General features: G+C 46.4%; 2 protein-coding genes and 2 long non-coding RNA genes across 18 annotated transcripts, besides 19 other annotated features; 2 read left to right on the top strand and 2 right to left on the bottom strand.

The window, feature by feature from the left end:
• Positions 1-10991: 10991 nt before the first annotated feature.
• On the bottom strand, positions 10992-49184 carry LOC105372633 (uncharacterized). Its single transcript, NR_146919.1, has 4 exons — positions 49115-49184; positions 32545-32808; positions 22079-22327; positions 10992-12280 (listed from the first exon to the last, which is right to left on the bottom strand). It is a non-coding gene; the product is annotated as an uncharacterized LOC105372633 (long non-coding RNA).
• Positions 17655-17714: an enhancer, noted in NCBI's record as "active region_17974". NCBI's record gives its function as "activates an Ori minimal core promoter by ATAC-STARR-seq in GM12878 lymphoblastoid cells {active_cell/tissue: GM12878}" and the evidence as "EXISTENCE:reporter gene assay evidence [ECO:0000049][PMID:35858748]".
• Positions 31362-31921: an enhancer, noted in NCBI's record as "NANOG hESC enhancer chr20:45052681-45053240 (GRCh37/hg19 assembly coordinates)". NCBI's record gives its function as "activates a minimal SCP1, AML or CMV promoter by ChIP-STARR-seq in naive H9 embryonic stem cells {active_cell/tissue: H9 hESC(naive)}" and the evidence as "EXISTENCE:reporter gene assay evidence [ECO:0000049][PMID:30033119]".
• Positions 48481-48640: an enhancer, noted in NCBI's record as "active region_17973". NCBI's record gives its function as "activates an Ori minimal core promoter by ATAC-STARR-seq in GM12878 lymphoblastoid cells {active_cell/tissue: GM12878}" and the evidence as "EXISTENCE:reporter gene assay evidence [ECO:0000049][PMID:35858748]".
• Positions 48908-49537: an enhancer, noted in NCBI's record as "H3K27ac-H3K4me1 hESC enhancer chr20:45035065-45035694 (GRCh37/hg19 assembly coordinates)". NCBI's record gives its function as "activates a minimal SCP1, AML or CMV promoter by ChIP-STARR-seq in naive H9 embryonic stem cells {active_cell/tissue: H9 hESC(naive)}" and the evidence as "EXISTENCE:reporter gene assay evidence [ECO:0000049][PMID:30033119]".
• Positions 48908-50167: a biological region, named in NCBI's record as "H3K27ac-H3K4me1 hESC enhancers GRCh37_chr20:45034435-45035064 and GRCh37_chr20:45035065-45035694".
• Positions 49091-49150: an enhancer, noted in NCBI's record as "active region_17972". NCBI's record gives its function as "activates an Ori minimal core promoter by ATAC-STARR-seq in GM12878 lymphoblastoid cells {active_cell/tissue: GM12878}" and the evidence as "EXISTENCE:reporter gene assay evidence [ECO:0000049][PMID:35858748]".
• Positions 49157-49631: a silencer, noted in NCBI's record as "fragment chr20:45034971-45035445 (GRCh37/hg19 assembly coordinates)". NCBI's record gives its function as "represses an EF-1alpha promoter that drives an FKBP-Casp9 reporter gene in an ReSE screen in K562 erythroleukemia cells {active_cell/tissue: K562}" and the evidence as "EXISTENCE:reporter gene assay evidence [ECO:0000049][PMID:32094911]".
• Positions 49321-49910: a silencer, noted in NCBI's record as "silent region_12975". NCBI's record gives its function as "represses an Ori minimal core promoter by ATAC-STARR-seq in GM12878 lymphoblastoid cells {active_cell/tissue: GM12878}" and the evidence as "EXISTENCE:reporter gene assay evidence [ECO:0000049][PMID:35858748]".
• Positions 49348-89913, top strand: ELMO2 (engulfment and cell motility 2). Of its 7 annotated transcripts, none has more exons than XM_005260496.4 (22): positions 49348-49415; positions 57192-57266; positions 61460-61558; positions 61874-61914; positions 62362-62434; positions 62820-62870; positions 66743-66924; positions 68526-68625; positions 69688-69839; positions 72469-72547; positions 75660-75710; positions 80173-80295; positions 80593-80727; positions 81323-81427; positions 81523-81631; positions 82428-82564; positions 83994-84157; positions 84272-84384; positions 84504-84611; positions 85438-85520; positions 86995-87072; positions 88403-89913. In XM_005260496.4, the coding sequence occupies exons 3-22, from the start codon at positions 61481-61483 to the stop codon at positions 88601-88603; spliced, it is 2163 nt and encodes a 720-aa protein (XP_005260553.1). In that variant the 5' UTR covers positions 49348-49415; positions 57192-57266; positions 61460-61480; the 3' UTR covers positions 88604-89913. The 7 variants fall into 7 exon arrangements, with proteins under 7 accessions (XP_005260553.1, NP_573403.1, NP_001305182.1 ...); NM_133171.5 differs by having other exon boundaries at positions 61431-61558; NM_001318253.2 differs by having other exon boundaries at positions 61431-61558; positions 61874-61982.
• Positions 49538-50167: an enhancer, noted in NCBI's record as "H3K27ac-H3K4me1 hESC enhancer chr20:45034435-45035064 (GRCh37/hg19 assembly coordinates)". NCBI's record gives its function as "activates a minimal SCP1, AML or CMV promoter by ChIP-STARR-seq in naive H9 embryonic stem cells {active_cell/tissue: H9 hESC(naive)}" and the evidence as "EXISTENCE:reporter gene assay evidence [ECO:0000049][PMID:30033119]".
• Positions 57944-91424, bottom strand: LOC124904917 (uncharacterized). 3 transcript variants are annotated; one of them, XR_007067614.1, is made up of 3 exons: positions 91243-91424; positions 64846-65215; positions 57944-62722 (listed from the first exon to the last, which is right to left on the bottom strand). It is a non-coding gene; the product is annotated as an uncharacterized LOC124904917 (long non-coding RNA). The 3 variants fall into 3 exon arrangements; XR_007067615.1 differs by lacking the exon at positions 91243-91424 and adding an exon at positions 68173-68263; XR_007067613.1 differs by lacking the exon at positions 91243-91424 and having other exon boundaries at positions 64846-65405.
• Positions 61230-61729: an enhancer, noted in NCBI's record as "NANOG-H3K4me1 hESC enhancer chr20:45022873-45023372 (GRCh37/hg19 assembly coordinates)". NCBI's record gives its function as "activates a minimal SCP1, AML or CMV promoter by ChIP-STARR-seq in primed H9 embryonic stem cells {active_cell/tissue: H9 hESC(primed)}" and the evidence as "EXISTENCE:reporter gene assay evidence [ECO:0000049][PMID:30033119]".
• Positions 87144-87373: an enhancer, noted in NCBI's record as "active region_17971". NCBI's record gives its function as "activates an Ori minimal core promoter by ATAC-STARR-seq in GM12878 lymphoblastoid cells {active_cell/tissue: GM12878}" and the evidence as "EXISTENCE:reporter gene assay evidence [ECO:0000049][PMID:35858748]".
• Positions 91398-91817: a silencer, noted in NCBI's record as "silent region_12974". NCBI's record gives its function as "represses an Ori minimal core promoter by ATAC-STARR-seq in GM12878 lymphoblastoid cells {active_cell/tissue: GM12878}" and the evidence as "EXISTENCE:reporter gene assay evidence [ECO:0000049][PMID:35858748]".
• Positions 91538-109979, top strand: SLC35H1 (solute carrier family 35 member H1). 7 transcript variants are annotated; one of them, NM_001281458.2, is made up of 11 exons: positions 91538-91592; positions 97200-97272; positions 97405-97576; positions 98190-98340; positions 99326-99389; positions 100089-100161; positions 100722-100890; positions 100998-101081; positions 103737-103912; positions 105073-105202; positions 105439-109979. In NM_001281458.2, exons 2-11 carry the CDS (start codon positions 97238-97240, stop codon positions 105567-105569), a joined length of 1185 nt encoding a protein of 394 aa, NP_001268387.1. In that variant the 5' UTR covers positions 91538-91592; positions 97200-97237; the 3' UTR covers positions 105570-109979. The 7 variants fall into 7 exon arrangements, with proteins under 7 accessions (NP_001268387.1, NP_001268389.1, NP_001268388.1 ...); NM_001281460.2 differs by adding an exon at positions 92741-92877 and having other exon boundaries at positions 97005-97576; NM_001281459.2 differs by having other exon boundaries at positions 97200-97576; positions 98261-98340; positions 100785-100890.
• Positions 98914-99413: an enhancer, noted in NCBI's record as "H3K4me1 hESC enhancer chr20:44985189-44985688 (GRCh37/hg19 assembly coordinates)". NCBI's record gives its function as "activates a minimal SCP1, AML or CMV promoter by ChIP-STARR-seq in primed H9 embryonic stem cells {active_cell/tissue: H9 hESC(primed)}" and the evidence as "EXISTENCE:reporter gene assay evidence [ECO:0000049][PMID:30033119]".
• Positions 103501-104091: an enhancer, noted in NCBI's record as "H3K27ac-H3K4me1 hESC enhancer chr20:44980511-44981101 (GRCh37/hg19 assembly coordinates)". NCBI's record gives its function as "activates a minimal SCP1, AML or CMV promoter by ChIP-STARR-seq in naive H9 embryonic stem cells {active_cell/tissue: H9 hESC(naive)}" and the evidence as "EXISTENCE:reporter gene assay evidence [ECO:0000049][PMID:30033119]".
• Positions 104092-104683: an enhancer, noted in NCBI's record as "H3K27ac-H3K4me1 hESC enhancer chr20:44979919-44980510 (GRCh37/hg19 assembly coordinates)". NCBI's record gives its function as "activates a minimal SCP1, AML or CMV promoter by ChIP-STARR-seq in naive H9 embryonic stem cells {active_cell/tissue: H9 hESC(naive)}" and the evidence as "EXISTENCE:reporter gene assay evidence [ECO:0000049][PMID:30033119]".
• Positions 104329-104388: an enhancer, noted in NCBI's record as "active region_17970". NCBI's record gives its function as "activates an Ori minimal core promoter by ATAC-STARR-seq in GM12878 lymphoblastoid cells {active_cell/tissue: GM12878}" and the evidence as "EXISTENCE:reporter gene assay evidence [ECO:0000049][PMID:35858748]".
• Positions 104399-104538: an enhancer, noted in NCBI's record as "active region_17969". NCBI's record gives its function as "activates an Ori minimal core promoter by ATAC-STARR-seq in GM12878 lymphoblastoid cells {active_cell/tissue: GM12878}" and the evidence as "EXISTENCE:reporter gene assay evidence [ECO:0000049][PMID:35858748]".
• Positions 104799-105093: a silencer, noted in NCBI's record as "tiled region #3706; K562 Repressive non-DNase unmatched - State 5:Enh". NCBI's record gives its function as "represses a minimal TATA promoter and a strong SV40 promoter by Sharpr-MPRA in K562 cells {active_cell/tissue: K562}" and the evidence as "EXISTENCE:reporter gene assay evidence [ECO:0000049][PMID:27701403]".
• Positions 117939-118440: an enhancer, noted in NCBI's record as "H3K4me1 hESC enhancer chr20:44966161-44966662 (GRCh37/hg19 assembly coordinates)". NCBI's record gives its function as "activates a minimal SCP1, AML or CMV promoter by ChIP-STARR-seq in primed H9 embryonic stem cells {active_cell/tissue: H9 hESC(primed)}" and the evidence as "EXISTENCE:reporter gene assay evidence [ECO:0000049][PMID:30033119]".

Raw genomic sequence — 125577 nt, 5'->3', positions numbered from 1 at the left:
TGCAGAAACCTGCATCTTCAAGGCAAATTTGTCAAACATCAGCAAAATCATAGGGCAGAAACACTAAGGTATTAATACATGTAGGAAAGTATTTGTTTGTAGGTTATAACGAATAGGAATTAGAAAATTAACATAGGAGTGAAACCACATGAATGCTTTGAACATGTGAAAGCTTTCAGCAAGTATTCAGAGCTGTGGAGGAAAAATTAATTTTAAGGTATATGAATGCAAAATGTTCTTGTGCATAAAATGTTTAGGTAGAAGTCATCTTTCAGATGTAATAGCAGAGTAATTAAAGAAAAGATTAGAAAATGACTTGTTCTTAATAGAATGTGAAACATGATCCTTTTGTAAAACTATGAATTATTTAAGTCATTGACACGATAGCGTTGAATATGTGTGAAGATTTCCTGAAGTATATTGGGCTATATATAGTTACATAGGATACGAGTGTGCTGTATAACATAAATTATGTGTATGTTGGATTTACACATGGGAACACAACAATACAATATATTTTATAAGTGAAAATTGAACGGTCACATAACCTGTGGTCCATCAATTCCAATTCTAGATACATACCATAAAACAATAATTCTCAACTGGACTTCCTAAAGTGTGTTTGGAAATCTGTTGTTTTGATTGTCACATCATTGACATGCTACAGGCTCTGGGTAGATGGGAGGCCAGAGATGCTAATTTCCCTACAATGTATCAGTGAAAGGACAGGAAATAGTCTTATCCAGAATACCAGTAGTTTCACCACACAAAAAAATTGCCTTACAGAAACTCTTGCACATCTGCACCCACAAATTTGTACAAGAATGTTCACTGCAACATTGCAATAGTTTTTGTAAAAAAAAAATTTAAAGAAAATATCCAAATGTTGATTACCAATAAACTAAATTAATAAATGTTGGCATAGTCATATGGTAGAAATAATATACATCAATGAAAATGAATAAAACTCTGTTAAACACATCAACATGGTTATATCTTAAAGTGATGTTGAATTTAAAAAAGGGAAAAATATAGATACTCTGTTATGTTATTTATATAAAGTTCAAAAGCAAACCAAGAATACATTGTTCAGGGATACATATGTAAGTAGTAAATTTAGAAAAGAAAGCAAATCAATGATTAACACAAAATCTACAATATCAGTTACATTTTAGGAGGAAGGAGGGACTTACATTCAGGGAGAGAAAAGAGAGCCTTCATGGTTCTTAAATGGGTTATTTTTATTTATATAATGTATATGCATATTTATATCCATATGAATATCTGTTAATAGAATATCTGATTTTCCAGAAAAGTCTTAATGCATTAGAACATTAACAAAGGTGATGTTTTGTAGTAAGAATTGCAGCTAAGTTTTTTTTACATTTATCTGTTTTTCTGTAGTTCAAGTCTCTTTAATGACTTTTTACAAGTATCCATACCAGTAGTCATTTAGGCCTACCCTTGATTTTCTTGATTGTCTTTTTCCATTTGTTTCCTAGTAGAATTTCTCCTAAATTTTTTTAAATGATAAAGTGAACACTGACCAAGATAGAAAAAGTAAGGAAAGTGGAAAAGAAAAGTACAATAGACTTTAAACAAGTAAAAATGAAAAAGAATCAATAAATGTTATCACAAATAATATGAACAAATTGAATTCCTACATCAAAGACAGAGGTAGTTTAACAGTGAGTTAGAAAACTAAATCCAACTATGTATGGCTTGTAAAAAAATGTACCTAAAACCAGGTGACAAAGGGAGTTTGAAATTTAAGGGATGATAAAAATAGATCCAGGTTTTTTTAAACATTTATCCACTAAAGTGTGACAACATAAGGGTAGTCCTGTGATTACCTTGTTTAACCAAACTTCCACAGAGTTGTAGTCTAGGGGATAGGATGGATGTTAAAAGCTGTGGCAGGGTCTGCTGATAGCCCTGCAGTAGCCATGGTTCCCTTCTTCCTTTAATAGTAGAACTCCCCAGTGAATTCTGGCAGGGCATATGGCCACCCAACTAGACTCTACATTTCCTGTCCTACTTTGCTACCAGAAAAAAACAGGAAGGAAATGGCACCTACCTGTCCATTGTAACTCTCACATGGATTATTTGGAGAGTGTAGACATTTATTTCCGATGGATTTAGTGATAATTTATCCTCCTTTGAATAACAACAAAAAGCTGAAGGCCATCAAATATACAATAGTAAGGGATTGGCTAAAGAAATTATCACACATCCAAAGGGCAGAATATCTTGCTATTTGTCGATAATAGAAAACTCTGCTATAGCAGAGTTTACTACATGCCAAGCACTATTCTAGGATATATATACATATATATATCTATGTAGAGATAGATGGATATAGATAAGACGAAACGGTTATTTAATCCTCATAACAACCTATGAAGTAGATACTGTTATCCCTGTTTTACAGATGGGTAGACCAAAGCACAGAGGTTAATTTGCCCAAGGTCATATACCTAGTAAGACATGGAGCCAGGATTTGAGTCTAGGAAGTCTGGCCCCAGAGGCCGTGCTCCTAACCATTAGCTTCTTCAAAAATGATCTTGTAGGGGAAAATCCACTGATAGGAAAATATGTTCATGTTATGTTTCTTTTCTCTCTGCAGCTAATATTTCTAACCTTTCATGGTCTTGAGAATCCACAGGAAACTGGAAAGGGCAGGGCAGGGAAGGAGCTTTCAGGCACGTCTGTCTCTTTTATTGATGGTGCTCTCTTCATCATCATTTCTAGTGAGAAACCTTTAAAGATATCTTATTTTGATTTTATTTGGAATGATGAACAGCACACTGAGAATGGGGCAACTTCTAATCTTGACATTGCCTCTAACCAACTGTGTGACCTAGTCTAGCCCAGTTTTATTAATCTTTAAATTGAGGAGGCATATTTAGATAATACTATAATGCCTTTCCATTTTTATCGTTCTGAACTTTGTATGTCAATCTATAGGGCAATCAGCACATCCTTAGAAGCCAAAGACAATGATGGATATAATATGAGTGTAGGGCCAGCTCAGATCAGGAAAGAATGAGTGGAAAATAAAGCATGTGTCTTCAGAGAATGTCTTTAGAGAAGGTTGAGATTGAATTTTCTCAGCTGGGCCTGCTGACTCTCTCCTGTCTTGAGTGTACCCTCACAGACATCCAATAAGCCTTTTATTGTGGAGTCTGCCCCCTGCCAAGCCCCTCAGCTTAGCTCCCTCCTTTGAGAAGTGCCCTGAAACGTCCATTGGCACACAACCCAAGTTGTCTCTGCATGGGGTAACACCATGCAAATTTTGCACACTCTGAACAGAAGGATCAAGAATTGTTTATAGCCCAGCTCCTTGCCTGGGGCTTTTCCACCCCTGCCTAGAGCTCTGGTGTGAGGTCTCACTGAATTTCTATTCCAGGAGTCTTGTCCTCCTAACACACAAGATCCATTGCATTCACATGGAGTCAGTATCTGAGCTCCAAGCACAGCTTCACTTTAGACAGGACCTCTCACCTGATAACCAATATTTGTCGCTGATAGTACACATTGGCCCCTGAATCTCACACTGGCTTCTGGTAAACTCAAACCAGGGGTGCTAGGAACAAATACAGGCCAGAGAGTACATAAGCCATCCTGAAGCTGCAGAAATACAGTGTCCTCCCAAACACCAAAGAAACATCAAGAAATCCTGGGCCTAGGAGGCTGGAGTCCATTTTTCTTCAGCATTTATTTCTTGTGGAGTCATTAAGATCATTTCATGGGGCTGAGTGCTGTGAAGAATTCAAAGACAGTTAACATCCAAGTCTGGGTTTTTGGCAATATGGCGTATTGGCGAAGCACAACACGGGATGGAAAGCAGTTCTGGGATTTAAAACCCCAGCACTTCCGCCACCTACCTGTTAATGTTGGATGACTGGCTTCACTTCTCTGAGCATCCATTTTCTTATTAAAATAAAGATGACATAAAATAATAAGATATCAGTACTAACCTCACAATAAACATGTTCATTGGTACACTTAATTAAAAGAACCTAGCAAAGTATCTTGCATAATAGAAGCAATGGCTTTTATTAGGATCTTGTTATGTGCAAGCAAAGGTATGCATGCCATATCACATTTAATCTCCAAAACAGGCCTACAAGATAAGTTCTCTTTCCATGCTCATCTTAAAGATGAGGAAAACAAGGCTGATAGATATTCCTTAAAATTACTGGAGTTAGGCCAGGCGCGGTGGCTCACTCTTGTAATCCCAGCACTTTGGGAGACTGAAGCGGGCGGATCACCTAGGTCAGGAGTTCGAGACCAGCCTGGCCAACATGGTGAAACCCCGTCTCTACTAAAAATACAAAAATTAGCCAGGCATGATGGCGCATGCCTGTAATCCCAGCTACTCAGGAGGCTGAGACAGGAGAATCACTTGAACCTGGGAGGTGGAGGTTGCAGTGAGCCGATGTCATGCCATTGCACTCCAGCCTGGGCAACAGAGCGAGACTCCATCTCAAAAAAAATTACTGGAGTTATAGAGAAGCCCAGATCCCATAGAGACCCTGACTTGCACACAGGTCTCTGGCATCTACATTTCTGACCTTCGTTACATCAGTTTGCACTCTCCTTGCCTCTTCCAAATCAGCACAAAATATTAATGCTCTTCCTAGTTGCTCTCAAGGAACTTACCTCTTAGAGTACCAGGCTGCATGCTGGCCAGGCTATACTTGGCAAGAGCAGAGTTTCTAGAATCATCTCTTGTGCACTTTGATGCACATTCCTGGCCTCCCATCCAGCACCCTGTTCCAGAGAAGGAAGCAAATGCCCACTCTCCAGCCCTGGACCCAGCAGATAGGAAACCAAGGCCTTCTCTTGCCTGCCATTCCCTTGAGACCAAGTCTAGGACAGTCTGGGAGCACTTAATACGATTCCTCAGTGTGTTGTTTCTACCTTACAGGAGCACAAGTCAATTCCACCTGACATTCTCCCCCTTCCACCCCCAATCTCTATGCAAATGTCCTTTTCAAGGCACTTTCAGTTTGGTTCCTAGGACCAATACTTTGGATGGACAAAGATGTGGAGTCTCCCCCATAAGGCTGTAGACAGAGCAAGAGCAACCTCTTTCCCTAAAATGGAACTGTATGTGTGCAGGAGGAGCTACTAAACATCTGTCCCTGGTGACTTCCTCTGGGCAATGCAAGACCGCATTTCCCATAAATTTCTGTGGCACCTTTATTTGTGATTATGCAAGAGTTTCTGCTTTATTGGGTACACTGAATGCTTGCTCTCAAAGGTAATTTTTTTCATCCCCATAAATGCATGATTCTTTCAGTACCCACAGAGATTATAATAAGAAATAGTTTGAACACAATCTGTGTGTGTGTGTGTGTGTGTGTGTGTGTGTGTGTGTGTAAAATCTGGAAGTCACCCCAAGATATAAATCAATTTCATCTATTAATATACATGAGACACTTAAATAAAACTCTAGGAAATAGAATCCAACAAGGTACTGAAAGAATAATAACCATAATCAGTAGCATTTCTTTTGGGAATGCAAAAAAACAACAAAAACAATCATTCAAAAGGAAAGCATTGGTCACCTTTGGAGGATGCTTTGAAAACCGGAAAATAAAGGGAAAGAATCATGAATACTGCCTTTCCTGTATGAACCGTTCCTCAGAGTAACCAAATAATTGTGAGGGGAATGTTTCTCTTGCCAGAAGTATTACAACCAGCAAATGAAGAAATCATGTTAAAATAAGTATATTACCATTGTGTAATCCCTAATGCATTAGTGGAGCTGGGCAATGATCATCAACAGCTGCTAACGTTAAAAAAAAAAAGCGGGAGGCCAGGCACAGTGGCTCACACCTGTAATCCTAGCACTTTGGGAGGCCAAGGCAGGCAAATCACTTGAGGCCGGGAGTTCAAGACAAGCCCGGGCAACATGGCGAAATACTGTCTCTACTAAAAATACAAAAAAATTAGCTGGGCGTGGTGGTGCACACCTGTGGTCTCAGCTGCTTGAGAAGCTGAGGTGAGAGAACCACCTGAACCCAGGAAGTCAAGGCTGCTGTAAGCCAAGGCCACTGTACTCCAGCCTTGGCTACAGATGTCTCAGAAACAATTGTCTCAAAAAACATGGGGGAAGCAACAATAATTACCTACCTTCTGATGAAAGAATGTACCACCATATATTCATGTTCAAAACTTGCATCTAAATCTGATCAAGGCCAGGTGTGGTGGTTCACACCTGTAATCCCAGCATTTTGGGAGACAGGTGGGCAGATCACCTGAGGTCAGGAGTTCGAGACCAGCCTGGCCAACATGGCAAAACCCCATCTCTACCAAAAATACAAAAATTAGCCGGGTGTGGTGGCACATGCCTGTAATCCCAGCTACTCAGGAGGCTGAGGCTGGAGGATCACTTGAATCTGGGAGGCAGAGGTTGCAGTGAGCCAAGGTCATACCACTGCAACTCCAGCCTGGGCGACAGAGCGAGACTCCATCATGAATAAATAAATAAAGCTAATCAAGCCTCTGGTACCAATGTACATGAAATGGCAGGAACAAAGGAACATGTTGCATGACTTCTCAGAGATGCAATCAGCAAGCCTAGGTGTGGGGAAGTAGGACAAAGGATCTGGTTCCCTAACAAATAAAAAGCGGAACAGGAGAAGCAACTGAATAATATATAGATTTTAAAGCCTAAGAGATCTTTACACATTCTGATACAAGGAAGAGGAGCTTTATTCCCTCCCCTTGAGTATGGGCTGCACTTGGTGACTTATATTTGGTGAATAGAGTATGGAAAGAGGAAAATAGTACCTTCATAGTGAAGAGACCTGGCAGACACTACCAGAACCAAGTGATAAGGTTAATGACACCAGTGACAAGTCATGTGGATATCATATGCTCCCTGATATGAAGTGATTAGAAGGATACATCACCTCCATGACATTCTTTCCCAAAATGCATAACTCTAGCCTAATCATGAGAAAACATCAGACAGACCCAAATTGAGGGATATTCTACAAAATACTTGACCAGTACTTTTCAAAAGTTTATAGAAACTGCAATCATTATGTATGAAAATTATATTTAAAAAAATAAAATGTGTGTAGGACATATGCACCTGACAATTAAGGAGATGGTTGTATGTAGGCTACTGCAATAGAGAGAATGTTCATTAATTAGAAACATGTTTAAAAAAGACTTGGGGTTTTATAACACAAGGGAGTCATTAAGGGAAGGGCGGTCTAAGCCATATAGGGAAGGCGTGTTTTTTGCAATTAACCATTTCCTGAAACACACAAGAGTGGAGCATTTCTTATCCATTCCTATTTTCCTGGAGCAAAGAGCTCAGGTAAAGTTGAATGTATCCATTCAAAAGAAGAAACAACACTGCACTCCAGCCTGGTGACAGAGCGAGACTCTGTCAAAAAAAAAAAAAAAAAAAAGAAAAGAAGAAGAAGAAGAAGAGGAAGAGGAAGAGGAAGAAAGAAGAGAAGAAAAAGAAACAAATGTCAGATAATCTCACCTCCCACAAATAATAACATTTAATATGGTTGTTTTTCAAATCTGGAATTATTAAAGAACTATGTCTTATGATTATCCCTTCACTCAGCAATATACTTTTATAATGTAACTGTCTCAAATGTCTGTAAGACTCAGGAAAATAAGCTCCCATTCAGAAGCACAGTAAACATAAATATATCTAGGATATAAACAGGCAATTTACAGAATGAGAACTCTCAAAAGCTAACACTCATATGAGAGGTGCTCACAAATGTTAATAATCCCAGAAATGCAAATTGATGCAAGAATGAGATATAATTTTACACCTATTATATTGGCAAATATTAGGAAGTTCAGTAAAACTGAGTGTTGCGGGGGTATGAGGGTACAGCAACCTCATGCACTGACCTCCTAATTGGACAAATTGAGGAATCCCACAGTGAGTACGGCTTAATGGAAGACAGGCTCCAGCTTCCACCAGGGATGCTGCAGAATGCTGTACATTTCCTTTCCACACCTGCTGACAGGCAGGGCTGGGCACACTCCCTGCGACTGGCCACTTAGGTGAGCCTCCCTAAGACTTTGAATCAGGGGCTAAAGGTACAAAGACCCGAGAAAAGTTAGCGATTCTTCTCAGAAGAAGCAATGGACTCCAGCGCCCAGCAGTATGACTTTGGGTGTCCAGTGGTGTTTGTGCCTGTGGCAGAGTCCTCCCAGGACTGCTTCCGTGCATGCCTTATCAGTGTTCTTCTCAGCTTGGAGACCCTGGGTCCCCATCCAGCAGTGCTTGGTTCTTTAGCTTTCAGGAAGATAGAGCAGACACGCTTCTCCCTATTCCTCCCAGTAAGGACAACTAAAAACTCTGAACATTTGGGAAACTTTCAGCCATTATTTCTTTGAATACCTTTTCAGCCTTGTCTTCTTTCTCTTCTCCTTCTGCAAGTTCGATGACACAAACACTGGACCCTGTGATAGTCTCACAGGTCCCTGAAGCTCCATTCATTTTTTTCCATTTATTTTCTCTCTGTTTTTCAGTCTGGGTGATTTCTCTAGTTATAGTTGTCAGTGCAGTGATTTTTTTTTCCTCTGTCTCCTCTATTGGCTATTGAGCCCATCCATTTATTTTGATTATTGTATTTTTTCAGTAGATTTAGTTTGTATGTAAAGCAAGTATAAAAATATTCTGAAAAGTTGAGAAAAGAAGGCAGACCAGCTAGGAAACTTGGGACCGCATAGTGCATTCTCCTGGCTTTCATTTTGCCTCATATATCCCAGACTTAGAACTGAAGAAGCTCGCGACCTGGAAATTCTAGTGTTTGAGATGGGGGGAAAAGCCCCATCAAAAGCCTACTCCCTCTATACAAAGCAAAAACAAAACAGAAAGCAGAAAATGGGCAGCCTTACGAGACAGAAAACCTTGAGACAATAACCTCTCTACTCCAGCCGAACACCACAGAAAGACTGTGGCCCTACCCACACTCACACAAGCAAAGGCAGAGGTGGAGATCCTAGAATTCCACCCACACCAGGCTGTAAAGAGGCACCCCAACTCTCCCCATGGGCTCCCTGCAATATCAGTGAAGACAGTGGGGGAGTCTGGACTTCCACTCCCATCCAGCAGTCATGAGGTGCCCCTCTCTGCTCTGCTGGGGCAGTGTACCAGAAAACCCAGAGGGGGATCAGGACTTTCACCACCAACTAGTGGTAATGAGGCCACCACCCCTTGTGTCAGTGGAGGCCCCTTGGGGAGCAGTCATGAGCCGCCCCACCCAACTGTCCCCCAAGTCAGGGAGGTCTTAGTAGAGGCCTAGGGAGAAGCTGGAATTCCCATTCCCACAACCAGTAATAAGGAGAGAAAAGAAAGAGGGTGAAACGGAATGAAACATCAAGGATGAAATGGGATATCACTACAGGCTCTGTGTACATCAGAAGGATAGTAGGGGAATACTACAAACAACTCTACCCACATAAATTTGACAGCTTAAATTAAACAGGCCAATTCCTCAAAAACTACAACTCACCCAGTATGAAATGGAATTTTAAAAGTTGAATTTGTAATTTTAAAACTAAAATTTAAAAACAGCTCCTAGACCAGGAGAGTTCACTGGACAATTCTACCAAAAGTTTAAAAAAGAATTAACACTAATTCTACAAAATCTCTTCCAGAAAATTGAAGATGAGAGTAGACTTTCCCATTTATTTTATGAAGCTAGTACTAAATCTGATACTCAAACCAAAAAAAAAAGATAGTACAAAAAACAAAAGACTAATATCATGAATATAGATGCAACATTTTTTTAAATTAGCAAGTAGAATTCAACAATGTAAAAAAAAGTATACACAATGACGAAGTTGAGGGCGGCTTGCCCTGGCCTGTAGGTGCCCCTTGCTGTGAGCAGCCTGGGTGCCATGTGCAGTGGCAGGAGGCAGATGGGCTCCTGGGCAGAAGGGGGCAGGTCCCCAGTGAGGCCCCACCTTCAGGCCAGGGAGGGCCTGAAGGCTGGCGTCGGGCTGCCAGCCCCACAGACCAGAGTGGGAGCTTGTGGTGCCTTTTCTGGGCCTGCCCATGGACCAGTTGGCATACACTTTCCCCCCTCTGAAGCCCATAATACCCCTGCGCTCAACCAGAGCTGAGCAGACATTAGGATGACCAACAGCAGAGAGGAGCTACCCACTCCAGGGCCTCCTCTCTGCTGAGAGCTGCAGAGACAATGTGACCACCTGCATGCAAAGAGGAGCTTCCCACTCCAGGGCCTCCTCTTTGCTAGGAGCTGAACACTCATCAGGACACCCTGGCTGTGGAAAGGAGCTACCCACTGCGGGTTTCCTCCAAACTGTTCTGTCGCTCAGTAAAGCTCCTTTTCATCTTGCTCACCCTCCACTTGTCTGGGTACCTCATTCTTCCTGGTTATAGGACAAGAACTTGGGACCCATTGAATGGTAGGGCTAAAAGAGCTGTAACACAAACAGGGTTGAAACATGCCCCTTGCTCACTACATTGAGGGTGAAGAGAAAGAAAGAATAGCTATGGCCCTTCGGGAAGCCCAGACCTGGGAGCTCCCCAAGCCAGGGCTATGACTCTTTCTTGGGAGCCCTGTGGTTCCTGGCATCTCCAAGCCTCCAGGCACCACTTTGTTCCCCAGTACCAGCTGTGGAAGCTGCGTGCAGTGTGCCTGGCTCAGCCACAGCCTCACAGAGGACTAGTGCCTGTGCCAGCACCTGGAGCTGCCCACCCCACTGCAGCAGCTGACATGTCTGACTGCACAGTGGCCAGACCCCACGCTCACTCACACACCCCTTGCCACTCCATGCCTGACTTGCCTTTGGCAGACATGGGGTCCAGGCTGGTAGCATGAGCTGAGCACAGCCTGCCAGGCCGAGTGGGCGGAATGAGCCCAGTGAGCCCAAACAAAACTTGGGCAAAGGCACCACTGGCCACAGAGGTTTCTGGCCAGAAAAGCAACACCCCAAAGATCTTGTAACACAGCGAAGCTTACTGCAGGAATGCAGGGCAGTTTTACTATTCACAAATCAGTCAACATAATCCAACATACTAACTGGATACAAAAGAAAATTGATCTTACCAATCAATACAGAAAAAGCATTTCACAAAATACCCATTCATGGTTTTAAAAATGCTCAGAAAAAGAGAAATAGAGGGAATTTGTCCTAACTTGTTAAAGAGCATCTATAACAACTCCACAGCCAGCATCATACTTAACAGTGAAAGACTGAATGGTTGTACCCCTGAGAAGAGGAAAAGGGCAAGGATGACTGCTCTTACCATTATTGTTAAACAGTGTTAGAAGTTCTACCCAATGCAATAAGGTAAGAAAAGGAAATAAAAGGCATACAGATCAGAAAGGTAGTAATAAAACTGTCCCTATTCGTGGATAACATGCTTATCAAAGTAGGAAATCTCAAAGATCTACCAAAAATAAAACAAAAAACAGAAACTCCTAGAGCTGATAAGTGACTTCAGCTAGACTGCAGGAATATGTTGTATTTCTTTATACCAGCAAGGAACACATGGGCACTGAAACTTAAAATACAGTAGCACTTACAATTTATCAAAAACCAAAGTACTTAAATTTAAATCCAACAAAACATGTATGGGGCTTGCATGCTGAGAACTACTCAGGTTTAAATTGTAAGAGATAAAACTTTCAGAAAAAAAAAACAGAAAATATTTGGGATCTAGATAGTGAGGCAAAGAACTACAAAATGCTGATGAAAGAAATTTCAAAAATCTAAAAAAATGGATGAACATACTTATTTATGGATTAGAAGACTTAATATGGTAAAGCTGTCAATTCTTCCCAAGTTGATATAAGGATTTAATGCAATTCTTATTGTTACAGGGTAACTGAGTTCTACTGTAACACCTAATTGGGAAAAAAGGCAAGCAGGTTTTATTCCTGGCCAGGAATGGAGGAGGGAGCTCTTTCTCTAAAGACTCCTTCTCCCTGAGATATGAGAAGCTGGGGGATTTTAAGGAGTTAGATGTGGGGCAGGGAGGTACGTAAACATGTATGGGGAGGAACTCCAGATGTGCAGGTGCAGATCATGAACATGCTTCTTCATATAATGTATATTCAGAAAATGGCAGCAATTATCTTCTATGGGTGAGGTTTTAGCATTATGATGATATGTTAATGATCTAAAGGTAACACGGGGTCGCTGGTTCAGGTTTGTCCCGGTTTCACACAGGCCTTATCTTCCTCTGATAATTGGCAAAGGGTCCTGCAGCTCCCGGGCCATCTGGAGTTCTTTTAAGCAAGCTTACCTATAGATAAAGAAATAGAAAAAATTTAAGAAAAAAAATGAGTTTTTTCAGTTATCTACTGTTTAAGAAAATAATGAGCTTTTTCGGCTGTATCTCTGGGGCTGCCCTAGTAACACTATCAAAATCTCAGCAGGATTTTTTGTAGATACAGGCAACATCATCTGAAAGTTTGTATGGAAAGGCAAAGGCACTGGAATAGCTAACATAATTTTGAAAAAGAATAATAAAATGGGAGGAATCGGTTTCCAGTAATCAAGACTATGTGGTATTGGAGGATGGATAGACACATAGATCAATGGAATATAACAAAGAATCCAGAAATAGACCCACACAAATATGTCCAACTGACATTTTACAAAAGTGCAAAAGCAATTCAGTGGACAAAGGATAGTCTTTTCAACAAAAAAGGTGGTGCTGGAACAGTAAGACATCTATGAGCAAAAAAAGAAAAAAGAAGGAAGAAGAAGAAAGAAAAGAAAGAGAGAAAGAACAGAACTTCACCCTAGGTCTCACACCTTACATTAAAATTAACTTGAAATCAATCTCAGATTTAAATTATAAGAGATAAAACTTTCAAAAAAAATAAGAGAAAATATTTGGGATCTAGATAGTGAGGCAAAGAATTGACAACAAAAGCACAATCCATAAAAGGAAACATTGAACTTCATCAAATTAAAATTTTTGTGCTTCAGAAGACCTTGCTACAAGGATGAAAAGACAAGCTACACACTGGGAGAAAATATTTGCAAACCATTCATATAACAAAGAACTAGTACCTAAAATGTACCAGTACTTTGTTGTATAAATGGTTTGCAAATATTATTATATATCCTCTGATATAAGGAATTCTCAAACCTTAACAGAAAAAAAAAATCAAATTAGAAAATGGGCAAAAGACATTTTATCAAAAAAGATATATAGATAGTAAGTAAGCACATGAAAAGATGTTTAACATCCATTAGAGAAGTGCAAATTAAAAACACAATGAGCTATAACTGCATCCCCATCAGAATGACTAAAATAAAAAATAGTGACAACACCAAATGCTGGTGAGGATGTGGAGAAACGAGACCATCGTACATTGCTAATGAAAATGTAAAATGGTACCGCCACTCTGGAAAACAGTTTGACAATTTCTTTAAAAACTACGCAACTACAACCATAAGAACCAGCAATTTCAATCTTGGGCATTTATCCCAGAGAAATGAAAATTTGTGTTCACTCTAAAAAATAGACATGGATGTACCTAACAGCTTTATTTGTAATAACCCAAAACTGAAAACAATCTAGATGCCCTTCACTGGGTTAAACAAACTGTGGTGCGTGGATACCATAGAATGCCACTCAGTGATCAAAAGGAATGAGCTACTGATACATGCAACAGCCTGGATGAATCGCCAGAGAATTGTGCTGAGTCAAAAAAGTTACATACTGTATTGGTGCTCAAGGGCTCAGGAGGGTCTCCAGATGCCAGTAAGGCCCCAGCTCCAGCTGGTGTCCAGATTATTGGCACCATCACAAGAAAGAGCTCAGGGATGAGTCAGAATAAGGCCAAAGGCAAGAAGCTTTTATTGCAAATTGAAAGTACACACTTAAGAGAGAAGTGTGAGCCTGCTTGAGAGAATAAGTCACAAGTAATGGAGTTTGGGTGTCTAATTTTATGAGTGTTTCTTTAATTAAGGGGTGGAATATCCTGGAAAAGGAGGGGATTTCAGGGATACACCCCCCCACTCCAGTTATTACCCTCTTTCTGCCTTACTTGGTTTTGCCTGGAAGAGTCATGGACATTGTCACCCTGACCAGAGTTTTAGCCATTTTCTTTCCCTTATTTTGGGTTTTCTGTTATGCCATGGTTTCTTTGCCTAGTTCTTGTTTCTTTGACTGATTCCTTCCTTCCTTCCTTCTTTCCTTCCTTTCTTTCTTTCTTTCTCCCTCTCTTTCTTTCTTTCTTTCTTTCTTTCTTTCTTTCTTTCTTTCTTTCTTTCTTTCTTTCTCTCTCTCTCTTTCTTTCTTTCTTTCTTTCTTCTCTTTCCTTCCTTTTTTTTTTTTAAACAGAATCTCACTCTGTTGCCCAGGCTGGAGTGCAGTGGCATGATCTCAGCTCACTGCAACTGCCGCCTCACAGGTTCAAGCGATTCTCCTGCCTCAGCCTCCTGAGTAGCTGAGACTACAGGTACCCACCACCACGCCCGGCTAATTTTTGTATTTTTAGTAGGGGCAGGGGTTTCATCATGTTGGCCAGGCTGGTCTCGAACCCCTGACCTCAAGTGATCTGTCCGCCTCTGCCCCCAAAGTGCTGGGATTACAGGCATAAGCCACCGCACCCTGCCTTTGGCTAGTTCTTTTTTGAGTTTTTCCATCCTCCTGCGACCACCCAGTGCTGTTCCCATCTCAGTATCATTCTGTTTATATAGCATTCTTGAAATGACAAAATTTTACAAATGGAGAACAGATAAGTTGTTGCAGGAGCTAAAGAGGGGGTGTGATTGGAAGGAAGGGAGGGTGGCTACAACAGGGCACCATGAGGGATGCTGGTGCTGATTGACATGTTCTGTATCCTGACTGTATCATTGTCAATATCTTGGCTGTGATATTGTTTTGCAAGATGTTACCACTGGAGCATACTGGGTTAAGGGTACACAGGATCTCCCTGTATCATTTCATACAAATGCATGTGAATCTACAATTATCTAAAAATGAAATTTAATATATTAAAAAGGGATCTTGGCAATGATCCACGCACAATGTGGGTTAGCTGTTACTACTGGGATGGAGAAGGGAAGAGGAAAAGAAAAGAAATAAATCACCTACAGCACTGAGGCATCTACCTTATGTTTGTAGTGAATACAGATTTTCAAAATCATGGCCCCCCAAAATGACTTTCCACAACATGACTTTCCTTTTTATCACTGAGTGGTATTCCCCAGTGCGTGTGCACCACTTCGTTTAACCAACCATTTGCCCAGTGAAGGACATCTAGATTGTTTCAGTTTTGGCTGTTACAAATAAAGCTGCTATGGACACTCATGTCCATCTTTTGGAGTGAACATAAATTTTCATTTCTCTGGGATACATGTCTAGGAGTGCAATTGGTGTGGTATTTTCCATTATTCCTTTAAATCTGTACAATAGGGCTAGCCCTCGCCCTGCACCTGGATGGGACCTCAGGCAGGCAGTCCCCATAACCTCTATGATTGCTCTTAGGTAATAAACAACTAGTAGCTAGTTATGCAAGCAGCTGCATGTCTGACTCTGCATCCTCATTCTGCTTTATGAAGAAGGCCTAATCTAGTCCCATACTGATAAACTAAATCAAATTCAGAGACTTCTGAGTCTTTTCAGATGGAGAACTCAGACACAGTCAGAATTGTTTTTTCTCCTTTCACCTCCTCCTCTTTAGGATGAATGCTGAACTTGGGGGACGGAGGGGTGCACAGATGCACTGCTGAGGCAGTGGTGGGGAGAGAATGCTGTTTCTCCATCCCATCTTGGTAGAGATTGTCTCAATAATTATCTTGCCTCCTGCTCCTGGGAGAAACTGGTCCTTGGCACTGGTGTTGCATGGGGTTCCATGGATACTACTCGCGTGGACCCTAGGCACTGACTTAGTGCACCTTAGCCCACTAGGGTGCTCATCCATGGCGAGGAACCACATCACCCACTGCTTCCCAGCAAGGCTGTCCCAGCCATGTCCTGACCAAACATGACTCATGGTACTCATGGTATAAAATTATAAAGCAGCTTTATTTTTATTTTCCACTGTCCCTTTAAATCTGTTCTATAGGGCTAGTTCTTCCCTTGCCCCTGGATGAGACCTCAGGCTGTCTTCATAATGTCTCCGGTTGCTCACAGGTAATAAACAACTAGCAGCTAGTCACGCAGGCCCCTGTACACTGAGTGAGGAGACCTCCGTGTGTTTCCTGTGTCACTGCTTGCTCCCTAGGGGAGAGACTGGCTTATTTGCTGCTTGCCACAGTGTTTGCTGCTTTCTCAAAGTATGCTGAACCTTTGGCCTTGAGTTCCACAGCTTCACGGCAGCCCATGGAGTGGGTAGCATCCATCCGAGCCCATGGCGTCGCCTGTGGGACCTGAGGGCAGGGAAACCAGCGCAGCTCTGCAGATGCACATGCTGCTTGCTGCGCTTGGAGTGAGAAACTGTCTTGCTCTCATCCGTTGCCTGCCTTGGGGACCTCTAGAGCCATGGCAGGTTTACTCCTGGCCATCCTCAGTGAGCCTGGGGCTCTTTCCTAACACCCTGTCTACACTGCACCAAGAGGAAGGAGCAGCTCCCTAGGGGAACCAACCCTCCTGAGCCATGCGAGTTAGACTCACAGGACCCTGGTTCCAATTCCTCATGTGTGGTTTAGTCTTACCTGAGTATCTCTTTCTTTTATTTCCAACTTTTATTTTAAGTTCAGGGGTACAGGTGCAGGATGTGCAGGTTTGTTACATAGGTAAATATGTGCCGTGGTGGTTTGCTGCATAGAGCATCCCATCACCCAGGTATTAAGCCCATCATCCATTAGCTATTCTTCCTGATGCTCTCCTTCTTCCCACCTCTGCCCTTTGACCCCCACCCCAGTGTGTGTTTTTCCCCTCCATGCGTCCATGTGTTCTCATCACTTAGCTTCCACTTATAAGTGAGAACATGCAGTATTTGGTTTTCTGTTCCTGCGTTAGTTTGCTAAGGATAATGGCCTCCAGCTCCATCCATGTCCCTGCAAAGGACAGGATCTTGTTCCTTTTTATGGCTACATAATCCATGGTGTATATGTACCACATTTTCTTTAACCTCTACAATTGATGGGAATTTACTGGGGAAGCATCAAGATTTTCTTCTGCCACTTCTGCCTCTGTTTCTACAGAGCCTCAGTTTTTTTCTCAGTCTTTGTGGAACAGCCCTTTGCAAAAAGCCAGCACCGCAAGACTTAACCCAAGTCATTCTCACTCCTCTTCTGCTCCAACTTCTAGGAGAAAAGGGAAATCATCAGGTGATAATGCCCTAAATATCCCAAACTTCTACCCTACTCCTACCTGCCCCTCATCTTCCTTTCTGTCTCAGAGGCCAGGGAGGGGACTCCCCTCTAAAGCCAGTAAGAACCTGGCTTGGGAACTCCAGAGGAGGGGACTGTGGGCTTTGGAGTCAGAGAAAAGTGACTCTGAATGCCATTGTGACTTCTCACCACTGTGTGGTTCTGACCCAGTTATTAAACTTTGCTGGGCCACAAACCCAAGCCTAGCTCTCAGTGCACGGCCTGTGATGGATGCTGGGCAAACAGCTGCTAAATGAATGGGCTGCATTCAATTTATTGGAGGATGTTCCTGAAATGCCCAGCAGAGAGCTCTAGTTGCACAGAAAAGACTCTGCCACTTCTCTGCCTGGGTTGAAAGCTCTCTGCCTGCCAACCCCTTTGCCTCATTTCGGGCTCCCATTTTCATGAACCTACATCAATGCATAGCTCTGGCGAAACACTTTTTTGCAGTTATGTGTGTCACTACGCTTCCATCAAAGAGTCAAATCAGATAGCTTTACATTTTCATTACAATACTGCTTTTTCCCTGCCTACTTGGATTTTTTTCTGATGGGAATAAGTCATGATTTCTCAACAGGTCAAGAGAGCCCCCACAGGAATGAACATTGGTTCTTAGGATGCCCCCAACATCTTAGCTGTTACGTCTATTTGTGGCCCTCCAGGAGACCACAGTACGTAAACAGACACACAGTATATCTGCAGTATTTTATATATATATATATATTTTTTTTTTTTTTTTTTTTTTTTGAGACAGAGTCTCGCTCTGTCACCCAGGCTGGAGTGCAGCAGCGCCATCTTAGCTCACTGCAAGCTCCGCCTCCCAGGTTCATGCCATTCTCCTGCCTCAGCCTCCCAAGTAGCTGCAACTACAGGCACCCGCCACCACGCCCAGCTAATTTTTTGTATTTTTAGTAGAGACAGGGTTTCACCGTGTTAGCCAGGATGGTCTCGATCTCCTGACCTCATGATCCACCCACCTCGGCCTCCCAAAGTGCTGGGATTACAGGCGTGAGCCACCACACCTGGCCAGTATTATATTTTCATGGGGAGGTGGACAATTAAAAAAAAATGTAAAATGGTTCCTTGGAGGAGCTATAAGTTTAAAAATAAGCGTTGAGCAACACTGAAATGAGGGAAGATGAATCAAGAGAAGATACCATCATTGTCACACACTTGGAGTTAGGGACACATAAGTCTTTCCTGGAACGTGGGGTACGCATGACACTGTCCAACCTCAGCAGTTCTAACTGCAGGTCCTGTCATTGTTTAAAACATCCCACGCACCTCACCCCCACCCCAGGGAGAACTTAAGTTCCAGTGCTCTGCTCTCATCAACCCCAGAGTTTCCTCTTGCTCCTTCATACTCCCTCCCTCCCATCCCCCAATCCCCAAGGAACCACTGATCTGTTTTGTGTCACTCTAGATTAGTGAGCATTTTCTAGAGGGTGTTATATAAGTGGAATCATAGCCCAATTTATTCTTTCATTCACTTGGTGGATATTTGGGTTGTGTCCAGCTTGGGGCTGTCGTGAATAAAGCTGCTATGACTATGAATGTATAAGTTTTTGTATGGACATATGTGCTCACTTCTCTTTTTTTATTATTGGTTTTTTAGAGACAGGATCTCACTCTGTTGCCCAGGCAGGAACGCAGTGATGGGGTCACAGCTCACTGCAGCCTCAACCTCCAGGGCTCAAATGATCCTCCTACCTCAGCCTCCCAAGTAGCTGGAACTACGGGTGTAGATCACCACATCTGATTAATTTTTTAAAATTATTTCTCTTGAGTGAGTACCTAGGAGTAGAATCACTGGGTTTTATGGCAAGCGTTTGTTTGACTTTTTAACAAAGGGGCTGATTAAAGTCTCTTTCCCCAGGCAGTGGGGCCTCTCTGGGGGAGGGAGCCACTTTCTGTAATTCAAAAGGATTCTTTCCTAGGAAGACTTCTTAAGAGATGTCAAATATTCATATCCATCCTTCAGAGAGCAGGGAGTTGACAACCACATCCAGTTAGGCCAAGACAATTTTCTGGAACATCTCTCCAGAGGATGGAAAACACATATTACATATGTAATCTCTGGCATGACAGAATATATTTGCTATAATATAAAAATGTGAAAAATACATTAAAGTATTGTAGGAGAGGAAAAATTTTACCTTACCCTTTTAGAGTTCTTTTCTAACTGGGCCTGAAAATGAAATTGACATGAGACAGATCAACAGGAGAAAAGCACACACAGTTATTTAATGCAAGTTTTACCTGCACAGGAGCCTTCATAAGGAAACAAAGGCCCAAAGACGCTGTTAGAGATGAATGCTTATAAACTGAAATGGACAAAGTATCATAAGTCATGAAAGTGGGACGAGGCAAAGGTACTGGGGCTAGGGTCATTGATCAGGTGGAGAAGTGACTAGGAAGATAGGAATTAGTTGAACCGGGTCTGTGTGTAAAGGTTTCCCACGACCTCACCTTCCTGTCCTTGATAAGAATGTTACTTTCTTTCTGTTAAAGGGAGGGCATCTTTCACATGGGAATTTTATGTCCTGCTTTTAAGTAACAGAAGGAAGATCAAGGCAATCTTCTTGTACCTGCTGTTTTTCAAGTGCCTTTAACTCAAAATAGTCACTATGCCAGAGTGGCATATTTTTAACTCCTTCAGTATAAAGAATAAAGTTAGGCAGGGCGTGGTGGCTCATGTCTGTAATCCCAGCACTTTGGGAGGCCGAGGCAGGTAGATACCCTGAGGTCAGGAGTTTGAGACCAGCCTGGGCAACATGGTGAAATCCCGCCTCTACTAAAAATACAAAAATTAGCCAAGCATGGTGGTGTGCATCTGTAGTCCCAGCTACTTGGGAGGCTGAGGCAGGAGAATCACTTGAACCAAGGAGGCAGAGGTTGCAGTGAGTTGAGATCGTGCCACTGCACTCCAGCCTGGGCAACAGAGTGAAACTCTGTCTTAAAAAACAAACAAACAAAAAAGGATAAAGTTAAATGGCCCATAATATTGCCACAGAGAGGTAGGTATGGCTGACAGTCTGCTGTATGCCTAGAGAGTCTTTTTCTTGTGCATATTATACATAGAAATGTCTGACCACTAAGATACACATTTTCTACAATTTAACATTCCTGGTCAGGTAGTTGAGGGTGATCACTCCTCAAAAAAAAGTCACACTCCTTCACTTAGTTTCCAGACCAGAACCAGTTTTAGTGTTTAAAGCACATGAATTGAAGGAGAGGCTGGCTTCCTAGGAGGACCCTGTGATGCCATGACAGATGGCCACACGCTGGAGAAAGAGGAACACTCAAACATCGAGAACTATTGGCACAGGGTCCAGATTGACATTTACCCAGGAACCCAAAGCATCATCGTAGCCTCCCTATTAAATCGAGGGCATATGAAGGGCAGGAAATAAATGGGATCCTGGCCGAAGTCTGGGTTACAGCGGGTTCACTAGACCCATGGGCCAACCCCATGGCCATCTCCCCAGTCCCCAATTGGAATAGACATGTTGGCAATTGGCACAGCTCCCATGCTGGTCCCTTGGCCCATGGGGTAGGAGCTATCAGAGTAAAGAAGACCAGTGGAAGCCTCTGAAATAGCCCCCAACACCCCAACCCAACCAAATGAGTACACTTTTTAAAATGTCACATCCATCCAAAGAGGAATATTAGAGACCAGAGCCATCCTTAAAAACCTAAATGATGCTGAGGTGGCAGTCCACTCATAGCTTGTGTAATTCACCAGTCTTGCCCCTGCAAAACCCAGACATATTCTGGAGGATAACAGTGGACTACTGCAAACTCTGCCAAACAGTGGCCTCAATGCAGCTTCTGTGCCATGTGTGGTACCTCTGCTAGAGCAGATGAGCACAGCCTTGGGCACCTGGCATGCAGCCATCAATGCAGCTAATGTGTTCTTTTCCATCCCTATCAAAAAAACAGTATCAGAAGCAGTTCACATTTGGTGGAGTGGACAACAGTACACATACACAGTCTTTCCCAGGGGTTATCTCAACTGTTTGGTGCTGTCATGACATAATATGAAGAGGCCTGAACTGGCTGGACATCCACAGAATATCACACTGGTCCCCTCTATTGATGACATATGCTAATTGGACCGGGTGAAGTGGCTAGAACATGTAGGACTTGGTAAGACACAAGCACTTCAGAGGGTACAAGACTAAACTCTTCAAAAGTGCAAGGACTTCCAAATAGGTTAAAAAATTGAGTTCCATGTTCTGAAGCATGCTAGAACGTTCCCTCAAAAGTAAGGGCAAAACTTTTCTATCTTTCATCTCCCATCACCACCAAGAAGAAAGTGCCATGCCTATAGACTTCTTTGGGTTCTAGAGGCAGCACATTCCAAACATGAGAATACTGCTCTGATCCAAATATCTGGTAAAAGGAAAAGCTGCTGCCTTTGAGAGGCACCAAGAGTAGAAAAGAGCTCTGCAGCAGGTCCAGCCTGCAAAGCAGGTATCCTTGAAGCTTTGGCCACATGACCTAGCAGGCCCTATGGTATTAGAGATATTGGTGGTCAGAAAAGACATTGAATAAAGTATATGGCAAGTCTCACTGGGAAAATCACAACTCAGATCCCCAGGGTTCTGGAGCAAGTCATGTCATCTGCATCAGAGAATTACACACTCTTTGATATATAGCTCTGTATTAGAGTTATCCAGAGAGACAGAATCAATAGGATCAATCTTTCTAGATCAATAAATCAATTTAGAAAGAGATAGATGTATTAAGGGAATTGGCTCACATGCTCATGGAGGCTGAGAAGTCCCACAACAGGCCTTCTGCTGGAACTGCTGGGTTGCTAGTAGCATGGCTGCCCAAAAGCCTCAGAACCAGGAAGTTGCTGATATAATTATTAGTCTGAGGCCAAAGGCTTGAGGATCCAGGGGGCTGCTGTTGTAAGTCCAGAGACTGCTGTTAAGTCCAGAGTCTGGAAAGCCTGGAGAGCCTGGAGTTCCGATGTCCAAAGGCAGGAGAAAAAAGTGTGTTCCAGCTCCAGGAGAGAGAAGAAGAGAGGGAGGGAGAGAGAGAGAGAGAGAGAAAATTGTTTTGTTTTGTTTTGTTTCTGCCTTTTTTGTTCTATGCGGGTGCCAGCTGATTGGATGGTGCCTGCCCATAATGAGGGCAGATCTCCTCCTCTCAGTCCACAAAGTCCCAGGCCACTGTCCTCTGGAAACACCCTCACGGACACACCCAGAAGTGATGCTTTACAAGTTCTCTAGCTATTCCTTAACCCAGTCCGGTTGACACCTAAAATTAACCATCACAAGCTCCTGAGGGCTACTTGGCCCCGGAGGGAGGGAACACCCGATCACGGGAAAGCAAACGATTGTGCAGCCAAAACTATCCACAATGAGTCAGATATTTGTCAGATCAACCAAGTCATAAGATCAGGTGGGCCCAGCAGCATGCCAGAATAGAAGTGGGACATGGAGGATTGAGCAGAAGGAGGACCAGATGGCATAAGCGAGCTGCGTGAGCAGGTAACCAGACCCCCATCTCATCCACCTGTTGTCTTGCTCTCAGCTCATACTGATGGCTGCATGGGGTGGAGAGAAGGGTCCTTTATGACCAGCCAACAGAGGAGGAAGGAGCCTGAGCTTGGTATATGGATCAGGTGCCCAGTTTTGATGGTAAATGGACACGTACATCCATCATGGCCTCATACATGAGAGGCATGGTGACCAAGAAGGGCTCAGATCGCTTAGGAATGAAGGTTGGGGTCACACCATCAGGTAAGCTACCAAGCCCAGCAGAGGTGCTGAGGGTGAGGGAAGCTGGAAAAGGGTAGAGGTTTTCTGAGCAGCTGCCTATATCGGCAGCTCTCTGCTGCAAGGAAAATTAAATTTCTTACATATTTAAACCACTGTAAGTTGGGTTTCTGTTACACCAATTCTGACTGATATAGTATTTCTAACAACAGCATATGGCTGGTTTTTGTTCTTCAATCCTATTTAATGAACTTTGAGTTTTAATGGGAGAATTCGGCTCATTTGAGGTTTGTGTAAACCTGGATATAATTTATTTCATTTCTTCCATTTTAACTCAGGTTCACTATTTATTTTACTTTGTCCTTTCTCTCTTTTTCTTGTTTTTGATGGCTTGGTAACATGGCCATTTATTAGATTTTTTTTTTCTTGTAGATTTTTTTCTTTTAGATTTTCTTATAGATTCTTATAGGTTTCTTAGAGAAGCGCTATACTTTTCCATGCCATGAGTGGTTATCTGTATTTTTTTCACATTCAGAATAAAATACACAATTGCAATTATATAATCCTCCATTATGTGAGAAAAGCATCTATTTCCCCACATTAAAGAGACCTATTTGTAGTATTTTTCTATATCCTCAGCCCGCAAAGATATTGAAACACTTTTACCTTCCATCTTCTTCCACCCCTTCCCTAAATACTAGGCTGAGATCCTTCAGGACTTACAGTCTGACATTACTATTAGTCTTTCTTTTAGGATTCCTCTTCTCTCAGAAATCTGTAGATATACTTACAGCATAGTTTGCTTCCACGGATGCAGATGAGAAGTCAAATGACATCTCATTGTTTCTTTGTAAGTTACTTATTTTCCCTCTCTAGAAATGAGTAAGCTTTTATATTAACACTTGAGATTTCAGTCATTGTTTTCAGGACATGGCTAAAGATGAGTATTATTTTGTGTAAGTTCTGTTTGGAATTCAGTGGGTCCTTCAAATCTCAGATCAAGTCTTTATTGGAAAATTTTCAAGGACAATTTCCTCTATTATTTGTTTAATTATTGCCTGTCTTCCATCTGCTTTATTTTACAAATTTCTATTATCCTAATAATAATAATTCCAACATAGAATAATCCAAATATGCAAGTATTTGATTGCCTGCATCATTTCCTCAAACTGTTTATTTCACCTCATAATTTTCCTCTCTTTGCATTTTTGATTTGTGTTTTGTTTCATTACTCCATTTGGCATTCTAGGTCAGGTTTCAACAGTGACTCTGCAATCCTTTGATTCATCTCTTGAAATTTTTAGTCTGAAAATGAGATTCTTTAGATCCAGAACATGTGTGTGTGTGCATGTGTGTGTGTGTGCATGTGTGTGTGTGCATGCGTGTGTGCGTGTGCATGCATGTGTGTATGTGTGCATGCATGTGTGTGCGCGTGTGTGCATGCGTGTGTGTATGCGTGCGTTTATGCACACTGTATTTGTGGTTCCTTACGTGTTGTTGTTATCATTGTTTTTGGTTCAGGCTGTCCTCTCTCTCCCCCAGAAGGTTTGTAGCTGTTGTTCTCTGCAATATGCTGGTTCTTTCACTTTCTCACTTCTGGGTCCCCCAGGATGGGTTGGTATTTTCCTTTGCTGACCCACTGGGGCCCATGTTCAGCTGCTGGGGATCTAGAGCAAGGCCAGTCTCTCGAGTAATGGATGTTGCAACAGTCTTTGACTTGCTGGGTCCGCTGGCAAGTGGTTGGTCCCAAAAGGTCTCCCTCTGCCCGCTAGTCTCTTCAGCTGCAAAGACTGGCATTTTCCCAGTTGAGGAGAGGATTTAGCACTTTTGTTCTCCCCCACAGCTTTGTATGAGCTGGAACAATGAGACCATAGAGTGCTCACGGGGGCAGCTGCAGCCTCTCCCTTGGGAGGTCCTTGGATTTCCGTAGGTCAAGTGTTCCCGATTTCACTTTTCTTCTGACCATTACTCCTGGGCTCTGCACCTCCAGTCCCCGGGCTGTCGTGGGGCTCAGAAGCAGAAACTTGCTCTGCCAACTCCCTTCTTCTGGACCCCAGAGATGCACTAGATCTCTAAACCCCAGAAGCTGCTTGGCTCACAAAAGGTTCAGTAGCTGGTTTTAAATTGAAGGATGAAGGCAGCACAGATGTATTCAACAACCATCCCCGCAGAATTCTCAGAGGAAATTCCACTATATTCTAAATGGCAGAAATGTGTTCACAGACCACAATGCAATAAAACTAGAAATCGCCAAAGAATAGCCAAACAAACAAAAACCTCATTACCAACAAAACCCCTATAGACATGAATATTCAAAACCTACTCTTTTAACTATCTATTGGGTTCAAAAGAAAAATTAAAGTAGAAATTATAAATTATTTCTAATGAATAACAATGAGGGCACAAAAAATAAAAAATCTGTGAACTATGACCGAAGAAGCATTCAAAGGAAGATATACAGGCATATCTCAGAGATAATGCAACTTCAGTATCAGACCACTACAATAAAGCTAATATTGCAATTAAGTGAGTCATATGAATTTTTTGGTTTCCCAGTGCATATAAAAGTTATGTTTCCTCTATACTGTCATCAATTAAGTGGGCAATAGCATTATGTCTATAAATGTACATACCTTAATTTTAAAATACTTTATTGCTAAAAAATATTGATGATCATCTGAGCTTTCAGTGAGTCGTAATCTTTTTGCTGGTGGGAGGGTCTTACCTCAGTGTTGATGGCTACTGACTGATGTGAGTGGTAGTTTGCTGAAGTTCGGGGTGACTGTGGCAATTTCTTAAAATAAAACAACAATGAAGTTGGCTGCATCAATCAACTCTTCCTTTCATGAAAGCTTTCTTTGTAGCATGTGATGCTGTTTGATAGCATTTATCCCACAGTAGAACGTTCAAAATTGGAGTCAATCCTCTCAAACCCTGCAGTTGCTTTATCAACTAAATTTATGTAATATTCTAAATCCTTTGTCGTCATTTTAACGATGTTGATAGACTCTTCCCCAGAAGTAGTTGCCATCTCAATAAATTGCTCTCTTTGAGCATTCATAAAAAGTAACTCCACACTCATTAAAGTCTTCTCATGAGATTGCAGCAGTTCAGGCACACCTTCAGGCTCCACTTCTAATTCTAGTTGTCTTGCTATTTCTATCACATCTGCAGTTACTTCCTCCACCGAAGCCTTGAGTCTCTCAAAGTTATCCATAAAAGTTGGAATCAACTTCTTCTAAATTATTATTAATGTTGATATTTTGACCTCTTCTCCTGAATCACAAGCATTCTTGATGTAATCTAGAATAGTAAGTTCTTTCTAGGAGGTTTTCAATGTATTTTTCCCAGACCTATCAGAGGAATTACTATTTATGGCAGCTATAGCCTTACAAAATGTATTTCTTAAATAATAAGACTTGAAAGTCAAAGTTACTCTTTGATCCATGGGCTACAGAATGGATACTGTGTTAGCAGGGATAGGAACAACATTTGTCTCCTTGTACATCTTCATCAGAGTTTCTGAGTGACCTGGTGTTTTGTCGATGAGCAGTAATATTTTGAAAGGAATCTTTTTTATTCTGAGCACAGTTCTCAACAGTGGGCTTAAAATAATCAGTAAACCTTGCTATAAGCAGATGTGCTGTCATCCAGGCTTTGTTGTTACATTTATGGAGCACAGGCCAAAGAGATGTAACATAATTCTAAAGGGCTCTAAGACTTGAGAAATGGGAAATATGCATTGGCTTCAACTTAAAGTCACCAACTACCTTAGCTACTAACAAGAGAGTCAGCCTATCATTTGAAGCTTTGAAGCCAAGCATTGACTTCTCTCTATCTGCGAAAGTCCTTAATGGCATCATCTCCCAATAGAAGGCTGTTTTGTCTACATTGAAGATCTGTTTTTTAGTGTAGCCACCTTCATCAGTGATCTTAGCTAGATCTTCTGGAGAACTTGCTGCAGCTTCTCCATCAGCACTTGCTGCTTCACTTTGCATTTTTATGCTATAGAGATGGCTTCTTTCCTTAACCCTCATAAACCAACCTCTGATAACTTCAAACTTTTCTTCTGCAGCTTCTTCACCTCTCTGTCTTCATAGAATTGAAGAGAGTTAGGGGCTTGCTCTGGATTCGGTTTCGGTTTATGGGAATGTTGCAGCTGGTTTGATCTTCTATCCAGACCACTCAAACTTTCTCTGTATCAGCAATAAGGCTCTTTTGTTTTCTTATCATTCATGTGTTCTGAATTAGCACTTTTAATTTCCTTCAAGAAGTTTTTCTTTGCATTCACCACTTGGCTGTTTGGTGCAAGATGCCTAGCTTTTGACCTTTCTTGGCTTTCAACATGCCTCCCTCACTAAGCTTAATCATTTCTCTTTTTTTAATTTTAACTTTTAATTTTTGTGGAGACATAGTAGTTATGTATATTTATGGGCTGCATAAGATATTTTGATACTAGCATACAATGTGTAATAATCACATCAGGATAAACCAGGTATCCATCACCTCAAGCATTTTTCCTTTGTGTTACAAACAATCCAATTGTACTCTTTGTTGCTTTTAAATGTACAATTAAATTATTATTGACTGTCATCACCCTGTTATGCTGTCAAATATCAGGTGTTACTCATTCTTTCTATTTTTTTGGACCCATTAACCATCCTCACTCCCCTACCCCTCTCCCAATTACCCTTCCCAGCCTCTGGTAACCATCCTTTGACTCTCTATCTCCATGAGTTCAATTCTTTTAATTTTTAGCTCCCACAAATAAGTGAGAAGATGCCAAGTTTGTCTTTCTGTTCCTGGCCTATTTCACTTAATGCACTGACTGCCAGTTCCATCTACGTCATTGCAAATGACAGGATCTCGTTCATTCTTATGACTGAATAGTACTCCATTGTATAAATCAACCACGTTTTCTTTATCAATTCATCGTTGATGGACACTAGGTTGTTTCTAAATCTTGGCTATTGTGAATAGTGCTTCAATAAACATGGGAATGCAGATATGTCTTCAATATACTGATTTCCATTTTTTTGTGTATATACCTGGCAGTGGGATTGCTGGATCATATGGTAGCTCTATTTTTAGTTTTTTTAGGAACCTCTGAATTGTTCTAATTTACGTTCCCACCAACAGTGTATGAGGGTTCTCCTTTTTCCACATCCTCACCAGCACTTGTTATTGTCTGTCTTTTGGATAAATACCATTTTAACTGGGGTGAGATGATGCTTCATTATAGTTTTGACTTGCATTTATCTGATGATCAGTGATGTTGAGCACCTTTTCATACACCTGCTTCTCATTTGTATGTCCTCTTTTGAAAAATGTCTATTCATCAGATCTTTTGCCCATTTTTAAATTAGATTATTAGATTTTGTTCCTATAGAGTTATTTGAGCTCCTTATATATTTTGGTTATTGATCCCTTGTCATGTGGATAGTTTGCAAGTATTTTCATCCATTCTGTGGGTTGTCTTTTCATGTTGTTGTTTCTTTCACTGGGCAGAAGCTTTTTAACTTAATGTGACCCATTTGTCCATTTTTGCTTTAGTTACTTGTGCTTGTGGGGATCATTTCTAGCCTTTGATTTAAAATGAGATATGTGCAACACTTCCTTTCACTTGAACACACAGAAGCCATTGTAGGGTCATTAATTGGCCTAATTTCAATATTCTGTGTCTCAGGGAATAGGGAGGCCCAAGGAGAGAAGTATAGAGATAAGGGAACAGCTGGTAAGTGGAGCATTCAGAACACATATAATATTTATGGATCAAGTTCACTGTCATATGGGCACATTCGTACCCCAAAACAATTAAAATAGTAACACCAGAGATTACTGATCACAAATCACCGTAACAGATACAATCATCGTGAAAAAGTTTGAAATATTGTGAGAATTACCAAAATGTGACATAGAGACATGAAGTGAGGACATGGTGTTAGAAAAAAATGGTGGAGTTGCTCTATGCAGTGTTGCCACAATTCTTCAATTTATAAAAACACAATAGCTGGAAAGTGCAATAAAACCAGGTATGCCTGTACAGATTTAAATAATTGTATTAGAAAAACAAAACAAAGGTTTAAAAATAATGAAGAGGTCCCAGGTAAAGATACAGATTGAATATACAAGCCTAATTTTGTTCCCACTGAAACACCTATTAAAAATAGAGGAAAGGGATTTTGTTTTCACCTTGATATTTTGTAAATGTCAAATCCTCAGAAAAGGCAGAAGAATGCTACAATAAACATCCGTATATGAATCATCCAGATTCACCAGTTGTTAAGATGTTACCACACTTGCTTTATCTCTGTCTCCTTTTTATACATATATGCATACACATTTTTCCAGAATAATTTGAAAATAAATTACCCATGTTATGACTCTTCACTCTTAAGTATACATCCCCTAAGAATAAGGACAACCTCCAATTGTCATAAACTGGCCTCCGTAGAAGGAAGACTCAGAGATGTGCATGCAGGAAATTTATTAAGGCGAGCTCTTGGGATCAACATCTTGGAAAGGGAAGGAAGAAGGATCAGGCAAAGTGAGGAAGTGGACTGTGATACAGATTCAATAAAAGCAACAGCCATCTCCTTGAGGAGCTTTGAAGCTGTAATGGCACTTCAGGGTTGTCCCAAGTTGGAGTGAGGGGAGCTGGGGCTTTGTGCCTTCATGTCCACCAGTAATAAGGCATGAACTGTCTTGGGAGAGGGCGTGACCTTGGGTAAGCCTGGACTCTTCAACCCAGGCACTTCCAGAAAAGAGCTGATATCTGATGGCTATTTGCTGGCAACACTGCCAGCAGCTATAGAAATAAGTCCTTCACTCTTGAGGGGGAATCTGGGCAGTACACCAAGTGTCCACTACAGTCTGCCCGTTTGCCACACAGAGCCACTTTTTCACTTAGGTGCCAGGAGCTACAACTCCAGGATTCCCGTGGGCATCTTTCCTGGGAGAAACTTAAAAGGAGGGTTAGAGGGAGACACTACCAACCCAGCCAGTGCAGCTGGTCTCAGGGCCACAACGGATATTCTTGCTCAGTGTGTTCAGGATCCAAAAATTAGTTTTGATCTGGAAACAAACAAAAAGTTTGAGTAGCAATATCCACATCACATGGGTTGGATTTTAGGAATAAAATTCCAAACTGGATAAAGAGGGATATTATTACTACAAAATTTAAGAAGAGGATTTAATGAGCATAAAACTTTATGCACCAAACGACATAGCAAATAAATATAGAAAGCAAAAAAGTATTAGAAATATAAAGAGAGCCTCATAAAAATACAATTTCGATGGGAGACTTCAACATGTCTATTTCAAAGTCAGTAGCTCTAATAGGAAAAATGGATGCGTAGAAGGATTAAAAATAGAATCAGCAAACTCAAATAAGTATTTCTTCAACTACTGAATATAGATTTTTATGCATACATGGAGTATTTACCAAAATTTATTTCCTATTGGGTCATAAGGAAAATCTTGAAAAATTAAATAAATTAGGTATTTTATAGGCTATCTTTTCCATTCATCATCCAATAAAAAGAGAAGTAAATAATTTAAAATATTACCAAAATATGCTACTGATTTGGAAATTAAGTGTAAGAAATACAGTGTTAGGTAACCGTTGGATCAAAGGAAATAAAAAATAAAATTACAAATTATCTGGAAAACAATGGAAAGGAGACCTCGTCATTCAAAAGCTAATGGAAGACAGAAAAAGCTGCAGTCAATGGAAGTTGTATAGGCTTAAGTAACTTTGTCAATAAATGAACTTAATACTTGTATATGACTCAGTTTATGTATTGCTACAGATCCATAGCAACCCTGTACCCCACGCTTCCTCCTCTGACATCAACCATTGCCCTGCTTCAGTGAACATCACATAGGTCTTACCATGTAAACCAGGTACCAAACTTTAATGTGCCTACAGATCACCTAGGAATCTTGTTAAAATGCAGATTCTGCTTCAGTAGGTCTGGAGGGGAGCCTGAGAATTTGCAATTTTTTTTAAGACAGGGTCTTGCTCTGTCACCCAGGATAGACTGCACTGTTGGAATAATAGCTCAGCTCACTGCAGATGCACACCACTGAGCCTGGCTAATTTTTTTGTCTTTGTAGAGGCAGGGCCTCACTATGTTGTGCAGGCTGGTCTTGAACTCTGAGCTCAAGCGATCTTCCTGCCTTGGCCTGCAAAGTGCTGGGATTACAGGTGTAAGCCACCACAGCTGGCTGAGAATTTGCACTTCTAAAATGCTCCCAGGTTCTTCTGCTGCTACTGGTCCCCTACACACACACGCACACACACACACACACACACACAAACTTTAAGTAGCAAGGCTATACATCATCACCCAAAAGCAATCAGACTGACAGAAATGGCCTCTCCAAGGTTTAGTTAAGGTACCAGCTTGGAGACGACACCTTTTGGGGATGAGGTGCTTTCCTCCAGAATATGGTACATACACTGAATTAATGGCCAATATACAGTGTGATATCCCCAGGAGCAAAGGACTGGAAGTAAGATTAGCCTCTCAAACCAGCTGGCCATTTGGGGCCATTTTGGTCATTCATGCCAGTTGACTAGCAGATAAAGAAAGAATGGTTTTACCTGCTGAGATAATCCACCCTGTAACATGAGGAGCTGGGGTAACTGCTACACAATGAGAATCCAGGGAATCCCTGGGCATCTCTTAGGACTTCCATGCAAAGGACAGTCCTAAATTCCTTGCAGCAACTACAGTTAGACAAGAGCAAGGGCTCAGATCCCTCAGATCCCTTGAGGAGGAAGGTCTGAGTCACTCCACCAGGAAGCAACCCATTTCAGTTGCATAATAGCCAAGAGGGAGGGAAATCCAGAATAGGTAGCAGAGGAGGAAGACAATGAATTGGAATTACTATCCTGGAACAGGTTACAGCAGCAAAAACTGTACTTGGTTTGCCAACCCTCTAAAATTGCCAGAAGCTGCAACAAGTCACCACCTTGGAGGACTGACTTGCATCTCTCCCCTAGGAGACGAAATGAAGGCATCGTTCTTATATGTGCTCCAGATATTATAAGAGGGTGAAAGTAGGTCTGAATGGTGCAAAGTGGAATGTACCAGACTTGGTATGCACTGCCGTAGATCTCTCTGTGATATCTTCTCCCTAAGCCCTATACTCACCAACCTCAGGCCTAAACCCCTTGCCTTCAATCCTAGATAGAAGAGAGCTACAGGGGACAGCAAGCTAGTCCCTGGTCATGGAACGAGGTCCATGCCTCTGCCATTGACTACACTATAGATGGAGAATCCCCACAGTGGCACTGTCAGAAAAGGAGAGACAAGCTACTACCTGCACTAGCTAGATTGGTCTGGAAGGCTCTGGCTTCCCCGGCTGCTGTCTGGAGAGACCAGGTAATACAGCCTGAATGTGCTGGAGGGTTAATGCCCTGTGGGGGAGACTTTGAGCCACAGGGGATGAGACAAGAGACAGGAAGGAGCCGTGGTTAAATTCTACTCACTTTCTCCTCCTGAGGATGTTCCAAGACAGGGTAGTTCATACAACTTCTCTGAAGATCTGAAGATGTACTGTGAGTCCAAGCAGTTAGCTTCATTAATTACAAAACTCGGGTCCTCTCAGTAATGCCTCTTATCTTTGCACTTCTCCTTCTTGCCTCATTTTTCCCTCAATCTGGTTTCTCTGAGGTTGCACTCCCCAGTGAGGTGTTGGCATACAAACTTGCCAAAGGTTCTGTTTTCTAGAGAATCCAGGCTAAAACAATATTCTTGAGAAATAGAAAAAGGACAAGAAAATTAGCTGGGGGAAGGGGAAACTCATTAAGATGGAAGATAATATTTTAGAAATAGTAAGGGGAAATACCAGGAAAAAATAAATCCAAAATCTATGTCTTTAAGGAAAAAAAATCCCAGTATATCAGTCAGGATTCTATATTGCAAGCAACAGAAGCTGATTTGGATGATTAAGCAGAAAGCAAATTTATTAAAAAGATATTGAGTAGCTCATAGTATTTTTTTTTTTTTTGAGAAGGAGTATCACTCTATTGCCCGGGTTGGAGGAGAGTGGCGTGATTTCAGCTCACTGCAAGCCTCTGCCTCCCAGGTTCAAGCGATTCTCCTGCTTCAGCCACCCGAGTAGCTGGGACTACAGGCACACATCACCACGCCTGACCAATTTTTGTGGGCTTCACCATGTTGGTCAGGCTGGTCTCAAACTCCTGACCTCAAGTGATCCGCCCACCTCAGCCTCCCAAAATGCTGGGATTATAGGAGTGAGCCATCATGCCTGGCCAAGTAGCTCACAGTATTATCGGGAGGGCTGAAAAGTCAGATTCAAGGTTAAGCAATGCCCAAAGTATACCCAGTGCTGGCCTGATAAAGAAACTGCCACTGCTGTCACCACCCACCAAAGGCAGGGCCTTGACCTCGCAACCTCTTCTGGAACCGCCACCATCAAAGCTGGTTGCATGTGCCACCTGCGCCTATGGAAATAAAAACTCCATGCAGAATTTGATCCCTCATGTAACTGACTTCCAATTCATTCTACAAACGTCAAATATGCATATCTTAACTGTGAGAGAGATTGGGAATTTGAGGTCTAACTCCTACCCTGGAGAGGTGAAACTCATGATTGTGAATTTCTCCCAACAGAAAAGGGCTATTCAAAGATGATGGCAAGTGATGAATAAGACAGATGTCTACTATGAGACATAAAATAGATATACCCCTCATGAGGCAGATAAAAGATAAGTGAAAGAGAGCAAAAATGTTTAAGAAATAGCTCTGGCGCAACTGATCATCTGAAATAGAGCTGTCCAATAGAAATATAATGTAAGCTACGCATGTAATTAAAATGTCTTTTTTTTTTTTTGAGACAGGGTCTTGTTCTGTCACCCAAGCTAGAGTGCTGTGTCTCTAACATGGCTCACTGCAGCCTCAACCTCCCAGCATCAAGCGATCTTCCTGCCTCAGCCTCCCATGTAGGTGGGACCACTGGCATATATCGCCATGCCTGGTTAATTTTTTTAAAAAATTTTTTAAAGATTGGATCTCACTGTGTTGTCCAGGCTTGTCTCAAACTCCTGGGCTCAAGCAATCCTCCCACCTCAGCCTCCCAAAGTGCTGAGATTACAGGCGTGAGGCACCATGCCTGGCCTAAAATTTTTCTAGTAGCCACATTAAGAAGTAAAAAGAAATATACAGTTAATTTACATAAATATTTTATTTATTCTAATGCATCCAAAACATTCACATTTCAACATATGATCAATATAAAAGTTATAAATTAGACATTTTACAGTCTTTGTTTTCCATACTGAGTCTTGGAAATCAGTGTATATTTTAGACTTACAGCCCATTCCAGTTCTGAAGAGTAATATTTCAAGTGCTCAATAGCCGCAAGTGGCTATGGCTACTGTATTGGACATTGCAGAGACAAAAGAAATAAAATTGGGACTTTATTTTATGTCATTTAGACAGAAATGAGCTCCAGATGAATTAAAGACTTAAATCTAAAAAACTGAAACCATTTTAGAAGAAAACATGTGACATTACATCAACCTAGTACTTGATGAGATCTTTCCATTTATTTGCAAATCAGATGGCAGATAAAGGGTTAATACCTATGTGCGTATCAGAATAAAAATGGTATCAGCATAAAAATGATCAAAAGCTATCCTAGACAATTCCCAGAAGAACAAGTCCAAATGTTGAATAAATGTAAAAAGATGTTCGGTCTCCCTAAGAGTTAAGGAAATGTAAATTACACAACAATGAGTTATCACTTTACTCACATCAGACTAGCAAATTGGGAACATGATAACACCTACTACAGGCTGGAAAGGGACACTCTTCACCACATCGCCAGCAGCTGTGACCTTGTTGGAGAGCAATCTGGCAACGTATATCAAAAGAAAACAACTCCACACATTCTTTCACCCGGCAATCCCACGCATGGGAATTCTTCCCATAGAAATAAAAACACCAGAATATATGTGTCTATGGATGTTCACATCAACAGTGATCATGATTGCAATGGGAGGAAAAAACCTGAAAACAATGTGAATGCCCATAGACAGTAGAATTATTGAGTAAATTGCAGTACATTTATATCATGACATAATGCAGCCATTTAACAAGAATAACTGAAACCTCTGTCTACTGACTGGAGAGCACTTCCATCTTCCATTTCTGAAAGATGCAGAGAAATTTATAAACTGTGGTTCTATTTTTGTAAGCTATAGGAAGAGAAATCTACATATATATGTATATATTTAGATATGATTTTATGAGCATGAAGAAAGATATAGATGGATACAGTCACTCTGCTAGCAATGTTACCTGGGAAGAGGAGAAGCAGGCAGCATCATTGGACAGAAAAGAAGAAATAAAAGGTTAAAAGGAAAAAAAGCTATTATTTCAAGTCAGGACGATTTTTATAAAGTTATCATGTGTGTTTGAAAAAGGCAAACATTTATCTCTATATAAATTTATTTGATTAAACTTGGTGGGCTGGGTGCAGTGGCTCATGTCTGTGATTTCAGCTCTTTGGGAGGCCGAGGTGGGTAAATCGCTTGAGTTCAGGAGTTTGAGACCAGCCTAGGCAACATGGTGAAACCCCATTTCTACCAAAAATACAAAAATTAGCCAGGCATGGTGGTGTGCACTTGTGGTCCCAGCTACTTGGGAGGCTGAGATGAGAGGACTGCTGGAGCCTGGGAAGTTGAGGCTGCAGTGAGCTGAGATGGCACCACTGCACTCCAGCTTGGGTGATAGAACAATAGTAATAAATAAATAGTAAATAAATAAATAAAATAAATAATAAATAAATAAATAAAATAAATAGTAAATAAATAAAATAGTAAATAAAATAGTAATAAATAAATAAATAGTAATAATATTAATAATAAAACCTTGTGGATCATGGTACTAGATCTTTGTTTCTTACTTGATTTTTGACTACTTGTTCTATAGATTTCTAAAGGTAATGTTTCCCACGAAGTCATGGATTTGTTTTCTCCTTATAATTCTGTTTTTGTATTACAAATTTCAATCCTATGTTACTAGGCACACACAAGCATAAGGCTAAACTGATTAGTAGATTGAGTATTTTATCACTATGAAATATTATTTTTTGTCTTTTTGAGTAACAATGATTATTTTTTCTTAAAATCCGTTCTGTCAAATGATAAGATTGCTTGTACCACTTGCTTTCCTTTTCCTGGCATTTTCCCAGTTACCTTTTCCAACTCTTTATTTTCAACCTTTCTATATTACTGTGTTTTACTGTCTCTTATACAAAAACACACGGTTTGACTCTTTTTAAACCCAATTCGAAAGTCACTGTCTTTTAGCAGCGAATTTGATATAGTCATATTTCTTATGGTTACTGATATATTTGCACATTTTCTACCAATTTACCTTGTGCTTTCTATTTTATATGCTGTTTTTGTGTTTCTTTTTCATCCCTGATCTTTGGTTAGCTGCTAGCATTTTACTTGTTCCCAACTAACTTTTCTTCTAATGACTTGAAAAGTATATGTTTAGTTTCTGTATCTTTGTATTTTTGTATACATAGTTGCACATATTATTAATTGACATCCAGAGCTAATTGTATAAATAAAATGAAGCTCCTAGCATGCTTTTACTTCTCTCTCTTACCTCCTTTCCAGACTTCATAACTCTCCATCCTGAGTTATCTCAGATTTTAGTTTATTATTATAGGTTTATTGTTATAATTTATTTAGACTTAAAAGTAAACTTTACTGATTTTCTTGCTCACCTGTGCTTCTTATATCCCTTTTTTTTTCCTAGATTTATTTTCTCTTTGAATATATTTTCTACACCATGGTTTCTCAACCAGAGGTGATACAGCACCCCCTCCAAATGTGGGGCTGCTGTGTATTGTCACGGGGAGGAGAAATGCTACTGGCATTTAATGGATGATGGTCAAGGACACTAAGTAACCTGCAATGTGTGGATCAGTCTTACACAATAAAGAATTGTTCCACCCCAAATGCCAGTGGTACCCTGTTGAGAAAGGTTACTCTATGTGGACAGTGAATTATAAACTTTTTGAATCTGTTTGTGTGTCTTAAAATGTCTTTATGATGTCCTCACATTCACTTGCAGTTTGGCTGGTTAAAGAATGTTAAAAGAACACTTCAAATTAAACTTAATGGAGTTTAATTGAGCAAGAAGAAAAAACAATTCACAAGTCGGGGAGCCTCCAGAACTGCAGTAGATTCAGAGAGACTTCAGGGATGCCTCATGATCAGAACAAATTTATAGACAAAAAAAGGAAAGTGACACACAGAAATTGGAAGTGAAGTAAAGAAACAGGCCGGGCGCGGTGGCTCACGCCTGTAATCCCAGCACTTTGGGAGGCCGAGGCGGGCGGATCACGAGGTCAGGAGATCGAGACCATCCTGGCTAACACGGTGAAACCCCGTCTCTACTAAAAAATAGAAAAAATTAGCTGGGCGTGGTGGTGGGCGCCTGTAGTCCCAGCTACCTGGGAGCCTGAGGCAGGAGAATGGCGTGAACCCGGGAGGCGGAGCTTGCAGTAAGCCGAGATCGCGCCGTGGCACTCCAGCCTGGGGGACAGAGCGAGACTCCGTCTCAAAAAAAAAGAAAGAAAAAGAAACAGCTAGATTGGTTACAGGTTGGCTTTGACTTATCTGAACACAGTTGGAACACGGAGCAGCGTATGAGTGATTGGAGTATGGCTGCTGGGATTGGCCACGACTCAGCTACTGTTACAGATGCATACTCCTAAGCTAGGTTTTCAATCTTGTCTATTAAGTTAGGTTATGGTTAGTCCACAAGTATGGAGTCCTTCTCAGGCCATATTTAGTTCACTTTAACAAGAATCATAAGTTCACAAGTATTTTCACCAGAAAACTTTAAACATGTTATTCTGTTTTCTCACTTACTATGTTGCAAATGTAAAGTCTGGTATCAATCTTCTTATTCCATCCTGCCTAATTTTTTTTCACTCTGAAAACATTCAGAGTTTCCTCCTTATCCTTAATGTCCTGAAATTTCATCATGATTTACTTACATTTCAGTGTTTTTACATTCTTCCTGTAAATATTCACTGGTTCCTCTCAATGTGAGTATTTCCAATTTCTAAGAAATTGTCTTAAATTTTTGCCTTGTTTTAGGCACTCTCCTTCCTTAATTTTCTTCTCTCCTCTAATTCACATTAAGCAGATAGTGGAACTTTTACATCTGTCATTCATGTCTCATAACATTTTGTTCATTCTACCCATCTATTTATTGTTTTGCACTGCATTCCGGGAGAATTACTTAGCATGATATTCTGATTCACTGATATACTCTTCAATCCATTTTGCTATTCAACCCATCTATTGAGATTTTTATTTCAAGAATAATTTTTTTAATTTCTAAAACCTCGATGCATTTTTTATTTTTTTAAAATATGAATACAGTAGGCTCTGCCATTTGTCCAAGGTATATAATGATACTTATTCCATAGTCTGGTTCTATTTGCTCTCTGTTTCCTCAGGTGTAAGTTCTTTGGTTTGTTGTTTTTGATGTTACTGTTTCATGTGTTGGGTTTTCCAAATATCTGGTGACTCTTGGCTATGTTTTTATTTTGAAGTTTAAAATTTCTTGTCAGCCTATCTGAAAGTGCTTTATCTGTTCACCACAGTCTAACTCCAGGGATAGAATATAAATTTGTTTTCTGGACTTGGAGACCTCTGTTTCTCAACCTGCTCACCCAGGACACAGTTTTGCATTCAGACTTACTGCTGCCATCTGCGGGGAGACACTTATGTAACTTACTATTTAGCCAAAGCAGGGTGGATGGGAGGGAGCTGGTCACCATGCCTGACGGCTTCTATTGCACTGCTCCAAATCAATCCCCTATGTCCCCAACCTCTTTGCTCTAGGTATGTACCACCCTTGAAATGACACCCATTAGTTACTGCCTTGGTGTGTTTGAGGCTTTTTTCACTTCTCTTTAATCTCATCTTTTGTAGTTTCTAAACCACTGGAGACATATGCCTTCCTGATTTTCCATATGGTTTTGGAACACACATACACACACACACACACACACACACACACATTTCTGTTATTTCTAGATATTTAGGGGTGGGGCGAGGCTGCCATTAAGTGTCCCATCTGCCATCTTGACCCAATCATCCGTAGATCACTTTTATGAGAAAAAAATGATAATAGCTACTCCTGGGACCTGCCTCTGTTTCAAAACAGCTGTTTCTGCTGTGACTTGGTGCCCTCTGGCTGCTCCTCCTTTTCTTCCAACAGAATTTACAGTAAAGCCAGGCCTGCCTTTGTGGGAAGGCAGCCATAGTAGAAAGACTGACGTAGCATAAAGAGCATGACAGAGGGGACAGAGCAGAGGCTGTGGAGTCAGATAGGCCATTTGCTAGCTCTGTGACCCTGAGCAGTGGTTGCACTAGCAGAAATAGTAGTGCTAATCTATTAAGTAACAAGCATACATTGAGTATCTGCTATGTCCCAGGCAATATGCTATATGAACTGTATTCCCTGATGCATCCTGCAGGTAGGATTATTATTGTCCCTGTTGTACAAGTGAGAAAAGAGGCCAGAGGGGTGAGTCTCAACCTCATCATCTGTTAAACAGGAATGATAAGACCTACACTCAGTTTCATTATGGCAGTTAGCGTTAACATAATGCCAGGCATGTGTTGCACACTAAATACCTATTTGCCGAATAGACAAAAGTGATATAATATATGTAAAATACCTGGCACATACATAGTAGGTATTCATTAAGTGGAAGCATATTACCATTATTATCATTATCCTTATTATTAGCATTCACTGAGATAATGACATTCAAGGATTTTATGTTCTTGGTTTCAACTATGTAAGAACGCCACCACCCCTCCCACCTTCAGATCTATGACATGGACTGATTTATAACTTTGCTGAGGCACGAATTTGAACTACAAGTAGCAAGGCTGGTGAGTGGGCGTGGAAATGTGCCCAGCATCTGTCTTCCAAAATGGGTTTATGTTTTTAATATATGACACCAGTTAACCCTCACCACTACCCCAAAAGGCAAATATCATTATTCCAGTTTTATAGGATGATAAACCTGAAGAAATTGCAAGCTATGGTCACAGGGCAATGGTTTAGGACTCCAGGCTAAGCAGTTGGATGGACGGACGTGGTTCTTTGTGACTCCAGAAACGAACTCTCTGGGCCTCAGTTTCTTCTTCTGTAAAATGGACCTTACAGTGACTCTTTTGTCAACTCAGTTGGAATTCTACTCATCACTCATGCTTCAATGCCTAGTACAAATGCCTTGTGCCACTTCTAAGGATTAGAACCATTCAGGCTGAACTGTCCCCACATGTCCCCACATTCCGCCACTTCCTCCGGCCCTTCATTCACCAAAAGCATCACATGTTGCTAAGAATCAGCTGATTGTACATGCGTCTGCTCCCACAACCAAACGGAAAGCAACTTAAGAGAAGCACTTGAGGTGACAATGAGATGAGTCCCCCAAATTTTAGAAATGAGGCTGACGTCTGATAATTAAACACTTTGTAAAAACGGGATAGAAACAGAGAAATATAATGTCCCCTGTTCCCGTTATTAAGCTGCTGGCTCTCAGCTCCAAACCTACCTTTCCATACCCTGGTCTGTGGTGCTGGAGCTGGAATTCTGAAAAACTGCACTTCTGCTTCACCAGCAGCTCTCTTAGTCTCTGCTAATGGGAGTGCTCAAGGGAGCTACAAGTCTAGAAGAGGAAAAGGCTTTGCTCTTTCCTGTTTGCTTTTTGTGGAATTGTTTTGAGCATCACTTATTCACCTTGGCAACAGCGGTGCAGTGTCTTCTTATAACACCAGCTGAGTCCAGTTTGCAAGTTTCTTCAAAACTTGCAGACCAGATTCTAAGTCTTAATAATTTCAATGTCTTTTCTTTGTTTCTTTCAGCCCTAGAGGTGGTAGATGCTTTCTGCAGTCGCTACCCCCATGAGACCTTAGAGTTCTTTTGATCCTTTCCAGAGACCTACTTAACAACTTTATACCTGGTTAACAATTCTTTATATTGACTTATGTCTGTTCAAATAACTGGTGTGGTTTCTCTCTCCTGACTCAACCCCGAATGACACATTCCCTTGAAGGGGCAGAACATCCCGAGACAAGATGCAACGGTACACCTAAATAAAGACATAAAATCTTCAAAGAAAGATAATGTCCTTCAGAAAAGGGTTTGTCAGCCATAGGCGCCTGGCCCAGGGAGGGTCAGAGAATAAACCCCAGGATGACATCCTCAGCAGTGACAAGAGAACAGACCACCACCATCCATAGCCTGGATGACTGTAAAGACTCCTGCTATAGACTGGATAACTGCTTCATGTGCCCCCTACCCTCCACCCCACTGCCCATTCATATGTTGAAAACTAATCCCCAATGTGATTGTATTTAGAGTGGGGCTTTTAGGATGTGATTAGGTCATGAGTGTGGAACCTTCATGAATGGGATTGGTGCCCTTAAAAAAAGAGACTTCAGAGAGCTCCTTTCCCCTTCTGCCACGTGAAGACACAGTGAGAAGATGGCCATCTGTGAACTAATAAGGCAGCCCTCATTAGACATCAAATCTGATGACACTTTGATCTTGGACTTCCCAGCCCCTAGAACTGTAAGAAATAAATATTTGTTGTTTATAAGCCACCCAGCCTGCGGTATTTTGTTGTAGCAGCCTGATCAGCCTAAGGCAACCTCTACTGGAGGATAAAACCACCCCTTAGTGTCTGCAACCAGCTGCATTTCTTGCTTCTTTAAGCACAGGAGCCCTTCAATGGTCAGGTATAGTCTGGATGAGCAAAACAAACTGTTAATCTTATATAGGTTTGGGGAATAATTTGTTTGGGGATGAGTTTGGTTTCCAAGCAGAGAGAGGGGTGACACCAGCCTGAGAAACATACTCACTGCAGTGAATCTGGGGCAGCTTGGCTGATTCTCAAAGCACAGACTATCACTGATTGGTTGGTTTCAGATGCAGATTCAGTGAGATGAGTTGCCATTAACCTATTAGGCTTAAGACCAGTTCTGGTGGTTACTCATTACTAAGGCCATAGAACAATCAGTCTTTTCCTATGAGGGTGGGGGCTTTTTAATATTCACATCCCACTCGGACTCCTTGCTTCCATCTTCGTATTCTACAAGCTAGTCTCAACACAATCTGGTCACAGCAACCAACTAGATATTTTTCAAAACTTAAATCAGATTTTGTCATTCCCCTGTTTGCAAGCTTCCAATGGATTCCTATTATACACAGAATAAAACTAACCCTCTCCACAGCAGGGCCAACAAGGCCCTTAGTAGTAGCTGCCTGCCTTCTCCTTAACCCTTCTCTTCTCTTCTCTTCTCTTCTCTTCTCTTCTCTTCTCTTCTCTTCTCTTCTCTTCTTCTCTTCTCTCTGCTTTTGTAATCCAACCACCCAGTTGAAGTCATGATTTTTTTTTTCTGTTCCTTCTACCTGGAACACCCCACCTTTCACTTCTTACCTGGAAAACTCCTATTCATCTACCAGGTCTCAATAGAATCATCACCTCCACAGGGAGGACCTCCATGACTACGCTCTCCTCCTGCTTTGATTGTTGGAATGTAGGGAGGTGAGCCTAACCATTTTCCTATTACATTTATCACAGTTTATAGTCACACTGATATGTTTGTTTGCTTCTTTATATGCTGTCTGTCTCCCCTGTATCACTGTGAATGCCAGGAGGACAGGGACCATGTTTGTTTTGATCACTAACATACAGCCACTAGCTAGCAGACACAGAGCACTCAACAGATGTTTGTGGAAAGAATAGATAGACGATCATATGTAGAGGTCTTCCTAGATAAACCAGAGCCTCATCTCATGGTCACTTCCCGCAGCCAGCCCTCCACAGCCAGGCCTTCACTTCCTCTATCATGGCTGCCTCAACTTTTCAACAAATGGGCAGCTGCTCTGGACAAACTGAGCCAGTTCTGTAGAACTGAGTGTAGACACTCAGGGAGGTGTCTAGTGAAGCAAAGTGACCATACACCGGTTAAGGAACCCCCAAACCCGCCCCAGGCTCTGGGTTCCAGGACTCAGCTACAATTGAAGAGGATGAACACAATGGATGGTGAGACAGGGTCGGGAGTCAGCAAGACTAGCTCATTCTCCCCACCCCAACAACCCCCCCCCCACACACACACACACACATCTGTTCAGGCCATTAAGACCAACTCTCATTGACTGAATACCTCTCTGAAGTAGAAGCAGGAACTTTACTTGCTTTTCTTTGTGTAACCCCTGCACCAGACCCATGAGTTAGTTCCTACTATTACCCCAGGACCCACAGTAAGGATGGCAGTATTCAGCCAGCATAGCCACACCAACTGTTAAAATATTGAAATTCTTCCATATTCATTGGTAAATAGTAGCTGCCTCAAACCACTCTTCCCCAGCAACGCTGACCTCATCTTCCACCTCCAATGCCCCACATTCCAGTAAGTAAAAGGGTTAAAGCCTTGGATATACTGTGGGGGAGGCAGAGGGACTGTCTCCTGGGACCCTGGGGGGTGGGAGGGGGTGCTGTCTGTTCTGATCTGTCAGTACTGGTGCCTCCCTGGGTGCTGAATGTTTTGCATTGTTCATTAGGACTGTCTGCTTTGTTGTAGCCAAACAAAATGTTGTACTATTGTAATGTTGTTACTATTGGACAAGCAGATCCCAGGGGCCAACCTGAGCACTGGCTGGGGGCTTGTCTCTGGTTCAGACAGATGCAGGGGATTCTAAGGCCAGCCACCCAGCGAGTCTACAGCCTCCCTGAGCTTGAATACAAAAAGCAGCAAACTCACCACCAAGTCCCAGCCTGGTTACCATTTTCAGAAGCACTGAGCCCTTGCTGTGTGTCTGCTCTGAGTGAGGTTCTGTACAAGGAGACTTGCCAGGGGGCACTCCAGACCCAAAGAAGGGCAACATGGTCATTTCCAGGGCACAGACCTGGAAGGTCAGAGTCCACTTGTTCAAGCCTCTGATCTGCCACTTAATAGCGGTACAGCAAATGACCTAATCTCTCTGTCAGCTTCCTCGTGTGAAAAATCGAAGTCCTAACAATAATTCCTAATTCAGGGGGTCAGGGTAAAGGTTAAGTTAGATGCAGTATGTAAAGTCCTTAGGAGTAAATAAATTAATGTAAAATCCTTAAACAGCCCCTGATCCCCACCCCAATGTTATATTGCTAAGTGGCAGCTATTATTTGTATTTACTGTGTGCATTAGAAATTTTGCAAATCTCAGCCAGCTGCAGTGGCTCATGCCTGTAATCCCAAAACTTTGGGAGGCTAAGGCAGGAGGATCACTTGAGCCCAGGAGTTCGAGACCAGCCTGGGCAACATAGTGAGGCCCCCATCTCTACAAAAAACTTTAAAATTACCGGGGCATGGTGGCGCGCACCTGTAGTCACAGCTACTCGGGAGGCTGAGGCAGGAGGATCGCTTGAGCCCAGGAGGTTGAGGCTACAGTGAGCCATGACTGCGCCGCTGCACTCCAGCCTGGGCGACAGAGTGAGACGCTGTCTCAAAAAAAAAGAAATGAAAATTTTCAAATCTCATTGTTTCCCCAATGCCCCCCCCCACACACACACACACAAATTTTCAAATCTCATTGCTTCCCCAATTACACACACACACACACACACACACACACACACACACACACACACGCCCCCCCCCCCCCCCGGCTTGCTTGATGTTGGAAGGTGGCTTCCGATGCCAGCAGAGGGCGCTGGTCTCCCGCAGGCGGCTTGAGCACGCCTTCCAGGGGCTGACAGCCACTGCTCACCAAGAGTCCGGCCCCTTCCTGGGCTCCACTCACACAAATACATCATAACCACGTCCCTCACCCCCCAGTTCCTGGAAGAACGATCTTCGAAAATTAAGTTATTGTGAGTTATGTGAACCCCTAGCCTGCAAGCGCTGGTGCTAGACTGGCTGTCTGCCTCCTGCCCTTTTGCTTCCCGTTTCAAGAACCAAGTCACCATGAATTTTCTTAATGATACTTTATTCGCCTGTTTTAGCCATTTTTCTTCTCTTTCTATCTGAGGCAGAGAGTGGTCTTAATGGAGACAGCGCGCTATTGCAGAAAAGACAGAGGCCTTGAAATTAAATAGAGCCGGGTTTAAATACTGGCTTCACCACTCAACCAGGTAACCGTGGGCAAATGTCTAAAGTCTCTGTGCCTCAGTTTCCTCGTTTGTAAAATAAAGGTGATAGCAGTATGTGCTTCGTAGAAACATGAGGATCAAATGAGATAAATCATGTAAAGACCTTAATACATAGTCTCATCTATATCCAGGATTAATAAGTGTGAAAAAAATGAAGAATTAAATACGCAGTGGAATGCTGTTTCCACTGAGTGGTGTAAACAGAAAGTCGGACTGACTGAGTACCAGCCAGGCTGAGGTGCCTTAGCAAGCTTTTCACATCTCTAATCTTCAATCTTTCTCATCTGCAAAATGGGCACACTAATCTGCCATAGAAAGTTGACAGTTTTAAGTGTGGTAATGTGTATAACAGCCTCCGGTATAACTCTTGGCACATAGTAAACCCATGATAAATGCTAGTTCTATTTCCTTTAGCAGATAAATGAAGGTTTTGACATTTATGAGCTACCATGTAAAAATCCTTTTGGGACGGGCACAGTGGCTTACGCCTGTAATCCCAGCACTTTGGGAGGCCAAGGTGGGCAGATCACTTGAGGTCAGGAGTTCGAGACCAGCCTGGCCAACATGGTGAAACCCCGTCTCTAATAAAAATACAAAAAAAAAAAAATTAGCCTGGTGTGGCAGCAGATACCTGTAATCCCAGCTACTTGGGAGGCTGAGGCAGGAGAATTACTTGAACCTAGTGGGTGGAAGTTGTGGTGAGCCGAGATCACGCCACTGCACTTCAGCCTAGGCAACAGAGCAAGACTCCATCTCAAAAAAAAACCAAAAAAGCCTTTTGTTGTGGTGGCAGGGATTGTATTTGACAATAATTCTATGTGAGAAGGGCCATGATTAATCTGTAACTGTTTAGAAAGATTTAAGTATAAGTCAAGTTCATAGAGACCTTCCATTTACCCATAGGTCATTTTTGTTTACTCAGTGATGCAACCATTATTTTACATGGTCAAAATAAGATATTGACCCCATATTATGTACTATAATAGATATGTTCTAGGTAGCAGAGATACAGCTATGATCAAGACAGTCAAGATCTCTGCCATCATGGAGCTTACAACTAATGGGGAAGTCAGAAAACAAAACAAAGTAATATGACATGCAGTGCTAGGGAGAAGACTAGAGCAAGTTAAGGGAAGAGAAGGGTGGAGCGGCTGGATGATAGGAGACAGTGCTGTCAGGGAAGACTTGGAAGAGGAGATAACAGAGCATGGCCTGAATAAAGTGAAGATGGAAGCCATGTGATGAGCTGGGGGAAGAGCATTCCAGGAGAGGGAACAGCAAGTGCAAAGGCACAGAGATGAGAAGAAACTGTGTGTTCACAGAATGGGAAATTAGTATGTAAGACTCAAACAGTAAGTTAGGGCGAGAGTAGGAATAGATTAAGTCTGAGAAGTAAAGTGCCAGATCATCTAGGGTCTTGTAGACCGTGGTAAAGATTTTGTCTCTAAGCTTCCCACCACTCTAAAGATGGGCCATATTTGCCCAGTGTGGTGGCTGATACCTGTGATCCCAGCACTTTGGGAGGCTGAGGCAGGCAGATCACTTGAAGTCAGGAGTTCAAGACCAGCCTGGCCAACATGGTGAAACCCCGTCTCTACTAAAAATACAAAAATTAGCCAGGTGTGGTGGTGCACACCTGTAGTCCCAGCTACTTGGGAGGCTGAGGCAGGAGAACCTCTTGAAACTGGGAGGCGGAGGTTGCAGTGAACCAAGATCATGCTGCTGTGCTCCAGCCCGAGTGACAGAGGGAGACTCTGTCTCAAAAACAAAAAACAAAAGTCAAATGGATTAGAGAACTGAGAGGGGTAGATAATTCACTCACACAATAAGTACTTATGGAAGGCCTACTATAATTTTAAAATTTTATAATTTACAATTTATTGAGCACTTAAATGCAGACATTTTGCTAACTGTTGTATATTTACAGTGATCTCATTTCTCACAACAATCCATTAAGGCTGGTACTGTTATTCTCCCCATTGTACACATGAGGAGACAGGCTCAGAGAGATCTAGTAACTTACCCAGGGACAAACAGCTGGTAAATAGCACAAAGGTCTGCAAGGTTACAAAGCTCAGAATCTCTACTATCCTCTCCCACGTGCCAGACACAATTGCATTTGTGTAATCATGACATTCAGCTGCAGGTACTCCTCCTATTTGATTCCAGCCTGAAAACACGGCACCTGAACCTAGTTGCCCACTGGGAGCAGCTGAGGTGGAGGAAGAGGGATCTGGAACTCTGCACTTCTGTGCAGTCTTGGTGGAGCTGTCCATCAAGTTGCCCGCCCTCCTTAGCTAAAGTGTGGACATGTTACCTGAGCTCCGCCAATCGAACCCTTGCTCCAGGGACTTTGACTCATCAAAGAAAACTCTGGTCAAGAAAGGGAAGAAAAACATGGAATTGATTCACTTGCCTGCCTAAACTCTCAAAGCATCTCCACTTTCTGTCCTTTTCTAAGCCTGATTCTCCAGCTTCCTGTTACCTCTGTGAGTTAAACACTAGCCTGCCAATAAAATCTTTTTTGGGTAAAGTTAGCCAGAATTGATTCCTAAGACTGGCAATCAAAGAACCTGCACTGGCAATATCAGGAAAAAAAAATGACACAGTCTTGTAAAGCTCTCAAGTGAGTGATTCATTCCTTGGATAAATGTGTTATTAAGCAGAGCCAGGACTAGGATGAAGCAAACTGAGGCACCCAGGGTACAAAATTTAAGCCTTTCTTCCTCAGTGTTGTGTGAGTGCAGGGTTGGCTCAAACAGCCCTCCCTGCTATCAAAGTTAATAATAAAAGGAACGGAGAAGATCATTTCGCTTTCACATAAGAGTATGAAGTGAGTGTCCCAAGTAGGCAGGTAGCATTTGGCACCTCCTGTGCTGTAGCTCTGTTCCCTAGCACGTCGTCATCATCATCACAAGGTCAAGGCTGGGTCCAGCCAGTGAGAAGGAGAAAGAGTAACTCCTGCCAGAGTTTTAGCAATGTTAGCTATGGCTAAGCCTCAACCTCCCCAAGCCTCACTTTATTCACCTGTAAAATAGGACTAACAAAAATCATCTTTAATTCCAAGATGTTTCGAGGATCAAATGAAACAACGTATGTAAAACTGCTTTGCAGACTGCGCAGTGGCCTACAAGTGGTAGTCACTACATCGTCTCTTTGCTGAGTATCAGTTTCTTTATCTGCAAAGGGACAGCTGAATACACACCTCCCAGGATTGTTGTAAGAATCTGCTAGACAAACGATTAAAGTATAAACTTTGGAATCCAACAGGCATAGGTTGGCATCTTGCTCTGCCCCTCACCAGCTGTAAGATCTCGGACCCTCTCTGAGCCTCAGTTTCCTCATCTGCAGCGAAGGGATCACGGTGCTCCCTCCATCACACGGCTGCTGTGAGCATGAAGAGAGACAGCAGGAGTGAGTCCTTGGCGCGGTGCCCGGCCTTGTTCCGATCCGCAGGTGCAGTGACGAATGCCACCTCCCACGGATCCCTTCCAACAGCACAGCTGAGTTGTACCCTTCTGCCTCTGCTCAGCGCCCACGGTCAGCCCTGGGTGCCGGTATAATTAGCTCCAACTCGGTGGTGAGCAGCGCGGCTGCTCACAGCCTCTGACACGACTGTCACCTCCCACTCAGTTCCCCAAACCACAGCTATCCCCACTGTTGAGTGTGCGGTAAGTGCCCGCTGGGCACAGGGCGGAGTGCCACCAGAGGCCCGCTTAGAGCTCACAACCTATGATTTGACACAGCGAGCAAAAGCCTTTTCCTTCACTCTAGGACTGCATACCAAAAAGAAAAAAAAGTTTGGGGGAAAAAGAAAGCTGCCTCTTGGGTTAGCTGGGAAATTACCTTCCTTCAGACCCTGTAGCCCGCAGGGGAATGGCGTCCTGTTTCTTTAAGAGGCCTCCACTAGGGGGGCGGGGACGGCCGGCGTTTTTCCCCTCTACCGGCAGCTGTGCCCGCCCCTTCTTGAGTGACAGACAAGCAACCTAATTGAAGAAAGAGACTTCAGCGTGACGGCGAGTCGGAGCAATAGAAGCCGGGCCCGGCCTGTGCGGGGCGGGGTCCCAAGAAGGCGGGGCGGGCGGAGGCTGGAGGAGCCGCCGAGCGGAGACCCGGGAGCAGGAGCTGGGCCTAGGTCTGCGCCCTGGTGAGTGAGGGGCGCCCTGGGGGTCGGGGCGCGGCAGGCGGTGGAGAGGGGCCCGGCCCGAAAGACGCAGGGAAGAGAGGCCGGGCCGAGCGTTGCGGCTAGCGTCTGCTCCGGAGGCTGAGGGGCTGAGAGGGCGGGCCTGGGCTGGACCGCGCCGGCTCGTCAGGCCCCCGAGGGGTGGCGGCCCTGCCGGGGCCTTAGGAAGGGAGGAGAGACCGGGTCCTGGACCCAGAAGGGGCGTCGCGTGGCGGAAGAGGGCGGGCCAGGCAGTCAGGCACGGGGGCTGGGCTGGGCAGCGGTCGGAGGGAGAAGGAGGGAGGCGTTGGGTGGGAAGATCGGGGAGGGGCGGCAAGGAGAGGGCTGGGAAGAAGCCGGAGAGCGCTCGGGGCGGGCCCGCACGAGTTGAAAGCCCGGGGTCATGCTCAACCTGGACCCGGCTGCCCGCGTCCACCAGTCCGCCCCGTGGATCCTGCTGGCTCAGTAGCACCCCGGTGCATGTACTTTCCACCTCCTGCGCTCACCCTTGAGTTCAGGCCCCTCTCGCTTCCTGCCTGGGCAGTTGCAGTGTGTTAACTGGTCTGCCCTGCGCAGGCACAGGGGCCCTTCTCCTGTCGGCCTTGCACCGTGCCCAGAGAAACCTTTCCTTTTTTTTTGAAACCTTTCCGAGACGGAGTCTCGCTCTGCCGCCCAGGCTGGAGTGCAATGGCGCGATCTCGGCTCACAGCAACCTCCGCCTCCCAGGTTCCAGCTATTCTCCTGCCTCAGCCTCCCAAGTAGCTGGGATTACGGGCGCCTGCCACCACGCCCAGCTAATTTTTGTATTTTTAGTAGAGACGGGGTTTCACCGTGTTAGGCTGGTCTCGAACTCCTGACCTCAAGTGATCCGCCCGTCTCGGCCTCCCAGAGTGCTGGGATTACAGGCGTGAGCCACCGCGCCCAGCCGAGAAATGCAGAGCAGATCTGGATGCTTAGGGCATGAAACTGGCCCGGCGTCCCACCCCTTTGTAGGGTCAGATCCAGAACCTCACCCAGGCCCTGGAGATCCGGTCCCGCTGACCTCTCCCAAGTCTGTCTACTCGTCCGTCCGCTTGCTCAGTGCTCTCCACACACTGGCCTCTTTCTGTTCCTTCTACATCCCAAGCTCCTGCCTTCCTTGGGGCCTTTTATTTAGTATTCCTCCTCCCTGGTCTGCTCTTCCTCCCCTGGCTTAGTCTTGTAAACTCTTCTTCATCCTTCAGATCTCCGCTTAAGCATCACTTCTGCAGGGGAGGCATCCCTGTCCCTGACTTTTCGACCAGTACCCCACGTTTATCACCCTGGGTACTTGTCCTTAACAACACTTGCACAACTGCAATTTTACATTTATTTACAAAAGTATTGATATTTCTCTGTCCATCCCACCAGATTGTAAGGTCCACGAAGAAGATAGTGTCGGTTTTGCTTCATGTAGTATCTCTAGCATCTCACACAGGGCCAGGCAATATAAATATTTACCAAATAAATAGATGCAGGGTTTGAATTTGGCAAGAGGAAGGGGATGTGAATCGTGGTCACTGATGTCCTACCTGCAGGGGAATGAAACTGACATTTGGAATGCTTTTTGTGTGCCAGGCTCTATGCTAGAGTGATGCTGCTGTCTAATAGAAATGTAATGTGAGCCATAGATATAATTTTAAATTTTCTAGTAGCCACATTAAAAAATGGAACAGCTGAAATTATTTTAGTAATATATTTAACACAATATATTCCAAAATTATATTATTATAACATAATCAATATTAAAACATTATTAATGGGATATTTTACGTTCTTGTTTTTTGTACTAAGTTTTTGAAACCTGGTTTGTATTTTACACAGAGGGCAGCCTGTGCCACTTTTCAAGTGCTTAGTAACCACCTATGGCCAGGGATTGTGGTATTGGGCTGTACAGTGTCACACACTTTGTATACCCTCTAGAGTCTTTTGAGATAACTGTTGTTATCTGCACTTTACTGATATCGATAGTGAAGCTTCTAAAAGAGGTTGCCTGCCGGGGATAATTCTAGAGTTTGTAAGTGGAGGAGGTGAGATTAGGACCTCTATCTGTTCATCTTCAGTCTGGTCTTTCTATATATCTGATGTGGACTCTAGGAGGTGCAAAGGAAGTTTGAGGGTACAGGAAGTCAGGACCAAACTTCTTTAAAAACTTCAGTGTACAGCATATTCTAGCTTGTTCTGTGCTCAGATAATGTGTCCAGATGTAGCAGTACCACCTGCCAAGGTGGCTCAGCAAGAAGCATATTTGATGCAGTTGAAGAAAACCCTGCAAGGCAAGTCCTTTGACCTGGTCACCATACCTCGGCCCAGCCTGGACTAAGTCTGGTCCCAGGACCTGGATAGAAAAAAACACATACCATGCAGCATCTCAGAGGTGCTGAGAATACTAGGCTTGAGTTTATAGCCTGGCTTTTCTATTTTTTTTTTGAGATGGAGTTTTACTCTTGTCGCCCAGGCTGGAGTGCAATGGTGCCATCTCGGCTAACTGCAACCTCCACCTCCCACGTTCAAGCGATTCTTGTGCCTCAGCCTCCTGAGTGGCTGGGATTACAGGTGCCTGCCACCGTGCCCGGCTGATTTTTGTATTTTTAGTAGAGACGGGGTTTCACCATGTTGGCCAGGCTGGTATTGAACTCCTGATCTCAAGTGACCCGCCCACCTCAGCCTCCCAAAGTTCTGAGATTACAGGCGTGAGCCACGGCGCCCGGCCTACAGCCCCAGTTCAGCAATTGCTCACTGAGTATCTACCACGTGACCAGCACTGTTGTAAGCCATTTTTGGTGATTGGGCGGTGTATGTCATAGCCTTCATCTTCAGGATGCTTCAGGTATACTTGGAAAGACAAGACTGGATCACATAAAATGACTAGATGGTATGCAAGGCATCATGAGGTGTAATGAAGAGCCAGAATCAGTATGGGCTGGAGGCTGCAAAGTGGCTGTCTTGGCCAAGCTGCATGATGTGTTTTTAAAAATGTTGGATTTAAACTCCTCTAGGCAAGGTGGTACTTTGCAGTGTTACAGACCCTACATGGAGGCTGCTTGTTTTATTTACTTACCTGCTTGGCTGCCCAAGACATTTGAATTTATAACCCTATTAGGCATGCTATGCTGGTTTCATGTGAGTCACTAGAAAATATTTGTTGAGCACTTCTTATTTGCCAGGCATTGTATTAGCTGCTGCTTTGGAACTGATCATAACATTTTCCAAAGTTCTTCCACTGGGAAATAGTAATAATAATAGTGGAACACCAACAAATGCTTTGCCTTTTGTATTGACTTTCCTCCCGGACTGCCTTCACATATGCTCTCTTATTTTGTCAACAATACACAACATACCTGCCTAGCAGGTAGGGCTTACTGTGTTGGGGAAACGTGGTTTCAGAGCTTTTGCAGTTTCTTCAGGTTCACACGGTTAGAATTCTGCTATTATGCTTAGTGCTTTATTATCCCACTTGATGCTCACAACAGCTTTACGGGGTAGAGTTGATGCTAATCCCCATTTTACAGGTAAGAAAATCGTTAGTGCTAAGATCCAAGTTCAGGCCTTTCCCACTCCAGAACACAGCTCCTAACTTGTTAAGCTACACTTCCTCACTAGAAGGCCAAAGTTGGAAGAAAGCTCAAAAACATCTAGTCCAGCCCCCGATGTAGATCAGGACCTGAGGTCCAGAAAGGCTTGTGTTTGTGGCAAAGCTGTGCTGCAGGAGGAGGACTAAACCAGAAGTGGGGGCCTAGGCCTTCTTTTGTCCCTAACTGGTGGCATGGCCTTGCCAGCTTCTCTGGACTTCAGTTCCCTTATTTATGTAATGAAAGGGCTTGGCCTGATTTTACACTGAGAACAATGCTGTGCTGTTATGGTCAGTATTGAAGGAGTTCACAGCCCGAGATTTTAGTTGTAACCCAGGACTCTTCCCAGCACACCACACTCCCTCCCTACCCAAGCTCCATCTCCTTGTGCAATCACGGTTTTCTAAAGTTTAATTCTGAAGTTCATCTGTATTTTCCATCTCAGTTTCTGTTTCCTCTCATTTCCAAAAACTGAGGTAAGTGGTTTGTAAACACTGACTTTTTGTAAATTCATCTCTTCAGTCATTGTGGTTAGGGATTTGGAAAGTTCTAGGCAATTAATAATCCTCAGTCAGTAGTGTTTTCACTCTCTTCTGAAGGCATTTAGGTCTGGAGGCACCCTGGAGGGAATTTTCCTGTGGAATTCTGTGGACACAGCTATGTGGCAGGCAGTGTGCTGCAAACTGGGGGAAGAGTAGATGGGGGAATAGACTTAGGCTTCATGAGTCCTTGCCCTCAGGTTGTCAACTCTCCTGGAGCTGTGGGTCAACCCTGAGCATCTGAGAGTTTATAAATGACCTGGGGTGTGTGTTGATGGTGCACAACCAGAGTTGAGAACCACTGTTTCTCGGACCTTATCTGATCTAGAGCCTATGTCCCAGACTTGAACATGCACTTGAACCACCTCAGGATCTTGTTTGAAGGCAGATTCTGATTGGGTGGGTCTGGGCTCCCAGGGATACTGCCGCTGCTGGTATGCACATCACACCTATCGTAGCCAGGGAAGAGACTGCACATAGAGAATTATAAATCAGTAGGATCAGGAAGGTATGTACAGAAGACTGGGATCACAGATGAGGCTGCAATTAATTTTCCCTGAGGTGAGAGGATTAGGAAAGCCACATAGAAGAGTGATTATCTTAGCTGGGCCTTGAAGGTTGAGTTGAAGTTTGCCAGCTGGACAAGGAAGAGGAAATAATAGCACAAGCAAACATACAGACTCAGAAGAGCATGGTTTTTCAGGGAACAGGTGGTCTGGTGAGAACATGGCATCTGCAAAAGCGAATCTGAAAGCCAGTTCCACCACAGAGCCACGGTGGAACTGGAGTAAGTTGAATGCTCTGCTAAGGAGCTTACTTAAGCACTATTCTTTAAGTATAGGAACACTACAGAAGGTGTCTGTGCAGGATAAGAGAAGACCCAGGCCATTCTTACAGCAGGAATCAAGATGAAGAAACCCAAATAGTTCCCCTGCCCCCACACCCCTTCTCACCACACCTTTGCCTCTATGTAAGTTTGTGGCTTTTTACCATGTGTGAATGAGTCCTGTGTCTAACATACTTCAACAAAAAGGGGAAACCTCAGCTGCTGTTGGTATGGTGGTCCTTCCCAGGGCTTCCAGCAGTAAACATAAGAACCTTAATCTCTGCCAGTCAAATCCTCCCTTTTCTGTACCTCAGAGTCTGATCGTCATTCAGTGGACTGAACTAAGGGAAGTTGAATCACTTCTCAGATGAGAAGATTTCAGAGGGGGAAGCCTTTATAGAGATTGTGTTCTCGATTAGAAAGGGCGTGACTCCAACTTGCCTTCTTGATGAGGTTGCATTCTGTTGCAGGAAACATAAACCAAACTTACCCATGCCTCCTTCACCAAATCAAAAGCCAAATAACTGAACAAAAAGTACACATCCGTTCTTATCCTGAAAGGAATAGGGGGAAGGAGGGGAGCTGGAAACCTGGCATTCTTCATCCCAAATTCCTTACTAATAGGAGGAGATCATCTTTCACTTCATTCCTTAAGATTCGGTTTCCAATCCTGCTCTCAGAATCCAGCTCCGTGAAGCAGCAGTCACTGCATGGGTGATTGATAAAGCTCCATGGGGCTTCTGTAACAGTGCTGATTTTATAAGCACACCTTCTAGAAGCCACTTAGAGACTGCTCCATTGGAGACACTAATGTTCCTATTTTTCTCTACTTTTCCCAGCTCTGTGTTTGAAAAACTGGCCTTTCATTCTTATGACTTATAGTAAAATTGTCATCAGGTCAGTGTGTGCCTGTCTCCTGTTTTGTAGCATTTTGAGTTTTCCAAATCATCCTTATATCTGTAATGCTTAAAGAGGAGTGGAAGGTAGAAGGGTGGGGAGTTGTTTAATCCGGAAGGGGCCCTCTGGGCCTGGATATGGAACTACAGCTCCCTTATGCTGGTGGTTTGCAATTGAGCTACAGTACTGCTGAGTGGCGGAGCAAGAGGCTATTTATAACCCTGAGAATTTTGCAATGTTACTGAATTCCTTTGACCTAATTTCTACTTCCTTTCTAGAATGAAAATGAAGGGAGTAAGCAAACACGTGCTGGAAGGGTTCCCTATAAGGAGATCCTTTATCCTGGGAATATTATCTGGAGAACAGAATTATTTCTAGTCTCCTATCTCCTGATGTTTCTTTTCGATAGGGAGAAAAGCAGAGGGAGGTTTTCCTCTTTCTTTCAACTAGAGTTAGGGGTGCTAACCCTGATTTTTCAGTAAGACTTATTCTAATGTTTGATATGAAAACAACAGTTTTTTATTTTATTTTTATTTTTTAATAGAGACAGGATCTCACTTTGTCACCCAGGCTAGAGTTCAGTGACATGATCATAGTTCACTGCAGCCTCGAACTCCTGGGCTCAAGCAACTCTCCTGCCTCAGCCTCCTGAGTAGCTAGGGACTACAGGCACACGCCACCATGCCCAGCTAATTTTTATTTTTTGTAGAGAAATGTCTCGAACTCCTGGCCTGAAGTGATCCTCCTGCCTTGACCTCCCAAAGCATTGGGATTACAGGTGTGAGCCACTGCGCCCAGCCAAAACAAACTGTTAAACAATGGAAATACTGTGTAGTTAGAGGGTATTGGGACGCAGAGGGAACACCAGACAGCCTGCACAGTTCATGCCTGTCCCTGTCTGTTTGGAGCCAGCCTGGTTCACAGGAGTGGAAGAAATCAGAGCCATTGGGTTTAAGCAGACACAGGTGCTTACTGAGCCTTCACTGGACACCAAGTGCTGTGCTAGGTTATGAGACTGCAGAGTTATACCTGTTCTGGAGGAGGAGCTAGTGGAGATGTGTAAATATGTAACTGTAATAGAGTATGACAAAATCGTACTCATTAACGGAAGTATGAACAGGATGCTGTGAGAACACAGAGGCCCCTGTCCTATTTACTTTTGCCAGGGAAAGTAGAGAAAGCTAAGACTAGTACAAGGAGGAGGTAACATCCGAACTAGGCTCTGATGCTTGAATAGGAGCTCTTCTGACAGTCAGTAGGAGGAAGAGAATGTGCAAAGGTACAGAAGAATTGAAAGAACATGGCCTGCCTTATAGAAATAGCCCGTAGTCCAGGATGGCTAGATTGTAAAGGACCAAATAGCACACGAGGGAGTGTGGCCCACCTGTAGACAGTGGAGAGCTGTCTTCTGTTACAATGGTGAGTTCTTGCTGTGAAGGTTTCTTAGCCTCAGTGTGCTTTGGTTTCAGATACACAAACCAGAAATCTCCACAAAGCACCTGCTGCGGGTCAGGTGCAGAGCCACCTGCTTTCTCATGGCTTTCCAGCAACACCAGACAACCTGGTATCAAATTCTGGCTGTGCCACTTGCTAGCTATGTGACACTGAGCCTTCTACTTAACTCCTCTGTGCCTCCATTTTCTTATCTCTAAGGTGGGGATAATAACATACCACACAGCATTGCTGTGTGGATTAAATGAATTAATATATGTAAAGCCCTTAAAATAGTGCCTTAGCATTATGTAATTGCTAGCTAATGTCATCATCTAAGGAAGTATTATATAGAGCGATGAGAACTCGCTTTGGAGTCCTAAGACCTAGGCTTGAGACCCAGTTCTGATGTGTTGGGTTGATTTAGTTTTATTTCTTTTCCCTCCCTTCATTTTTTTTCTTTCCTTCCTTCTTTTAGGAGGGAGGTGTAGAAAGAGGTACATGGAGAACAAGTTTGTCAATCCGTCTGAACTTCAGTTGCCTTACCTGTAAGGTAGGAATGTTTTTCAGAGTTCTTATGAGCATCAACTATAATAATGATATAGAAGTGAGCAATCAACTATAAAGAGGCTACCTGGGCTGGGCACAGTGGCTCACGCCTGTAATCCCAGCACTTTGAGAGGCCGAGGCAGATGGATCACCTGAGGTCAGGAGTTCAAGACCAGCCTGGCCAACATGGTGAAACCCCGTCTCTACTAAAAATACAAAAATTAGCTGGGCGTGGTGGTGAGTATCTGTAATTCCAGCTACTCAGGAAGCTGAGGCAGGAGAATCGCTTGAACCCAGGAGACAGAGGTTGAAGTGAGCTGAAATCATGCCATTGCACTTCAGCCTAGGCGACAAGAGCAAGACTCCATCTTTTAAAAAAAATTTAAAAAAATAAAAATAAAGAGGCTACCTGTACGTTACTACTAGATATATGATTACTATGAAGTTACCATATAACCGATCTGTTTCAAACAAATCAGACTTATCTAGTGGGTAAGAGCAAACCCATGGGTTTTGCTCTCATTAATTCAGCCATTGTTAATTAAGTGCTTACCCAGTACCATCATCATATGCTAGTGATGCTGCTGTCTGCTCAGACCTCCGTTTTAGAGTTCCTGCAGAGCTTGGGGGCAGCTGTGGTCTTAGGCGTATTAGTTGCAATGAGTAGAAACATAGACTAGCTTAATTTATAGGAGTTTTATTGGCAGGATACAGTGGACTTTCAGGTACCCCGAGCATAGGAAGTAATAGCCACATAATCTGGAAAGTTAGCAGGTAATGGCTTTTCCATCTCTTTCTGATTTCTGGCCTCAGTTCATTTAGATATTTATGGATTCCTCCTGCAGAATCACTTCCTCTGAAAGGCTCTTGGTTTTTTATTCTCCATATCTTTGGCTCGTACGGATCTTTGGCTTGCCATGGTATTCGCTCTGAAGCTTACTATGATCTTACTTCTCCAGGGTCATTATCACCCAGTTCCCTTAGTCTGTGTCTTTTATTTGTTTGTATGTATGTATGTGTGTATTTATTTATGATGGAGTCTCATTCCGTCGCCCAGGCTGGAGCGTAATGGTGCAATCTGTGCTCACTGAAACCTCCGCCTCCTGGGTTCAAGCTGTCCTCCCTGCCTCAGTCTCCCGAGTAGTTGGGATTACAGGCGCCCACCATCATGCCTGGCTACTTTTTGTATTTTTACTAGAGACGGGGTTTTGCCATGTTGGCCAGGGTGGTCTCAAACTCCTGACCTCAGGCGATCCACCCACCTTGGCCTCCCAAAGTGCTGCGATTATAGACATGAGCCACCACGCCCAGCCAGTCTCTGTCTTTTAAATTCAAGAGAAAGAACTGGAATAGTTCAGCTAAAGTTGGGTATTCACTTTAGTCCCATCAGCTATGGCAGGGTTGTGGAGAGTGTCATTCAGTTCAGAGAGGCTGCCTGGGCTTTGTGGGAAGGACAGAGTCACTGAGAATGGGGGCTTATTAATATCTTTCAAATAGTTTGGTGGTTGCAAATCTCCATGCTTTAAAATGTATACGAATTTTTGAACAGCCGAGAATCATTCAGGGCTAACTTTAATAAAGAGAGAGTCAATCTAGGATATGTCATATGGGGTCAAGAGAAAATAATAGCTATAACCTAATGAGCTTTAGCTTAATCTCCAAAGACGGCGTTCAGAAAGGAGTTAAAAATCATGGGGTTTGTTTCTTAGCAGCACCATCGAAATTAAGGAAGGGTGTAACTTCATTTGGTAAGGACTTTAAAATGGGCATCCTCACTTGGATTTTTTAAATTCCACTTAAGAATCATGGACTTTTAGACTTAGAAGGCACCTGAGACATGCTTTAGTTCTACACTCACATCTTTCAATAGAAGAAAACTGAGATTTGGTTAAAGGGCCATGTATACATTGTGAAAGACCTAGGATTGGGTCCTGAGGCCTTTGGTTCTAAATCCAGTCACTTGTTTCAGCAGGGACAATTATCCCAGCCCAGTGTTCTTTCTGTTGTACCTTCTGTGCCTGCTTATTTTAAAAATAAGAAGAAGCCAAACTAAACAAATGATCTAAAAAGTCATATCGTATAGTTCCATTTATATGAAGTACAAAACCAGGCAAAACTCATGGATGATGATAAGTCAGAAATTCCCCTTTAAAGGACTGGAAGGATTGACGGGAAGAGGAAGTATGAAGTAATTTTCTAGGGTGATGAAAATGTTCAGTGTCTCGTTTTGAGTGCTGGTTACAGGGAGATGCATGTGTATATTTATATGATGTATATTTATATATACAAACATATGTACCCTTAAGCCCTCTGCATTTTATTGTATGTAAATTATATCTCAGTTTTTAAAATTGACCTCACAACCGTGCAGTCCTGTCTACTAATTGCAGCAGCTTTGCCGATAAGGATAAGGATGCATCTCTAAGCATCCAGAGATTGATGGCGCCACCCCTAGAACAAGAACTCCCTGTCTTGCTGTAACTGGAGCAGAGCATTTTCCCCAGAAATTATGCAGATAGGGCCAGTTTCTTTTCTGAGGTTTGTCGTGTGTCTAGGCACATAAAAATTACATGTGAAAAATTCTGCCATGAGCTGCAGAAGTTATGGAAGCCTTGGGGGCCATAAGGCCAACCCACTTCAATCCCTTTAGGCTGCGTTTAATTGCAGTGGACAGAAGTTGAGGCTGGCTCAAAGGAAAAGGGGAAAGCATTGGCCGAAGCCAGTCCAAGTTCTGTCAACCGTTATGACTTACTAGCTGGGTGACCTTGGGCACTTAACAAAACACTGAGCTTTAGTTGTGCCATCTTCAAATGGAGGTGATAATCCTGTTCTGCCTAATTCGTGGGGCTGCTGGGAGGACACAATAAAATAAGTGAAAGCACTTGGAAAACTAGTTCCTTTACATTGTCATGTTCTGGAAATGCTGGCTTTTTATGACAGTAGACTTCTGAAGCATCCCATTCTGACTAGGAAATGGTCATGAAAGCATCCCTCTTTCTGAGGCCGATGGGCTTGTGGGGGACAGGACTTTTACTCCTTTTCATCTAAGAGGTTTATACTTACCAGGCTGTGAGAACTGACATCTGTGTTTGGGCTGAAAAATTGATAGCATACATGCATAATAGCCTCGCGACAGCTATGCTTTGTACGCCAGGAGAGGCAGGTGGTCCCCATTAGCGAGGCATGAATTGTGGGTGAATGGCTAAACCTGGAGGATGCAGAAAGGTCTTTTTCATTAAGAGAGGGGCCTCTCCTGAACTTGTAGGCAAGGAGTGTAAATATACATTGAAATAATCCATCAGCCAAGTGACTTCCCTTCGTCAGACCTTGGAGAGAGAATGCTTTAGTTACTGCTTGGAATACCAGTAAGCTATCAGAGTTGCCTAGGATACCAGTCACATGGGCCCATCTTCCAGACTTGCTCAGGATGATTTATTTTCCTTTATTTTGGAGAGAAGTGGGGGAGGGGGTCAGAGGTACTTGCAAAGCCTTGTCCTTATAAGAGGGGCCCTTGTGTGAGGATATCCTTACCTCTCTCCACTTGAGTTGTCAGCCGCCCTTGCCCTTGGCAGTAGGGACGAAAATAGCATTTCCTGTCCCAGTTATCTTCCCCATTTTCTGATGTCGTCCCACACAGAGGAGGCTTTGCATTGTGTCCTTTGAGGGGAAAGGGGTGGCATCGATGAGTGGGGAGGAAGCAAGAGAGCATGTAGCTGGGCCCTGCTGATGCTGGGATCTTCCTAGGATGACTGCAGAAAGAAGTAGCCTGGCTCCTCCAGCTAACCACTCAACCAAGAAAAGGCTGTCTATTCTTATCTGTCTCGGAGCATATGCTTCTCTCCTCCCAAGGTCTCAAGACAGGAATTTGCAGTAAATACATTCCTCTACCACTGAGTCTTCTTGACTCTTAAACTGAAGTGCCACATTGGCATATCTTGCTACTGGCTGATCTATGGATGATAGATAGTTTGTCCCATTTCTTCTTGCTGATTTAATCTCAAGAGACAAAATCCTAAGCAGAAGTTGTGGTATGATCTAGAAAAATTCAAACCAGGTAGTTTCATGTGTTACTTTATGCAGTGTCTGTCTTCAAACTCTTCAAAACATGTAACAAGAGTGAAAAATGAAGAAATACTCTTTTTCCACCTTTCTGATTCTTTCTCCCCAGGCAGCCGTGTCTGTGTTTTTGTCTCGCAGAATTAGAGCCCATTGGGAACGATGCCACCACCGTCAGACATTGTCAAAGTGGCCATTGAGTGGCCAGGTGCTAACGCCCAGCTCCTTGAAATCGACCAGGTATGCTCCTGAAGTGAGAAGCAGTGGTTCAAGGAAAGGCACCTGGGGAGTGCATGGCAGAGGACATCTTGAGGGATGGGGACCACCGGCATCAAGAGTAAGAACGAGCAACAGGAAGGCTAAGCTTTGGGCCTGGCCCACCCTAGGGAAGGTCGGTCACCATGGCTTGGGAGAGGCTTCCTCTTCAACAAAAGCTGTTAGGAAAGAAGTTCATTCTCATGCCCCAGCTTGACCCTGCTTGGCAGGCCTCTTGTCAGAACCTTGGCATGAGTAGGATGTTGCTGCTGTTGAAGGCTTTCTCTCTCTCTCTTTCAGAAACGGCCCCTGGCATCCATTATCAAGGAAGTTTGTGATGGGTAGGTTGAAATGGACCTCGTTTTCAACAGTGGCAGCTCCGACTGAAAGAGCACTCCTACACCTTGAGGGGAGTTCTGGGAAGGATCTCCAGTTAGGCAGGTCCTCAGCATGGGGGTCTTGGGAATCATTGTCTTGGGAAGGAAGTACAGTTGACAACCATACCCCTAAGACGTTTATACTTCTTAATTTTTTCCTTAAAGTCTAGCATTGCCCTATTGAGGTAGGATCTGAGACCCCTCCTCAGTTCTGCACACCTCCTATTGTGGTGCTCATCTTTACAAAAGGCTGAGGCCATGATTTTTTCAACATGACAACCTAAAGCTTTGTTTCCACTGTATTCCAAATAGGCCACCCAATCCCTTGAGCAACTCTTTTGAAAATTACTTATGAGCAGCTTCTGAACAAGAGAGTGGCCAAGTGGGATATACTGTTTTTCTCTTGCATAGGTGGTCGTTGCCAAACCCAGAGTATTATACCCTCCGTTATGCAGATGGTCCTCAGCTGTACATCACCGAACAGGTTAGTACAGGGAGAGGCAAAATCAATATGGGCCTTGCTTGGAATTAAACGACCCAAGGAGACGGCACTATTTATCTTCACTCAGCATCCAGGTAGCTTCCATGTGTTGGGTAAAGAGTCACTCTCCGGACAGACTGGGAAACACCAGCCCTTGTTCTTCCCTAGTGGCTAGAAAAAGGTGGCTTTTACTTCCTGAGTGCCCAGGGTGCTAGAGGAGGATCTTAGAAATTCTTTGCCAAGGAATAAGCAGGAGAAGAGGGCCCGACTGAAGATCCTCAGTTACATCTACTGTAAAAAAGACAAAACATTATTGTTGATTCAACTTGCTTGTACCACTTTAACATTTTATCTTAGTTACTTTTTTTGTTTATTTTTCACTACCCAGACTCGCAGTGACATTAAGAATGGGACAATCTTACAACTGGCTATCTCCCCGGTAGGTATTCTTTCTTCCTTAGGAGTTTATTCATGTCACAAACAAATATGAGCACCTACCATGGGCCAGACTCTGTTCTAGAAATAAGTACTCTGGAGATAAGAAAGTCAGTCTTTTTGTATCAGGAAATAGTACAGGAAAATAAGTCTGTCTTGGTTCTCACCACCTAGTGGGGAGTAAACAAATGCAATAGAAGGCCTGTCTCAAGGGTCTTGAGAGAAAGTTGCTTAGGGAGCTGTGGGAACTCACAAAGGGGACCACCTAACTCAGCCTGGAGATTTCCAGAAAGTCTTGCCAGAGAAGGCGTCACTTAGCTCAGATGTTAAAGGATGAGCAAGAATTAGCTAGAGAAATAAGAAAAGGAAAAGTATTCCAGTCAGAGAAATCAGCATATGCCAAGGCACAGAGGTATGCTGTGTTTGGGAAAAGCAGGAGTGCTGGGTGGCTGGAGGCTTGTAGCAGTCATTGAGAAGCCAGATATTCAAGGTTCCTTGATGGCCTACTCGTAGGTTTCAACTCTGTCCAGAAGGAAACTGGGGACATTGAAGAATTTTAAGCAGGAAGATATGTTATGTTTAGATTTTAAGTTTTAGAAAGATCACTTTAGTGACCATGTGGAAGATGGGCCTTAAGAAGAAGGTTGGTGGTAGTAGGAACCTTTGAAGAGGCTAATAAGGAATGTTAACAGCCCAGTGAAGGCAAGTGGTAATGGAGATGAAAGGATGGATATGAAGAGTATCTAGGAGGTAAGCTTTATGAGTATGGTGATATGCTAGATGTGGAAGGAAAGGGGAGAATGGAGGATGACCCTGATTTGTGCAAGAGCAGCCCTTAAAGGTCACTAAGGAAGCAACCAGAAGGGTAGAAAGAACACCAAGAAGGTGAAGTGACTGAGGAGCTTTGGGCAGGGAGAGTGTCAGGACTGAGGAGAGTATGGTCTGCAATTTTTAATAAGCAGAGAGATTTAGTAAACTGAGAGCAGAAAAGCTGTCTAATGACTTGGGAGGTTAGAGGACACTGGTGATACTCACAAAAAAGTTATGGTGGGGAGGCCAGGTGGCCACACTGAAGTGGTCAAGTAAAAGAAAGGTAAAACAGTGAGGACTTTGAGTCTACTGCTGTATCAAGAAGCTTGGTTTTAAAAGAAAACACAGAGAAGGTGATAATGCGAAGGGGACGTGGAGTCAAAAAGATGTGCTTTTTAAAAGCAGGTAAAGCATTCATGTGTTTCACAAATCAAAAATTTTCACAGAGATGTAGCAAAAGGTCTCCCCGCAACTCCTGTCCCCATCTGCCCAGTTCCCCACCTTTCTGACCCTTCGTGTTGGTTGTTTCTGTTGCAATTTTTTATGTGCCCTTAAGAATGTGTTCAGATGGAAGAGAGGAAGGTTGAAGGTGCAGGAAAGCAGGTAATCAATAGAACAGGACCTTACTGGACCAGGAGAGGAAGGACTCAAAGCCCAGGTAGAGGGAATCACTTTGACTGCTAGGCCCATGAAGAAGACAGCCAATATGGTTGCACCTTTGGTTACATTTGTAGAAGGGCAGCCAGAAAATTAAGGGCATGATGGCACTTCTTTTCTTGGTGCAGAGAGAGACTGGTTCATCTGAGAGGAGGGGAGGTATGAAGTGATATCAGCCAGCGTTTACTGAATGCCTATATTTTGCTAAATACTTTGTGTAATTAAATCATCTAATCTTTACAGACATCCCATGAGATAGGTACTCTTGATAGCCCCATTCTGTAGGCAAGGAAACTGAGGGTTAGAGAGGTTAAATTACTTGCCACTTGTCACACAGCTAATAAAGTAGCCAAGCCCGCTCTCAGACCCAGGTCTGTCTGACTCTAGGCCCATATTCCTCCCATCATGTTCTTCTGCCTCCCCCTCTTCTCCTGAACTCTTCTCATCTTAAGGACTTCATTCTTCCCTCCTAAGCTCTGGTAATTTAATATGACAGTCTGGGAGTTACTCACTTTTATGGAAGTGCCGACACATTTCACAGACCTCTTGCACAGTGTAGTTGACTTTCCCAGAAGCACATCTCTCTGGAGCGGGAGGCAGCAGCCCAGAAATGCTGTCTCAGGAGGAAAATTGACATTTGGAGTTGGAGGTTTCTAAGTGGGATGCAGACCAGTGCTCTTCAGATTGTTCTATGCTATGACCTTTTCCCGTGGCGCACATTTTCTCCACTGTAGAGATAGCGAGGGCTTCTGTATTGCAGAGAGCACTGTGCTTTGAAGGGCCAGCTTTGTAATAGTAAAAGAGGAGAGGCAAAGGGGAGAGGGCCAGCAGGCCTGACTCCTTGGCGGCAGCAGGAATTGGGCTCCAGTCACTTGCTTAACACTGAGAAAAAGGAAAGAAGACAGGTGTGTTTTTGTTCTTAAGTCTCTTGCTTTCTAGTGGAGAACATTAAATTAACACCCAAAAAACAGAGAATGATGAAACAATAAATTGTGAGGCACTATGTAGTAATGAGCTCAGCGGAAGGAAAGCCCAGTGAATACTAGAGGAGGGATTTTAGCCGCAGCTTGCAGAAAAGGAGGCAGGCATCCTGCTAGGAAAAGTTCATGTGCTAGGAGGAGGTTTTGTCTTCACCAGCCTTCATTTTCAAAAAACAATTGGGAAATTGTTTCTGGCTCCTTGATGTTCTTAAAGTTTCCCCAGAACTGTCACTTTGAGGAACAATCATATGGATTCTAAGAGAAAGTTTTTAAAAAATTGCCAGGCTTTTCACATTTTAGGATTAAAAGGGACCTTAGAGGACATCAGATTAAATTCTTCACCCAATGCAAGAATCCCTTCTACAGCGTCTTTGACAGGTGGTTGTCCAGATTCTCCTTGATTGCTTCTGCTGACAGGGAGCTTAATACCTCAAGAGAAACCTCTTCTGCTGTCTAACAGTTTTATAAATTTTATTTTATTTTATTTTATTTTTTTTGAGATGGAGTCTCACTCTGTTGCCCAGGCTGGAGTGCAGTGGCATGATCTTGGCTCACTGCAGCCTCCACCTCCTGGGTTCAAGCAATTTTCCTGCCTCAGCCTCCTGAGTAGCTGGGATTACAGGCGCATGCCACCATGCCCAGCTAATTTTTGTGTTTTTAGTAGAGACGGGGTTTCATCATGTTGGTCAGGTTGGTCTCGAACTCCTGACCTCGTGATCTGCCCGCCTTGGCCTCCCAAAGTGCTGGGATTACAGGTGTAAGCCACTGTACCTGACCAATTTTATTTTCTTTTTTATTTTTGAGAGAGAGTCTTGCTCTGTTACCCGGGCTGCAGTGCAGTGGTGCAGTCCTAGCTCACTGCAACCTTGAATTCCTGGGCTCAAGCAGTCTTCCCACCTCAGCCTCCTGAGTAGCTAGGACTACAGGTGTGCACCACCACACCTGGCTCATTTTAAAAAATTTTTTGGGAGTCAGGGTGTCACTCTGTTGGCCAGGCTGGTGTCTAACTCCTGGCTTCAAGCAATCCTGCCTTGGCCTTTCAAAGCCTTGGGATTACATGCATGAGCCACGCACCCAGCAAGACAGCTTAAATAGAAAACCTTCCTCTATTAAACCAGTATCTGTTTCTCTGTGACTTACCATCGTTAGTGGGCCTCCCAGATGCCTCCAGTATTCCCTTGGTAGGAATTTTTTAAATCCATAGGCCAAAGCGGTACAGAAAAGATGCAGATAACTACAGATTGGTTTTGGCATACTAATAACTCCCTGATTGATTCCACAAACATTTATTTAGCAACTCCTAAGCTGTGTGAAAAAACTAGTTCTGCCTCAGGTTTGGATGTCCACAGAAGGGCCTCTGTGAGCTATCCACAGAGTAGTAACCTGCTCCAAGGAGCAGATGGCACATATCTTGTCCCTGGCCTCCTAGTCCCGGGCTGCACGCCAGCTGATGGAGAGGACCCAGTCATCCAACATGGAGACCCGGCTGGATGCCATGAAGGAGCTGGCCAAGCTCTCTGCCGACGTGACTTTCGCTACTGAGTTCATCAACATGGATGGCATCATTGTGCTGACAAGGCTCGTGGAAAGTGGAACCAAGCTCTTGTCCCAGTGAGTATGACTAAGGTCTCGTTCCAAGGACTTCGACGATTTACTACATCCCACAGGGCATCCTAGTCTCATTTCCCTTGAGTCAAATAAGGAGTTTATTGAATACCACCTGTGTGCAGAGCAGTGTGCCAAGCACTAGAGTCCATACCAAGATATATAATTCCATATTGTGATTCTAAATCGTGTAGTCTATTTGGGCTCTCACAAATTAAATAACAGTACAAAACAGTACTGTGCCAAGTGAGCAGTGAAAATAGGGGCTAGAGAAGTCAGGAGGAGAGCAGTCACGTCGTGACAGACCTGTTAATTGCTGGAAATGTTTGGTTTGATGAGGGTTAGTGAGCAGATGGTCCAGTATCTCCCAGGTGTCTGTTTGTAATCATCCCCTGCTCCTCCCTCTTCAGTCACCTCCCAGCCCATACACACACACACACACACACACACACGCCTTCCTTTGTGTTTACCACAGGTGTCAACCTACCCATTCACCATCTCCCTGCCACACTTTTGCACAGGGAGGAGGAGACCAGAACTTTGTGATACCCACAAGCATCTTCATCATACCCCAGAGTTCACATGCATGCGGTGGGCAGCTGTGCCTTGTGAGCAGCAGTCAGTAAACAGGTGCTTGGAGCCTAACCTGCCAAAGAGGGAGTCAGAAATCTTCTCAGCCCATAGATCAACTATTGAAATTGTTAGCCAAATCGAGTAACTAATCATAGATATTTGTTTTACATATTGGATCTTCCAGCTGTATTGAAGTCCTGAAGCCTTCAGCTGCCATCAGCACTGACATAGTTCTACAGTCTCCCAAGGGTACAGGGTTAGACTGGCCTTAGTTTCACTCTCTTCAGCCTGAGGATAATAATAGCTACCTTGCAGTATTATTGTGAGAAGTATTGTTAATGAGAATGTGTCTGAACATGCTTTGTAAATAGGAATATCATCTGTTAATTCTAGAGCACTGTACAGATGTATAAAGGATTAAATGTATAAGGAGAAGAGAAAAAAGAGAAAACATTTTAATCCTTATTCTCTACCAGCACTAGAATAAGAGCTTTGCATACATCATCATCTTGTCGTCTCCACAACCCTGTGAGGTTAACGCTGTGAGACTAACTTGATTTTACAGAGGAAGAAATTGAATTTTGAAAAGATAAAATTTGCTTGGTTAGTAAGGTGGACAGGAACTGAACCCATCTCTTGCACTCTACTGCCTCTTGGCCCAAAGGTTAACATGGCACTTACACTTCCTTAGGTTCTCCCAACAGGTGTTGGAGTTTGACAAAGGTCCAATGTCTTCTTTGGTCTTGGGAAATAGATAAGTGATTCTGTGTCCCTGGGATGAAGCATATGGAGAAGGAAGATCTAATTACCCAGCAACATTTTTTTTTTTTTTTTTTTTTGCAGCGATAGATACCTGGGCTGAATCTGCTCTACACTGGCTAGGTGTGCACACAGGCACTTACAGTTACAGTTGCATCGACTGATTTCCCATGGGGTGTTCACATTAAAATTCATCTTTTTTGTGGCTGCCCTCACACCTGTGTTTCCCGATCTGAATCTTTGTCTATTTTGTGTGTGTGTTGCACGTGTCTCAGCTACAGTGAGATGCTGGCATTCACCCTGACTGCCTTCCTAGAGCTCATGGACCATGGCATTGTCTCCTGGGACATGGTTTCAATCACCTTTATTAAGCAGGTGAGGCCTCCAACATTCTGTCTTTCTCTCCTCCCTCAGCTGCCAGTTCACAAGGCTTAAGGGGAGATACAGGCAATATCGCCATTCTGGTGAGATCAGCTTTATATTCCCTGGGGCCAGATTTTTCATCCTCAAGCTCTAGTCTTCTGTGGCTTCTGAAAGATTTGCATTTTGTTATATTCTCAGGGCCTGCACTGAGATGGAACTGGACCGTCAGAACTAAATATGATCAAAGTAGAATTAGATTGTCAGTGAGACTGGGGATAAAGCCAGCCAGTCAACCAGTACTAGCCCTGAGTCTTTTGACCGACTTCCTGAGCTCTCTCTTCTTTTTGTATATATATAAAAAAAATTTGCATTTCATTTGTAAATTTGCCTTCTATTTACAAATCTGCAAGGTAGCCTGTTTGGATTGTCAGACTAAGTTCAGTGGGTAGGAGAGGGTACTTCTGGTTTTACCCTCCTTTCTTTTACACAAAGGAGCAGTGTCAATTCAGAATACTGAACTAAAACCAATGAATAATATTGTATCTGCTGCCCTAGAACTTCAGCTATCATTGGCTTAGGACATTGGGACTCCCCGACACTGGACACAAGTGAAATGACCATGTGTCAAGGATATTATAATGGGGACTGAGAAGAAGGATTAGAGTAAAAGGCTTCAAGGTCCTTTCTACCTCTCAAAGTCTAAGTGTGTTTAGGGGGAGTGTGTGTCAGGGGAGGTACATGGAGATAAAATGAGATCCCAGTATCAGTAAAATCCTCTGCTTTTTTATACCCCACTTTCTCAAACTGGAACCCTTATTTTGATAAAAAGAATTAAGCTTTTAGATTTTGAGGAAACACAATTAAGTGGATACTATAATCTGAGATTAAGGTATCCATGCCAAGGGAATCCCTGGCACATTGGCCAGGGTAGCCGTAAACCAGATACCACTATCCACCTAGCAACAGCTGCCCAAATGTGAAGCAGAGAGAGCTTCAAGGGCTAGCATCAGATGCTAAGCTTCTATCTTTCTTGGGCCCTGAGCTTCTCAATTGATGTGCCATCTCTGGGTCTAGATTGCAGGGTATGTGAGCCAGCCCATGGTGGACGTGTCAATCCTTCAGAGGTCCCTGGCCATCCTGGAGAGCATGGTCTTGAACAGCCAGAGTCTGTACCAGAAGATAGCCGAGGAAATCACCGTGGGACAGCTCATCTCACACCTCCAGGTGTGAGTAAAAAACCCTACACCTCCCTCCCTTCACTTGTCTGTCCTCTTTTCTCCTCTTATTTTAAGTCTTCCAATCCTACTCTCCTTTGCTTATATTCCAAGCTGTTGGTTGGCTTCTTCATTCATCACCTCTTCCACACTCCTGCCAGAATTTCTCCCATCATTCAGACTTGATCATGTCATGCTCCTGCCCAAAATCCTCTGTAACTCTCTCTGCCCCTTAGGTTAAAATGAAGATTTTCCCAGTCTTCCCATACCAGGGTGGTACCAGGCAAAATTAGATGCTTTCTCACATGGGCCCAGTAGTCTCTGTACCTATGATAATTATATAAAATACTGGATTTTTATTATCTGTTGCCCATTTTGAACATAGAGCCCCCTTGAAACAGAGACCAATCATTGTTGTATCCCCTGTTTTGATTTAAGTAGAGGCTCAATTAGTGCTTGTTGAATGAATGCTCACTGAACCGACGATGCACTGTGGGTGATTTGTAAGAAATATCACACAGGTGTGAGTTTGGAATATCAGTTCAAATCCAGGCTCTTCTGCATACTAGGTCTCTGCCATCAGCAAGTAACCTAGTCTCTTCTGGCCTCAGTTTCTTCATCTCTAGAATAGGTTAATCACCTTCACCTCTCACACTGTGAGGATCAAAGGAGATTTTAAAAAGGTCCAGCATAGAGGCCAACCTGGGTTAGGTATTCAGTAAATTCAGGGGCTTTTTTCCTTTGTTTGTTTGTTAAGACTCTTATCACATCCTAAAACATTTTACCAGATACTGAGACCATATGACAAATGAACCCATTGGAGCAATGTTTCTCCCGTCTCCGCTGTTTTTACCTCACTTCCAACCAACCTACACCATGTAAGGAAGCTGGACTTTGCAAAACAGTGGTGGCACTCCTGTTGATTCTCTTCTGACTGTTGTTCACTTCTGTTTTTTAGACATTGTCAGAATGTTGCCAGAATCCCCCACCAGTTCGAGGGGAAGTCATAGCTCCCAGATTTGGGAGTTTATAGTGGCCCTGTCTTCACTCAGCTATGCTCCCAACTTGTTTTTCCCCACTAATCCAAGTAAAAAGAAAGCACAATTATTTCTTTGCAACTCTGATTTCTCCTTGTCACTTTTAAGGAATTTTCAGCCTCAGCTTTCTTTGCTTTTCTTTTTTGAGACAGGGTCTCACTCTGCCGTCCAAGCTGGAGCGCAGTGGCATGATCATAACTCACTGCAGGCTCAAGCGATCCTCCCCATCTCAGCCTCCCGAGTAGCTGGAATCACAGGCACACTCCACAACACCTGGCTAGTTTTTTTTTTTTTTTTATTTTTGTAGAGACAGGGTCTCGCTGTGTTGTCCAGGCTGGTCTCAAACTGTTGGGCTCAAGCAGTCCTCCCACCCCAGCCTCCTGAGTAGCTGGGACTACAGGTGTGAGTCACCATGCCTGGTCTAGCCTCAGCTTTCATACCCAGCGAGCCACCAAGGTTGATTAAGGTGAGAGGGACATTATAAACTCCAGATAGAGAATTCTGATTTTCCTGTAACCTCACATCTACTTCTCTGGTTTTTTTTTTTGTCTCTGAATTCAGAGTGGCCCCAGTTGCCTCCCTAGGGATGATAGGGGAACATGGCATTTCATAGGAGCCAATACTTTCAGCCCACAGCTGTCACCAGAACTTATATGCTTTCCTTTTTGGGCTGAGGGATACTTAGTGCCCTCTGTTAGACTCCCTGGGTACCATGTGACTAACCAGGAAGCCCATCAGACCCTCTGGAAAGACAGCCACAGAATGCACCCAAGACATGGCAGGTGGAGATGTCAAGTACCAGGATTGTAAGATTCCAGAGAATGATTGTAGTTATTTTGTTTGTTCATAATAAAATAAGTTTATAGTCAAAGACTTTAAAAATACAGAAAAACGCAAAATTATTTGCCCATTATCTCACCTCCAGACATACCCACTGTTAAACATTAAATTGAATGTCCCTTCAGTATTTTTATGCATATTTTTAACAAAATCGGGATCTCATTATATATACTATGTGTACCTTGATTTTTTTTAACTGAATAATACACCTTGAACATTTCTCCATGTCAAAGATTTTTCTAAAAGGGTAGTTCTAAGTCTTTTTTGCAACCTAGACACCTTTGAAAATCTGGTAACAAGTATATACTCTCACCAGTTTGGAAAAAATACCACTTAGTTGGCAAACTACATAGAATAATTTCTGTATCATTCCTGGGGTTCACAAATACTCTAAGCTCATCCCTGAATCCCAGGTTAAGAATCTTTACCCTAAAACATGACTTTTAATAACTACTTAAGATTCTCATATGTATAAATGTTGGCTAATGTGACCATTTGGATTACTTTCCATTCTTTTTTAAGTAGTACTTTAATGAAACGCCTTGTCAGTAAATCTTGCATAGCTCTCTGATTACTGTCTTAGGATAAATTCCTATTAGTGAAATTGCTGGGTCAAGAGCATGCCCACTTTGAATGCTTTTGAGACTGAGCTCCAGATCATTATTTGCTTATAATCTGTGAGTGATTGTTTTAAACCATTTCTAAGCATCATCTTGCTGTTCAGTCTTCTAATCTCCCTCTCTCTTCTTTCTCCATTGACACAGCTCCAACCAGGAGATTCAGACCTACGCCATTGCACTGATTAATGCACTTTTTCTGAAGGCTCCTGAGGACAAACGACAGGTCTGTGGCTGCCTTTTCACATTTTTCATCTGGGCTCTTCTGAGATAATTCTCACCCCATGCACTCTTTGCTATGCAGAGAGCACAAATCCAGCAATTTTCCCAAGAGTTCTTCCTCTTAGCTGTCTGGTCTGGAGCCCAGGAGGGTGGCTTTGCTAAGGAAGACCCAGGGAAGACCTATGAGGGGAAACCAGCTGGGTCTTAGATGAGAGCAGGGCCCTTCAAACTTTTTCCTCTAAAGGGCCAGAGAATAAATATGTTTGACTTTATGGGCCATATGGTCTATGTGATAGCTACTCAACCTTGCCATTGTAGCCAAAAGCAGCCTCGGCCAGTAGGTAAATGAATGGGTATGGCTGTCTTCCAATAAAATCTTATTTACAAAAACAGGCAACAGGCCTAATATGGCCATAGTTTGCCAACTCCTGGGTTACAGAATCAAGAATAAGGAAGAGGAGACCCTGTGGCTACCCTGAGTCCAAGGAGTCCAATATGAATGGGATTTCACACTAAATCTTAGGTTTAAAGGTTCTCTGATGGAGATTCTAAACATCTTCCTTCCCCTGTTCATTAACTGTGACATTATGCAGATAGCTCTGCCTCTGTGAACCTTAGTTTCCTCACCTGTCACATGGGAGCAACAACATCTGCCTTGTTTACCTCACAAGGATGTCTGAGGAAAAACAAGATCCCTGTTTCACAAATAAGGAAACTAAGAATCAGCTGGGTGGTGGAACAAACACTGACCTAAGAGCCGAGGGGCCTGGGACTAAGTATTCTCCCTGCTGCTGGCTGGACAAGTGTTTGTAACCTCTTTTTGGGTCTCAGTTTCTCTTTCTGTAAAATGAAAGGGCCAGTTTAAATGATCTCTGACAGCCCTTCCAATACTAACATTCTAGATTTCTCTGAGAAAAGCCCAAGTGGTGTTAAAAGTAAGACATTTTAGTTCTCTGACAATCTCATGGGCTCAGTAAGATGAAATTCAAGTGGGATCATGTATGTACCCAGCTCTTGGTAGATTCTAGAGGGAAGACCAGAAGCATCTGTGGTTCTGTCTGTCCTTGTCTTTCTTGGATGGCTTGGCTCTGTTAATCTGCCTTCCCGGTCCTTGTTTGAATGTAAGCTGAAAGCTCATTCCGTCTGCTTCTCTCTGTGCTTTTGCTTTCTGCCGGCAGGACAAGCACCTTAATCCTCTAGACCTGCCTGTCACTGTAAGTAGCACTGCCATGTGGAAAGGGCCCCAGCTCTTGCAGGTGGGGAAGTCAAAGCTAGGCAAGAATCTCATGGTCTGATCTAGATGTTCAGGGCATGCCAAGACCCAGGGAAAGGTTGTGTGCTGTGAATCTCCTTTGTCAGGACACTTAGGGAAGTACTGCAGATTAGAGTCACAGAAAGGATTAAGGGGGTACCTGCCCCAGGGAGTGTGGCCCCAGCCTTCCTTTATAACTTGCCTTTGCATGGGTCTGTAGTTCAACTAGGGCAGACCAGACTCAGAAACAGCTCGTAACTTTGATCTAGACAATACCATGGATGCGTCACCTTCTTACTTGCTTTAGTGGAAGAGAAAAGGTATCCGTGCCCTTTTTGGACTCTTACTAGACCGTGGGAATCCGAAAAGGTTTAGACAATCGACAAAAGGGAATTTGGATGCTCATTTCTTCATTATAGGGAGCTTTAGAGAGGTCAGCTTTGCGAGGAGATGAAAGGGGATAAGTGCCTCCCCCTGACACCACAGAGAAGCTTTTGGTCTAAGACCTTTATATTCTAGCTGCAGACCACTGTCAATTACCCACCTTATGAGTTGTCCACAGCAAGATTTAATCTCAGTCGACCTCCTATAGTTACCAGAGAAGTTTCTAGGCCACTGTCCTCCTCTGCTAGCCAGTATGTATTCAGAGAATGCAAAGTAAAATTTAATGTTCCTGGCAGCATTAGCCATTTGGAATATGGCTAGAAATCCAGAAGTGTGACAGAGGGGCCTTTCAGCTCTGAGAAAAATGACACAGAGCTCACAGATACTACTCCATAGGAGAGGTGTGACAGCTCCCTCAGGCCCACTGATTTAGGATTCTCTATAAAATTAAATGAAGGCAGCAGTTTAGAAAATGAAGTCATGGTAATTAACATCAGTAAGAAGTGATGGTCGACACTGGAAGGAGGAGACAAGAATTATGAAAAGCTGTCAGAAAAATTAAAGGCATTGTAATCTGGGACCATTTTGTTTATGGGAAAATAGCTTCACATCTCAGTAGCTCCTCAGGGTATCACAGTGTCACAACACAGAATAATCACTGATGTTCTTTTTGATGAAGCCGACTCCTTAGCAGTGATTAAATTATCACTGTAGTCACTTCAGAAATAAATGTATATAATATGTCTTTAAAAGATTTGCATAAGAATGGTCAAAATAATGATTCTGAGAGAACCCTTAAAGCTTTGCTCCCTGGAAGATTCATTTATGTAGGAAACTTGATTTCCTGGGTGGGCTAAATAAATAAAGCATAACTATCAAAGTCTGGATCAAATATTATAAAAAAGGTGAGCCTGTTATAAAAAATTACCCAAAACACCAGACTCATTGTTCTCTAAGCCAGTTAGAACGGAATCCTAGACTACTTACTGTTGTAGAGCGTCCAGACCCCAGCCGTCTGCTGTAGGGTGGGAGGGGGTTGCTGGACCAAAGCCCTTCCTTGTTTGGAGTCAGTGCTTCACTAGAGTTCCTTCTAGCCTTAGCAGTGGGGTCTACCTGGCACGATGCATGTGGCTTAGAAACCATCACACTGCTCTGTGTCCATGTGCAATGTCCTTGTGACACAAGCGTCTCATCTTCAAGCAGTCCTCATCTCTCTTTGAAGACAGTGGAGTTGATTGTGCCATTAGGAAAGGAAATCCTATTTGAATTAATTTGCACTCACAAAAATAGGGAATGTTGCAGAGTGTAAAATACATCTGATGGTCAGTGGATTTTCGTTCATTCACCCACTTTTCATTTGGGAGGAAAAAAATTTAAGAAAGCAAAAAAGGCCCAGAATTTTGACATCACCTTCCTCTCGATAGTAGTCACAGGTGTGTGCCTGCCACCCTGCCTTATATTTGCTTATTTTCCTCCACAGGATATGGCAAATGCATTTGCACAGAAGCATCTCCGGTCTATAATCCTGAATGTGAGTTCCTGGAACATGCTGTATTTTATTACTATTAACAACAATTATTACTGTTATTGTTAATATATTATTATTGAAATTATTAATGAGTGAGGAGGACACACAGAGGAACCTTATCAATAGGTAAATACCTCTTGAACTGAATAGCTTTTTCCCGCGATCCTCTGTGAGCAGAGTTGCCTCTAGGCAGCCATCTCACCAGCAATTGCAGTGCGTCCAGGGAGGGACCAAGGCCAGCTCTACTGTTTGTTGCCCTGCAACTCCAGAATTTTTATCCAGAGGGAATATGTTAAAATAGGCACAAAGGGGGAAAATAACTCATCCAACTGACACTGATTAAAAATCTGAATTGTGTAGGGCACTGACAGAACTAAGTAAGCAAGTGTATTTGCTCTCAAAGACCTTCTGGCCTGGTAGGAAAGACTAGTGATCATAGTGGGGTGTGATCTGGGTTTGTGGTCTAGGAAAGGATGGAGGAGGAACAGTGATTTCTGCCTTGAAGAAGAGTGTTTCCGGAAACTTTTAGAGGAATGTCTTCAGGTGACCCTTAGAGGATGAGTAGGCAGACCGGGAATAACAGGAATTTCAGTCAGAGGGCAGCCAGAACCCAGAAGGAGTGTGTGATTAGGCACAGAGCAAGGAGCAAGTAGATGAGGAGGCTAGAGAGGTAGCGAGGACCAGATCAGGAAAGGTTAGTCTCATTCCTAAGGACAGCTGAGGGCATTTAATTGAGCTTGTGAAGTAACCAGATTTGCATTTTAGAAAGAGCACATGAAAGACATGTGTTTGCTAAGGGGTACCTGAGGGAGGAGAGCAGAGCAGGAGCTGGCAGGGGGATCTGGAAAGAGGTATAAATCCCTGTTACCACCTGTGGGGTGGAGTAGGGCTGATGTTGGGAGGTGGGGCCGGTGGGAGTGGAGGAGGAGAGCCAAGGATCTGAATTAAAAGGAGGCAACTTTGGCCGGACGTGGTGGCTCACACCTGTAATCCCAGCATTTTGGGAGGCTGAGGCGGGTGGATTGCCTGAGGTCAGGAGTTCGAGACCAGCCTGACCGACATGGTGAAACCTTGTCTTTACTAAAAATACAAAAATTAGCCGGGCGTGGTGATAGGCGCCTGTAATCCCAGCTACTCAGGAGGCTGAGGCAGGAGAATTGCTTGAAACCCGGGAGGTGGAGGTTGCAGTGAGCCGAGACCAGGCCATTGCGCTCTAGCCTGGACAACAAGAGCGAAACTCTGTCTCAAAAAAAAAGGAGGCAACTTTATCAACTGTCAGAAACAAGGGAAACCTGGGAGACCACAGTGAAGGGAATAAAATGAAAAATTAGAAGTCAAGTTTAAGACTTAAGCTAAACATGGACTTTGGAGTCTGCCATTTTCCAATCTTTGATCTTGAGCATTTCACATAACTTCTCTGGACTTCAGTTTGCTCATCTGGATATGAGGACTAAGTGAGCTAATATAATACTGTGCTTAGCAGGGTGTCTGGCACTCAGTAAGCACTTTGCTCGTATTGGCAGAACAGGATGCAGAGGTGATAGGATTGAAGAAGTAAGCTCTGAGCACTTGTGAAGCTGAGCAGTCAGCTGCTCTAAAATGCAGAGTCTGCCAGACTTCACCTTGCAGAACCAGCTTCTCCCTGCTGGCTGCTTCCCTGGTCACACCCAGCTACCAGCCTGGCAGGAGGGGCCCCAAGCCCACAAGTGACAGGAGTACACAGGTTCCCACACATTCCTGCCTACACTCCTGAGCAGCTGTCCTGGTCACCCTCTTCTGCATGTGTGGGGATGAGTGCGCCCTTCTGAAGGAAATTTAATTATGTTTGAGACTTACTATTTAATCGGGTTAGAAGTTCAACTCATTTCTGGACAAACCTTGTGAACAAGTAAAGATTTCACTATAGAAGGCAGTTCAGCATCAGGACTCAGGACTTAAGTGGCCTGGCAGGAAATGGCTAATGCATGGTCACTGAAGTCCAGGGATTTCACTGAGTCAAGCCAGAGAACTAAGACCCTGAGATACTTGACAGTCAAGTGAGACTTCAGGTAAAACCTCAAACTGTCACTCATCAGACTGGAGCTGTACTTCTTTAAGCCATTGATGCTAGGATAATTAATTACCTTCCTGCCCTGATGTTTCTTAAGTTGGAGAAAGAGAATTAAAGAGAATGAAAATCAGAATCACATTAACTTCCACCTCTATTCAAAGCTGTTTTATAAATTAGGGAGAAGAGTGAGGAGAGAGGAATAGGATAGACGAAGGTAGAGAGAGGGAGCAGTGGAGAAGAAAACCTCAGAGTGAGGCAAAGGAAGAGGTGTGAAGGGGAAAAGAAGTGGCGATGGCAGGGAAGAGCCCCTGGCCATGAGAGAGACTGGGGGGAGTGGGAAGGAAGGGAAGTTATGGGGCAGGGGGCACAGAGCAGAGAACAAGAGAGTAAGGCTAGAGAGATGAAAGAAACAGTGAGACTGAGCTAAGAAGAGCGATCTCACGCTTAAGAGACAGAGGGCGTGCCTGTGACAGGGCGGGAGCTACAGGACTGGACATGATCACCGATTCAGGGGGAGGGAGGGATGCAGGCAGAGGCCTAACTCCAGCATGTTAGCATGTGCTATGGAAGTGCTGTCCACAATGGTGGCCACCAGTCATGTGTAGTACTTTAAATAAGTCTGTTGTGGCTGAGGACCTAATTTGTAATTTTAATTTCATTTTAAATTTAAATATCCGTATGTGGCTCATGGCTGCTGTATTAGGAAGTGTAGATCTAGAGAAACAGCTAGAAAAAGGAGAGAGCACTGGAGTCACAGTAGGGGAAGAGGTCTAGAGCAGGACCGTCCAGTGGACATAGAACCCAAACCATGCACATGATTTTAAACATTTTAGTAGCAGCATGAAAAAGGAATAGGGACATTAAGTTCAATAATATATTTTATTCAGCCCATGATATCGAAAACGTTACCATTTCAACAAGTAATAAATATGAAATATTATTAATAAGACATTTTACATTTTCTTTTTTCCTACTAAGGCTTCAAGATCCGGTATGCATTTACACTCACAGCACCTCTCAGTTTGGCCTAACATTTCATGGGCCTGGGGGCTACCAAACTGGACCTCACAGGTCTAAAGAGATTGATCTAGAGTCAGAGCAAACTCTAGGGAGAGCTGATCCAAAGTTAGAAGGAGCTTTAAAAAGATACTGAGTCAGATACCTCTCTAAAGTCAGAGCGCTCTAGAGCATTGCTATTCAGTAGAACTCTGTTAATGGAAGTGTTCCGTATCTGCATTGCTGTAGCCGCTAGCCACGGTGACTACTAAGCACTTAAAATGTGGCTGGTGCAACTAAGGAACCAAATTTTCAACTTAAATTTGTTTTAACTGATTTAAATGCAAATAGCTGCATATGGCTAGTGGCTGCTATACTGGACAGCACAGCCCTAGAGACAGAGCTACTGAGTAGGGAAATTGAAGGACATAGTGGTGGTACATGTGGAAAATGGAGGAGAGCCTCATTTGGGCAAGAAAGAACCAAGAGGGACAGGATTCATAATGGTGGGTGAGACAGAGGGAGTGACAAATACAAGGGAGCAAGAAGGGAAGCAGGATATTGTGGGAGTGAGGACAGGATGGTGAGAGACAGGAATGTAATCAAGGGTTGATCAGCTAGGACAGACCGAGGGAGACATAGCATGCAAGAGAAAGACAGAGACAGAACATGAGACAGGACCAGGGGACCTAAAGTGGGGTGTGGGCATCAGAGGGACAAAGGAGGAGGTGATGAACCGACAGGGGAATGTGGGGGCACAGAGACAGTGGGGAGGGAGAGTCAGGAGGGAGAGGGACATGGTGTGGGCGGCACAGGGAGCAGGGACAGAGTGATAGGAGAGAGGAGAGGACAAGTGAGAGGAAGGAAGGAAGGAGAGGGCCGTGGGAGGGAGCTGGTAGGAGAGTGAACTGTTCCTCCTTTGTGTTGCTATCTCAGTATCATTGAAAGAAAATGGCCTTTCCCAAAGCCTCTCTGCTGGGTGAAGCCATCCAAAACATTTTATTTTTCTAAGGGAAAAACAACTCTGCCTCCATGCACACCATCTATTGTTTTGCATTTAGTAGGCCTGTGAAATGCCTGATTGGAGGAAGGTCCAGCCCCCAATGTTCTGTATCATAGCCTTGATGGAGTAGCCTCCCCCATTTCTGGTGTGGTTGGGTATAGCCCCTGCCTTCACTCTGCTTCCCCTGCCCAGGGGAATGCAGAGGAAGGGATGGCGCCTTTCAGGCCTGCAGTGAGTCATCTCTGCCTGAACCAAGCCCATTCATGCTCCATCGCCTTCTAGAATATGAAGTCCTCGTGTGTGGGAGGAAAGCTCTGTTCCCTTCCCAACATACATTCCTTTTCCTTAGCATGGATGTGGCCCTTCATTAAAAGAGATCAGTTCAGTCCCCTGCTCCCTGCCTGTGCTTTTTCTAGCATGTGATCCGAGGGAACCGCCCCATCAAAACTGAGATGGCCCATCAGCTATATGTCCTTCAAGTCCTAACCTTTAACCTTCTGGAAGAAAGGATGATGACCAAGATGGACCCCAATGACCAGGTAGGTGCTAAGTGGGGCAGCTGTTTTCTCATGGCTGTGGTGCAGTCCAGCCTTAGTCTATGTGCCAGGCACTGTGCTTGGTCTTTGTCTGCAGAAGTAGTTTGCATCTGCCCTAGAAAATCTAGCATGATCTGCACCATGAGCCAAGCCCATTTCTGTCCTGCTGTGGTAGAGGTGATGCCTCCTAAGGGATTGATTGGGGCCAAAGTTTGGCCCAGAAAAGCCTGACCCACTGTTTCTTTTCCTTGCTCCCTTGGTTAGCCGATTCACCTGCTGACTGTCTGTTTCACCTCGCAGGCTCAAAGGGACATCATATTTGAACTGAGGAGGATTGCATTTGACGCAGAGTCTGATCCTAGCAATGCCCCTGGGAGTGGGACCGAAAAACGCAAAGCCATGTACACAAAGGACTACAAAATGCTGGGATTTACCGTAAGTACCTCAGAGCATAGACGGTGGTAGGCCCTCTCCCCTGATGGGAAGTCAATGGTCCCACCCAGACAGAGCTCTGACAACCAACCCCATGGTGGCCCTGGAATAGATGACAGTTAGGAAGCTGGTGGAGCTTTAATGCTTGCTTTGCTTTGTTGATGGTGAGTCTGTGAGTTTATGTGCAAAGTTTGGCCCTGTGAAACGAATCCATCTGTAGGGGGGTTGCGGTCAGCTAGAGTGGGTAGAGAGGGGACCTGTCCTCTTACCCAAACTGCTAGGTTCTTTGCAAAGCTAGTGTGAATATTTTGTGATAGAGTAGGGCTTGAGGATGGGGTTAACTGGAAGAAGTATTTCTTGCGTACCTACTCAGTGTGCAGCAGCATGTGAAGTAGGTTCTGGGATGCATGGTGAGGCAGCCACCGTCCAGCACTCAAGAGCTCACAGTTCAGTGGTGGTGATGGGTGTGAAAAGAGCTAGGACAGAGGTGGGTGCTGAGTGGTAGCAGCATCAAGAGGAGAGGCGAGAGGGCATCCCCTCAGGTCCCTGCATACACGGAGACTGCCGCATCTCAAATTGGGTGTCTTTATTTCTCTAGAACCACATCAATCCAGCCATGGACTTTACCCAGACTCCTCCTGGAATGCTGGCCTTGGACAACATGCTGTACTTGGCTAAAGTCCACCAGGACACCTACATCCGGGTAAAGGCAGGGGAGCTGGCCTTCTCAGTCCTGGTGCCACATCTCCTGCCTTCCTCCTTCATCTCCCTAATCCTCCCTTTCTCTTCCCCCGACAGATTGTCTTGGAGAACAGTAGCCGGGAAGACAAACATGAATGCCCCTTTGGCCGCAGTGCCATTGAGCTCACCAAAATGCTCTGTGAAATCCTGCAGGTTGGGGAACTACGTAAGTCTCTGCAGCTCCCTCTTCTTCAGCCATTCCTTGTCATCAAGAGCTCAGTGAGACTCAAAATTATAAACAGTTACATGTCAGTGGGGTCGGGCGTGGTGGTTCACACCTGTAATCTCAGCACTTTGGGAGACTGAGGCAGGAGGATCACTTGAGCCCAGGAGTCCAAAACCAGTCTGGGCAACATAGTGAGACCCCATCTCTAAAAAAAAAAAAAAAAAAAAAAAAAACCAAAAATTAGCCAACTGGTAGTGCATGCCTCTGGTCCCAACTACTCAGGAAGCTGAGGCAGGAGGATCACTGTGTCAGGAGGTCAAGGCTATGGTGAGCATAGTCATGCCACTGCATTCCAGCCTGGGCGACAGAGTGAGACTCTATCTTAAAAAAAAAAAAAAAAAAAAGATGTCAGTGGGACTAGACAACCTTAGGTGGGTTTTTAATTTTGTTTTTTGTTTTAAATCACTGCATCAGCTGATAATTCCATCTTATCCTTATTTATGGGAATCATGGTTGTTGCTTTGTTTGAACTGGCAATTTGAATCATATTCCAAAGCTACCCCATGCCTGTGGGTAAGGGCTGGCTGAGTCTGTAACAGGGTAGAGGGAAGGCAAGAAAATGCACCCTGGAGAAGAAAGCTAAGGACGTGAGAAACGCCCATCCCACGCTCCCTGTTAATTGCGCGCCTTAGGCTGCTTTTGTTCCTCGGGACTTTGGTGCAAAGTTTCCAGACATGAGCTCCCAGGCCCTTGTGGACAGAGGCTTCATCTTCTCCCTGTTTTTTCACTTCCACAGCAAATGAAGGACGCAATGACTACCACCCGATGTTCTTTACCCATGACCGAGCCTTTGAAGAGCTCTTTGGAATCTGCATCCAGCTGTTGAACAAGACCTGGAAGGAGATGAGGGCAACAGCAGAGGACTTCAACAAGGTCAGTGTCTCCGGGCTGCTCTGAGGCCCACGGGAGGAGACCATCACACGACAGCCTTTGACAGCTGGCTGGCACCTGGAGAATCCCTGAGCTGGAAAAGCAGCTTGGTCTGCAGAACTGAGTCACAAGACTGAGGCACTGGGGAGCCTCAGCCCCATCTGGTTGTTGCTCCCTCTGTGACCTTGAGCTTGTCTTCCACTTGGTGCCGTAGGCCCTCATTTGTCCATTGAAGTTAGCACCTGTCCCTCCCGTCCTCCAGAGAGGTCAGGAGGATAAGCATTAGAAGACTCACTGTGGTTTATTGAGTGCTTACTGTGCAGGTACTGCTGTAGTTTTGTGAACTGGGAAGGTTAGGAGAGAAGAGTGGACTGGCATGATGTGCACACCCTGGGTACTTAATCGATAGTTATCCCTCGGTGCTTTCAGTCCTCACTCTATGCAGAGCACTGTTGTGCCAGGCCCTCAAAAGCTGATCATCTAGGGGTCGAGTGTTTTGAAGTTGATCATCTCATCATAAAAAATTTGGAAAGTATAAAGAATAAAAAGTTACCTGTATTTACACCATCCAGTGACAAACATTTTTGTTTTCCTCTAGTCTTTTTTATCCCCTACAGGTTTTTCCTTCATTAGCAAGATCATACTGCGCATGCAGTGTGGTATCCTGTTGTTTTCTTTAATAGTTGTTTTAAGGGGACCAATGCATTTTTTTAAAACACCACAGCGTGCCAGAACTGCGCTTGCCTTTCTATTCTTTTGTTTGTTTTTTTGAGACAGAGTTTCACTCTTGTCACCCAGGCTGGAGTGCAGTGGCACTGTCTCGGCTCACTGCAACCTCCACCTCCGAGGTTGAAGTGATCCTTCTACTTCAGCCTCCTGAGTAGCTGGGACTACAGGCGTGAGCCACCACACCTGGCTAATTTTTGTATTTTTAGTAGAGACGGGGTTTCACCATGTTGGCCAGGCTGGTCTCAAACTCCTGACCTCAGGTGATCCGCCTGCCTCAGCCTCCCAAAGCATGAGCTACTGCAACCGGCTGGTATCTCATATTCTTTATGGCAACACCTATCAGGAGATGTGTCTTCCTTTCTCTCGGTTTAGAGATGAGTAGATGCACACCTAAGGATGTTAAGTGACTTGCTGAAGGGACAGAGTCAAGATGTGAACCCATTTCTTTCTGACTACAAAAATCCATGCTCATTTCCCCCACACCATTGACCAATTGAAATATATGGGAAATAAAGCATCTATCAGTGTCAGTCATGTGACCTGAATAACCATCTAAGAAGGTATACCTTACTCACCCAGCAGATGTCTGTAGTGCCTGCCCTGCTCAAGACCCTGGGGCAGGAAAGAGCCTTGGTGCTCCATAATAGGCCTGTCCATTTCTCAAGAGTAGTGGTGTGAGTTGGCTGGGTTCTTCTCCTCTTAGGTTATGCAAGTCGTCCGAGAGCAAATCACTCGAGCTTTGCCCTCCAAACCCAACTCTTTGGATCAGTTCAAGAGCAAATTGCGTAGCCTGAGTTACTCTGAGATTCTACGACTGCGCCAGTCTGAGAGGATGAGTCAGGATGACTTCCAGTCCCCGCCAATTGTGTAAGTTCCATCTCAGGGGAGGCTGGCGGGGGAGGTGGCTGCCAGCTCTGCTTTCCTTCCAGAGCTCCACTGTCCCCATGACCTTCCGCTCACTCCAGTGTGTGTCCACCCCAGGGAGCTGAGGGAGAAGATCCAGCCCGAGATCCTTGAGCTGATCAAGCAGCAGCGCCTGAACCGGCTCTGTGAGGGCAGCAGCTTCCGAAAGATTGGGAACCGCCGAAGGCAAGGTGAGAGGAGACGGGGCAATCCTTGGTGCCGGGAAGAGCCTGCCTGGATGGCCCCTTTTGTGCCCAGGCCTTTCCCAGTACTGTCGTTGCTCACCTGTTTGGCTTCCCTTGTGTTCCAGAACGGTTCTGGTACTGCCGGTTGGCACTGAACCACAAGGTCCTTCACTATGGTGACTTGGATGACAACCCACAAGGGGAGGTGACATTTGAATCCCTGCAGGAGAAAAGTAGGTTCATTTCTCTGTTGATGTGTCATGGTTGCTGGACTTGTCAGGAGACAGGAGTTCTAGTCCAGCTGTTTGTAGCTGATCATCTGGGCTTGTACCTGTTACCTCTCTGGACCTGTTTCCTTATCTGTCAGCGATTTCCTCTACCTGGCCTACTCGGTGGGGTGGTTTGGAGAAACAATGAGTTCACAGGTGTGAATGTATTGTGTAGACTGTAAAGGGTGGTACATGACTAAGTCGAAAGGCAGTAGTTAAGAGGAGAAGCTGTGAAGCCAGACTGCCCACATTCAAATCCTGGCTTTGCTCCTAATTAACTTGAATTCTAATTAATTGCAAGTTCTCCCCTCTGCCTTGGTTTCTTCTCCTGTAAAGTGGGAATAATAGCCACACTTTCCTCCTAAGAGGATTGCATGAGTAATGTATGCAAAGCACTTAGAAGAGTGGTTGGCAGGTAGTCAGCATAACTGTTAGCAGCTGCCACTGCTGTTGGCGATGATGGCATCATCATCGCCATTATTGTGAAGGAGAGGGGAAGGGAGTCACCAAGGTCCCGTTCCTTGGGGATATAAATCCAAGAGCCCTGAAGTGACCCTCAGTTAGCTTTGACACAGCCTCACTGGGCTGTGGTCTACAGGAGTGACCAAGACGGAGGGAACAGTACAAGGCCATCCTCCCCACCACCCTCACTGAGCTCATACAGCAGCCCTTGGAGTTTGGGGCTGAGGCTTCCTATGCATCTGCCCCAGTACCTCCCTTCCAGCACTGATGTAGGCACTGACCAGCTTGCAGCATGAACTTCCAGAGACTAATTCCCATCATTTATCAGTTCCTGTTGCAGACATTAAGGCCATTGTCACTGGGAAAGATTGTCCCCACATGAAAGAGAAAAGTGCTCTGAAACAGAACAAGGTGAGTAGAGAGGCCAGTTTGAGTAGCTGGCCCAGTGATACTTGGAGAGTGCCATTGGTGGTGGTTTTTTCCAGGTGCATTCTTGGCATCTTCCCCTCTCTATTCCTGAATGTTTTATTAAGAATTTTGAACATACACAAAAATAGATGGAACCTCTGTATACACATCACCCAGACTCAGCAACCATGGCCAGTTCTGCCCATCCACTTGTTTCTCTCCTTTATCGCTTTGAAGAAAGTCCCAAGTATCACACTGTTTCATCTGTAAATATTTAGTGTACATCGTATAGTGTATAACATTGCCACCAGTCCATTAGCACACATAACAGGAAATGAAAGTAGTTATTTCAGATCAAATATTCCACTGATGGTGACTTTCTACCAATTGTCTTATAAATGTCATAATTTCTCTACAGATATATAAATGTTTATATGGATACACACACACACACACACACACACACACACACACACACACACACCCCCATACCCATCTTGTCTAAACCAGAGTCTAAGACTGGTCTTTTAAGTTTCTTAATTCATAAGTTCCCCCGCCCCCCCATCCCCCACCATCTTTTCCTTTGCAGTTTATTAGCTGAAGAACCAGATTGCTTGTTTGGTAGTTTCCTAGCATCTGAATTTTGCTGATTGTTTCCCCGTGGTACAGTTTAACTTGTTCCTCTGTCCCAGATCTGTACATTGGAAGAGGGATCTAGAGGTTTGATCCAGTTCAGGTTTAACTTTTTTCCTGGCCAGTGTCATCAGTGGTATTATGTTCTATCAAGAGGCACATAACGTCTGGTGGTCTCTCCTTTTGTGATAATTAGCAGACTGTTGAAGCTCAGTGCCTCATTCCATCAGTCAACTAAGGTTTGCAAACTCATGATATTTTGATGCAGTCATTGCTTTTCATTTATGAGCTGAACCATGAAACTTGCCCTTATCTACTATTGGTTTCCCAGTGGTACAGTTTATATAGGAAACGAGAATAAATGCTGATTCTTCTTTTATGTACTTACTTTCAAAATAATGAGTTAGTTCCTTGGTATCATGCAACAGTGACCAATTTTGTGTGTGTGTGTGTTTTGTTTTGTTTTTTAATTGTTAAGACATTCCTATGCCAAATACAGCACGATAGAAGTTGTTAGTCATCTTGGTAATATAAAAACTTTTAGGATAACTTACAGTCATGGATCGTGACCTTCCAGGGTTCTGAGTGTTGAAAATGACTTTTTTCCAATCTTAAAAATATCACAACATCTTTGATGTGACTTGGGCAGGGAGTGGGTAAGTTAAGGTTGATTTATGCTGGGCCTCATCTCCAGCCACACTTGTGGCCGCCTAGGAGCATTGATGACATTCATCTGAATCAGCATGTTTGGTGATGATGCCGAGTCACTAGGACTTTGGCCAAGATCTTGATGTGCAGACCCCAGGCTGTTCCATCGCTCTAATTTAAACCCTTTCTCCTTCAGGAGGTGTTGGAATTGGCCTTCTCCATCCTGTATGACCCTGATGAGACCTTAAACTTCATCGCACCTAATAAATATGAGGTGAGCAGTGTGGCGCTGCCTTAGACAACAGAGCTATTTCTGTAACTCTTCAGTTGGTGGCAGGAATGAGCAAAACAGGAAAGTCCCCTGTGGTGGGTGGCTGCAGTGTATATTGAAGCCTAGGAAGGCTTTGAGAAGAAGGTGGCATTTCAATAGGATGGGAATGTCTCAAAGGAGGAGCTGTGGTTGGGGGGGCACCCAGATGAAGCAGCAGGTATCATTACATAATGCTGGACCTGAGGTTCCTCCAGGCGCATTGGGTGGCTGCCAAGGATCTGTCACACTCTGGATTGTTTATCTGTGAGCTGGGCTCTCCACATTACTCTTCAGCAGCAGCCATAGGTTGTCATTACAAAGATAAGGTCAACTAGGAATGAGTCATTTACCTGGGACTGGGAAAATTCTCCCCTTTTCAGTTTCTCTGTGGTCAGCTACCCAAGAGAACTTGACAGATCCTTCCTCCTAGGGGCTCCTGGTCACATGTTGTAATGGATCCAGTGTGGACTTTGAAGCCAGATGGAACTGGTCCTTCTGACAAGGGCCCTGTAGTTCCATCTGCAGCACTGGAAGATACTAGATATTAAATGAGTGATTGCATTTGAGACCCTATGTGCCTGGTGAGCTCTGAGAGCCATCACTGGGAACTAGAGGTGGGACTTCTGGCAGAGGAGACACTTGGGCAGGGCCTGAGCTGCCGCTAGTGGAATTTGGTTGAGAGGAAATGAAGAACAAGCAAGTGGGGAACCAGGTGAGCAACGGTGTGGAAAAAGGAAAATGGCAGCAGAGGAAGCAGGAAGAGTCAGGGAGCGGTGGGATCAGAAGGCTTCCTGGTCACCCCCTCTTAGCATGAGACCCACCAGTTCCATTTCTTTAGTATTTACTCTTTAATATGTATTGACTGGATTATTTTTAATTTTGTTTTCGGGGGGGCGGGGCACAAAATTGAGATCCCACAGTGACTTCTGTTTGTGTCTTGCTTCTTTTCACCTAATACATATTTCCCTTCTCTCGCTTCTGATTTTGGGTAACTTCAGGTAGATGATGCCCCAGTACTCAGATCTCATTTTGCTGTATTCGTTTATTGCATTTTTAGGTTCTCCTTCATATTATTGTAAGGAGTTGTAATATAAAACCCCTTATAAAAACCAGATCTCTTGAGAAAGTGAAGGATCACCTCCTAATTTATCTTTGCTATCATTCCAAATCAGTTTTGCCTATACTGATTAGTTCCAAAAGGAACTGTTGTGAGCCCCATCAGAAAAGAGACCTTGGCAGGATCTCCTGCTGACCAGGGGTCACGATGTGACATTTTGCAACTTGCTCCCCACAGTACTGCATCTGGATTGATGGCCTCAGTGCCCTTCTGGGGAAGGACATGTCCAGTGAGCTGACCAAGAGTGACCTGGACACCCTGCTGAGCATGGAGATGAAGCTGCGGCTCCTGGACCTGGAGAACATCCAGATTCCCGAAGCCCCACCCCCCATCCCCAAGGAGCCCAGCAGCTATGACTTTGTCTATCACTATGGCTGAGCCTGGAGCCAGAAACGACGGTACCCAGGAGAAGGGATTTTGGGCCCAGGAGAAACACTTACATTCTGGTGCCTTGTCTTTTGCTTGTACAGAATCTGTAGTGATTTTGGTGGCCAGTAAATGCCAGCCATTTCTCAAACCCACCTCGGACCACCCAGAGTTTCCTCTTGGTCCCTGTCTACTAAGAGTCATGAAGGCAGGGTGCTCTGCCCACTCCATCACCATGAAGCCTGGGATTGGGCCACGAGGAACAAACAGCAGATGCCCTTGCCTTCCAGTCCAAGAAACTGCTTCTTGAAATGGATTTAACAACAGCCACTCACCTTTTCCTCCTGAGCCTGCTCTCTGATCAGCTGGATCCCCACGTGAGCAACAGCTGGCCCAGGAAAGGCTGCCTGCAGAGGACAGGTGTGTTGGGCGTGTTGAGAGCCTTGAAGTGACTACCTGTATCTTAGATCTGAGTACAAGCCTGAGGCTTTTGCTTTTGTCTTTTTTGATGAGGGCTCACTCCAGCTTCATATGGTGCCAAGACGTTGCTGCTTCTGAGGTTGGCTCTAACATCTCTGGTCTTTAGAGCCACCAGATCTCTCTGGCCCATACAGATATCAGAGCAGACGGAAATTTCTCCCTGCAAGCGCTCAGTCTCATCCCAGCAAGTCAAAGACCTCCTGGCCAAGTCCTGCCCTCTTAAGTCTCCAGGAACGCTGCAGGGAAAACCCAGCTGAGGCCTGGGCCTAGACTGTGGTGAGGTCACTAGATTCTACTGCTCTTCCCCCACATTAATACCTTTTCCTTCCTCAGAGAGAAATCTCCCCTAACCTGAATTGCAGCCCCCTCCAGTTTGCTTTCCTTTGGCCTTCCAGACCCCAGGAAGTTGGCCTTCCCTTCCTAGTGCTATGGTTTCTGCCATTGGCCATGATTTCAGGGAGCTGGCTGAGGCCGGCTGAGGCCACACCTGTGCCAGTGGGGCTTCCCTGGTGCTGCAGCACTTGTAAACCACACACACAGCCTCTCTCCCTGGACATACGTTAGCACATTGGCATTCAGTATTGGTGGCCTGGCATGGTAGGTACTACCCAATGAAGAGTGTACTATATATTTTCATTACTATAGGCCATACTTATACAGACGTGTATATATATTTATATAAGATCTACCTATCTTAGGATGGAACCTTGGGGAAAAATAAAATTGAGGGGAAGTAAAAAGTATGTAACACTTCCAGTTGTGAGCCAAGATTGTAACCAGAGAGCAGCCAGGAGCTTCCTGTCAGTAACCATGTTTTCAATAAATACTCTTTCATGTACAAACTGTGGTTCCTGTTAACAGCTGTTTGTCTGTACTTGCCCCCTGCCCAATGGTGAAGATTTCACCTTGACAAGACTTGATCTCCATGTATCTGGGAGACTCTGGAGAGCTCCAGCTGGAGCCCTTAGTCACCTTCCAAGAGTCCCTTCCTCCTCATCATTCGCTCCTCCCACACATACACACACACAGACACACACCTGCTGGTTAAGAGTGTTCACAGATTGCTGCACTGGGACGAAGCGTTTTCTGCTCAACCCTGCTGGGTACAGCAAGGTAAGGCATACTGTACACCCCCATGAACACATCCTCCCTCTTCTCCCTGCCAGGGACACAGCCAGGGAACAGCTCGAGTACTTGTGCCTTACAAAGAAGACACGCTCTTTACCCTGTGTGTTGCCTGTGCATAGTGCCCAGCCTTCCAGCTGGTGTTTTAGGCTGTTGCTCCAAACCTTGGCCTTGGTAGCTGGGAGACTTAAATGAGGGTGGTGATGAAAATAGATCTCTTGCCTCTGAGAGAGAAGGGTGTGAGGACAGGCTCTTTCAAAAGGCATAGAAAGTGCATGCAATACAAGCCTGAGGACTGAATAAAGCCAAGACCTTGGGCAGTGATGGGTACCATTGTAGGTGCTTGGTAAGCACTGAATGAACTAATGCCTGCATGATGCCAGCTGGCGGCGGTGACAGCCGCAGTTTGCATAAAACACTGCTTACACTCTGGCCTTGAGCCTTCTGTTCAGAGGGGCCAGGGATCCCAGCTGAGTCACTTGTAAGGATCCATGTTTGCAGCTGGTCTTACTGCCAGAGAGCCCAGGAGGAGGCTAGAGGAGGGCGAAAGGCACAAAACTGGGTCTGAATGTGCAACCCTAGCTTGCCCTGGCCTAATGTTCTTGACTGCAAATGCTGCCCTTTTAATCCATCCCGCAAGATGAAGAAAATCTGAACTCCCTAGGCTGGCATTTTGGGGCCACTGCAACCTGCCTCTTGGCTACTTTAACCACCACAGTTACAAACAACCTGTGAGCCCCAGGCACGGCTGGAGCTTTCTCACCCTCCTTTAGGATTCTCCCATTTCCTCTATCTGGGATGCTCTCTCCCTACTCAACCTATTGAAGTTGAGATAATTCTTAGAAAGTTTCATACAGAAAATATTTCACAAATGTTTCGTATTACTTCTGGATCGCCCAAGTTTTAAGTTGTAATGGCCCCAGCTGGCCTGAGCTCCCAGAAGAAAAAGCCCATGAGATACTTATCTTCGTGGTTCATTCCATGGTTGCCCAGCATTAGACTGGACATAAGAAAAACAATTTGTTCAGTAAAAGTAAACAAGTTACCATTTTTTGGATGCTCACTGTATGCAGAACACTAGCAGGCACCGGGGTTCCAAAGCAAGCCCCTGATTGAGCGCGGGAGAGACGCAGACAATTACACGGCTGTGCTCTGAGCCTGAGGGACTTCGCGGAGGACAAAACTACGCTGTACCTCAGAAAGACCAGACCACCTCAGAACCCGACCACAACAGACGCCCCGCCCCCGTGCTGCCCCGCCCCGCCTTTTCGCCCCGGCTCCGCCCAGCCCCTGGGTAGCTTCCGGCGGAAGTTACCGCCCGTGCCGCGGTTCGGCGGCGGCATCCGGCCTCGCACTTCCGGTGGGGAGATTCCGGCCTGGAGCTCCCAGGGCCGAGGTGAGTGGGTGTGCGGCCGGCCTCCCGGCGCACTCCCAGAGGCTGGGGGGCCGGGGCTGGAGAAGGGAAGCGGGCTCCCCACCCGGGATCTGCGCGGGTTGACATGGGGCACGCCACGCCCCTGCCCCTCCCCGGGCCTCAGTTTCGCCGTCTGTGGAGGGGGCAGGGGTCTCCAAGCGCCCTCCTGCAAGGCACCTGCCGGACGCCGGCTCATCTGGTATTTCCTGAGCACCTGCGACGTCCTGGGTGCGGGACCCGGGCCGGAATCGGACACGGCCCTGCCCTCTGAGGGGCTGCTTCCCGCGGTGGGATTGGGGCGGGCAGTAAACACGTGAGCAAACAAGGAAACGTCAGAGGTGGGAGTGCCACGAGGATTGGGAGGGGTGGGGCATTGGAGAAAGTATTCAGCCAAGCGGAGGTCTGCGGAAGGGAGCTGAAGGCAGGAAGAGCAGCAAGTAAAGAAAAACACAGGTTTGATGTGTTTGACACGTGGCAGGGGGCCGCTGTGGCGGGTGCTGGGACCAGTGGCAGAAGAATGAGGTTACAGAGGCCTTCCTTGTGGACCAGGCTGAGGAGCTGGGCTTAGCCTTAGGGCATGATCTGTTTCGTGTGCCATCTCTCTGGCTGCTTTATAGATTCCAGGCCTTAGGGGCGAAAGAGGAAACAGGGAGACCAGTTAGACCAGTGGCAGTCAGCAGGTGAAAGATAATTGTGGCTTAGACTGTGGTAGTGGGAATGGAGAGGAAGAGAAGTAGAGGGGTCAAGAAGTGTATTGAAAGTGGAACTGACAGGGCAGGATTTGAGAAATGACAGAAATAAGTGGTCAAAGATGACTTCATCATAGATTTTTGGTTTTGGCTTAAGTAACCAAGTGTATTATGCTGGCATTTACTAAATGACTTTGGGATAGATTGGGAGCGTGAGAAATAATTACGAAATCTTCTTAGGGCATCTTAAGTTTTAGATATTTGGAGTGCAGCTACCAAATAGGCAGTTAGATATATGAGTCTGATACAGAAAAGGTCAGGGCTGATGTAAAGAATTTAGAAATCATTGGCAAGTGGATTGGGTAGGATGAGATTATGTAGGGTAAGATTTAAGAGAGAAGAGAAGCCAGGTTCCAAGCTTTAGGCACCCAATTTTTATAGATTGAGTTGACAAGAAGGTGCCAGCAAAAAAGACCAATAAGGAGTCCAGAAAAGCAGAAGAAAAACCAGGAGAATGTGGTATCGTGGCACCCAAGAGAAGGTTTTTTCTAGGAGGAGGAAGTGATCCATTGTGTAAGGTAAGAATAGAGACTAAGCCGGCCCGGCACGGTGGCTCACGCCTGTAATCCCAGAACTTTGGGAGGCCAAGGCGGGCAGATCACCTGAGGCCGGGAGTTCGAGACCAGCCTGACCAACATGGAGAAACCCTGTCTCCACTAAAAATACAAAATTAGCCGGGCATGGTGGCACATGCCTGTATTCCCAGCTCCTCGGGAGCCTGAGGCGGGAGAATCACTTGAACCCGTGAGGCGGAGTTTGCGGTGAGCCGAGATCACGCCATTGCACTCCAGCCTTGAAACTCCATCTCAAAACAACAACAACAACAAAAAGAATAGAGACTAAGCCTTCGAAGGGGCAGCAGGGAGGAGGGTGTGGTGACTCATTGGAGCAGTGGAGATGGGCTGAAGTGAGAGCAGGGGGTGAAGGAGTTGGACTGGCAGTGCGGGGTCCTCTGGGGAAGTTTCACTGTTAAGGGGACCAGGAGGGGAGTAAGCCTCTACCATGAGCCAGCATTTAATGCTGTACCTGATGCCACTTTACAGTTGGAGAAACTGAGTCCAGAGGTCAAGTAACTTAGGGTCACACAGTAGTGAGTAGGGACACCAGGATTTGATTCTCAGTGTCTAACTCCAAAGCCCACACTCTTAAGCACTAAACCATGCTGCCCAAGTTACAGTTAGGAAGATGGAGGGAAGCAGGTGTGCCAGTGATGCACCAGCCAGCCTTACCTTGATGTGACTGCTGCCCCCAGCTAAGCTGCTCTCTGTGGAAAGTGGGGCAGAATATGGACTTTCCTTCCTGAGCAAATGAGATTTCAAAAAGAGTTGTTTACTCCTTTAAATCTTGTTTCCCTTATAAAATAAGGGTGGGGACCTTTTCAGTTTCACGTCTGTGTCTCCAGTGGTGGGCCTACAGGAGTGCTTGATAAATGCTCATTAAGTGCCTAGATGATCTCCAGGGACCCTTCTAGCTGAGATTTGGCTTTGTGTTTGGGCATAGGTGACCTTCTGAATCCCAATAAGAAAATAAGTTAAATTTGAGACAGTGCTTCTTGTAGGCGGGGTAGCCATAGGGACTTATTGGAGGCAGGGGAACTGGGCCAGGTCTGTGAAGGAAGGTCAGCATTTGAACAGTGGAGGGAGGGTGTTGCGGTGTTGCAGTGCTGCAGCAGGAAATGCAGCAAAAGCAGGAGCTGCAAGAAGTTGGTTAACAGAAGAGTGAACAGACTTCCCTGGCTTGGAAGCCACAGGAGGAGCCATGAGGGAAGAGTGCTCAGAAGAAAGCTCTGTTAGTGCCAGCATGTCCTGTGAGTGCCTGTCACAGGACAGGGTCAGCAGTGGTTCTCAACAGGGAGCAGGTTTGATCCTCAGGTGACATATGGCAGTGTCTAGAGACATTTCTTGGGTATCACAACTTGGGATGGGGGGAAGGATGTGACAGGTGTCTGGTGGGTATGGGCCAGGGATGTTGCTAAACATCCTGCCATGTAGAGGATGGGTCTTCTCACAAAGAATTATCTGTCCCCAAACAGCAGTAACGCCCAGGTTGAGAAACCCTGGCGTAGAGGAAACAGTGTGGGTTTTGAGATCTGTAGACGTATGTTTGAGGCCCATGCGCCCTCTTTGTTGGAGGAGCCTGATGGTGGTGGTTGCAGGAGAAGTAGAGAGAACCGTGTAGGAGACTCCTGCAGTCATTTGGGGAGAGGATGGTGGCTGAGATGGTAGTGGTGGAGTTCAGGACATGTGCTCATATTTGGGATATTTCTGAAGATAGAGCTGACGGTATTTATTGATTGAATGTGGGCTAAGGGGAAGAGAGGAATCAGATGAGCCTAAGGCTTTTGGCCTGAGCAACTAGGAGAGTAGTGGAGCCATTTGCTGGGATGGGAAGTAGGAAGAGGAGCAGGCTTGGATGAAATGGGGGTGTGGAAAACACGAGTCAGTTTCAGACACTCTAGATGTGAGTGAGATGCCTGATATTAGATATCTAAGGGAAGAAGAGGTTAGGTAGGCATTGGATATTCTTCTGGAGTTCACATGAATCAGAGCCGGGGCATATATTGGGAAGACATCAGCTTACAGAAGGCATTTGAAGGAATGAGAATGCATTAGGTCAGGTAGGAGTCTCAACTCATTGGATCTGACACCTCTTTTTTATTACAAATATTTTGTAACAGTCCCTTTTATTACCCTAAAATGAAACATATGATTAATAAAAACTGCCTACACATAATTTTTTAAAAATCAACAAATGCAGCCGGGCGCGGTGGCTCACGCCTGTAATCCCAGCACTTTGGGAGGCAAGGCGGGCGGATCACCTGAGGTTGGGAGTTCAAGACCAGCCTGACCAACATGGAGAAACCCCATCTCTACTAAAAATATAAAAAATTAGCCGGGTGTGGTGGTGCATGCCTGTAATCAGTCCCAGCTACTAGGGAGCCTGAGGCAGGAGAATCGCTTGAACCTGGGAGGCGGAGCTTGTGGTGAGCCGAGATTATACCATTGCACTCCAGCCTGGGCAACAGGAGCGAAACTTCGTCTCAAAAAAAAAATAAAATAAAATATAAATAACCATGCCCTATAACATAAAAGGAAAGTAATTGATAGTAAAACAAAATATGTTTCAATATGTAAGTTTCTGGGCACAATAGTGCTGGAAGTTGCAGTGAAGCTGTCCCTTCTGTGTGGACCCTCTAGGAGTGTGATGGCCACAGACACAGACTGACACAGCCGTGTTGTGTCGCACCTCGAAAACCACTAGTGCCATTGCTGTAGATGATGTGGTTTTTCCAGAATGGACACTTTTGGTGCCATTTTGAGACCAATTTTGACCATTTTCAGTCTCCCTTCATTGTACATAGGCGTCTTATTCTTGGAAGTGTTAGTTCACAGCAGAACCATGGAAACACTGCACTGTGTTTACATGTAAACAGAGTTACATTCTAGGTTCAGATAATTATAAGCTAATCTTTCACCTATATGGATGTCAAAGTCGTGCGGGATGCAGAGCAGTAATTGGCTATGTGGACTGCCCCTTCTTTATCCCTGCTTACTGAACGCCAGGAGCATATCCCCAAAATACCGCCACAGGTTTCCAAAGCTCCTCTGAAGACAACTGTAGCCCCAGAGATTCATTTGGACACAGCCAGCTCCCTGTTTGCCCCGGGGAGGGGAAATAGTAACAAGAGTTCCAGAGTGCAGAATGGAATGTAACTGCTCCCTTCAGAAATGTTGGGGTGGGAGATGGAGAATGTGTCTGATCGTGAAGCCTAGGAAGGCTTCGAGAAGAAGGTGGCGTTTCAATAGGATGGGAATGTCTCAAAGGAGGATCTGTGGTTGAGGGGGGCACCCAGATGAAGCAGCAGGTATCATCACATAACACTGGACCTGAGGCTCCTCCAGGCACAGACAGGTCTACCCGGCATGCTCCGGGCACTCATCAGGGTTGGCTGGATTGACAGGGAGGCTGGGAGTGGTTTCATTTGGCAATACCGTAAGGCAGGCTCTGCTTCCAGGGAGTAGTGGTTACAGCCTGGTCTTACAGTGTTCCAGCCGTTAGAGTGTTGGTTTCCTTCTCCATTTTTAACCCCTAAAGACCAGACCAGTCCCCTGAAAATCGCATGCCTGCTCTCTGTCAGTCATCAAACCAGACGGAGAACTTAAAGTACACCAGCTGTGCGTAAGGCCAGTGTGGTCTTACTGGTCCCTATCTTTGTGCCGCTCGTAGCCTCTCAGGGGACAGACATTACTCAAATCACACCCTGCACAAGTGCTATGAAAGAGAAGTAGGAGAGCCGTGAAAGCAACATGTATCTCAGGGGACTGATTCAGGGGATGGGGTGGGGTTCCCTGAAGAAGTGACCTCTGAGCTGAAGATAGGTAGGATTGATGAAGGACTGAAGGGTGGGTGCAGTGTTCGTTCATTTCCTTCAGACAACGGGAAGAAAGCTGGTGTGTTTGGGGAGCTGAAAGGCGCCCAGTGGGGCCAGGTCCTGGAGAGCCTGTGGCTGAGACTGGGAAGACCAGCAGGGCCAGATGAGGCCATGGGAGCCGAAAGAAGGGTGCTGGTCTTTATCAGAAAAGCACTGGAAGCTGCTGAAGGGTTTTAAGCAGTGGCCTGACATGATCAGTTTGTGTTTTAAAAGGTCACTTTGGTGGCAGTTCATGGAGAATAGCTTGAGGTGACAAGACAGCAGACACGACGTGGGTCTCTGGGACTGCCTGTGCCGTTGTGGGCAGCCCCTCCAGAGCCCTGAGTCACGCAGCCTTCAGAGGCACCCATGGCTACGAGAAGCACAGTCTCTGCCTGAGGCTCCAGAGCGGCCCTTTTTCCCCAGCAGCAGACCTTGGGACCTGTGAGCGCTGCATCCAATTAACCATGGGAAGGGTCAGCACCAGCCACCAGCCCCTTAGGTGAGGACTCTGCCTGGGGCTCTGCTGATGGTTCCGAATCATGGAGCTGCAGAGAGCTCCTCCAGCCTGGAGACGTTCTTGGTGAAAGCTGTGGTCTAACTCCACCGGCTCTTCCTGCACATTGTATTCAAGAGGGGTGCCTGCCCCCGCTGACTCAGGAGCTCCGGTGCTGCAGCCGCCACGAATGGGGAGGTGGGCCCTCGATGTGGCCTTTTTGTGGAAGGCGGTGTTGACCCTGGGGCTGGTGCTTCTCTACTACTGCTTCTCCATCGGCATCACCTTCTACAACAAGTGGCTGACAAAGGTACCAGGAGGCCTTGCTGGGGCGGGGTGCTGGGATGAAGGTGGCCAGAGCCATGGCTACGGTGCCCTTCATGTTTAACAGGAAGGCACAAGCTTCAACCAGTCTAACTGGAAGCCAGTCACGGCTGGGCTGGAACAGGGCCCTCCAAGCCTGCCGTGCCAGGGTTCCCCTTCAGTGTTTGGATCCAGGGAAACCAAGGAGAGCGGGGGGTGTGAAGGGATGAGCTGGGGAAACTGGGGCTCAAGCAGCAGCTATTTACCCCACTAGAGAAGTATTTCAATATTTTAATAAGTGATACAACGTAGTGGGCCGCAGTGGCTCTCACTTGGGCATAGGCCGTGAGGAAGGCTGGGCAGGTAGCTCACAGGTGTGTTGAAATGGTGGAGACAGCACCAGGCTAGGATTGAGTCTCTTGGCTGCCACCTGTCTTCGTGACCTAAGAGTCTGTCATTCCAAGCGATGATACCGTAACTAAGGGCCCTACACACATAGCAAGGTCCTCATGAACCACCGAATGAGCCCCACTCCAGCAGAGGGGCGAAGAGGAAGAGGGAGCCGGTGGGGGGCAGGCTGTCTAAACCAAGCCGGGGTGTCTGCTTTGGGCTCCATACAGAGCTTCCATTTCCCCCTCTTCATGACGATGCTGCACCTGGCCGTGATCTTCCTCTTCTCCGCCCTGTCCAGGGCGCTGGTTCAGTGCTCCAGCCACAGGGCCCGTGTGGTGCTGAGCTGGGCCGACTACCTCAGAAGAGTGGCTCCCACAGGTAGGTGGGGGACCTCAGTGAGGGCAGAGCAGGAAGAGGGGCTGGGGAACCATAGGATGAGAACAAGAGAGACACCCGCATGTCTGGAAGCCAAGTCCCTCCCCTCTTCCTGCACTGTTCCTCCTCTGCCCTCTTGACCTGGCCTCCCACCACCCACGCTGCTGCCTCTTGTGCACTGCGTGCCTTCCCACTGCCCCACCACACACCCACAAAACCCCCCCTGCACCTGCGGCCCCGCAGCTCCCTCTCCTGCCAGCAGACACCGAGCCTGGAGTGCAGCCCTCAGGCCTGGAGATAAGTGGTGAGCAGGCAGGGTCCCTGCCCTCGCAGGGCTGTGACACGGACATGGAGGGCACTACGGAGCCCAGGGAGGGGACCAACCCAAGGCCGGGGCCCATGGCTGGTAGAGGAAGATTTCCTAGGCCAGGTGCCAAGTAGGCAGAGCCCTGAAGGATGCGTGGGACTGGTTGGCCCTGGGAGGAGGGGCCCTCGTGGCCCGAGGGAGATTTAGTGCCAGCTGTGGGGTCTGGAAGGGAACTCAAAGTGTTTCAGGATACTGAGAACCCGGTGCTGGCCAGAGGAAGTGGGAAAAATGAGAACTGAGAGGGTGGGCAGGGGTCATGTCCTGGAGGCCGGATTCCCCGTGGAGGAGTTTGTGTTCCATCCTGAGGGAAAAGGGTTTCCAGTAAGGGATCAACCAGATCAGGTTAATACCTCCGCTCAGGGGGCTCGCCGGAGTGTTTGTGGAAACCATACCGGCCCAGCCAGTTGGAATGGGCCCCAGCCCTAATGCTAGAGCAGCCCCCGACCTTTGGGGGCCAGATATTAACCCTTTAGTTGCTGGTGGAAAAGAAGGCCCAAGGGCCCCACAGGAGGCACCGGGATGGTTCAGAAGTGGGGGACACTCAGGTGCCTCAGGGTACCAGCCCACCCCAGCAGAGTGTGGACCTCCCAAGCTGTCCTGTGGGTGCCTGTGTCTTCACAGCTCTGGCGACGGCGCTTGACGTGGGCTTGTCCAACTGGAGCTTCCTGTATGTCACCGTCTCGCTGTGAGTACTGGCCATGCCCTGCTGCCTCCCTTCAGGCTGAAGCTGTCTGTCTGTCCAGCGGGGTGTCTGCACACCCGGCTGCTAGGCCAGCCACTCCACCACTCTGGGACCAGCCCTTGCTCTCTCAGCCTCTCCCTGGCACCCAGCAGCTCTCCGGGAAGTCGCCAGCCTCTTCCGTAAGCCCAGCGCAGAGGAGATGCTGTGCCCACCTGCCAGGCAGCGTGGGGAAGCCAGGGAGCTCTCCCAGAACCCCATCATCAGAGCAGGGGAAGGCAGGCTGCAAGGCCACAGACAGGTGGCCACTGGTGGGTGGTACACGCAGCCGCAGCAGAGCCCTATGTGGCCTGGGGGCTACACAAGAGTTTCTTCTTCCCTCTGATGTTTTGCTTCAGAGAGCACTGTTCCTGCCTTCTTGTCCTCCTACTTCTCATCCTTCCTTCCCGCTCCTGGGCTCTGCCGAGGGTTAGGTAAAGAACAGGACTCAGGGAGCTCAACGTCAGACCTGTAACCTCTTCTCTCTGGTGATAACCAGAGGCCTCTTAGTCAGAGATTCCTTCTGATTAAAGGTCGCTTATCACTCAGATGACAGCCCAGCTCTGTTTGGTCATTTCGCTCAGTGATTTGTGCTCCTGCTCCTTTCTCGGTGATGGGTCTGAGCCCTGAGCTCCAGCAGTGCATTGTGGGTAATTTTGCTTCCAGGTACACAATGACCAAATCCTCAGCTGTCCTCTTCATCTTGATCTTCTCTCTGATCTTCAAGCTGGAGGAGCTGGTGAGGCCCCAGCGTCTCTTGTGTCCTTCCTGCCCCCACAGATGCTAAGAATAAAGTGGGAGTCTGAGCAGTGGCTTGTCCTGCTGTGTGACAGAGGAGACAAGCCCAGTCCAGGTGGCAGTAGATCCCTTTCTGAGAAGGGACCTAGACATGGGCAATACTCAGAATATTTAGAAACCAGTGTGGCAGGGTAATGACCAAAGGTGAAAGCACTGCAGGATGAGGGTCCCAGCAGAGCTGGGTCTAGGAAGCACCCTGCTGTGGGAGGCAGTAGCCCTGTGTGTTAGGCCCAGGGAGGAGGTGGGACCACTTGGGGGCCTAGGACAGCCGTCAGTGTGGCAGAGCAAGCAGGGCTGTTGGCATACCAGCTGACCGTCAGCCCTACATGCTGACATTGGTGGGCAAGGACTGTCCAGGACCCCCTGGGATGGAGCTGAAGGGTGGAAGGATTTCTTGCCCCAGGGGCAGCCAAGATGGCTGCTGACCCCAGGCTCCAAATGTGATGAACCCTTGACCCTCAAGACCCCCGAGTTAGCTGCCACTGCTCCCCATCCTACCAGCGCGCGGCACTGGTCCTGGTGGTCCTCCTCATCGCCGGGGGTCTCTTCATGTTCACCTACAAGTCCACACAGTTCAACGTGGAGGGCTTCGCCTTGGTGCTGGGGGCCTCGTTCATCGGTGGCATTCGCTGGACCCTCACCCAGATGCTCCTGCAGAAGGCTGAACTCGGTGAGCACGTGCCACTCATCCTCCAGAGAGAGGAACCCCGGCACAGGCAGGGCGGAGGCAGGGCAGGGCCGGACCAGACCTGATGGTGCCTGTCCCCCGCCCTGCAGGCCTCCAGAATCCCATCGACACCATGTTCCACCTGCAGCCACTCATGTTCCTGGGGCTCTTCCCTCTCTTTGCTGTATTTGAAGGTACGTTGGGCCTTCCCTCTCAAGGGCACCTCAGTGCAGCAGACCACAGATCCTCGCCCTGAGCCCAACACAGTGGTAGCTGCAGAGATTATTGAGATCAAAGATGCAGTCCCTCCCCTGGAAGCGCATGGTTTGGGGTCCAGCATGATAAACGCTACAGAGAAAGCACATATAAAATTCAGGGAACAGTAACAGTAAGTGTGCACAGAGCCCTGAAAGTGCACCAGGGCTGTTCTGATCTTTTTAAACATAGGAACTCATTTCATCCTTCCAAAAACCTGGTGTGGCAGTACTATTATTATCCCCCATTTTGCAGGTAGAACAAAATGAGGCCCAGAGAAGTAAAGATAACTTGCCCAAGGTCCCATAGCTCGTAAATGAGCCAGAATTTGAAGCCAGCAGCCTGGCTCCAAGTGGTCCAGCCCTACTCTTAACCACCCTATCTTGCCTCTAAGGAATGGGGAATCAGGGATTGTTCCAAGATGCTGGAGTAATCAGGCAAGTCAGAAAGGCTTCCCAGGCCGTGGTTTGGAGGGTGAGTGGGATTTTGGCAGGCTGCAGGGAGCAAGGCATCTCGGAAGTAGGAATAGGAGGTTCAGCCATGTCCAGGAATATAACCTGGGGATGTGTGTTCAAGGAGTGTGGGCCACGCAGGATCAGCAGAGGGTGGGCTTCCAGAGCTGGGGGCTGAAGACCAGGAGCCAGCACACAGGAGCCTGGGGACATGGTCAGTTGTTCCTCCACTGTCGTCCTCCAGGGATGAGGAGAGCCCTGGAGAACTGTGTAGGCTGGGAGGTGTGACGCCACCTTCCTTTCTTTGATGTTTTGGGATTAGCCTTTGTCCCCTTTCTGTTTATCCTTCCTCCCAGAGTCCCGTCTGTAATGCCCTCAGGGTCATTACAGAAAATTCTGTCCCACATCCATTTAAGTTTCAAGCAGTGAAGCGTCTTGAACCTCCCCAAGAAAATTATTCTGAAGCCCCGTTGTCCAGGAAACTTCTGTTCAGGGCCTCGTTTTTTTTCCTTCTTTAAAATCTCTCCCCACTCCTTCATTATGCCCCCTTGTACCAAACGCCACACTCTCCCTCCCCTCCCGTGTGTTTACACCATGCCCCATCTCTGCAAAACCTCATCTGAAAGCCCCTGGTAGTCGTCACTTGGCAAAGCTGCATGGATTTAGCTCCTTTAATCTTTTCTGGTAAATTAATCCCCCAAGCGCCTTCATTACTTATGCTGCTCTTCCCCGAATTCCCTTCAATTTGCCGACGCCTTTGCAGTTCTGCTGAGCCCAGCACCAAACAAGATGTCCTACACTGTGAGGCTGTTTTGCCTGGGGGGACTGTCACTCGGCATTTCTTTGGTGCTTCCCTCCAAAAATCTCAAAATACTCGTCCAGCTTCCAGCTACCACAGTTGTCTCTTGTGCCCAGTTCTGGGCCCCCCTTCACCCTGTGCTAATACACCACGAGGACTTTCGTGTGGGAGGGACGCCGGGAGTCATTCTTCCAGATGGACAGTGTTGGAGGGACCATGACTCCTCCGAAAGTCTAAGCTGAATTTGGGGTAGGGGGTGTGCATGCCTGTGTTTCTGGAGCAAGGGGCCATGTGTTTGCATTTTCTTTTTGGGAAATGTTCATCAAGTGATACCACGGGTTGGAGAAATACCAGTCTGGTCCCAGGCCTCTCATTTTATCAGTAAGGAAACTGAGGTCCAGAAAGGGGACACATCTCAGCCCAAGTCCCACAGCTCTGTACTAGCAAGACCTAGATTAAAATGAACGTTTGTAGGGATAGAATTTTGTCCCTGTTTGTAGGTGAACTGGCTGAAATGTAGACCAAGGAGTTCCCTGAGTGGGCTGGGGCACTGTTGGTCCTTCGTCACTTGGTAGCCGCCCTACCTTCTTTAGCCCAGTAGTTACCACAGCTCCAAAGACCCCATGAAGTCAGCAGCCATGAGCCCCTCCCCACAGACCAGTAAGGGAATACTGTCCAAAGGTGCAGGGCACTTCCATCCGTCTTTCCATGCAGGGCCACCCCCCTCTACTTCACCCCAGAGGCTCAGACGAGCCCTCCCCATCATTCCGCTAGGATCCCCATCATCCCACTAGGATCTCCATCATCCCGCTAGGATCTCCTTCATCCCACTGGGATCTCCTTCATCCCGCTAGGATCCCATCATCATCCCACTAGGATCCCCATCATTCCACTAGGATCCCATCGTCATCCCGCTAGGATCCCATCGTCATCCCGCTAGGATCCCATCGTCATCCCGCTAGGATCCCATCATCATCCCGCTAGGATCCCATCATCCCGCTAGGATCCCCATCATCCCGCTAGGATCCCATCATCCTGCTAGGATCCCCATCATCCCGCTAGGGTCCCATCATCCCGCTAGGATCCGCATCATCCTGCTAGGATCTGGCTTGTATTGCCCCCAGGCGCTCTGGCAGCCATCACTGCTTCCCTGGTTTCCCCAGGTCTCAGGCCATCTGTGTGGGATCACTTTATACCTTCCATGCTTTTTCTCTGGGCTGCAGACAGTTAGCAGGTCTCAGTAAGAACTCACTACTACAGTGGAAGATCTTGTGTGGTTGGCATTGGGCTGGCCAAGGCAGCCCAGGACCCGGCCTCCCACTCTCTCTCCCTGTTGCTTTCAGGTCTCCATTTGTCCACATCTGAGAAAATCTTCCGTTTCCAGGACACAGGGCTGCTCCTGCGGGTACTTGGGAGCCTCTTCCTTGGCGGGATTCTCGCCTTTGGTTTGGGCTTCTCTGAGTTCCTCCTGGTCTCCAGAACCTCCAGCCTCACTCTCTCCATTGCCGGCATTTTTAAGGTACAGACTCGGGCGTGATGCCAGTCCTGTCTTAGAGAGGGAGCCCCCAGGGGTTTCTCACCAGCAGCTTCAGTCCCAGCTCCTGCACCCCAGGGCCCTGCAGAGAAGAGAAGGAAGTGCCCCATTAGGTGCCAGGCACTTTGCTGAGTGCTGTGCTGGCCCCTCCTTCTGCCTTGACCACAGCCCTGTGAGAGGGTATGATCACTCCCATCCCACAGACAGGGACACAGATGGAGAGCCGCCCCTCCCCAAGGGCACAGCAGGGGCCTCAAAGCCAGCTCTGACTCTGCTAGGCCTGGAATGCATTCACATTTTACCTTGACTGCCAACTCTGGCACTGGGCAGTGGCCTGGAGCCACAGGTTGAACAGCCCCTATCCAGACTCATCAGGAAAGAGTTCCGTGATTGACTGGCGGTGTCCTCCAAGGCCATGGCCAGGGCTAGTGAGACCCTGAGAAAGCACCCCTGTGGCCAGCCTTGCTGTACCTCTGCCTCGCAGGCCTGTCCTTCCCTCTCATACCTCTTCTCACTTCTCCTTCTCCCTCCCACACATTTCAACAGTCCTCCCTGTTCAGGGGCAGGGAGGGACTTTTCTCTTTGGCCAGGCACACACCAGTGTTGAAGCAGTGTTGCCTAAACCCAGAAATGCAGGCCTGTCCAAGGGTCTTCTGGTGGCCAGCCGCATGCTGAGGCATGGCTGTGGTTCTTGGATGAACGGCCTTGCCAGTCCTGTTTGGAGTCTCTGTTTATAGAGAGCCCCGGGACCAGTTGTGTCTTCAGTCCGGGGTAACACAGCATTCTCACACATAGGCTCAGGGCTCTCTTCTGTGGCTGCCTTCTGGGGCAGCCGTCCTTTATCCTTGTGGATAAGGCGCGATCTGGACACCCTGGTCCCCAGCCTGGGATCTGGTTTGCCTCTTTTATTCCTGACAGAATTCCATGACAAGCACCTCCTTTGTTGCATCTCACAAAAGGAGGCTGGCGGGACAGCGCCGCAAGCCGGCCGGGTCCCCTGACCTCTCTGCCTGCCTGGGCCCAGGATTTCAGTAAGATCTTGATCTGCCCACCTGAGTGTACCTAGTGCCCCCACCTTCCACCCTCCTGGTCAAGCAGCCAAATCTGCCTGTTGATCATGCTCCCTCCTGCTTCTCTGCCCCCAGGAAGTCTGCACTTTGCTGTTGGCAGCTCATCTGCTGGGCGATCAGATCAGCCTCCTGAACTGGCTGGGCTTCGCCCTCTGCCTCTCGGGAATATCCCTCCACGTTGCCCTCAAAGCCCTGCATTCCAGAGGTAACCCAGAGTCCCTTCCAGAAGCCTCTGTTTTCTGTTCTTCTCCCTGTGACTCTTAGTGATTCTGATGCAGGAAGTGTGCCCGGTGGCTCTGCTGCCGTCACTCCTCTAGGAAGATGTGGGGGTCATCTCCAGAGTGGGTGGGTGGGGCCTGGGTGACTCAGCACACATGCAAATCAGAGCAAACCAAGAAAACCACGACTGGGCCTGTAACTGTGGTCTCTCTCTATCCCAAGGTGATGGTGGCCCCAAGGCCTTGAAGGGGCTGGGCTCCAGCCCCGACCTGGAGCTGCTGCTCCGGAGCAGCCAGCGGGAGGAAGGTGACAATGAGGAGGAGGAGTACTTTGTGGCCCAGGGGCAGCAGTGACCAGCCAGGGCAAATGGCTTAGAAGCAGGCCACTCCCCAGCCTGCTGCCAGCACTCACTGTGCTCAAGCCGCCAGGGCTCATCATGGTAGCTGGGAGCTGTGGACGGGAGTCACCAGGTGGTGGGGCCAAGCCAGGGACTCATGACTTTTGCCCCTCCCTTCAGAGCCTGGTCACACAAGGGGCGAGCACCAGGCCAGCCTGGGACTGGCCAGAGCTGGGCCCAAGCTGCGCTGGAATCGCAGCAGGAGAGGGGAGTGGGCTGGTTCTTCCCACCACTTCCCAGGCTCTGACAGCCGAGACTCATTTCCAAGGCACAGCAGCTTTCTAAAGGGACTGAGTTTGGACTGGGTTTTGGACCTCCAGGGGCTGGAGCTTCATCACCTGGGCAGTGTCTTTTCTCAGAGAGCAGGTTTCTTTATAGTTTGGAAATAAATGGTTCACGGTCCACTGGCCGCCTTGTGTTGCTGGAGACGTGGGGGCAGGGAGGGGACAGTGTGGGCCTGGCCTCTCCTTTCCTTTCCCTGCCTGGAGCCTTCTTCAAATGTCTGGTCTTAAGCCAGGCCTCCTTCATTTTCTCGCTCCTGTTAGAACACCAGTCCCCTCCCCAGTGGGGCCCCACTGCACCTGCTGGCAGGAAATAAATGAATGTTTACTGAGTACTGCATTCTGGAGACCTTACATGTTTTCACAGCCTAGTTTGAATACTGGCTTTGTCACTAGCTGTGTGACCCTAAGCAAATGACCTAACCTGTCTGTGCCGTAGTTTTTTAATCTGTGAAATGGGGATAATGTCTATCTCAGAGTCCTTTTGAAGATTGAGTCATTATTAGTAACAGATTAAATGTTATATAAGCATTTCTTTTAATCCTTTTAACAACTAAGAGACTAAAGCCTGGAAAAGATAAAGAGCTGCTTAAGTGGCCGGGCTGAGGTTCACATCCAAGTCTGTGTACGTCTGTGTGTGCACGTGCTGCACGTGACATCCACACAGCCTCCTGGAACTTCATGGGCCCCTGGGGCTTGGGCTTTCCACTCCTCCTTGGCCAAGTCCCACGTCTTCTCTAGACTGCAGGCCTCTCTCAAATGAGGAAGGGAGGGGGCAAGACCCCAGCTCTGATGTGCTGTGGACTGAGTCTACTCCTGTAAACTGGTTCCCGGGCCATGGGAGACCCCCCCGGCCCTTGGGGACAAAGCTTTCCAGGCGAAGTGCTCCTAGGCACTCACAGCAGGTGGCGCCATTGCACCACACTGGCTCCCAGAGCCCAGCTGCCCTGCCACGGCTATCCAGACACCGGCAGAAAAGGGGTGCTTGGAAGAGGACAGTGGGTATCCATGGGTGGGGACAAGGATAGGGCTTGTTCTAAAATTGTTTCCATCAGGTTGGAGTCACTAAAGCTCGTTCGGTTAAGCCCAGGAGAACTTTAATACTTTAAAAATGGGTCTGCAAACTTCCTGTAAAGGGCCAGATAGTAAATATTTGGGGTTTGGGGACCATATGGCGTCTGTTGCAGCTACTCTGCCATCGTAGCACAAAAGCAGCCATAGATGACACAGACCCAGGGTGTGGCTGTCCCAGTGAAACCCCATTTACAAAAGTAGGATCCAGCTTGCTGGCTGAAGTTTACCAGCAGGAGAACCCTCAAGAATTCTCGAGTCCAACTTCCACTTCTGCAGCAGGAGACTGAAGCCAGGAGGGGGCGGTGACTAGCCCGAGGCCCTCAGAGCCTCCGTGCTCAGGAGTCAGACCGAGATCTGCCTCTAATTCAGATTCCCAGCACAGACTCAGCAGGCGGAGGTGGAGCACCAAGGGCGCTTGGAAGCGGCCTCTTATCTGGCTCCTGCACCTCTGCCCCCCTTGGATTCCGCAAGCTCAGAGGCCAAGATTAAAGGAGGCTCGTGCTCCAGCTGGATGATGTGGGAAGAGCCAGCCAAGGAGGGGGGCCAGGGCCTCCTCCGTCTTAGAGGCTGCTTGGGATGCAGGCTGCTTGGGCGGCAGGGGGAGTCTGCCAGAGCCCCGCTGGCTCAGGTGGATGAGAGCTTCCTGTCTGCTCCCCCACTGCCCGCCTCCCAGCACAGGGAGCAAGCGTTGCTGTCTGGTGCAGTAATTACAAGGTGCAGAGCGGGGGCCCTTACCTCGCACATGTTGGGTTCAATGACAGCCCTTCATTTAGCAGCAATTACCAGCTGAACCTAAAGGAGGGCTCCCTCTCCTCCCCCACCCAGCCCACCCAATCGCCTGGCCTCCCAGGCCAGACAGCGTCCACCTCGGCATTGAGCCCTAGAACCACCCATGCTGTCTGCAGCCATTGCATCTCAGGGCTGCAGCATCACCATGGCAACGCGGTGCTTGCACAGGTTGAGGGGAAGCTGAGGATGTGACTTGTCTCTCCAAGGCTGTGGTGTCTGTCCCCACACAGCCCCAGCTCCGAGGCTTCTGCAGAAGGGGCGGAGAGAGGACTGACCTGCAGGTTCGAGTTTCAAGTGCTTACCTGCCCACCACCTCTCCCAGGGGCCCACAGTGGAAGGAAGGTTAATGGCTCCAATATGTGAGGACGTCCACAGTTGGTGTTGTGGTGGCGGTGAGAATGGGCTGCAGTTTGCCTGTGGGAGGGACCTGAGCCATCAGGCAGGGCCCGGCATACCTTCATCTTCACTCCGGTACCCTTTTCTGCCTTGAGGGCTCAAGGGATTGTCTCCATCTGTTTCTGCTTTATCCTGCTGTGAAAAACCTGAAAATCCCAGTGGCTTGAGAGTAGTTACATGGCACCAAGAGAATTCTCCTCATGGTACTTGCTGCAGCTTCCTGCATCACACACTAGTGATGGACTGAGGGTGGGGACTCCCAGGCCATCCATTTAGGTCGACAGCATTCAGTGAGTACTGGCTACATGGCAGACACTGCCGGACTTGGGGACAGAGACATTCATTTTTGGAGTCAGCCTTCCTCCCAGCCCAGGAAAGTGATGAGGCAGTGGGCTGGGGAATGGGGAAGAAAGAACAGAAAAGACCGTTCACTGGGCACCATCTAGGCCTTTGCCATAGGTTATTTAATCTGTAACAGCCCGGTGCAGTAAGGACTGATTGTATTTCTTTCCTAGCTGTGGAAACTAAGTTCCAAGTGGTTAAGCATAACGATGGCTAAGGATACAACCTGCAGACGCCGTAGAGTGAGAGACGTGTCTCTCTTTGCTGTGATTAGCTGCGTGCTTTTGGACACGTTGCTGATCTTCTCCGAGCCTGTTTCCTTGTCTCTACAGAAGGAATAATAATACATACACCTGAAGGAAGCTACTGTGAAGGTGAAATAAAATAATGTAGGTAAAGCACACAGTGCTCGGCTCATAGTCATCACCACTCAGGAAATGGAGCAGGAAGGACGTCACATAACTCGCCCAGATGAGAGGAGGAGCCAGCGTTGGAGCTCTGGCCTTCCAAGATCCCCATCTCTGCTGCAGTGTCTGGTACTGAGCATGCACTTAACAGATGCTTTTTTTTTTTTTTTTTTGACATGGAGTTTTTGCTCTTATTGCCCAGGCTGGAGTGCAATGGCACGATCTTGGCTCGCTGCAACCTCCACCTCCCGGGTTCAAGTGATTCTCCTGTCTCAGCTTCCCAAGTAGCTGGGATTACAGGCACCCACCACCATGCCTGGCTAATTTTTTGTATGTTTAGTACAGGGAGCTCTAAAGCTGAGATGCCTTTCAGAGTTGTCCCAAGTTGGGGTGAGAGGTTCATGGCTTTACGCCACAGCATTTTTTGTATTTTTAGTATTTTGTATTTTTGTATTTCAGTACATGTTGGCCAGGCCGGTCTTGAACTCCTGACCTCAGGTAATCCACCTGCCTTGACCTCCCAAAGTGCTGGGATTACAGGTGTGAGCCATCGCACCCGGCCCAGATGCTTGTTTTTTGAAGGAATTTCCACTAGCGGAAACTAAAGTGGGGATTTTACAGGTTCTAACTTCCAAATGACTTGCCCTGTAAGAAGGGGCTGCTCCCTCCCACCACCGCCCATTCCTGCCAGCCTCCGGTCTCCCAGCCATCCCATGGAGTTTTCACCCTAACTGCACAGCCCTGACATCAGCCACGTCCCTTCACCCCTGCTTTGTAGTAACCAATTAGCTTAACGTCTGTTCCCATGGTTATTTAGTTTCGTTGGCAACTAACATACTTCCCAGAAACAGGCCAGCATCTCCCAGTCCCACCACCATCCTGCTGGTGGGGCCGTCCTCTTCTGGATGTCAGATGAGAACTCTCCTGCTGGGGAACAACAGAAGGACAGAACATAGAACCAGAGGAAAATGCATTCAAATGCATTCCATCAGTGTTTCTGGACAGTCTACAATGTGCCCTGGCCGGTGATCGCTGCTGGAGATATCGAAGTCATTAAAACATGGTCTCTGTCCTCAAGGAACTTCTGTAGGGCTTTTTATTTTATTTTATTTTATTTTATTTTATTTTATTTTATTTATTAGAGATGGGGTCTTCCTCTGTCTTCCAGGGTGGAGTGCAGTGGCACAATCATAGCTTACTGCTACCTTGACCTCCTGGGCTCAAGTGATCCTCCCACCTTAGCCTCCTGAGTTGCTGGGACTGCAGGCTTGTGCCACCATGCCTGGCTTCTGCAGGGCTTTTTAATCCAGTGGATTCCCTGGGAATTAGATTCAGAGATGGAGATTAGAGTGCAGGACATTTATTAGAAAGTGGTCTTGGAAAAATTACCTGTGGAAAGGAGAAGGCGGCAGGTTAGGGCAGAGGGGAAGTTGAGCTTCAAGGCAGTCCTACCAAAAGCCTCAGCCAACCCCATGGGGAACTCTAAAGCTGAGATACCTTTCAGAGTTGTCCCGAGTTGGGGTGAGAGGCTCATGGCCTTACACCACAGCATTGACCTGTCATTGGAAGTGAGCCTGCCCCTGGAAGGAGATGTGACTTTGGGTAAGGCAGTTTCTTCAAGACAAACCCCAAAGAAGGATGACTGCCGGACTCCCAGCAACTGAGGAAATAAGTCCTTCACTCCCAACCGGAGACCTGAACACCACATCACAGTGTCTACCACAACCAGGGTCCACAGTCTGGCTTCAGGGATGACCAGGGATCTCTGAAGAGGAAAGCAGCATCCAGCATGTGTGTGCATTTACATGTTTTTCTGGGAGACAGTGTCCTTGACCCCCAAAAGATTAAGAATCATTGGTCTATGGAAAGCCAGACTCATTCAAAACCGTGTGATCAGAGATGTACATGGTAGTTGTTCAACAAATATAAAAGGACGGATGGATGGATAATCGATGGATGGGTTGGTGGATGGCTGGATGGGTGGATGGACAGTTAGGTAGATGGATGGAGGGGTAGATGGATGAAGGATGGATGGATGGATGGATGGAGAGATGGATAATGGATGGATAGATGGATAGGTTGATGGATGGATGGGTAGATATATGATGGATGGATGAATGGGTGGGTGGATGGATGGATGGATGGATGATGGATGAATGGATGGTAGATGGATAGGTGGATGGATGGGTAGATGGATGATGGATGGATGGTGGATGGACAGATGCCATAATAGTTGAATGTATGGGAGCCACAGGAAAGGGAGCAACCGTCTGGGTCAGGAGGAGAGCAGACTTCCAGGAAGAGCTGACCCTTTTGAATTGAGTCTTGAAGACTAAATAGAAGTTTGCTAAGCAGACAAAAGAGGCGTACCTTGCAAGGGGAAAGCAGATGCGAAGGTGCAGAGATGTGCGTGAGCTTGAGGTTGGTGTGTTTGGCTGCTGTAACAATTTGTTCACCCGTGGCTGGCCAGAGGTGCACATGGGGAAAGAGGAGGGGGAGCGGGGCTACTGATCCATCTTTGAAAAGAGGAGGTATCCTGATAGGATTGTTCCATCATGTTATTTTGAACAAGTAAGTAGATCCTCTCCCCGCCCCCTAACAGTCAACAGTGGTATCTCTAGCATGAGGAGGGGGAAGAGGGAGGTCCTAAAATAATTTCATGCGAGTAAAGAGCATTGGGTCATTTACCACATCCTTTTCCATGCTTGAGCTCCTTAGTCCTGCAATCCACCCTGGGAAGCTGTTGGTTCTGAACAGCCCTGCTTTCCAGATATGAAACAGGCTCAGAGAGGCCAAGTGACTTGCCCAAGGTCACTCAGCTCTTTAGCCACCAAGCAGACAGCCCTATAGCCCAGCAGGGGCTTACACCTCCCAGAGCTCAGCAGCCCTGTGGTTGGGATGGCAGGCAGCCTCACTACCCTCCTGAGATTAGGTTACTCTGGCTAGGGACAGAAAAGGTGGCCCACTGTAGGGGGCCCAGGGCCTGGCGGCATCCTGCTGGCAATATTTTGCTTTGCGAGGAATCCCCCACTGAGCCCAAGCCTCCCATCCTGTTCCTGGGCTGCCCCATGAATTAAACATGCCCCCATGGTTAACTCAGTAATGCTTTTATTAATAGTTAATTACTCAACGTGCACTGGGGAAATGAGACTCACTCAGGCCTCGTAAATTAAGGCAGTGATCTCGTGAAGGAAGCCAATGGGAGTTCATTACCCCAGCCCCTTCCGACATTGTACCTCTGGGCTTGCCATTTAGCGGTGCTAAACGAGATGCGCTGGCGGGGGCAGGAAGGGGGGACGCGGGGACAGGAGCCTTCTGCAGGGGGAGGTGGGAACTGGAGGATGAGTGTCCACCAGTTTCCTGGGAGAGAAAGGGCCCTAGGAGATGGGGCGGAAGCATCAGCTAGGAAATGTGATCCCTGCACCTTGGCAGCTTGTCATCTGCCTGTGTTTCCTGTCACTGCTAGGGACTCGGCACAACCTCCAGGGATTCCCAGATGGGGCAAGGCCATCTGTCTCAGGTGTGGGACTCCCTCACCCCGTCTGGGCCTGGAACCGGCCCTGCCCCAGCCTCTGCTGGTGGCGTCCCCCCTCGTGCAGCCCTTCAAGCCCTGGGTAGGGAAGAGCAGATCCCTCCTCAGAGTCCAGGGCCCTGGCCTCCCCTACCCCTGCTCTCTCATTTCACAAATGTCGAGACTTCCCCTTCTAGTTTTTGTTGTGTCTGAAGCCAATTTCCCATCCTGACTGTGCTGCCGAGCTGGATAAGGGGCTTGCGCTAACCTGGTTTCGTTTTTCTAAATTTACCTTTCTCCCAGGTTTTGTTTCCCAGGAGACAGAATCCCCTCTATTTATCTTCCTAGGAGAAGACAGCCAATGTCCGCTTTGAACCTACTATGTGCCAGGACCTGTCCCTGTGGGTTATGTTCGTTGGCTTTAGTTTCTAGCCATGTGACTCCACCTCCCGGGGTGTCTGTTTCTTCATCTGAAAATGGAGATGATCATAGGACCTGAGTCTGGAGTCACTGTGATGATTAAACGGAGTGGTTAGACACTGCCCAAAACATGTCAGCTCTCTCTACGGGGCAGCTGTCATTACTTGCTTCTTCACAACAGTGCTGCCAGCTGGAGACCGTCCCCATTCTACAGATAAGCAAAGTGAGGATTTAAATACCTTCTTTGAACTTGCCTAAGGACACACAACCCAGAACTTCATGTTGCCAAAGTTTATCATGTTCCTTCCTTAGAGGCGAAGTGGGGCACCGATCCCCACTCTAGGAGGGCACACTGGCCAAGCCTGGGAGCCAGGAGAGATCTGCCCATCTGTCCTTGAGTCACAGGGTCTCACCAAGGCAGTGTAGGATGAGACGCAAGGCCCTGCAGTTGGGCTGGCCCAGGTCCAAATCCTGCCATACCCACTGGTCATCACTTTAACCCCTGGAACCTCAGTTTCCACTTCTGGAGGAATGGGCTTGAGGTAGCACCTGGCTCCGTGGGCGGCCATCAGGGCTTCCGTTTGGAAGTGCCTGACATCTCGTAGTCAGCTTTCAGAGCTCTCTGCACCTGGGCTGCTTTATCTGTAACTGGGGATAACAAAAAACGTCTCTTGCTGGATTGTGGAAGACCCTACAGAGATAAAGGGCACCAATCTGCCTTTTGAGCAGGCAAATGTAAAACAGGTGAGCTGCTGGTGCAGAGGTCAAGGCCCCTCAAAAACAGTTTAGCAGAGCTGCTGGGGGTTAAACACTGCCTGGGTGGATGAGGTGACTGCTGGCTTGATGAGGGCTCTCATGGGTCCGTGATGCAGAGGGTTGGGGACGGATCACCACCCAATGTCCTCCTCAGCTCCCAGCTGCTTTGCCAGGCAGAGGTCAGCCTCTCAGCTGTGACTCCCCAGGACTGCCAGAGCCACAAGCGGGCAAGAAGTCTGGGGTGGGAGATTGAAGCCTCCCCGGTTAGGGAGCACAAGTCGTGAAGGAGTGCGGCTCGGGGTTCATATATAATATGTAGCATCAGATTTAAATGTCACTGCTGCAGGCGGCTGACCCGGGTCCAACACAATGGGCCGCAAGGGGCAGCGCCACCGCCTCTTCATCTTCCTGGCGGTAGCTGACCAAAGGGAGGGAGATTTGGTTTCTTAAAAAACTAAACAGTTGTTGAGCACTCTGGCGTTGCCTGGGCAACAACTGAGGGGGAGAGAGAAGCATCTTATTGTTTAAAGTTATTCTTGCTCGATTTCAAAGGGCTGCTCTGAAAAGACCACATTCTCCAAGCAGCGTGGCTGGTCCTCTCCGCCGTCCCCGCCATGCCATCCCAGCTCCTGCCCTCCCTCAGCCCCCATCCCCACTTCCCAGCCTGAGGCTGCAAAAGGGGTTGTAGCTGTGCTGGACATCAGGGCGCTGGAGACAGCCTCCCTCATGCGCTCTGTGCGTTCATCCGCAGGGCAAGCAGAAACACAGAGACAACACGCCGTGCTACTGCAGCCACCCCCGACCTGGACATGTGGGCACAGGGGCACTGTGGTGCTTGGTGACTTAGGGGTCAGCTCAGCACAAGTGCCTGAACTTGGGAGTGGGCAGGGAGGGACGGGGGTGTCTCCATCATGTATGTTCCAAATGTGAACATCTTGGTTTTCAAGCCCAGACGGGGGCAAGGAGAAGGTGGCCGTGTCAGGTCATTACTCAGGGGCAGTGGCTGAGTGCAGCCCCATGATCCCTCAAGAGCATGCCAAGTGGCCTGTTGTCTGCACCCCTCTGCCCCTCCTGCAACGCTGTATTGGAATTGTTTATTCATCTCTCTTACCCACGAGACTGTTAGCTCCCTGACAGCAGGGCTGCGTCTATTCATCTCTGTGTATTCTAACAAGCTGCCTCAAATCCTTTCAGGAGCAAGGCAAATTCTGAAGATCCGAATGAGATGTACATATATTGTTAATTAAAAACATTTAGAGGGTGAAAACATACACATGATACAGAATTCAGAAGATTCAAAAGGAATAAAAACCCATGTGTCCTGGTGCTGAGTTTCCCTCCATAGGGGCACTCCTAGTTCCCAGCATCTGGTGGATTCTTCTAGAGATATTCTGCTTATATAGACACAGATGGGCCTAAAATAAGATATATTGGCCGAGTGCGGTGGCTCACGCCTGTAATCCCAGCACTTTGGGAGGCCGAGGCAGGTTGATCACTTGAGGTCAGGAGTTCAAGACCAGCCTGGCCAATATGGCAAAACCCCCGTCTCTACTAAAAAATACAAAAATTAGCTGGGTGTGGTGGCACACGCCTGTAACCCAGCTACTGAGGAGGCTGAGGCAAGAGAATTGCTTGAACCTGGGAGGCAGAGGCTGCAGTGAGCCAAGATCAAACCATTGCACTCCAGCCTTGGCAACAGAGTGAGACTCAAAAAAAAAATATGTTATTCATACCTCCAGCCCCCCATCTAGCACGGGGCCCAGTGCATAGTAGGTGCTCAATAAAAGCATGTTGAATGGATGCATGCCCAGATGAACAGAAGTGGATGAAGGATGGGTGGGTGGGAGGGTCAGTGGTAGATGGGTAAATAGACGCAGCTCTTAAACTATTAGTTCTCTTTTCTTTTTTTTTTGAGATGGAGTCTCGCTCTTTTGCCCAGGCTGGACTGCAGTGGCGCTATCTCTGCTCACTGCAACCTCCGCCTCCCGGGTTCATGCCATTCTCCTGCCTCAGCCTCCCGAGTAGCTGGGACTACAGGTGCCCGCCACCACGCCCAGCTAATTTTTTGTATTTTTAGTAGAGATGGGATTTCACCGTGTTAGCCAGGATGGTCTCGATCTCCTGACCTCGGATCTGCCCGCCTCAGCCTCCCAAAGTGCTGGGATTACAGGTGTGAGCCACCGCCCCCGGCCTATTAGTTCTCTTTTCTTACAGATATATGGATTCCCCGAAAAGAAATTACTTGAGACAAAGACGGCAGACCCGGAATTAGACACAATGAGTCTGGGGGGCTATGTTATTCTGAGGGAGATGTCCAATAAGCAGTTAAATTTGTAGTTGTACCCGGTGGGAATTTTATTCTACTGCTAATAACAAAACCTAATTAGAATTTTTTGACTCCATAAAGCCCCACCTTGATATCAAGAATATCAGGGTCAAGGTCACTGTGATTTCCTCATGGTCCCAAAATGCTTTTGGGGAAAGTGACCTTCAACCATCCTGTTCATGTTCCAGGGAGGAAAAAGAGGGGCAAAAGAAGGAGTCAGCTTCCTATAAAAAGCCTGTTCCTGGAAACCCCACCAGATGACAGCTCCAGTATCTCCAAAGCAACCCGTCACTGCAGAGGAGGCTGGGAGAATTGGCCTCTGAGCTGGGCACATTGCTCCCCCAGGTAATATTGGGGGCTATTAGTAAGGAAATGGAAAAAGAGGAGGCTACTAGCAGTTTTTGCCACATGGGTGAAGAATCCAGGGAGAGAGCTGGCTGGAGGATGGAGATGGCAGGAAAGCGAGTTCCAGGAGTGGCATAAGCCAAAGCAGAAGGGTGAAAGTTAATGGCTCTTTTAGTTCCTCATAAGCTCTGCAGGCTCCAGTCTCAAGATGCATCCTGAATGGGGCCACTTCTCCAGTCTCAGCCTGCTCCAAGCCACGTGATCTTTCACTGGATGCTGCAGACCCCTAGCTCCTGGTCTTCCTGCTTCCCCTCCTACCCACTACTCAGTGCCCCATTCTCTGCCCCACAGCCAAAGGGATCCTTCTAATTGAGAAATCTGAATGCATCACGCCTGACTCAGAACCCTTCCGTAGCATCCCACCTTGCTGGGAATACAATCCCGAGTCCTCACCAAAGCCAGACCTTACATCATGTGTGGTCCATGCGCCTCTCTGTCTTCTCCCTTCGCTGGTCACTTTGTTCCAGCCACCTTGGCCTCATTGTTCCTTCTTACCCCAGAGCCCTTAGACTTGCTGTTCCCTCTGCCTGCAATGAATTTGACTCAAATCTTCGCATGGCAGCTCCTTTGCCCACTTTATGTTGCTGATCAAATACCACCTCCCCGGAGAGGCTTCCTTGACCACTCCAGCTAAAAACCCGCCCCTCCTCCCCATCCATCTCCACTCCAGGAGTTAATGCATCTGGGGCCATGGACCCCTTGGCCCTGGTGAAGCCCTTCTCAGAATAATGATTTTAAAGGCATAGACGAAAATACATAGATTTATCAAGGCAGCCAATTATATAGAAATCGTTTTCAAAATATTTACAAAACAAATGAGTGATACAGTACTAGATGCACTTCTTTATTAATGCATTAAATAACAAGATCTCGTGGCAGTTCTATTAACCACAACAATTTTGAAGCAGTGATGAGTGTCAATGATGTTTCAAAATGTATGCAACAACTGTAATGTGATAGGAAATATCTGATTTCTGTTGGTGACAAAGTCACAGGCACTGCTAATACTACCGTGGTATGTTGCCAACATTTATAATTGAAGAAAAATGCGATATTTTAGTTACAGGTTAGTGAGATAAAAATATAATTTTTTTCCTCCTCTAACTTCACTGACCCCCTGAATTCTATCTCTAGATGCCTTGGGGCAGGGGGAGGGTCTGGTTCTTTTTTTTTTTTTTTTATAAGTCCCTTTCACTACCCAACATCATACATTTATTCGTCAACTTGCTTTCTGTCAATTTTTCCCAGAAGAGCAGAGATTTTATCTGTTCTGTTCTCTGCTGTATTTTCAGGACCTAGAACATCTGCCAGGCACATAGTTGATCAACAAATATTTTTTAAATAAATGAATAAGCAATAGAGGAGGCTGGAAAGACAGGGAGGCTTGAGGCAGATGCGAGGGGCCTTGAAAGCCAAGCACAGGAGCTCGGCTGTGACTGGTGGTGATGGACTCACCCTGGGAGGGGACGCCAGCCTGGGAGAGGTCACTGTGCCCAGGGCAGCCAGGCTAATAGGTGGCGTGACTGGGGGCGTGAGCAGACTGGCTGTGACCACCTTCCAAAGGCAGCTTTCAGAGGGAGGCCCAGGCACACACGAGTCCCTGCATCAGCTGTGGATGTCGGCAGCCACTCCACTCCCTGCTCTCCCCGCTCCTCCTCTGGTCCCTTGGAGGTCAAGCAGAAACTTGGAGAAGCCAGGCTTACAGCCCTGTCATCATTCTTCAGCGTTTCCCAGGCAGTAATAGTGTGCCAGGCACCAAGGGCAGGGCCCACGGGGCTCTGGGGAAGGAGAGCCCCAGAGGTCATGATGCACCGCGGGGACGTCTCCACGGCAGCTATTGCAGACAGACCCAGTGTGTTGGACCCAGGAGCCACAGGTCACCCCTCCCCAACTGGGGCTGGATATTCAGGGCCACGAAGGAGAAGCCAGGGAAATAGCCAGCTTCTGGGATCAGACCCACTTGGGTGGAATTTCAGCTTGGCTGCTTGTTTACTAATTGCATGCGGTTGAGCAGGTCACATAACCACTCCAAGCCTTGGTCTCCTTTTTTTTTTCCTCGAGACAGGGTGTCACTCTGTCTCCCATGCTAGAGTGCAGTGGCGCAATCTTGACCCACTGCAGCCTCAACTTCCAGGGCTTAAGCGATCCTTCCACTCAGCCTCCCAGGTAGCTGGGACTACAGGCATGCACCACCAGGCCTGCCTAATTTTGTAGCTTTTTGTAGAGCCAGGGTCTCCCTATGTTGCCCAGGCCGGTCTATAACTCCTGGACTCAAGTGATCCTCCTACCTGAGCTTTCCAAAGCACTGGGATTACAGGTGTGAGCCACCGCGCCCAGCTCAGTGTCCCTTTCTAAAATGAGAGTGGTTTTTTCTACATCATAGATTTTGGGTGAGGATTTAATGTGGGAAAATAACAGATCTAAAGCAGCCAGCTCAATGCCAGATGCATGGTAGATGCTCAACAAATGGTTGCCCTTGTCCTTGTGAAAATAGCAAAATGACTTGACAAGGAGGCCAGTAGTCCTCTGAAGCCAGCATCCCTGCATAACCTGCCTCAACACCCTGCCCAAAACGGAGTAGGGGGAGAATAAGGTGGTAACCTGGGAGCCAATAAGCTGGGAATGAAGAGAAAAGACATGTTTTGGAACCATGTCTGGATTCAAATCCCAAGCTCTGCAGTTTACAGCTGTGTGACCTCAGGTAAACCACATCACCTCTCTGAACCTCACTTTTCTTTTTCATAAAACAAAGGTAATCCCTTCTTCTCACAGTGCTGTGAGGGTTACTGGACAAGTGTGCACAGAATGTGTGAAAGACCTCTGGGACAGGCCCTGACCCGAGGTCAGCACTCAGTCAACAGCAGCTTGGAATACGTGATCACAGCCCAGCCCAGAGAGGGAACCAAGGAGGATACAGATCATAGGATTAATCCCTTGCATTTGTCAAGTGTTTCACACTGTGGAAGGAGCACTCACTCACAACCGTCTTTGCATCTGAGCCTCACTTCAGCACTTTAGGAATGAGAGGATGGAGAGTTTTTAACTTTTAAGTTCAGGGGTTACAAGTGCAGATTTGTTGTATAGGTAAACCCATGTCTTGAGGGTTTGTTGTACAGATTATTTTGTCACCCAGATACTAAGCCTAGCACCTATTAGTTATTTTCCCCTGCTCCTGTCCCTCCTCCCACCCTCCACCCTCCAACAGGCCCCAGTATGTGTTGTTCCCCCTTTGGGTCCATGTGTTCTCATCATTTAGCTCCCACTTGTAAGTAAGAACATGCAGTATTTGGTTTTCTGGTCCTGCGTTAGTCTGCTAAGGATGATGGCCTTCAGTTCCATCCGTATCTCTGCAAAGGACATGATCTCGTTCCTTTTTTATGGCTGAAGTACCGAGAGTTTAATTTTTTTTTTTTTTTTTTTTTTGAGACGGAGTTTCACTCTGCTGCTCAGGCTGGAGTGCAGTGGAGCGATCTTGGCTCACTGCAACCTCCGTCTCCCGGGTTCAAGCGATTCTCCTGCCTCAGCCTCCCAAGGAGCTAGGATTACAAGTGTGCACCACCATGCCCGGCTAATTTTTGTATTTTTAGTAGAGACGGAGTTTCACCATGTTGGCCAGGCTAGTTTCGAACTCCTGACCTCAGGTGATTCACCCGCCTTGGCCTCCCAAAGTGCTGGGATTACAGGCGTGAGCCACCATATCTGGTCCTTGATCTACATTTGACAAAAGAGACACAGAGCTGTGGTGGCACTGGACTCTCAGAAGCAATCTGCTCAAAGGTCACCAGCCAGTAAGGTTTGGGGCAGGATATGAAGCCAATTATCTCCTTTCCTGTCTCTTTTCAAAATAGACACTCATTCATTCACTCAAGAGATGGTCCCAAGCTAAGCCCCAGGGAACTGGCAATAAATAAGGTAGACATAGCACCTGCCCTCAAGGAACTTCGAGTCCCGTGGACTCAGGATGCTCCCCCCACACTTCACCGATTTGAAGGGAGACCTATTTTTGCTAGATTTTCCTTCAAAGAAGGAAGGCAAGATCTAGCAATCTTGCCCACTCGCAATCTTGCATCACTTGCCCAAGGTCACTCAGCATCAGATCTAGATGACAGATAGGGAAGTGCCTTGAGTCTAGAGTTATGGCCAGGAATAGGAGCGTTCTCTGTCCTTGGGGATGACATCCACTCACTAATAAGCCCAGAGATAGACACTAGGATCCCAGGATGAATAAGAGTCCTAAAATGAAGGATTCCACAGCCAAATGCACTGGGAAAAGCTACACCATCTCCACCCCTCCCTGCAAGTCTGCTGCTCCTGAACACACTGTAGGCTCTCTGAAAATTTCTACAGAAAGAAACCACTTAACTCGATGTTTCTCAAATGTACTTGACCATGTGAACCTTTTTTTCCAGCCACACCTACTGAATTTGGAGTATGATAGGCAGAGGAAAGAACACAGGCTCTGGATGGGATCAAACTGTCAAGATATTAAAACACAGAGGAGGGAAGGTCACTTGCCCAGGTCACTCAGCATCAGATCTAGAGCCTGGGTCTCCATGCTGTTGCTAACATGAGAAGATCCTTAAGGATATTCTGCCTGGCCTCCTCTCTCAGAGAGGTGGCCCTGACAACCTGCTATGTGGTAGTTCATTCTGGAGCTGCTGATTCCTTCCTAGCCTTTGTGCAAATTAAAAGAAGGTACCACCTTCTTCTGGGCCAACAAAATCCCATGTCAGAGCACATGGATTGCAAAAGTGTAGTATGGGCTGGATTTCAGCCCCCACTTGCCCCCTTAGCCAAGCACCCTGGTGCAGGACACAACCTGTGCAACTGTACATGGCCACCCTTATTAGCCCTTTCCTCATTCCTCCTCACTCATTCTACCCTTGGCCACTTCACGTGAGGGGCGCCCTCCCCTCAGTGCTGGGCTGAGGCTGGTGTGGGAACAGCCCAGTTGTTGGGGCTGTACTTCCAAACCCCAAAGCAGCATCAGCCAAAGGTGCTGACTCAGCAAACCTTAATTTATCTCACAGGCCAGGGGTGCGCGTGAAGCAATTAGTGAAATAATGGTTATGTCGCACTAAAAATTATTTATAGAGTCACCGTGCACACAGCTGTGATTAAATTAGACAACCAGGGGGACTTTAACTGCTGGCGGAACCAGCATCCCAGGCCCGGGCTGCAGCTGGCTGGGGGTGGGGCAGGGTCATGCTTCTGGTCTGCTCACCCACTCCAGGCAGCTGAGCCAACCCTGACCCAGGCCAGGACATAGGGGGTCTACCTGGGCAGGGGTCTTGGGAGGAATCCCTGTCCCAGAGAGTCTGCGCTGCCAGGAGCCCTGAAAATAAACAAGTAGGGGGCTTTCACACATTCAAGGCTGAGCGGCAGGAAGTTTGTTCACGTGGAGCCTTCCGCAGCCCTTCACGAGTGAAAGAGACGTGGACTGAGAACCAGAAAAGGTGGTCCCGGAGCTCCGCGGGCTTGGTGTTGACTCCAACAGTGGCCCCCGAGAGCCCAGATCCCAGCTGGAAACCATAGATCGGTGAAGCCCTCTCATTTTACAGTTGGTGAAACAAAAGGCCAGGGATTTCCTCTCTCTTGTTCCTCCAGCAGACATCAGGAGACCTTTGATCCAGCTGGGATCCTGGATGAACTCTTTCCCCTCTCTGGACCTCAGTGTATCCCCCTGAAAAGTAAAGTGTTGCACAGGCAACAGATATTGATCAAGCACCTATTGCCAACTGGATACTGTTCTGTGTTTATATTTATTGCCTTATTCAAGTTTGCTTATATTCTTCTTTAGCTCCTCACAACATTCCTATAAAGTACGTATTATTGTTGCCACTTTACAGATGGAGAATCTGAGGTTCAGAGAGGTGAAGATATTTGCCCACAGTCACACAGCAAGTGAAGCAGAGCCGTTTTTCTAAAGGCCCATCAGACTGTAATGATAGAACATTGTGGTACACTGGGCTGAGATGCTGCAAAACGAAAACAGAACTTCCTTTGCACCGGCTTCTGGGCAGGACACTTGAGATGCCTCATTTCATTTCATTAGCAGCCCCTCAGGGGTAGATGTGGAAGCTGAGTCACAGAGTGGTTCAAGCCCCCTGTGATTGGCAGGGCTTATTTTTATCAGCAAGACCTGAGCTAAGGAGCTCCAAAGGGGTTGCAAATGGAGCTGCCCACAGGGGCCCAGCAAGTACCAAAAACAGACCTGGATGGTGGCTGTGGCCATCTGGACTCCCTTGCAAGCTCTGCCTTCAAATCCATCTGTTACCATGATGCAGCCCCAAGTTCAGGCCACCCACGTCTAGAGCACAAACCTTTGCCCAAAGACCAGAGCTACCTGTGTGATTTCAGGATTCTCCCTGGGAGCTGATGGTACCAGCTGCTCCGAGAAGTGGCAGCCGGGCGGAGAGTGTGGGTGGCAGTCAGGAAGCCCTCAGGGCACTGGCTTCTGGCCTGGCTCATCTGCCAAACCTGGGCCCTGCAAGCCTGGCACTCCCATCTAAGCTAAAGATAGTTTCAGACCATTTCACAAGAGTCGCAAGCCCAATCACCTTTTTACAGCCAGGGCATCTTCTTGCACCTCCCTGGCCCTGCCTCTAAACAAGCCCCTAGAGGCTCAGAGGAGTGGAGTGACTGGGCAGGGCCTCGAGGCTCAAGGCTCCCCCAGCCCCCTCCCCTCCCCTCTTCCAGCACCTTCCCCGATGCCTCCCTCATGCTCTGCTGTGAACAGGCGGGTCCCTCTCTCCAATCACAATTCTGCTGGCAAAGGGGATGAAGCTTGCTCTCCAGATGCCTCCTGCCCAGTGGCATCTGATCCAGGACCCTACAGGAGGAGGGCTAGAGGAGGAGAGGCCAGAGGATTGGGAGGAGCTGGCTGACCCTGGCGCCCTATCTCCCAGCAGGTATTTCCCGGGGAGTAACCTCTTACCCCACAAGACGCATCCTCCCCCTCCTTATTCCCCTGCCCCTGCCCAACATGGCTCCTCATTCAAACCAGGGCTGGCCTCTAGGTGCTCCCAGGTATGCGTGGGGCCTGGGTCGGCCCTGAGTCCCGCTGCTGCCTCTGGCCACTTAGCATGCAGTCCTTGTTTGCGACTGCAGCAACCAAATGAGATTAGCTTGCCTGCTCCAGCAGGTCCCCACTTGCCACCACCCACGGCCCTGCACAGCCACCAGCTGTTCTGGGAGCCTCCCACAGCCCCAGCCTGCCATCTCACCCCCATCACAGTTGGGCCAGTGAGGGGAAGGTAGGGAGAGGGTAAACAATCCTGCCCGGCTTTGTAGCCCCCAGATCCACCACCGCTCCCCACCAGGCCTTCTGGAGTCAGCAGTGGGGGGTAGGGATGCAGAGGGAGACAAACAGGATTCGGGATCCATCCTTGCTTGTATTCCTGGTCAGTTCTCCTCATGCCTGTAATCCCAGCACTCTGGGAGGCGCAGGCAGGAGGATCACTTGAAGCCAAGACTTTGATCTTGAGGCCAGGAGTTTGAGATCAGCCTGCACAACACAGTGGGACCTCGTCTCTACAAAGTTTAAAAATTAGCCAGGCGAGGTGGCACGTGCCTGTAATTCCAGCTACTTGGGAGGCTGAGGCTGGAGGATTACTTGAGCCTGGGAGGTCAAGGCTGCAGTAAGCTGTGATCACACCACTGCACTCCAGCTAGGGCGACAGAGCAACACCTTGTCTCAATAAAACAAAAAGGAAAAACCAAAACAAACAAAGAAAACTTCCTGGTGGGGAGCAAATCAGGAGGGCCTGGCTGGCTTCACCTAGACTGCCCCTCCTGTTGAATCCCCAGCCCAGCTGCCCTCCCTCCTCTGCCCCTGCGGGCCACAGGGGAGCCAGCAGAAGGGCCTGGCTCAGCCCGAGGCCTCCCTGCAACCCTCCCAGCCAGTGAAGGGTGTGGCTGGAAAAGGGGCCCAGTCCAGCCCAAGGAGTGTCCAGGGCCTGTGCAGGAGACTGGCAGGAAGAAAGTTTTCAAGAAAGCTGAGCTCCAAACCAGGCGACCGGAGAGGCGAGAAACCCCTTTGATGTCAGGACTCAGGTGTAGGTGTCTCGTAGAGGATTCCCGTGTTCCTGCTGACAGTCACAGCTGCCTCCCTGACTGTGGTCCTGGCTCGCCTGTGTCCTCCAGCAGCTTCTTTCTCTGACCACCATGCCCCCATCCCTCCCAGGTCTGTATCCCACAGACCCCCTGCCCAGACAGCACTAAAATCCTCTCGAGGCCACCCCGAGGCTCCTTTCCTAGCTGGGCTCCCACCGAGCTGCTGCCCAGCACACACCTCTCCTCACCTCTCCTCATACTCCCTGCCTGTCTCCTTCCCCTCCTTCCCCTACTCCCCCGACCTTCGAAGCCCAGGCTGCGGCTCCCGCACTGCACCCTCACCTCACACTTCAGCCCTGCACACATCAACTTGCGCTTCTCTCTACACGCACTTGCTGTGTAGCTTCGGGCAAATCACTGAACCACTTTGAGCCTCACTTTCCCCATCTGTAAAATGGGAGTGATCCCTACTTCTCTCAAGGGCAGATGTATGGCTCAAATTAGATCACAGCTGTGCATGTCCATCTGAATTTAGAACAGTCCGAGGGATTATTCATCGGGTTTGACGGCTTCTCCTGGGCTTGTAGATTTCGGCATGGGTCTTTGTCCCGGCCACACAGATGCTGCTCAGCATGGTTCATTTGGAGCAGACATGGCCCCTTCCATAGTGGACAGGGATCCCTTCCAGCCTCTGGCCACAGGCAGATGAAGGGAGCTGCTGCATGCAAAGGCAGGAGGGTGTGGATTAGGAGCCATCACGGGAAATGGCTTTCTTATCACGACACAACCGGTATTGCCAGGGCCAACTCTGGAAATTGAATTGCTCCCCCACTCCATGCCCCCTCAATACCTCTTCCCTCTGCTTCCTGCTCCCTCCCTAGCCCCATCCCCCATGACAGGGAGAGACCCAGAGACAGCGATGCAGGACAGAGCAAGTAGAGGGGGCAGTGGGGGTGCTCAGAGACTGAGGCAGAGATTGGGGCACCAGGAGGCAAGGGCAGGTTTGGCAAAATGCCAAAGGCAGGGCAGGGATGGGGCCACAGAGGGGGCCACTCAGGAATTCAGTAGACAGGGGGTGCCACCCTCCCCGTGGAATTCCCCACCACCCCACACCCGCCAGGCCAGAGCTTTGGCCAGCCAGGTTGGTGTCATCTCCTCTCTGTTGGCCCCTCTCCAGCTCCCACCTTGGCGCCTCTGCAGGG

This window comes from Homo sapiens, chromosome 20, assembly GCF_000001405.40.
Source record: "Homo sapiens chromosome 20, GRCh38.p14 Primary Assembly".
Lineage (NCBI taxonomy): Eukaryota > Metazoa > Chordata > Mammalia > Primates > Hominidae > Homo > Homo sapiens.
Note: the sequence above shows the minus strand (reverse complement) of the source record. Positions and strands in the feature narration are given on the sequence as shown.

What these genes read in the sequence shown, in the direction of transcription:
- SLC35H1 (NM_001281458.2), top strand. Translation starts at nt 97,238, where the DNA reads ATGGGAAGGGTCAGCACCAGCCACCAGCCCCTTAG. An exon ending in CAGAAGAGTGGCTCCCACAG is followed by an intron (nt 98,341 to 99,325) that starts GTAGGTGGGGGA and finishes GTGTCTTCACAG; the next exon opens with CTCTGGCGACGGCGCTTGAC. An exon ending in TCTCTTTGCTGTATTTGAAG is followed by an intron (nt 101,082 to 103,736) that starts GTACGTTGGGCC and finishes TGTTGCTTTCAG; the next exon opens with GTCTCCATTTGTCCACATCT.
- ELMO2 (NM_182764.3), top strand. Translation starts at nt 61,481, where the DNA reads ATGCCACCACCGTCAGACATTGTCAAAGTGGCCATTGAGTGGCCAGGT. An exon ending in TCCGGTCTATAATCCTGAAT is followed by an intron (nt 75,711 to 80,172) that starts GTGAGTTCCTGG and finishes TGCTTTTTCTAG; the next exon opens with CATGTGATCCGAGGGAACCG. An exon ending in TCGCACCTAATAAATATGAG is followed by an intron (nt 87,073 to 88,402) that starts GTGAGCAGTGTG and finishes TGCTCCCCACAG; the next exon opens with TACTGCATCTGGATTGATGG.